At 40.5% G+C, this 102,361-nt stretch overlaps 1 protein-coding gene across 5 annotated transcripts; it reads left to right on the top strand.

The window, feature by feature from the left end:
• Positions 1–17,299: 17,299 nt before the first annotated feature.
• Positions 17,300–73,749, top strand: cul2 (cullin 2). 5 transcript variants are annotated; one of them, XM_043690635.1, is made up of 19 exons: positions 17,300–17,443; positions 22,079–22,173; positions 34,131–34,236; positions 35,106–35,188; positions 41,841–41,937; positions 42,530–42,640; positions 42,737–42,899; positions 46,277–46,401; positions 50,561–50,668; positions 52,796–52,855; positions 54,070–54,198; positions 54,443–54,529; positions 55,520–55,675; positions 59,243–59,320; positions 60,166–60,232; positions 62,243–62,445; positions 65,405–65,506; positions 69,193–69,309; positions 71,315–73,749. In XM_043690635.1, the coding sequence occupies exons 1-19, from the start codon at positions 17,315–17,317 to the stop codon at positions 71,444–71,446; spliced, it is 2,148 nt and encodes a 715-aa protein (XP_043546570.1). In that variant the 5' UTR covers positions 17,300–17,314; the 3' UTR covers positions 71,447–73,749. The 5 variants fall into 5 exon arrangements, with proteins under 5 accessions (XP_043546570.1, XP_043546569.1, XP_043546568.1 ...); XM_043690634.1 differs by having other exon boundaries at positions 46,274–46,401; XM_043690633.1 differs by having other exon boundaries at positions 42,737–42,911.
• The last annotated feature ends 28,612 nt before the right edge of the window (positions 73,750–102,361 follow it).

Below are 102,361 nucleotides of genomic sequence, written 5' to 3'. Positions count from 1 at the left end.
ACCCTTCCGACCCCTTGAGAATTGTGCCACCAACTATGTCCTTTTGGACTCTAACACTGTCCTCCTCACAGTTTATGATTCTTCCGAGGTTTGTGTCACCTGCGAACTTTGAAATTGTCCCCTGCACAGCAAGATCCCGATCATTAATATATATCAAGAAAAGCAAGGGTCCTACTATTGACCCTTGGGGACTCCACCCCAAACCTTTCTCTAGCCCAAGAGATATCCACTGTTCATTACTCTCAATTTTGTATCCACATTTCTACTGACACATTTATTCCATGGCCTGTAACTTTCCTCACAAGTCTGTATTGTGGCGCAGTATCAAACACCTTCTGAACGTCCATGTGCATGTGTCAACAGCTTTACCTTCATCAAGCCTTTCTGTTGCCTCTTCAAAAAATTCTAACAAATTTTTTAAAGATGATTTCTGTTTTAGAAATCCACACTAAATTTTCCTAATCAGCCCAAATGTTTCTATGTAACTCCTAATTCTATTCTGAATAATTGACTCAAGAGGCTTCCCCATCACTGAAGTTAAACTGACTGGCCTGTAATTGCTGGGCTTATCCTCACAGCCTTTTGGCAACAAGGCCATAATATCTTCAACTTTCCAGTCTTCTGGCACTTCCCCTGTGTCTGAGGAAGACTGAAAGACTGTGAGAGTGTCCCCGCAATTTCCACTCTTAGTTCCTTCAGAATCCTTGATGCATCTCATCCAGTACTGCTGCATGAACTTTCAGTACCAGCAGGCTATCCAACATTTCAGCCTGATTAATTTTGAATACTTCTAGTGACTGAGCTCCCTGCTCTGTCACCATAGCCTGGATAGCACGTCTGCCTCTTTGGTAAAGTTAGGTGCAATGTATTCATTTAACAGCTCAGCTGTGCCCCTTGCCTCCAGATATAAATCCCCTTTCTCATCCCTAATCAACCCTGTTTCTCCATTTACCACGCTTTTACGATGTTATGGCTGGGATGACTTTGGCACACCTCTTTATGTTGGCTGCCATTCTTTTCTTATAATTCCTCTACTTTATCACATTCCCACTGAGCCTTTGTAATTTCTCTTGATTCTCAATTTTATTTTTGACCTGAAACTTGTTGGAAGCACACTTTTTCTTCATTATTTTAATTTATAACTCCTTTGTAATCAAGTGAGTTCTGGATTTATCTGTTCAAACTTTCCCTTTTGAGGCAATACACCTTGACTGTTTCTGAACCATCTCCTCTTTGAAGGTAGCCCATTGTTCAGTTACCGTTTTTCCTGCCAGCCTCTCATTCCAGGCAATCCTAACAATTCTGATCTTATCCCATTGAAGCCCACTTGCCGCCATTTGATTTTCTTACCGTGGATTGTTGTATCTCATTCACCACTATCATCATGAACCTTACAATACAATGATTAGTGTCTCCTAAATATTTCCCAACTGACACTTGATCCACTTTGCCCACCTCATTTCCAAGACCAGGTCCAACCTTTTTGTTGAACTGGAAACATGGTGCTTTAGGAAGCTCTCCTGTGCCCGATTCTGGAATGCCCTCGACATCCAGCAGATGCCAAGTATCTCAGTCTTTGTTTGGGTTATTGAAGTCTGCCATTATAACTTGTCCATAATGTTGGCATATCCCTATAACTTCCTGCAGATTTGTTCTTATATGTCCTTTCCATTCGTACGTGGTCTATACCTAGCAATGTGTTCGTACCCTTTTTGTTCTTTAGTTCTCATCAAATTGATTTAATGTCTGGACTTTTGCAAGATCCTTTTGATCAGCATTGCAATACCTATCTTAACCAACATTGCCACCCCTTCACCTTTCCTTACTGTAATATCTTGTTGAATTTCTTGTACCCAGGAGTATTTAACATCCAATCTTGCTCTTCCTTGAGCTAAGTCTGTCTTACCGCCATAACATCAAAATTCCACGAGGCAATCTGCACCTGGAACTGCTGTGTTAGCATATTTACTGTACTTACTACACTATGTATATTCACATACATGCTTAGTAACCCTGTCGGCAATGGCAATGTCAGCAACTATTGTAGCTTCCGTTAGTGGCAGAAATGTTTTGTGTAGCAAGAATTTTTAAAATGGTTTCCTCAGCAATCTTCACTCAAAACAGTTGTGAATCTTTTCTCTATCCTGGTGTGTTGTTGGTGGTCCATTAAATACATTTAAGATGAAGAGAGGTAGACATTTGGAATCTCAGGCTATATGGGGAGCAGGTAGTGAAGTGGAATTGAGGCAGAAGATTCGCCCTGGTCATATTGAATGGCAGAGCACTCTTGAGAGGCTATATTCTGTACCCCTGCTCCTATTTCTTATACTGTTATGAATGTATGTTATAATCATGTGTATTTGTTATCTTAACATTTGGGCGGGGTTTTTTGTTCTTTGGAGTATCTTTTTAATCTCCTTTTTGCTCCAGGATCTACAGATCGGCAAAACAAAATATTGCAAATGCCGGAGACTTAAAATAACAGCAGAAAATACAGGAGAAACTAAAGTTCCTTTGATCCTGTCCACTTGGTCAATTTCCTAACTTGATCAGTAATTTGCCTTCAAATTTGTGAGCATTAACTTTAGCTGACAGCCACTTATGAGAAATATTAACAAGCGCCATCTAGAATTCCAATTAAACAACATTGATAGATATTCCCCTTCCCATTTAATTCACTCCAAAAAATTAAACCAGACTACCTCAGACATCTTTACAAATCGACAGTGACTCTCTGATCAGCTGAAAATGTTTAAGTCATTCCTTCACCCACTTTTACCTGCAGACTCACACCATTTCCCAATGGACTAAATGATCATAACTTCCTGTTTTTTTTCCCTCTCTCTCTCTCTCTCTCTCTCAAGTAGCAGAGTGACTGGGAATTTTGAGTTTTAATTTAGAAACTGAGGAAATAAAATTTTCCCGTGCTCTTTCAGTATTACATTCTCAAAAGTGGTCAACCACAAAACGAAATCACCAGTAGAAATGTACTTCCAAATATATTTCCAACGTCACAGACTGGAAATCCAGCCTGTCGTTTACAAATAGTTATCTGAGGTGCTTAATTGGTTTCTTTTCAGTTTTGGTTATGTATGATTGAGGTCATTTGAAAACAAGAAGGGGAAGGCACCAAACTGTACGAATAAAAACAAAACTGTGGCCTATGTGTAGAAATAAAAATAGAAAGTATTGGAGAACTGTGGCAGGTCTGGCAGCATCTCCAGAAAGAGAAGGAGGGTTAATGTTTCAAATCCAATTTGACTCCTCTTCAGAACTGAACATTTTCTGACATTGGAAGTATATTGAGAATATATTTCTGTTCATCATTTTGCTATATTGTAGACTTTCATAAATGTAGTACTGAAGAGGTGAAGGATTATTTAACCTAAATATAACTTTTCAGTTATTTTACTTATTCCCAGTCATTTTCCATCCTTAATGAGAGAAGGAGAGAGAAAGATATGCCAGAGAATTATAGATCATTATCTTATCAGTAGGAAATGGCTGAGTTTGTAACTTAAAGTAGGTTGACTGGATGTGCAGACCAGAACCAAAGAAAATTATAGCACAGACAGAGGCCTTTCAACCCATTGTATCAGTGAGCTGAGAGGCTAAAAACGAATCAGCTGACCATTGTAATCCTGCCTTCCAACTCCTTATCCATCGTCTTGCAGGTTATAGCAAGATCACTGTAACTCATATACTATGGTCCTTGATTCCCCCGACTTAAGGAAATAATTTTCTTGAAATTACCTGACCTGTGGAAATCACAAGTTCTATTTAAACAAGTTCAGGGCTTCCATCTCAACCAGCGCTGGGCAGCAAACTTTAGTTTTTGCTCATGTCCTCTCTCATTCTTCTTGAAATCACCTTTAGTTTGTATCCCTTGTAATCTCTGATAGGGGTACAGGTCTTTTCTGACTACACTATCTGGGCCTCTTAAGTAACTTTCCTGAGTAACTCACTCTCAGGAAAGACCTCCTTGCCGATTCAATATATTTTCATAGCTGCAACTTTCAAGCTCTGGTGAAATCCTTTGAAATTTCCTCTGCATTGTTTCCATGGCAGTTTGTCTTTCCTGCAATGCAGCATCCAGAACTGTACACAAAATTCCAGGTGTGGCTTAACTAGCTAATTTAGATAGTTCCGGCATTACGCTCCTGCTTTTGTATTCTGTACCTCATCCAATGATGGAAAGCATTGCACATGCTTTCTTTACCATCCAAATGCATGTCCTGCCACCTTCAAAAACTTGTGGTCATGAACTCCAGTGTCTCACATTTCCCCCACCCACATTGGTATCCTGCCATTTGTCATGTTTTCTTTATCTTTGTTTGTCTTCCCTAATTGCATTGTCTCATATTTCTCCAGATTTAATTTGCCACTTCTTCCACTATGTCCAAAATGCTTACCTGTTGTGACCTTACCATTTAACTGGCTTCATTTCCTAAGATTAAATCCAGAATTATGCCCCCTTTGTGTGGGATGTTCCATGCTGGCTAAAGGATTTCTCTTGAATGGTGTCCACGGATTTAATGTCCTCTGTGCTTTTCACACTGTTTATATCCCAGTTGATATTTAGGGTAGTTAAAATCCCCAAACATTATTGCCCTATTTATTGTAATCAAATATTTGCCTATATAAATGCTCTTCTGCCATCTCCCACTATTTTTGAGGGTATATTGTACATTCCAAGTAGTGTGGCTGCCCCTTTTTTAAAGAGTTCAGTCCATGTGGTTTAATTTGATGCTTCATTAGCATATCAGCCCTCTTCACCGTTGCAATTTGATTCCTTAACCAAAAATGCTATCAGAGAGACCCAGCATGGATTGTGAAGGGTGGGTCATGCCTGAGGAATCTGATTGAATTATTCAAACAAACTGATTAAAATAGTGAGAAGGAAATATTGCTTATTTGGAACTTTTGAAGGTACTTTTTAAAGTGCTTCATAAGGGACAGCCAGCTAAAATGGATTCTTCTGGATTTGAAGGTCAGTTAGGAACTTGGCTGTCTGGAAGGAGTCAAAGATTAAGGATGGTTCTTTAGGAACATAGGAATTAGGAGCAGGAGTAGGCATTCAGCCCTTCGAGTCCGCTCCACCATTTAACATGATCCTGGCTGATCTTATCCTGGTCTCAACTCCACTTTCCTGCCTGCTCCCCATAGCTGTTTATCCCAACTTTAATCAGAAACACATTTATTTCTTTCTTGAATCCAAAGAGTCTCTTCCTGTGCTGTATGAGTACGATTGGTTGATTCTGCTTCCACTGCACTCTGGGACAGGGAGTTGCACAGATTCATAACCCTCTGAGAGAAGTAGTTTCTCCTCATCTTAGTTTTGAATCTGTCTCCTCTCACTCTGGTGAACCTTCTCTGAACTGCCTCCAGTGTCAGCCCATCCTTCCTCAAATAAGGAGACCAAAACTGGACACAATACTGACATTGCTAATCAAGGACAGTATTACGGTGGTAGAAAGGACGTGGAGGACTTGTCTACTGAGGTAGTATGGACTGAGGTTAGAAACCGAAGAGGAGAGGTCACCTTGTTGGGAGTTTTCAATAGGCTCCCAAATAGTTCCAGAGATGTAGACAAAAGGATAGCAAAGATGATTCTCGATAGGAGCAAGAGTGACAGGGTAGTTGTTGTGGAGGACTTGAACTTTCCAAGTATTGAATGGAAATACTATAGTTCAAGTACTTCAGATGGGTCAGTTTTTGTTCAATGTGTTCAGGAGAGTTTCCTGACACGGTGTATAAACAGGCCAGTGGGGGCAAGGCCACATTGGATTTGGTACTGGGTAATGAACAAGGCCAGGTGTTAGATTTGGAAGTAGGTGAGCATTTTGGCGATAGTGACCACAGTTCGGTTATGTTTACTTTAACAATGGAAAGGGATAGATATATACCACAGGGCAAGAGTTATAGCTGGGGAAAGGCAATTCTGATGCTATTAGGCAAGATTTAGGATGCATTGGATGGAGAAGGAAACTGTAGGGGATGGGCACAATTGAAATGTGGGGCTCATTCAAGGAACAGCTGCAGTGTGTCCTTGATAAGTATAAAGTTAAAAATCACACAACACCAGGTTATAGTCCAACAGGTTTAATTGGAAGCACACTAGCTTTTGGAGTGACGCTCCTTCATCAGGTGATAATGAAGGAGCGTCGCTCCGAAAGCTAGTGTGCTTCCAATTAAATCTGTTGGACTATAACCTGGTGTTGTGTGATTCTTAACTTTGTACACCCCAGTCCAACACCGGCATCTCCAAATCTTGATAAGTATGTATCTGTCAGGCAGGGAAGAAGTTGGCCGAGCGAGGGAGCCGTGGTTCACTAAAGAAGTTAAATCTCTTGTCAAGAGGAAGAAGAAGGCTTATGTTAGGATGAGGTATGAAGGCTCAGTTAGGGCAATTGAGAGTTACAATTTAGCTAGGAAGGACCTAAAGAGAGAGCTTAGAGGAGCCAGGAAGGGACATGAGAAGTCGTTGGCCGTTAGGATCAAGAAAAACCCTAAAGTTTTGTACAGGTATCTCAGGATTAGAAGAATGACTAGAGTAAGATCAGGGCCAATCAAGGACAGTAGTGGGAAGCTGTGCGTGGAGTCAGAGGAGGCAGGGGAAGTACTAAATGAATATTTTTTGTCAGTATTCACACTGGAAAAAGATGATGTCATGGAGAATACTGAGATACAGGCTATGAGACAAGAGGGGATTGAGGTTCACAAGGAGGAGGTGTTAGCAATTCTAGAAAGTGTGAAAATAGATAAATCCCCTGGGCCAGATGGCATTTGTCTTAGGATTCTCTGGGAAACCGGGGAGGAGACTGCAGAGCTTTGATCTTTATGTCATCATTGTCGACAGGAATAGTGCCAGAAGACTGAAGAATAGCAAATGTTGTTTTCTAGTTCAAGAATGGGAGTAGCGACAACCCTGGTAATTATAGACCAGTGGGCCTTACTTTCGTTGTGGGTAAAGTGTTGGAAAAGGTTATAAAAGATAAGATTTTTAATCATCTAAAAAGGAATAAGTTGATTAGGGATAGTCAACATGGTTTTATGAAGGGTAGGTCATGCCTAACAAACCTTATTGAGTTTTTTGAGAAGGTGACCATACAGATGGATGAGGGTAAAGCGGTTGATGTGGTGTATATGGATTTCAGTAAGGCATTTGATAAGGTTCCCCTTGATAGGCTATTGCACAGAATTGAGGGTGATTTAGCGGTTTGGATCAGAAATTGGCTAGCTGAAAGAAGACAGAGGGTAGTGGTTGATGGGAAATGCTCATCCTGGAGTTCAGTTATTCGTGGGGTACCGCAAGAATCTGTTTTAGGTCCATTGTTGTTTGTCATTTTTATAAATGACCTGGATGAGGGCATAGAAAGATGGGTTAGTACATTGCGGGCAACACTAAGGTCGGTAGAGTTGTGGATAGTGCTGAAGGATGTTGCAGGTTATAGAGGGACATAGGTAAGCTGCAGAGCTGGGCTGAGAGGTTACAAATGTAGTTTAATACAGAAAAGTGTGTGGTGATTCACTTTGAAAGGAGTTACAGGAATGCAGAGTACTGGGCTAATGGTATGATTCTTGGTAGTGTAGATGAGCCGAGAGATCTTGGTGCCCAGGTACATAGATCCCTGAAAGTTACCACCCAGGTTGATAGGGTTGTTAAGAAGGCATATGGTATATTAACTTTTGTTAGTAGAGGGATTGAGTTTCGGAACCATGAGGTCATGCTGCAGCTGTACAAAACTCTGGTGTGGCCGCACTTGCAGTATTGCATACAGTTCTGGGTCACCACATTATAGGAAGGATGTGGAAGCTTTGGAAAGGGTTCAGAGGAGATTTACTCAGATGTTGCCTGGTATGGAGGGAAGGTCTTACGAGGAAAGGCTGAGGGACTTGAGGCTGTTTTCGATAGAGAGAAGAAGGTTAAGAGATGACTTAATTGAGACATATAAGATAATCAGAGGATTAGATAGGGTGGACAATGAGAGCCTTTTTCCTTGGATGGTGATTGTTAGCATGAGGGGACATAGATTTAAATTGAGGGGTGATAGATGCAGGACAGATGTCAGAGGTAGTTTCTTTACTCAGAGTAGTAGGGAATGGCTTGCCTGCAACAGCGGTAGATTCGCCAACTTTCAGGGCATTTAAATGGTCATTGGATAGACATATGGATGAAAATGGTAGGTTAAGTGAGCGTCAGATTGGTTTCACAGGTCGGTGCAACATCAAGGGCCAAAGGGCCTGTACTGCGCTGTTATGTTCTATGTTCTAATATTCCAGGTGTAGTCACAGCAATGCCTTATGTAATTATAACAACACTTTTTTTCTTTTATAATCCAGGCTTTATGCAATAAATGCCACTATTCCGCTTACCTTTCCTATTATCTGGTATAGCTGCATATCTACTTTAAGCGATTCATGTACAAGGTCACCTAGGTCCCTTTGGAATGATGCACTTTGAATCTGTTCCCACTTAAGTAATAATTTGCCTTTCTATTTTTCCAGCCAAAATGGAAAACCTTGCAATTATCCACAGCAAACTTCATCTGCCACGTTCTCACCCATTCTCCCAGCCTATCAATATCCATCTATAAACTCTTAACTCCTCATCACAGCCTGCTTTCCCAACTATTGTAGTGTCATTTGCAAATTTTGTTATGTTACACCTTTATCTGCATGTGTATCATTTATATAGATTGTAAAGAGTTGAGGTCCCAAAACTAAACACTGTGGTACCTCACTAGTTATAGTTTGCCATCCAGAGAAAGGCACATTTATCCCTATTCTCTGCTTTCTATCAGTCAGCCAATCCTCTGTCCAAGCCAATACTCTACTCTTAGCCCCTGGGATCTCACCTTCTGGATCAATCTTTTATGTGGTATCTTGTCAATGCCTTCTGGAAGTCTACATATCCCACATGCACTGGATCCCCATTATCCACCTTGCTAGTTACATCCTCAAAGAACTCCAGCAATGTTGTCAAACATGATTTGCCCTTCATGAAACTGTGCTGACGCTGTTGAATTGAGTTATGCTTTTATAAATATTCAGTTATTTCCTTCTTTATGATTGACTCCAGCAACTCCCCACTACAGAGGTCAACTAGTTGGTCTATAGTTTTCCACTTTTTGCCGATCTCCTTTTTTGAAGAAGGGGGTCACATTATCATGTTTCCAATCTAACGGTCCTTTCCAGACTCCAGGAAATTTTGGAATATCATAACTTATGCATTGACTATCTGTGCTGCCACCTCCTTTAATACCCTCAGGCGCAGGCCATTAGGCCTCAGGGAATTATCTGCCTGTAATCCTACCAGTTTACTTAATACCTTCTCCCTCATTATAGTAATTTCACAAAGTTCCTCTGTGGTAACTACAATTTTTGGGAAGAAATTATTATGTTTCACTTTGAAACCAGAGACAAAATATTGGTTTAGTACCACTGCCATTTCTGAGTTTCCCATTATTACCTCATCATTTTCATCCTCTAAAGGACTAACATTTATTTTCTCTTCCTTTTTATATATTTATGGGAACTTTTGGTATGTTATTCTTGATGTCCTTGTTAAGCCATGGATGATTTTTCACCTGTTTATAATTCCTCTTTCTGTCAGGGTTATATTTTAATTGAGAAGTATTTAGTATCTCCCTAAATATTTGCCACTGTTCATCAACTGTCCTCGCCTTTAATATTTTTGCCCAAACAACTTGGGCCAACTCCTTCCTCAAGCCTGTATAATTACCATGGCCCAACACTCCAACTCTCATATGTGAGTCTGTCCTCAGTCTTTCAGTCCGAATTTGAAACTCTTGCATGTTGTGGTCACTTCTTCCTAGAGAATCCTGAAGTACAAGACCATTCATCAATTCTTCCTTCTTACGTAATACCAAATCTAAAATAACCAGTTCTCTGGTTGTCTCCATGACATGTTGCTCAAAAAAAAAACAAATCCTCATACTCTGTGAATCCTTCTTCGAGGCTACTCTTGCCAAGTTTATTAATCCAATCAACATTCATGTTCAAATCATCTATAATTACTGCTGTGCCTATCAGGAATCCCTCCAGTGTGGAAACAGTCCCTGTGGAGCTGTGGAACTTATTTAAAAGTTTTGTACCTAAATGCACACAGTTTTTGGAATAAAGTTGATGAGCTGACAGCACAAACAGAAACAAATGGGTTTGAGCTGGTGGGGATTACTGAAACGTAGTTACAGAAGGATCAGGACTGGGACGTAAATGTCCAAGGGTACTCTGTATTCCGAAAGAAAAGACAAGGAGGAGGTGGAGGTGCTTTACTGGTTAAGGATGATATCAAGAAATGTGCTTGTAATTATTGAGTGACTGACTATCACTGCTTGCCTGAATTGTGGAGTCTGGTAATATTCTGTACTTGGGCTTCAGTCATTTACTATACTGTATTGATTAACCGTTATGATAATTCAACAGCAAACCACATATCGAAATTTGTGATGACATAAAATAAGATGACTTTGTAAATTACATAGATGGAAGTCTAAACTGCAAAGGGAGATTGATAAATTAAGTAAATAGGGAATTTATTGAAACAGCAGAAGATGCTTGAGCAGCTACACAGCTTACTTCTGTTCCTTTGTTCATATACAAAAAAAAGTCAACAACAAAAGGAAGCGAGTGACTGTTTTCTTAGGTAGTGTGCAGATTTTCTGTTTTGCAGCAAGAATATAATGAATCAGACTGTGACTAGTGCGTACTACAAGCATCAGTACTTGGGTACCCGGCTGTTCAGAAGATATATCGAAGATTTGGCTGAGGAACCGCATATAATATTTCCAGGTTCAGGGATGACAAAGTCAGGTGGAAATGACAATGAGGAAGATACAAAGCGGCTTCGAGAGATTTGGACAGACTTGATGAGAGGGCGAGAGCAAGGCAGATGGTATATCATGTGGAAAATGGGAAGTTATCAATCTTCGGAAGGGTAGATGTGCAGAGTATTTCTTAGAAGAGTAAGAATTTAGGAAGTGGAGATGTACCAAGGGATCTGGGCGACGTTCCCTCTAAGGAATGTGGCCAATCAGGTGCTGGGAAGTTCCATGAATGCCGAATGGTGTGCCGACACATTGGCATCTGCTTGTGGCATGTTGAACCCAGGTGTTCTCGTTAGTAAGATTCTGAAGGCTGTTATGGAGGTTCAGCAGGAACTTTGAGGTGAATGGTGTGCTAGTCTTCATTGCAAGTTGATTTAAATAGGGGTGTAGCAAGGTTTTCCTTTAACTGTTTTGAACTTTTGTTCAATTGAACCTGGAGTACTGTGTGCACTTTTGCTCCCCTTACCTTAGGAAGGATATTATTGTAATTGAGATTGCAACAAGGGTTCGCTTGACTTGTTCCTGGTACACTAAGGCTGTTGTCTGAAGAGAGATTGGGAAAACTGAGCCTACATTCTCTGCAGTTTAGAAGAATGAGAGGTGATCTCATTGAAACTTACAGCATACTTAAGAGGGTTAGAAAACGTTGATGCAGGTAAGATGTTTCCATTCGTTAGAGAGTCTCGAAACAAGAGACAATTTCAAATAAGGGCCAAGCCTCTTCGGAGTGAGCTGATGATTTTGTTTACTCAGAAGGTTGTGACTCTTCGCAATCCTCTGTCCCAAAGCTCAATAATTGAATGTATTTAAAGTAGAGATTTAAGGATTTTTAAATATCAGTGACTAAAAGGAGAATGGCAATAGTATTGGAAAATGCATTGAAGTGGATGATTAACCATGATTGTATTGAGTGGTAGAGTGAGCTCAGTAGGCTGTTCTCTAGATTAGAGTCTAGATTAGGCTGTTCTCTATTCTGGAGAAAGTGAGGTCTGCAGATGCTGGAGATCAGAGCTGAAAATGTGTTGCTGGAAAAGCGCAGCAGGTCAGGCAGCATCCAGGGAAACAGGAGAATCGACGTTTCGGGCATAAGCCGTTCTCTATTCTACCTACTCCCATTCATTTGCTCACAATATCTTTGCTATTATAGTTTCTTTAACCTGCTGGACACTTACCACTGTCTTGTTTCTGGAGGAAATCAATCTTGTTTGAATTATAATGAAAGAAAGATAGTAGATAATTAGAAGCCTAGCCTAACAAATGCCTTTTTAATGCTAACTTGAAAAAACAATGTGCTACATCTTTTGTGAAGCTGAAATAATATTTTAAAGTCCAGCATTTTGTCATCACGAAAATAAAAGTATCAAAGAAATGTGAGAAATATATTGCCTGTGTTGTGGGGAAAATCAGCAGCCTAAGAGTCAGAGTTGGGGTTCAACAACAGAGTTTATTGTACAAGGAAATATCGGAGCTCTGGGGAGAGAGAGACACCAACAGCACAGTGGTCAGCTGTGAGTCTTCTCTCAACCAGGAGCAGATGTCGAGATACTTTTATACATTTTGTGATATAATAGGTCAGTGATGAGGTTATTGTCTCTGTAACATAGTTTGTTTGTTGTAAACTTTGCAGAATCGTAAATAGTTTTGGTGCAGTCATTGTCAGTTCCAGTGCATCCTTTGTTAATTTCAGCGCAGTCATTGTCAGTTTCAATGTCTGCGCGGAAGTCCATTGCTGTAGTAATGGGCACTAATCACTCTTCCTGAGAAGGTCGATTACTGCAGCCTTAATTATCACTCTGTATCAAACTATTAGCACTTCTGTCAAAGCTGTCGGCAGACACTTCAGCGGGCAGTATACACTATTGATGTGTACTCTCTCCCCCACCTGCCTTAAACTAATCAACTAGGTTGTGAGTGCATTGTACTGGCATTCTGCTGGCCCCAGGCAGTATCTATGTTTGCTCTGCTGTCTCTCTGCATATTGTGGTCTGACGGCCATCCTGTGTGTCAAGTGGCCAACTTACGGTTCAGCGGCCATCTTGCGTGTCTCCCCTCTTTGTGATCAAGGAGGTGACTTTGGATATCTCCCGCAGACCACCCAATTTACATGTAGAGGTGGGTCATCTCTAGGAGGTCTTCCTCCTGAGGGGTATTATGGAGTGCCAATTTCGTTGGGGGCTCTTCCATGGTAACACTTGCTGCTGGTACATTTCTGGTCAGTATCGCATTACAGCAGAGCTTTAAACACCAGAGGCCCACACAGAATGACAGCATGAGTGCAAATGAGGAGAACTATCCCGTGTGCCAAGATTGATCTATCAACCAATTTAGCCTACTGTCTGTAATTGTGGCTCCCTGTCAAATTATCTAGTTGGTCTCGGATATTCTTGACGGCTTCTGTAATGTTTTAAGAGTCATCAATAACATGGGTGATACAATTGTGACCAATAATTGTACAAACTCCTCCTTGCTGTGCTAATTGATAATCAACTACATAATGCATCTGCTATGTGTAGAGTCTGAGTTCAGCCAGCTCTGTACTAATTGCTTCCAGAGCTTTGACATATTATTGCCTAAGATAGTCAGGCCACATACAAGGTAATTTCAGCTTTTAGCGTTGACAACCCCTGCTGCGCCTCGCAAAGATAGAGATCCCAAGAATCCATAGCTCAATGATGACCCCAAAGTGGTGGGCACCTGCCAGTCTGCACAGGACTCCTGACTGATGGAGCGGGCCACTATCCTTCTCCGAACATGTCCCTCGCTGGGGCATGGTACAGTAAGGGGTGCAGTTGTCCCTACCGTGAACAGGTTTGGGAGGTCTGGTGTGTCTGTCGTATAAGTCCCCTTAAATAGAAAAACAAATCCCTTAACCGCTCCTGTGTCTACTAGCATTTCACATTATCTCCCTCCTATCACTGTGGCACATAAATTCTCCCTCTCCCTTACCCTCACGAATGGGGGCATCTAGTTGTCAGCTCTGCTGACCTTGGGATTCACAGTGTTCCAGATGGTGTTGAGGGGTGCCCCATGCCTTTCCCAGCACCCTGCTTCTATGTATCCTATTCTCTTGCAGTGGCTGCAGTATTTTGCATTGTTCCCTGCTCTATTCCCTCCCTTTGGGGCCCTACATTCTCGAGTAAAGTGTCCCTGTCAGCCACAGTTGTGGCAGGATAGTTTTATTCCACTCTTGTCTCCATTCCAGTAGTCCGCTTTGTCAGGTCTTGCCTTTATCGCAGGAGCTTCTGCCTCCTGCACCCCGCTAGCCCACTCAACCAGATCATAATAATCCTGGGACATTATTACTTCCATTTTCAGGATGGTTTGGTGGGCACTAGAGAGCCAATATCTAAAAGCTTGGATGAATGCCTCGTTTCCCCCCCCCCACCAATCTGGGTTCGCTTGCCCTGAGCATTTCTGATAGACCCTAAATAATCGTTCCCCATATTCAGAGGCTCCTTTCCCTTGAAGTTGCTTATTGATCATGATCTGCCCCAGTTTGTGGGAGCATTTCCAAACACCCTCTGGATTTCTTCTTTAAAATTGGCGAACGGGACCTGCTGGGCATCTATCTCAGCTGTAAGGGCAAAGGCATGTGTCTACCGTCATCCCCTAAAGTCTTAGGCTGCTGTGGCATCGGGTCTTGCCATCTACCTGAATCCATTTATCTGCTGGGCAAGCTCACCTGGACCAGCTGGTGTATGTCTCTCAGGTGTAGTTGGTGCCCTACCTATACACTATCCAGCTCTTCCCAGAATCTGGTGTTTGCACTTCTAGGCTGTAATTTGCCCAGGGAGGCCATAATCTGCTGCCTCTCCCAGGGGTGAAGTGTTTATAATTCACTTTGGGCTGTGAGTCTGTTCCTCCTCTGGTAACCAGTGCTAAGTTATACTCTTGCACAGTTCAACTAACAGAGGGAGCAGTTGGTCCCTTCTGGATGGTTTCAGAGGAGGGGAGAGAGTCAGTCTCACTTTCCTCCTGTACTTTTTCTCATCTTTGCTCTCGCTCCTTTATCCTATCCCCCAGCTCCTCAATTTGTTCTTGGCTTTTTCTCCACCTGCTAGTGGAGACACCTACTTGTTCAGTTAGGCCTGCTAATTGGTACACTAACATTACCCCTATCTTCTTAGTTTTATTTTGTTTTTGTTTATCTATCCAGTCTCTCTGTTTAGCAGATGTCTGGGATGGATCCCAACCACTGTTCTTCATTTACTCTGTCAACCTTGTATGTCTCAATAAGGGGACCTGCAGTATCCCCCTTAAAACTTTGATCTGCCATTTAGCAGATTGTGTACTCCTGGATACCACCAACAGTAAAGTGTACCGAACCAGTAGGGACTTCTCTACCCCCTGGCCAATAATATTGTCCCAGCACCGTCTGTATAGCTGCAGTAGCCTCTGAGCAAGGTGTGCTCTCTACCAATGGGAGTTCTCTAACCTCCCGGCCGCCGCTACTAGTCGGTACCTACTAGTCAGCTGGGAATGCTGGCTTAGTAGGGTGTGCTGTCTACCGGGACTTGTATTACCCACCTCTACTGACCCAACTTCTCCTGATAGGCCCAGAAGCCTACCTCTAGCCCAGTGTGCTCTCTACTAGTGAGACTCTTTACCCTCCTGGCCACCGCCACTATTCAAGCTCTGTTGTTCTACCATGGACTGACAGTGTATCACAGTTACTCACAATGTCCATGCTCCCCACCTTGGTAATGTGCACTCCACTGAGGTTTGGCTCTTGGTCAGAGTGATCAGCTACTCTTCCCCACCACATTGGAAATTACAAACGCAAACAGCACCCAACTTTTAACTTAAATTCTAACTGGACTCTGCGTTGTTTGCCCCAACAGAGTCCAATGTTACCTGACTTTGCCACTTGTGCTTCACAACTCCTAGTGCCCTTGGTGCCTCAATTCCCACTTCAAATCCCAACCTTCATGTGGGGGGGGGGCGAGCTACCCCTCTTAACATCCAGTTTAGGGCAGAGTCTTTGAGACAGGCACTACCTTGTCCTCTGGCTGTTTCAGCACAAGCAGCAGATTCTTACAACAGTTAATACAGTTAAATACGTATTCTCCATGGATATGCACTGAAATTTTTTTTAACTACGCACTTTAGCAAATCAGACATTGCAATTGGTATGCCTTTTAAATTGTGTCATTGGCCTGGTCTGACTCTTCCCATTTGCAGGTTCTTACCCCGGCTCCCCGATTCTGGCCTTCAACCAGGGCAACAGTAATAAGAACTCAGCTCACAGTACCAATTGTTGTGCGGAAAATCACCAGCCTCGGAGTCAGATTTGGGGTTCAATGGCAGAGTTTATTGTACAAGGAAATAGCGGAGCTCTGGGGAGAGAAAGACACTAACAGCACAGTGGTCAGCTGCGAGTCATCTCTCAGCCCAGAGAGGATTTCAAGACACTTTTATACATTTTGTGATATAATAGGTCAATGATGAGGTTATTATCTCTGTAACATTGTTTGTTCGTTGTAAACTTTGCAGAATCGTTGATAGTTTCGATACAGTCATTATCATTTCCAGCACAGCCATTGTTAATTTCAGTGCTGTCATTGTCAGTTTCAATGTCGGCATGGAAGTCCATTGCTGTAGTAATGGGCACTAATCGCTCGTCCTGAGAAGGACGGTTGCTGTGGCCCTGGCTATGATCACTTTGTATTGAGTCCGTATCAAACTCATCGCATTTCTATCAAAGGTGTTGGCTGAACCCAGACACTTCAACGGACAGTGAACGCTATTCATGTGTATTTTCTCCCCCACCCGCCTTAAACTAATCAACTAGGTTGTGAGTGCATTGTGCTGGCATTCTTGTGGTTCAATGGCCGTCTTGTGTGTCCATGTGCCTAGTGTCAGCCTGCCCCTGCCGTCTCCCACTTTACCTGGCATTGTAATTAAGATAATACATTCACAACTTCATGGTGAACCATGCACAGGCAATTTGTGAAAAATAATAGGGTGTGTATAGGTCAAAGTTGAAAGCAGATCAACAAGTGATCTGTTTGTTTGATTGTAAATAATGAAAAGATTTTGTATTTTATTTATAAGTACAGTAAGAAAGTAAGTAGCAGGAATTTAATTAACAGCTCCTAAATTATTATGTAATATGCAGATTTTGTACATACTGAAAGAAGCAGTTATCAATGCAAATAACTAATTGGTGGGTATCAAATAAACCATATAAAATTCAAACTCTAAAAATAACTCAATTGCTGATTAGCTTGTGAAAAGACTATGTTGGCTGAAATATAAGTAGCAATGAAAATTGTTTTTTTTTGCATCTTTTGTGTACAAGTTCTTTTTGGTTGGGAAAAGACAAATTTCAGTCCTCACCAGGCACAAGTTTAATAAAAGTTTAGTTTGTAAGCTGTATCTCAAGAAATCATTCATAAAATTTAAGATTTACTTTTGATGATTATTAAACATGTTTTGTTAACTATTTTCCCCTGCCTGTTGCAATGAAGACCCTTAATATTCTCTTCAGAGACATTTATGCTTTGTGTGTTGCCTACCCAGAACCTCTGGGAGAACGACTCTACACAGAAACAAAAATCTTTCTGGAAAATCACGTCCAACATTTGTACAAGGTAATTTTTTCAGTTTTATCACCTTTACTGTAAACTTTAAATGGTTGCATTCAATGCATAAAGTGCAGAGCAAGAAAGTAATGTGGAGCCAAATCTTCCTTTCAAGGTCAGGAACCTGACACCTTGAATTTTTCCAAGGCCCTGCACCATTTTAGAATCTGTAATACAATGTAATATTCTAAGTATTAGCCAGTCACGTTGCATTTTGGGAAGCCAAATGCAATTGGAACTTTACAGTAAATGGCAGGACCATTAGGCGCATTGATATAACAGAGGGATATTAGGTGCAACTCCATTACTCCCTGAAAGTGGTAGGACAAGTGGATAAAGTAGTAAAGAAGGCAAGCAACATGCTTACCTTCATCAGTTGGGTTATTTTAGAGAAACGTTGGCAGGTTACAGATGTATAAAACTTTAGTTGTCACATTGGTGTATTGAGTGCAGTACTGGTCACCACAGTGTAGGAAGGATGTGGAGTCTTTGACGAGGGTGCAAAAGAGCTTTACCAGGCTATTCCCTGGTTTGGAGTGCATTAGCTTGGATTGTTTTTGCACAAGCTTTTTTCGCTGATGGATGACCTGACAGAAGGACTTAAAATTATGAAAGGTATAGATAGGGTGGATAGTCAGGGTCTTTTTCCCAGAGTGGCAATGTCAAACACTCGGGGGCATAGGTTTAAGGTGAGAGGGCGAAAGTTTAAAGGAAATGTGCAAGACTTTTCTTTTACACAGAGGGTAGTAGGTGCTTGGAAAGTCTTGCCAGGGGAGATGGTAACAGCAGATATAGAAGCAACATTTAAAAGATATTTAAAACAGACAGGCAGGGAATAGAGATACAGACCATGTGCAGGCAGATGCAATTAGTTTAGAGTGATATCATGGTGACTGCAGACGATGAACTGAAGGACCTCTTTCCCTGCTGCATTCTATATTTACTAATTGGCCTGCAGCCGAGTTCAGTGCCAGTTAGGGTGTGGGTATAGCTCACAATAAGCACAGCAGGATAATTTAAGAGGCAAACAACAGTTTCATCTGACCTTTGAATCAGGGAGACCAGGTGTAGAAACCATTCCTCTGCAGTGTCACAGTTTGCTGATTCCTCCCTTGAGCTCGTAGATTCATAGAGATGTACAGCATGGAAACAGACCCTTTGGTCCTACTCGTCCATGCTGACCAGATATCCCAACCCAATCTCATCCCACCTGCCAGCACCCGGCCCATATCCCTCCAAACCCTTCCTATTCATATACCCATCCAAGTGCCTCTTAAATGTTGCAATTGTACCAGCCTCCACCACGTCCTCTGGCAGCTCATTCCATACACGTACCACTCTCTGTGTGAAAAGGTTGCCCCGTAGGTCTCTTTTATATCTTTCCCCTCTCACCCTAAACTTATGCCCTCTAGTTCTGGACTCCCCAATCCCAGGAAAAGACTTTGCGTATTTACCCTATCCATGCCCCTCATAATTTTGTAAAGCTCTATAAGGTCTATAAACTTCAGCCTCCGACGCTGCAGGGAAAACAGCCCCAGCCTGTTAAGTCTCTCCCTTTCAAGTTTCACAACATTGTTCCGATAGGAGGGAGACCAGAATTGCTCTGATCATAGCTGGACTGTACAAGAGATAAGTCTTCTCTTCCTCTGGAAGAAGAGCTCAAGTGAACCACACAAAGCAGGCATGTCCAAAGGTGACCCTAGATTGCCACAGCCTCAAGTTCCTTTCAAATTCAAGCCCCTCTACCCTAGTTGTAACAATTCTATGCCAATGTATGAGTTTACATTGCCCCTTTTATATACCATTTTCACAGTGCTGTTATGAGTACTAATGTCTCTCCACTGTGTTTCCAACAGCTCAACACAAATGTGTTCCAGACTCTCTCTGCTCCCCTTGCTTCCCATGCGAAAATTGTAAACTGTTCTTCCCATGTTCCAAACATAAATGAGTTCAGCAAGCAATTAATTGGAAGTGTGCAAGTTACCAGCTCCCCATCCCAACTTCCCACCCTTTCTTTGAAAATCTAATTGTGTTACTGAGGTAGTTGCAACCACTGACATCTCCAAAGGCATGATTTTCAGTCTAAGTCTCAACTCATTGGGTGATTGAAAATTCAACCCATCAATTCTTCAATTTATTTGATTTCCCCAAGTATGTCAAAATGTAGATAAAACTCGCATTTTGTTAAAAACCTTCAAAAGTAATATTAAGATGTTTAAAATTGTCATCTATGTTATTCATCTGGTTGTTTGTGTTCCACAGCTGATGCTTTTACAGTCCTTATAGGATTACAATCCGAATATTTAATCTTGTTTGTCAGTACATTTCCACAATTGCTCAGATTCGCTCAAAAATGAGGTCAATTTCCCTTTAAATCAAGGACCTTTGTCTTTTAAAAACTTGTCATCAGATGAACTCATCACCAATTGATACCATTGTTATTTTTCCCAATTCCATACTGAATAAAAAGTCTTTTTTTGTCTCTGCTAAATTAAATGGTGCAAGTTGCCCAACTATTAATGTGTTTCACTTAGTCTTGGCACCCTGGACTATGGAAAATAATAATTTCCCCTGATTTCCCTTTAATGATTTTTACTCTGGGATTTAAATAGGAAATGTTTATTGTTTTTGCTCCATTCTTTTGTCAAGAAGTGTCTTTTGTGATTGGGGAAATCCATTATTCACTCTTCTCTAGTCCAAATTTTTTGAATATTGGACTGCTGTAAAATATAAATCGAAGTGAGTAAACATATTTTTGATTGATGCAGAAAAAGAATGAGTAAAATATTTTGTTTTGTCAAACCAGAGTCTGAGCTGTGCTAATTTATCTGAAAGGAGATTACTAAAATAGATGTATTATTGGGATCACAGCTATTTTTCACCTTGCCCTCAGAACCACTACATTATGAGTAGGATATAGTATATAGTTTCTTTTTACAGCACAGAAACAGACCATTTGGTCCACACTGATGTTTATGTTCAACTTGAGTCTCCTCCTAGTTTTCTTTGTCTAAATTTGTCGTTCTTTGCCTCTATTGGTGGCACGGTGGCTCAGTGGTTAGCACTGCTGCCTCACAGCGCCAGAGACCCTGGTTCGATTCCCACCTCGGGCGACTGGCTATGTGGAGTTTGCACATTCTCCTCATGTCTGCGTGGGTTTCCTCTCAAAATCGTAAAGATATACAAGTCAGATCAATTGGTCATGCTAAATTCCCATGGTGTTAGGTATATTAATCAGGGGTAAATGTAGGGTAGGGGAATTGGACTGGGTGGGTTACTCTTAGGAGGGTCGGTGGGGACTTGTTGGGCCAAAGAGCCTGTTTCCACACTGTAGGGAATCTAATTTCCTTCTCACTTCTGTTGGTTTTTACTTCAATCACATGGTGAGGCAATGAACTTGATGTTCTCACTGTTGTCTAGGTCAGTATGTTTTTTTCTGAATTTCTTTGTGGCTTTTACCCAAAAATAATTCAATGATTTAAAACTGGGACAAATGCTGCAAGCAAACTCTAAATCTGCATCATATTTATTGATGTCAGGAGGTATTCTAGGTTGATTCTGGAGTTTAGAGGGTTGGCTTATGAGGAAAGATTGAGTACACTGGGAATATACTCTTTGGAATTTAGAAGAATGAAGGGGATCTTACAGAAACATAAAAATTATGAGGAATAGGTAAAATAGAAGCAAGGATGTTGTTTTCACTAGGGTGTGAAACTGGAACCAAGGGTCATAGCCTCAAGGTAATGGGGAGTAGTTTCAAAACTGAGTTGATGAGGAACTTCTTATCCCAAAGGGTTGTGAATCTGTGGAATTCCTTATCCAGTGAAGCAGTTGAGGCTATCTTGTAAAATGTTTTTAAAGCAAAGATAGATTTTTGAACTGTAAAGGAATTAAGGGTTATAGTAAGCGGCCGAGTAAGTGGAGCTGAGTCGACAAAAAGATCAGCCATGATCTTATTGAATAGCAGAGCAGGCCTGAGAGGCTGGATGGCCTACTAGTGCTCTTATGTTCTTATGTCCTACCAAAACTCATAGTTGGGCAACTATCAGAATCCAGTGAAGTCATGACTTTAATACCTTGAAACTGCAGTATATGTTTACAATGATCCATGCATCGGTAGATAAGCATTGCTAAACAACCTATGCAGAATATACTGACTGCTCCACTTTCCTATGAAACATGCACACCAGATAGACATAGTAATGCTTCCAAAATTTATAAGTCACCAAACTTTGTAAAAATAGTGCAGAGGTACTAATTTGTCTGGTTCCACATTATAACTGTTTTGAAGCAGAAATGTTCCACAAAAGTGACTCAGAGCTAAATAAAGATATGAACATAGCAAAAGTAGTCGTGCACAGTACTAAAGCATTAAATTTTACAAATTCAAAGTACTTTTTACAGTGTGCTTTGCAATTTCACCAAAATCTCCAAAATTCATTATCAACAGAGATTCTGCAGTAAGTTGCCGATCATGACTTAGAAATAGAACAATAGAAACAATAGAAATAAGTGCAGACGTAGGCCATTCTGCCCTTCGAATACTTGTACTATTTACATTCATCCAAATCATCCAGTTGCCCTGATCTTAGAAATAATTTTGTCATTGAAAAGGATATGTCCTTGATATACTTTTATTTACAGAAAGTTCTGGATTCCGAAGAACAGATTTTGACTATGTACCATAAATATTGGGAAGAGTACAGTAAGGGTGCTGATTATATGGACTGCTTATATAGGTAAATAACTTTATCTTCTATACAAATCAAAGTGAATTTTTTTTCTTTCAAGGCATGTGTTGAAGTTGACAATTGAATTGATTTTAAAACATTTATTTTGTGCTCTTACTTAGTAAGAGGAAGATCTTCATGATCTGAGCAGCAGCTGTGTATATATATCATTTTCTTCCGCCTGTGATTTCTAACTTGATGACATTAATGTTAGACCTCTTTCCCTAATTTGTCAAGAGTGTGAGTGGTTTGTTGTTCCAGAAGCAATCTGCTCATCAAATGTTAGCCTGAAGAAACAGTTTAATTCAACCTATAAATCCACAATGCCATTCCTTGAACCACTGTGATTTACTCTGCATCTATTTTTTAAAATTATATTGAAATCTAAAACATATTCTTTGTGAATGCTTCAGATTGTGATCTGTAACCAGCACGTGCACAAGTTATTGAAAGTGGCAGGATAAGTAGAGAGAACAGTAAGTAAAGTGTATAGCATCCTTAGCTTTATGAGTGGGAGCATAAAATACAAGAGAAGGGAGGTGATGATGAACTTGTACAAGACACTTGTTAGACTTGTGGAGGTTGTAGAATGTTATGTACAGATCTGTGTGCCATATTATAGAAAATATGTAAATCACTGGGGAGAATGCAGAAGCAATTTGCAAATGTGTCTAAATACTGATAGGTTCCATGGACTTGAGGGATGCATCCTACGATATTAACTGAACGAGCTATAGAGATGGTAGATGCATTGCTGGTAACGTTCCAGGAATCTTTAGCTTCTGGAAAAGTCTGAGAAAATTGGAAAATTGCCAATGTAACATCTTTATTTAAAAGGAAAGGAGACAAAAAAAAACAGACGCTGTGAAATGGTTAGATTAATGTTCTGTTATTGGGAAAGTATTAGAGTCTATTATAAAGGATGTAATAGAACATCCTTAATACGATCAAGCAGAGTATGCATTGCCTCATGAAGAGGAAATCATGCCTGACAAATTTACTAAATCTTTGAGGAAGAAACAAGCCAAATAGATGAAGGCCTAACAATGGATGTAACATATTTGGATTTTCCAAAGATGTTTGGTAAGGTGGTACACGTTAGGCTATTAAGATGATCCCATGGTGTTGGAGGTGGTATAGACAATTGACTAGAAAGCAGAGAGTTGGCATAAGGGGGCCATTTTCATGTTGGCACTCTACAACTAATGATGTGCCACAGGAATTAGTGCTGGGGTCACAAGAAAGTAAATGTACTGTGCATACTATATATGAACAAAACTATGTGGAAAGACAAGTGATAATGGTAATACCGAGACTGCTGCGGGATATAGACAGGTTAAGTGAGAATAGTACCAGGGTTGAGAAACTTTGCAACGAATAGAGTCATAGAGATGTACAGCACAGAAACATCCCTTCAGTACAACTTGTCCATGCCAACCAGATATCCGAATCTAATGTAGTCCCATTTGCCAACACTCGCCCGATATCCCTCTAAACCTTTCCTATTCATATACTCATCCAGATGCCTTTTAAATGTAATTATTATCAGCCTCCACCACTTCCTCTGGCAGGAGGAAGATACACACACACCCCTTCTGTGTGAAAAAGTTGCCCCTTAGGTCCCTGTTAAATTCTTCCCCCCTCACCCTAAATCTGTGCCCTCTAGTTCTGGACTCCCCCACCCAGGGAAAATGCCTTGTTTATTTACCCTTTCCATGCCTCACATGATTTTATAAACCTCTATAAGGTCACCCTTCAGCCTCCAACACTCAAGGAAAAACAGCCCAAGCCTATTCAGCATCTCCCAATAGCTCAAACCTTCCAATCCTGCCAACATCCTTGTAAATCTTTTCTGAACCGTTTCAAATTTAACAACATCTTTCCAATAGGAGGGAGACCACACATTCCATTATTCCAAAATTGGCCTAACCAACGTCCTCTCAACTCCGAAACTCAGTGTTCTGACCAAAAAAGGAAAGCATACCAAATGCTTTCTTCACTATCCGAATTACCTGTGACAACACGTTCAAAGAAATGTGAGCCTGCACTCTAAGGTTTCTGTTCAGCAACACTCCCCAGGACCTTACTTGAAGAAGTTGTCTGTTCTTGTAGGTAAGACAGCAAAGAGGACATTTGATAGAGGTTTTCAAAACCATGAGCTGAATACAGAGGGAGAAGCTGTTCCCAGTCATAAAAGAAAAAAGAATGAGAGAGCATAGAGTTAAAGTGATGTGCAAATGAAGCACCAGTGATGTGAGAAAAAAAATGTTTTCAAGCAGCAAGTAGTTAGGGTATGGAATGCACTGACTGGAAATATTGTAAGACTGGGTACCACTGAGGTATTCAAGAAGATGATTATTTGGATGCACATGGTGGTCAGGGATATGGTGAAAAGGCATGAAACTGGTGCTAGATAATAAAACCAGTGCAGGCTGTCACAATTCCTTAATTCCTGATTTAAGACTTGTAGCTGCCAGAAATGTTCTCTAAGCAATTCAACTGTGCTGCAACCTGAAATTTGCCACATAATCGGTCACTTTAAATTTCTATGTTTGTTTGACTGCACAAGTAAATTTAAGGAAACCATAAGTCTCAAGAAATTACTTGCACACACACTAAAAATTGATGAGAGTCTTTGGCTATTGAAGATTCTTTGAAGGATGTTGAGGTTAAGTACTCATTATAGTGTACCAACCTCTGCTCTTGTAGCCGTGCTGGTACGGCCAGTGCAATCACATATTTGGCCTATAGTTATGTCTCGATATTGCTGATAGGATGGTAGTGCCATTAAAATTCTTAGGGGTCACTTGGAACTTGTTCGTGACTGTTGTTGCTTGGTGCACATGTAGTGCAAATGTTGCCTACGCGATTTTAAATGCAGGTTTTATTAAATTGTGAGCAGTTGAAAATTTGATGTGAAAAACACTCTGATGTGATTTGTGTTGTTGGAACAGTCCTTGAGCCATCGTACAGTGGTCCAATGGTTAATCTTGTATACCAGCTTTGAATTTGTGAGAGATATAGGTAAAGTCGATAGGAGGAGCTTGTTTCAATTGGCAGAGATTTCAAAAACCAGGAGTCATAGATTCAAGCTAACGGACAGATGGATTGGAGGGGATGTGAGGAAACATATTTTTATGCAGAGGATGGCGGGTGTCTGGAATTCACTGCCTGAGTTGGTGGTGGAGGCAGAGACCCGAAACTCATTTTTAAAAAGTATCTGGATGTGCACCTTAAGGCTTCAGGTCTGTGAGCCATGTACATGAAGATGGGATTAGAAAGGGCATCTGGGTGTTTTTGGGTCAGCCTGTACAAGCTGGGCCAAATAGCCCCTTTCTGTGTTGTGTCAGTTCTGTGATTCTGTGAAAATGGAAATATGCAATAAAACCAACAACAGAAAATTCTGGAGATGGTCAGAAGGTCTGTGTGGAAAGAGAATGAAATCCTTGAATTGAACACAGAACTCCAGCCCTGGTCCACCCAAGATGCCAAAATGTTTTAGCATCACTTTGCTGCTTTTGTGTTTTGTCTCTATTACTACTGCTTAATTAAGAGCCTTCTTATCTTGCCCTGACCCTTTGAAATATTTTGGCACACGCCTCTGTGTTGCACCTTAAATATTGTGCTGTTAAGTCATCTTATCCTTATTTTTCTTTCCAAACTACATCACTTCGCACTTCACTGCACTAAATTTAATTTGTCAGCTGACTTCTCTTTTGCCAGTCCTATCTGTTAAACAGCAATGTTCTATCTCTGTACTGTTTGATGCAGGCTTTCCTATGTTTTTTGAGATTAGATGAGGATTTTCTCTCTTCTGGCAAAATGGAGGTTTTCTCACTTTATGTAGCTCAGATGGAGGTTTCCCACTGTTTTTTGCAGACAAAATGGACACTTTCCCATCTTTCATTGCCAAGACATAATGCACATCGCTTTCCCAGATGTTAGAATCTTTATAAATCTTTCCGCCACCTCTTGAGTTGAAATTATTTTTCTCCTGGCTTTATCACAAAATCTCATGTTAAAATTTTTCTGTCAGTGTCTGTCTTATAAATATTTTAAATTAACCTTTAATTGCCTGAAATCTGCTCTGCAGTGTTTCCCATATTACAACCAAAATATTAATTATGTTCAGAGCCCTTGACGTAACTGCTGTAGTTGTCCCATATGGTGTCCACTTATGATGGCATCCGTGCTCACTGTGAACAATAAGTTTTCCTTTTTAATTTTTGTCCTTCCCAGTTTGGTCCTGAGTGCTGTTAATTTGAAGTTTTCCCCTTGCCTACAGAATTTTTTTAACTTTATTCACAGAACTGAACCTCAAATTGGGTCAACCCTGAAAAGTCCTCATTCTGTTGGGATGCTGTAACTGCCAAGTTTGACTGAATTTTTTTTTTCTCTCTTATTAGCTCACAGTTTCTCCTGCATCTCTTATCAGATCTGGGGTGAAGATTTTAGCCAGAAATTATACTTCTACCTTGCTGTTCCTTCCATGTGATGTGCTCTCCTGTTTCAAATAGATTTTTTTCAGCGTTGTTACCTTGAGACTTTTGAGCAACTAAACTCATCACAGTGTACCATGTTGTAAGTGCTGCAGAACCAACCACTGCCAACTAATAACTGGGGCCACCGTCACAAAAGGGATATTATTAAGCTGCAGAAGGTTTAGAAGAGATCTACCAGGATGTTGTCAGGAATGGAAGATTTGAGTTAGAAAGAAAGGCTGGATAGGCTGGAACATTTTTCATTGGAATGAAGGAGGTTAAGAGGCGACCTTCTAGAAATCTATAAAATAATGAGGGGTATAGATAGAGTTGTCTTTTCCCAAGGATTGGGGATTTCAAGATGAGGGGGCACATTTTTAACATGAGAGAGAGAGATTTAAAAAATACGAGGGGCAAATGTTTTGCACAGAGGGTGGTTCATGTATGGAATGAACCTCCAGAGGAAATAGTGGATGTGGGTACGATTGCAATGTTTAAAAGCCATTTGGATAAGTGCATGAATAGGAAAGGTTTGGAGTGATACTGGCCAGGAGCAGGCAGATGGGACTCGTTTAGTTTGGGATTGTGTTCAGTATGGACTGGTTGGACTGAAAGGTATGTTTCTTCGTTGTGTGACTCTGTGACTCAAGAATGTGGCCTTTTTGCTCTTTCAAATAAAACTTTAAACAAGTTGGACAGTCATCTTTTCTATACTGCATTTAAGGACCTGATTGGTTAACCGTAATAGAGAATGAATCATCAGTGAATATTAGGAAGAAGAGGCAATCGTCTTATGAACAAGATGTAGTTTATTGCATGTTAATAATAGATACAAGTTAATACGCTAGTTAGACATATTTGGTAAGGCAAACAGGTGCTAGGGTGACGCATTTGACCCTTTTGGGAGATTGAGATCGACTTTTCAATTCTCCACCCAAGACATCATCAGATTAAAGGAACCCACTGCAGTCTCCAGCACTAACTCAGGACTTCCTCAAGTCTATTCCTGTCCTTCCTGAAACATAGAAAGTAGAAGCCAGATTAAGCTTTTTGACCTTCGCTCCCACCCAGCCAATCAGTATGATCAAGGTGAATCATCCAACTCAGTACCTGTTTCTGCTTTATCCCTGTACCATTTGATCCCTTTAGCCCTAAGAAATGTATCTAACTCCTTGAAAACATTCATTGTTTTGGCTACAACCAATGTGTCAGAGAATTCCACAGGTTCACCACTCTCTGGATGAAGAAATTTGTCTTCATATCATACCACTCTGTATCCTTAAAGTATGAGCCCTGTCCTGGATTTTCTGGTCATCAGGAGCATCCTTCCTGCATTTACCCTGTCTGGGTCTGTCAGAATTTGAAACTTTTTTTTATGAGACACCCCCCTCATTCTTCTAAGCAATAGTAAATATCATCCTAACCACACTCTCTTCATATTTCCTGTCCTGGAATCAGTCTGGTAAACTTTTGTTATACTCCGTCCATGGCCAGATTATCCTTCCTCAGATAAGGAAACCGAAACACACACAGTACTCAAGGCATGGCCTCACTATGGTCCTGTACAGTGGCAGCAAGACATCCTGCTGTTGTACTGAAATCCTCTCGCTATAAAGGCCAACAAATCATATGCCTTCTTCATTGCCTGCTGCACCTGCATGCTTACTTTACTAATCCATTGCCATTTAGATAATAATCATACTACCAAAGTTGATAAACTCACACTTATCCTCATTATATTTCATCTGCCACACATGTACTACTCACTCAACTTTACTAAGTCACACTGAATCATCTCTGCACCTACCTTCCTGCTCATTCTCCCACCCAGCTGTGTTGTTTGCTAACTTTGAGGAATTGCATCTAGTCACCTGATTTAAGTTATTAATATATACTGTTATTAGCTGGGATCTAAGCACTGATCCCTGTGATCACCCTTTAGTCACTTCCTACCACTTAAAAAGAAATCTGTTTATTCCTGCTGTTTGTTTCCTGTCTGCCAACCTGTTCTCTATCCATGTTAATAAACCACCTGATCCCATGCGTTTTAATTTTACCCGCTGATCTCTTAAGGAATGCCTTCTGATGCGTAAACCAAATCCACATCAATACATTACTAGTTTGTGTAATGTAAAAACTTTGATATTGTGCCTCATCTAACCATTTCTATATATCAAAGAAAGACCAATGGGCCTCAAACCTTTCCCTACAGAATACCACTGCAAAATTTCCTCAAGTTTGGAAAAATCTTTCACAACTACTCTCTGCTTTCTGTCTCTCGGTCAGTTTTGTAAATGCACCATTTTTTTTCTCCTTTACATCCCTTAACGTGATACGTTTTTTCTTCCCCTCGCAACCTTTTAATTTTGCATGTTTTCTCGGTTATTAGAGAACATCGAATCCATATCAAGTTCACATGGACCCTCCGAAGAATATCCCATCTAGACTCAGCCCCCCACCTATTCCTGTAACCCTGCATTTCCCATGTTAGTTCGCCTAACCTACACATTCCTGGACACTATGGGGATATTGAGCATGACCAAAGCATCTAACCTGCACATCTTTGGACTGTGGGCGGAAACTGGAGCGTCCAAAGGAAACCCACACACATACTGGGGCAATGTGCAAACTCCAGAAAGACAGGCGCCAAAGGCTGGAATCGATCCAGGTCCCTGGTGCTTTGAGGCAGCAGTGCCTAACACTGAACTACTGTGTTGCTGCACATGGTTACGGATTATCTTACCTGTTTAAAGTATGGACAGTTTGATGCACTGCCATGCTGCAGTTGTGACTCTCAACATCCTGGAAGTGATTAAGCAGCTTGTAAGGCTTTGCAGAGCAAAATTAACAGGTAGAGACAACTTCTGCTATAGCATATTTCAGACTGTTTTGTAGGATTGGAAAGGAAATTGAATGTTGGCCTTTATTCCTGAGTATCAGCTCAGTGTAGTTACATAGGGCTTCAATGAAACAACACCTAGAGTTACCATGTGCAATTTTGGTTTTCTTACTTAAGGAAGAATATAATTGTATTGAAAACAGTTCTGAGAAGATTCGCTCAGTTGATATCTGAGCAGGTTTGGGGCGGCACAGTGGCTCAGTGGTTAGCACTGCTGCATCACAGTGCCAGGGACCCGGGTTCGATTCCAGCCTTGCGCGACTGTCTGTGTGAAGTTTGCACATTCTCCTCACGTCGGCATAGGTTTCCTCCAGATTCTCCGGTTTCTTCCCACAATCCAAAGATGTGCAGGTTAGGTGAATTGGCCAAGTTAAATTGCCCAAAGTGTTCAGGGATGTGTTGGTTAGGTGCATTGGTCAGGGGTAAGTATAGGATAATGAGGTAGGGGAATGGGTTTGGGTGGGTTACTCTTTGGAGGGTCGGTGTGGACTTGTTGGGCCGAAGGGCCTGTTTCCACATTGTAGGGATTCTAGAATTCTAGGACTATACTCATTGTAATTTAGAAGAATGAGAGGTGAACTTGTTGAAACCAGAAAAGTTCTGAGAGGACATCACAGGCAGGATGATTCTTTTTGTGGAATTTGAGCTGGAGGATATAGATTAAAAATAAAGTGCATCCCATTTAAGATAGGGATGAGGAGGAGTTGCTTCTCTGAGTGGGCTTTTAGACTTTGCGCTATGAGCAGTGGAGGCAGTCATTGAATGAATTCAAGGCTGTTTTAGACAGGTTTTTGATTGACAAACGAATCATGAGTTACAGGGGCTAGACAGACAAATGGAGTTAAGGCTCCAGTCAGGTCAGCTGTGGTCTTACTGAATTGCAAAACACGCTCAAGGAGCTGCCTGGCCTACCCCTGCTCATACTACTTCTGGTCATTAATGCTGAATTGATTATTTGCCAAATTGTCAGAAAATGTTGATTCTGGGAAACTAATTAAACCAATGCATATGTGTTTTAATTAGATTCGGGCACACTTTCACAACGAGATAGAAAATTACTGTAGTAACTGTTATCTGTTTGAGAAGTATGTAATACTGTTCCAAGCATGTTAGAACTTCATGCATCCAAACAATCAAAGAAAAACTGATGTTTAAAGTGCTAGGATTTGCAAGTACAGTGCTGCAATCCAATATGAAGGGTCTTTGAAAGGTGAAACAAGTAACTGATCTTATGCTTGTATGTTTATAGTAGATTAAATACAATTCATAGAGTTCTTCAGAGTGTAAAGTACAATACATTGACACATGAGATGCAGTGAGGTCCTCTCAAGATCTGCTTCATTTCCAATAAAATATTTGGTATGTTTTTTTTTTGTTTATTTTGAAACCAGCTTTTCTTCAACCATCTAACCTCCTGCTTACAGTCAAAAAGGCAAATGTGTAGCTTACACTTGGATCGTCATTGGCACTCATAGCATTAACTTCCATTTATGTAGCACCTTTAACTTTGAAAAATGTTTGAAAATGCTTCATAGAGATTTCAGATGCTGCACAAAACATGGTATAACAAGAAATGACTAAAATATTAGTCAGAGGTAGTTTTAAGGAGGGTCTCAAAGCGGGTGAATGAGGAAAGAAAAGGGTTTTGTTAAAGATTATGAGTGCTGGGACTTGAAATATTGATGCTGCTTTCTCCCCACAGATGCTGCCAGACCTGCTGCGTTTCTCCAGCAATTTCTGTTTTTCTTTCTGATCTCCAGCTTCTTACAGTCTTGATTTCTTTACTGATAAAAAAAAGTCTGTCTATCTCAGTCCTAGAGTCACAGTCTCTACAGTCCTCTGTGGAAAAGAATTCCGCAGATTCACTACCCTCTGAGAGAATAAATATCTCCTCTATCTTCCACAGGTGACCCCTTAGTCTGAAAAGTACAGTATTTGTGATATGAACGGAATTCAAAGGCATTGGTTTCCCCAATTCTTAGGCAGATGAAATTTTAGCTTGTCTAAGATGGAATATTGAGTAACCAGTCTAGTAATACAGAGGTTGTAGTTTGTTCAAGAGTGGGAGGGTGGGATTGATGTTAATCCATATCTGTGGGAGATGTTAAACAGGGACAGCATATCGGTGGGAAAGGAAGGGAAGAGACTTTCGAAGGACTCCACAGAAACTGATGATCTATCTATGACTGGATAAGAGTACAGCTAAGCAATATGATCAGCAATTCAGTGGAAATTAAGTCAGAGGGAGCAAGCAATGTTCTGGTCGACAAGGTAAGCTTGAAACCTGAAGTAAACATAAAAGAATGCTGAAGAAATCCAGAAGGTCTGGCATCATCCATGAAGAACCAAACAAGTTACCATTTTGAGTCTGGTCTGACTCTTCTTGACAACGTATGGACTATTTCTTCAGAAATAAGTGAATGTGGACAATTCCAAGTGCAGTACTTCAGGAAAGATAAAACCCTTGGAAAGGGTACAGAAGAATTTTGTCAAGATGTTCCCTGGGTGAGATACTTTAGTTGAAAGTAGAAGGTTGAAAGATAACCTTGTGGAGGCTTTCAAGATGAGAGGTTTTGATACTGTAGAGGGAGAAAATCTCTTCCTTTTGATGAGTGGGTCAAGAACCAATCGTCATCAATTTAAAATCTTTCCAGAATATCTAGAGAGGAGACGAGAAACGTTTTTCATGAATCGTTTACATTGTAGGATGTGGGAATTGCCCATAAGACTAGTGCCCATCTGGAATTGACCATAAGAAGGTGGGTTTTCAATTGTTATAAACAATATGATGAAGGGACTCAGTGTAGATGTGTTAGGTAGTGTGTGCGAAGAGTTTGACTCTGCAGCAATGGAAGCACAGCGATAAAACCATTTTCCAGTCTATTGTCCAACAGGAAAAAATATGTGGTTTCTTACAACATAGGCGTTTTGCGTGCTTGCCTTCATTATTGAGTCCTTTGACTATAGGAGTTGGGAAGTCATCTTGAGGTTGTGCAGGACATTGGTGAGGCCTCTTCTGGAGTACTGTGTCCAGTTATGGTCACCTTATTATAGGAAGGATATTATTAAGCCAGAGATGGTCCAGATGAAATTTACCAGGATATTGCCAGGATTGGAAAGTTTGAGTTATGAAGAAAGTCTGGGATATTTTTCACTGGAGCATAGGAGGTTTATAAAATCATGATGGGTATAGATAGAGTAAATGGTAGTTGTCTTTTCCCTAGGATGGGGGATTTCAAAACTGTGGGGCATATTTTTAAGCTGAAAGGTGAGAGGTTTAAAAACGACAAGAGGGCCAAATATTTTGCACAGAATGGTTTGCGTGTGGAATAAATATCCTGAGGAAGTGGTGGGTATGCGCACAGTGACAATGTTTAACAGACACTTAGGTAAGTACATGAAAAGGAAAGGTTGGAGGAATATGGGCCAGGAGCAGGCAGGTGGGACTAGTTTAATTTGGGATTATGTTTGGCATGGACTGAATAGACTGAAGGGTCTGTGTCTGTGCTGTATGTCTCAATGATTCAATATATAAAAACTCAGTCATCTTATACTAGCCAGTCAAGATTGCATTGTTCTAGAGTATTTTTAACGATTGATCTGTCAAATGATTCATTGACCATAACGAGGGTGGAAGACCTACCATTGGAATTCTTCCCATTTCCCTTGAAATAGGTTGAATTGTCAGTATCCCAAATAATCCTAGTTCAACAGCAGGAAGTGTTTTAGTACTCCATGCCAGTGTCAAAGATTTATCAATGAATAAGAACTAGCCCATTAAGCTTCAACTGTATAGTCCAACAATTGAGACTTAGGATGTGTGATGGGACAAGTCCTATCTGGAACAAATCTGAAATGTGCCATGTTCCAAACTATGATGTATAAAGATGGGGATTACCACCTTTACTTTTAAGCACAAACTTACATTTGATGTTTTATGGATGAGTATGAAGAAAATAGATTCTAAGCCAAGAAGGTTGTTAAGAGTGACCAATACATTATTCGAAGCGGTGGTTTTTCAGGAGCATTTTAGAGGAGGAGAGTTCCTAATGTAATTATTAATTAGCAAGGCAGTTGGTGGAATTTTGGATTGCATAGTTGTAGAAGCTGAAAGAAGCAGAGATTTTGTGCAGGCTGTAAAGTTTGTGCTTAGTTCAAATCATCCTTGTTCAATATAAAACTCTGCTGCATCTTTGGCTAACTAGTGAGATGTTTGCCTGTGTATTTATGCTGTAGTCAGGAATTGAATCAAATGATTGGTAGAACAGTACTGGTACATAAGTTGAGCTGTTACATATTGATGGTCCAGCACACACCACAGAAACATTGTATAGTGTCTTTTTAATTCTTATTATTAAATTAACCAACTAATTAGTATGGTTTCTAAAATAATGTCAAGATTAAGAGTCCTGGCTTGCATCTCTGGGATCACTGACATAGCTGGATGCAGGCTGAGAACTACAAATGTAGAGAACAAGATTTGATCCAGTTATTCGTTTGCCATGACCAGGTATATATATGTCATTGCATACTTTATATATTCCTGCAGACAGGCTTGACATTTCTAAAATTTGCCATTTGCACAGATATCTCAACACACAGTTCATCAAGAAAAACAAATTGACAGAAGCTGACCTGCAGTATGGATACGGTGGAGTAGATATTATTGAACCACTGATGGAGATAGGAGAGGTAAGCTCAGCCAGATAAAAAAACGTCCAATTTGAATTGAAGTATTGGTCTGATCAATATGTTTATTTGAAACTTCTGCTGGGACAGTAACTGAAACTTTGACGGGTAAGCGTAAGTCAAAGCTTTTAAACTCCTGGTTGCATAAGTTACATAAATGTGCAATCATCTATATGTAGTGGGGTGGTTTGTATTGATGTTCAAAGTAAAGTCACAGGGCAATGTCTTTTAAAATAACAAGCTCTCAGGCCTGACAAAATGCGTGCAAATCTCTTCAGAGGTATTATATATGTGATAGTCCCTTATGTCATTGTTGTTTTTCAAGCAATTTTCAGAATAAAACCTATAGGCCTGTATGTTCCTCTGTATGAAGTGATTTAATCATTGTATCCTTAAAAAAAAATCTTTGTTTGATGTTCGTCTCTTTCTATTCCTTGCATGGTCAACATTCTGTAAATAGCTGCTTTCGGGCAGCAGTTTTGATATTCTGTTATCATTGTCTTGCTGTTTTCAGGCAAGGGAAAGTTGACTCCTTTAACAGTTACTGCATCTGGGCATTTATATTTCCAATGGAGCCCCTTCATCTGACTTGTATAACTTTGAGACAAGAACGTTATAATGTCTGTGCAAAAGGAAACAGCTGAAGCAAGAAATGTTAGAACTGAACAAATGAAATTGAATTATACAGTATGTTTTTAAATACATATTGATTTTCCATTTTAAATATTATAGTTTGTCTCTTTCTCACATTTTTCTTCTTTCTCTCTCTCTCTCTCTTTCTGCACCTCCACCTCCGAATCTATCTTTGGCTTCATATTTTAGAAAATTGATGTATTCAGCTTAATTCCAATTAAAAACTTTTGCATTTCTAGCTAGCTCTGGACATGTGGAAGAAAATGATGATTGAGCCATTACAAACTGTCCTCATCCGAATGCTCCTCCGTGAAATAAAAAAGTGAGTGGGTATCAACTAACTTTAAATTGCTTTTCTTGTTCAGAAATGCCAGTGACCTAGTAACATGAATAGCTTTTGTGAAACATGACAGGTTCCAGTTTTGTGGTATTTCTATTTCAAGCTTGAGATCTATGGCTTTAAGATATTTCTAACATGATAGCAAGGTAGGAGCTATGACCCCATAATTCTTTAATAATCTAATCTGCAATCAATGGATTTGACAGCTTAAAATTAATGTAGAAGAATGGAAGATGCTCACTTCAGAAAGCTGCAATACAGCCAGACCAGTGATATAACTGTTACTGCTTTCAATCAGCTATTTGGATATTGTAGGGAACAGATAAATGAGTCTTTTTCAAGTTGGCAATGGAGTGCCGCAGGGATCAGTGACGAGTCTACATTCATTTGGAAAAAATATTAATTGATCTACACCTTGACATGCAGTCTGGCAGCGTAATGTAAGTTAGCCATGCAGTGAAGATGGTGGCAGTAATCATGAACTTGTTTAATTCATGTATATATAGGATAAGTGGGATAGAACTTTAATGTGATTTTGTTATTACTGTGCTGAACCAAGAGGAGCAGCCTGTGTAGGAGATGAGAGTGTGGTGTTGGAAAAGCACAGCAAGTCGGGCAGCACCCGAAGAGCAGGAGAATCGATGTTTCAGGCAAAAGCCCTTCATCTGTTTGCCCGCAACGTCGATTCTCCTGCTGCTCGGATGCTGCCTGACCTGCTGTGCTTTTCCAGCACCACACTCACGATTCTAATCTCCAGCATCTGCAGTCCTCACTATCGCTTGTGTAGGAGATGGACTGCCTATATGGTAGCAAGTAGTGATGGTGCTGTAAGAGCAACGTCATCAAGTCAAAGATGACAAGGCAGTGGAGGAAAATGCCCCAGATGATCACTTAAAGGAATATATAGATAATACCAGTGATTATTTTGAAGAAAAGATAATTGTGTAGATGAAGGTTGAGAGCAAATGGAAGTGCTTCAGACAGGCTGTTAAATACTGAATGGAGAAGGTGGGTTGAATTTTAACCGTGACATGCTGATCCCGATGGTGAAACAGGAAGTGAATGCCATTTCTGCTCTCTTTCTTTTTGATGTTCTTTCAACCAATTCAAATTAACACTACGTGCCAGACAACATACACAAGAAAGATGCCAATCAAGTGGCACAGAAGTGAAAGCTGTCGAAGCTGACAATGCTGCAGTTACAGTCAGGTTATGAAAGAGCTTCTTGATAAACAGTGAGGCTTCTCATTACAGTTGCAACTTGCCTGCTCAACTCCATTCATTCACAACATACTTTGGAAGGTTTTGAAATTTAAATTTCACTTGTCAGTATTGTATATACTCGTGTAAAAGTCAAATTTTTAGACTATTTTTTACGGTTAAATTTAGGGGGTCGACTGTTACATGGATACTACTTTTGAGGGCTGAAATTCATGCTACAGTCCAAAATACTGTATCATTAGTAGAAGCCCAATTGATCTCTAAATGAATAAAGAAAAAACACGACTAATTACAGTAATTACCAGATAGAGACAATAGAAACAAAAATGAATTTGTAAGTTTTCATTTATACATAAAGTGAAGTAGAAATTTAATGTAGCTTTAAATCACAATTACGATGTACATTTTAAAAGGCCAAATACAAAAGTTCATTAAAATCATGCATAATCACACTGTTAAACATCTTCAGTACCGAATAAAGCTTGATATTCAACAGGGAGAATGATATCATCGTATGGATCCTCTTCATCTTTGCTGTCTGTAGTTAGAGTTAGCACATCATCTGCTGCTGCTTCTTTATCTATGTTGTTACAACATAGCGGTGAACCCTTCAGTTAATTAAACCAAACACCCAGAAAAGCTCACCTCGCCTCATAATCTGTTAAAATGTAAGTGTCAGCCAACTTCTCAAGTTCCACTGTTTGAAGAAAATAACATCAATTTATTTTTTTAACCCCAAAAAGTGAACATTAAAGAGCAACTATTCACAATTCTAAGTCCCCCTTTCTCTTAACTGCGTATTATCTGCCTCCAACTCTCTAACAATATACTGTTCCATTAAGACACTTATTAAACTTACATCAACTTAATTTCAAAACCACACAACGCCTATTGTCTTCCACTTCTGTCGTCTTCTGACTGAAGATCTCCCTGGGTTGTCTTCTTTCCTTTTACTGCGAATATGTTTCGTATGAAAAGGTACCTTTGATAGAGAGTGTTTCCTAATTTCTTGGAACTGTGTTGATGGCAGTTGTTCTGTCTCCAATTTTCAAAATGTCTGCATTTTTATATCCCCAACATCGGATCATGTTGGTTCGATGTTGGCAAAACAATAATTTCAAACTCAATTGGGTTTTAATGTCCTGGGGCATAATTTAAACCAATTCTTTAAATTTGAATTGTTGTCAAAATAGCAACCAACTCAGTTATCCATTTCACAGCCAAATGTTATATGTTTTCAATTTTCCAGTGCACTCTGAGACTGCTATCCAGTCATCACAGGTGCTTGTCAGCCCTCAGTTCAGAACAGCATTCACTGTATCTTAAAGGTACAGTCCATGCTTTCAATTTCATAACAATGTCATCTCATAAATAATTGATCTCTGTACTGTCCAATGCATTCGAAATTCCACATTTCTTGAATGCTTTGAAAATAGTCTCAGCTTTTATTTCCTTCCATGAATCAACGATCCATTCACAGATCAGTGGCAGTGAAGGAGCCCACATACTGCCTCCTTTCATGTATGTTTTTTCTCCATCATGCATCCAGTTATTCCACTTCATTCTCGCCATGTCCTTAAATGTCTTATTGATACCAACACCTGTTGGTTGCAAAGCTCTTCTAAGTCCACTAAGAATGACAGCTATGTCAGTGTTATGTGATCGGATGTTGTCAACAACATTCTTCACTAGATGTGATCTAAACTGGTCCCTTGCGTAGTCCACCAGGTCAGAAATTCCAAACTTCTTTTATCTATTTTCTACATCCATCTTCGTCTATCCAGCCTTGTGGGTGCATATGGAGGACAGTTCCTTTTGGAAATTTCTCCTTTGGCCAAGTTTTTCTCTGAAAAACAGCTATTGGTTTTAACTTAGTGCCATCAGCCATACAAGAAAGAACTAAAGTAAACCAACTTTTGTCATGGCCAGTGGTTTTCACCAATACTGTTGGTTCTCCTTTTTGGTTCACAGTTCAACTCTCCGGCATGTCGAGAATTATAGGCATTTCATCCATGTTTCCGATACATGATAAGTTGTCGGCCTCCTTCTGCCAATTTCTGATTAAAGACTGGTGGAACTGTAATATCTGATTTTCTAGTTCAGCGGGCAGCTTTTGTGCAGTCTTAGTTCTCTGCTGAAGTACAAAGACATGTCTTCTCATGAACCTTATGCACCATCTCGCACTTGCATTCAAATCTGAAATTCCATCCTTTGATTTGTTTTGTGCATGGATTCAGATGGCTTCATGACTAACACCATTTCCACTTTGACGATTTTCGTGTACCCATTCAGAAACTTTTTTCTCCAATTGTGGCCACCTGCTAGGTTTATCTCTGTTGGCACACTTTCATTTCAGCATTGTCTGAAATTGATTTGATTTCTTTCTCCAGTCTCTGACAAATTTCTCTGTAACACAAAATTCTCTTGCTGCTACACAGGTGTTTGTCTTCTCTGTAACTTCAGTAACTTTCAGTTTAAATGCTGCTGTATATTTTTTGTTTTTTTTCTAGAGGGCATTCTTACACAAAATGAAGAAGAAATTTCAAAACCTCAACTAGGTATATGACTGTATTCCACGAGGTTGGTTGTCACCTGACCCTGACCTGATGTGTCTTAAACCTTTGCACCAAATTGGTATGAATTGTACATCATATCACATAATAGCAGAAAAAAAAATTCATTTCCTCAGCATAACATTTATGTACGGGATAATACCTTGACTTACAAATGTTGATCTGTTACCTATGAAGAACTAGGGTTGCCTTTTACATAAAATCTGGAATTTTCCATGTTTCTTGACCAAAAATAAGATGAGATCGACTTCTTTTCAATCAAATCGTGGGTGGCACAGTGGTTAGTACAGCTGCTTCATAGCGTCAGGGTCCCAGGTTCAATTGTAGCCTTGGGGGACTGTCTGTGTAGAGTTTGCACATCCTCTGCGTGAGTTTCCTCCGGTTTCCTCCCACAGTCCAAAGATGTGCAAGCCAAGTGAATTGGCCATGCTAAATTGCCCGTAGTGTTAGGTGCATTAGTCGGAGCAAAATGGGACTGGGTGGGTTACTCTTCGGAGGGTCGGTGTGACTGGTTGGGCCGAAGGGCCTGTTTCCACACTGTAGGGAATCTAATCTAATTTACAAAATATACGGAATGTCACACATTACATTGGACTAATCTGATTCATTGCTATTAGTTGACACCAGCCTGGCAGTCCCTGATCTTGCATGTCATGTCTCCTGCTCTTGTAGATTCTGTAAAATATCCTCTGCAAGAAAAAAATGATCTGGACCATGGCTGGTGTCAACCAAGGCCTGGAATCATGGGTCCAAGTAAACAATCTTGACTTTGCAGAGATGGAAAAAAAAAGCCATTACTTGTCTCTGTGTAGAGAGAGTATGCAATTGGAGCTGAACGTTCTTCATTCAGGAGTGGAATGTGTTGTCCTTATTCTCCAGGGGGAAAAACTGATTTGGTTGGAGAGAGAGGGAGAGCAGTGTTTCCTCATTAATGCTAAGGGATAGCTGGAAGTAGTTGTCTAAACTCTTAGTGTGTTGACACCCATTCACAACTTAGGATTAAAGAGTAGTGAGTTAGAATGTATTTAGTAATATGAACCTGTTTGATCTAAAGGCCTAGAAACTGAAATCCTGTAAATGGGAATGCAGCAAATTTTGTTATAATCGACGCCTTATGAATCGGCAGTCTTGATAAACTGGCAAGAATTATAAACCTCAAATACTTCAAGTTTACTGTATTGTTCTGTCCAAACATGGTAGTTCTCTTATGTATCTACCTCCAATGCAAATATAATTGTTGTTCAAATGAATTGCCACGCAAAATATCAACAGTTTATTCAATTTCGAGTCAATTTCTCCTCAAATACCGCGATATCCAAGTAATCAGTTGAGGGTGCGAGTAAGAAGGCCTTCTGCCAGTAAGTTTTATTTAAGGCAAAGTTGCATTTTTGTTTAAGTGATATATACTTTAGATAAAGTATAACAGTGATGCAGACATCCCCTGCATTATATTTCCAATGCTTAGCGTGTGTTTAATATTGATCATGTGGACTCCTTGTTCAGCCAGAATATTTGATCAGATGGCACACTCCTGGTCCCATGGATGCCAAATAATAGAAGGTTTACTGTATTTTGAAAAACACTGATTGCAGTAACTTATCAAAGATAAATAGAAGTATTTATTTTGCATTCTAACCAGCATTCCCTCTAATGTTCTTTCTGGCTGCATGGACCTCTGGGCTCTGTGTGTAGCAGGGACTTCCAGGACAGTCGCTATCGCCAAAGCCAGTCGCTGTGTTCCAAGCTTTGGAGCAGCTGCACGTGCGCACAGCCGAGAGAGAACGTTAATGCTGTCATGTAGATTGAAACGCATTGAAGCAATTCACATATTTGACTTTCAAGTCTAGCATTTTCAGAGAACCAAATACAGCAGTATGCTTTGCATCGCAGTGAGCTGAATGACTTTGGACTTGTTGAGCAAGACACGTTAGCAAAACCACGTGCATGCTGAATAAGATAGGGAATCTTGTTTGTCCTACTAAGCATGCATGTTAGCCCTGAGCTTAACGTTTCATCAAGTTGCATTCAATGCAGCATTGACGTAAGTAAAGAATCAGCCTCAGTGCTCGGTCCTCAAATGCTGGAGTGCGATTGAATACAATTTTCTGACACTGAAGTTGGACAATTACCAGATAACTGCTTCATGGTCATTGTATGTTTCTTGAGTTTGCTTTAACCATTCAAGGTTAATTAAATATCCGCTTTCAGCAAATAGGTTCTCAAAATGCTCTTATGTTCCTGTAACAAGAGGACCGTTTAGGACTGAGATAAAGAGAAATGTTTTTACTCGGAATATGGTGAATCACCACTCCAGAAGCCTGGAGAAGCTCTTTGAGTATATTTAAGATAGAGGTTGAGAGATTTATAAGGTCATAAGATGTGGGCGCAGAAGTAAGCCACTCAACCCATCCAGTCTACTGCCCCATTCAATGGATCATGGCTGATCTGATAATCCTCAACTCCGACCTACTATCTTTCCCACATAAACCTTGATTCCCTTACCGATTTTAAATAAATGTCTATCTTGGCTTTGAATGTAGTTAATTACCTAGCCTAAATGGCCCTCTATAGTAAAGAATTCCACAGACTTACTGCCCTCTCAGAGAAGAAAGTCCTTCTCATCTCTGTCTTAGATTTCTAATTAACAATGGCATGATGGAGGTGAGATGGGTAAAGGCATTGAAGTGTTCAGGAGGCCATGATTGTATTAAATGGCAGAGCAGGCTCGACAGGTTAAATGGCTGACTTCTGTTCCTATCAAATATACAAATCAAACTAAGGTAAATTTTAAAAGCAACTTGATGCAATTCTAAGATTTCTTTTGTTCCATTGTAATGTAGTGATCGCTGTGGAGAGAATCCAAATCAAAAAGTAATCCATGGGGTTATCAACTCCTTTGTTCATGTTGAACAGTACAAGAAAAAGTTCCCCCTTAAGGTAAGAAAAGCCTGGAAATTATATGTTAATAGTGAGGAATACATTTTAATCTTCTAACCACTGAGCCACTGTGCTGCCTTCAGAATGGCTATAATTCAGTTTAAGCAAAGTGGAAGAAACTGTCTGATATTTGCTGGCAGCTCAACATAAGCTACTAAACTTGTACGCTGTCTGTATTCCAAAATGCGCATGTCATTTTTGTATCTGCTGAAACTGGAAGTTTACATTGGACATTAAACGGTTCACTGCACTTGGAGACACTGAAAGTACTGGTCATAGATTCATAATGATATACAGCAGACCCTTCGGTCCAACTCGTCCATGCCAACCAAATCCCAACCTAATCTAGTCCCATTTGTCAGCACTTGGCCCAGATCCCTTGCACGTTTGCATACATGTTTTAGTTTACTGCCTGTCTCATTCAGTAATATTATCTATAACTAATTTAGGAAAAAAAGAAAAGAAATGTGCAACAAATTGCTCAATTAATGTTCAAATTTCTGACTTTCACCAAATTCACATTTTGAAATACTAATTCCTTGTTCTTTTAAGATTTTGTAGGCACTCTAAGTAATCGTTCTTTCAACTTCAGTTTTATCAGGATCTCTTTGAAGGTTCATTTCTAACAGAAACAGGAGAGTATTACAAACAAGAAGCTTCAAATTTACTTCAAGAGTCAAACTGCTCACAGTATATGGAAAAGGTATAATTTAAAGTTGTACTTGCATTAAGTGGCTTTCAGTGATGCAAATTGGGTTCCAAATCGCAGAGAATGTTCAATACACTCCTGTTATCGCAGGTTTTAGCAAGATTAAAGGATGAGGAAGTTCGATGTCGGAAATATTTGCATCCTAGCTCCTATGCCAAAGTAATTCATGAATGTCAGCAACGAATGGTAGCAGACCACCTGCAATTTCTTCATGGGGAATGCCAGAATATCATTAAACAAGAAAGGAGAGAAGGTGAGAAATATGGTCAGTTTCCAGTCCACTACCTAAACAGCTTGTTGACCAAATCGTTTGTTGGTCTGTACAAATTTGCCTGTTGTTGTATCTGACATCTGGGTTGATGTCAGATGGTCTGTCTGGTGTTATTCAACTTTTTCATATTTTCATGTCTTGCCAGAGTATTTCAGTATTACGAGTCAATCACCTTATCTGCCTGGAGTTGCACTTGGACTAGGAAATAAAGAAAAAGATGGGTTTTTAAATGTTCCAGCAGCTTCGTGATCATCTTACATGAGACTTTATAAAAGATTTCTAGATTAATGAAAGTAAAATAAGAGTAGGTAGGCTGTTCAGCCCCTCAAGCCTGCTGTGTTAATCAATAGAATCATGGCTGATTCAGTGCTCCTCACACTCACTTTCTTTCCCTTTCCCTGTAACCTTTGATTCCCCTACAGATCAAAAATCCATCTATCTCAGCCTTAAATATACTCAATGGCTCTACTCTCACAGCTGTCTATGGCAAGGAGTTCCAAAGAGTCTCAACTGTCTGAAGAAAGTCCTCCTCATCTCAGTCTTAAATTGGCACCCTATTATTCTGAGGCAACATCCTCTGGTCCTAGACTCACATGAAGGAAACATCCTCTCAGGGTAGCCCCTTAAGAATCTGATATGTTTCAATGAGATCACCTCTCATTCTTCTAAACTCCAATGAAGGGAGTCCCAACCTGTTTTACCTTTGCTCATAAGACAATCCCTCCAGACCAGATCCTGATGAACCTTCTCTGAACTGCCTCCAGTGGCCATATGCGTTTTCTTAGTTCAGGAAGCCAAAACTGTTCCCAGAATTCCACCTGTGGCCTGAGCAATGCTGTGTATAATTTTAGCAAGAGCTCCCCATTTTCTTAATCCATCCCCAGTGTTGCAGCTTTCTGCAGGCTTCCCCCTTTTAAATAATATAGAGAAGATAAAATAATAAAAGGGAACGTTGATTTGGAACATGAGTCCAGGCCTCAAGATTACTAATCTATAAACCTAATTGCTGTGTACTTCCCAGCCCAACCTTGTACTTCATGAGAATTTGACACAATCCCAAGTAAATCCAAATGATTTATTCCATGATGATGGCAGAAAAACGGTTGGAATGTAGGTATTGAAAGAATTTGCACTCTAAATCCCTCCATGTCTGCCTCCTCAGGACCTGTTGTGAAGCCTACATCAATTAGCAAACTTTCGGTTTCCTGCCCTGGTATTTTACTGTGTGACTTGGGGTTAAACTTAGTTTGATAATTCTCCTGTGAAGTCCTTTGTCATGCCTTACTATCTTAAAGGTGCAATATAAATACAGGTCATTAGGAAACATAAATTAATAAAAATTGAACTTCATCTTTCTAAAATATTTTATACTTCTCACACTGTCATATACTTTTCATAGACTTACATTTTAAATCAGCAGTATGAAGAGAAATCACTCTTCTTCAAAGATATAATGATATCAATCAATTAAAATATGCACTTGTCCAACTGACGTTTTCTTGAATTAATAAAGCATTAAATTTGTTATAGGTTCATGGACTCCTAGCAAAACTGGAAATGGGTATCAGGAGGAAAACCCTCCAGTGGTTAGAGTCATAACTGACACATAGGAAGGTGGTCATGGTTGTTGGAGGTCAGTCTTCTCAGCTCTAGGACATCTCTGCAGGTGTTCCTCAGGATAGTGTCCTAGCCCCAAACATCTTCAGCTGCTTCATCACTGACCTTCTGGCCATCATGAGGTCGGAAGTAGGGATGTTAGCCGATGGTTGCACAATGTTCGGCACCATTCACAACTCCTCAGACGCTGAAGCAGTCCATGTTCAAATGCAACAAGACCTGGACAATATCCAGGCTTGGGCTGATAGGTGGCAAGTAGCATTCGTGCCACACAAATGCCAGGCTATGACCATCAACAACAAGAGACTATCTAACTGTTGCCTCTTGACATTCAATGGTTTTACTATCACTGAATCTCCTATTATCCACATACTGGGAGTTATCATTAATCAGAAATTCAACTGGACTCACCACATAAATGCAGTGGCTACATGAGCAGGTCAGAGGCTAGGAATAGTGCAGCAAATAACTCACCTCCTGACTCCCCAAAGCCTGTCCACCATCTACAAGGCACAAGTCAGGAGTGTGATGGACTGGTCTGGATGTGTGCAGCCTCAACAACACTCAAGAACCTTGACACCATCCAGGACAAAGCAACCTGCTTGATTGGCACTGCATTCACAAGCATCCATTCCCACCACCACTGACGCAGCACTGTGTACTGTTTACAAGATGCACTGCAGAAATTCATTAAATATCCTCAGACATTGCCTTTCAAACCCGTGACCACTTCCATCTAGAAGGACAAAGGCAGCAGAAATATGGGAATGCTACCACCTTCAAGTTCCCTTCCAAGCCACTCTGAATCCTGACTAGGAATTATATTACTGTTTCTTCACTGTCATGGGGTCAAAATCCTCCAATTCATTTTCTAATTCCTTTGTGGGTCAACCACAGCAAGTGGACTGCAGTGGTTCAAGAAGGCAGCTCACCACCACCTACTCAAGGGCAACAAGTGACGGGCAATAAGTGCTCACCAGCCAGCGTCACCCACATCCCACAAAAATGAAGAGATTTTTAAAAGGTTCAAATGACTAAGCCAGTTATATCATAATTTACAAGTACTGTCTTGAAGAAGATGTAACTTTATAATGCCGTTATAATCTAATTGAAACCTGGGTCCCTCTTGCAAAATGTTTGGACAACCATATCACTATTGAGAGTGTTTGAACAAACTGAATTCGAAATGTATCAGTGCTGTTCCCCCCTCAGCACTGTCAACATTAATCTCTTTAGAATTCACATCAAGATTGTCAGTGCCCTTGAAATTTTACCTTGCAAGTCGGCTCTGCTTTTAAAATCAATGTTAACCTGCCACTGATGCACTGCTTTCTGTAACTTCCTTCACCACTAGAGGGCAGTCAACCACAGAGCTGTCTGGATAAAATTGGAAGGTTTCCTTCTCTGAAGAATGTGAATGAACCAGTTCTGTTTTTCTGATGATCCCACAGTTTTCATGGTCATTTTTACCATCAGTAACAGTTTTTAAATTCAAAGTCTTAAATTTGAACTCAGATTCTCAAACTGTTATAGTGAGATTTAATCTCTCATACTTTTGGATCATAAAACCTAGCATCTAGGTTATCGTAAAAATAATCACGATAGTACTTTTTTGTTGACATGTTCATTATAGCAGACTGGCAAATTTCACCACCTTTATTGTAGGATTGTTGAATTGCGTATATGCCAATAAAGATGAGCAATTTCCTCTTTCTTCCTACATCCTTTTCACCTTCCAGCAGACATGGCAAATATATATACTTTGCTCCGTGCTGTCTCAAACGGTTTACCTCATATGATTCAGGAGCTGCAGAATCACATTCATGACGAGGGCCTTAGATCCATCAGTAACCTCTCTCAGGAAAACGTGAGTATTCCACTGAACGATTTCTTCACCTTTATTTGTAAGATTAATAGTTTGTTCTGGGCGAACTGTTAACTATAAAGTAGCATCTCAGTTTGTCATAGGTACTGTCTGGCTTTCAGTCTTCGGAGGTATACTTTCCTTAGAAGGTGGGGTGACATTCACACAGCTTTTCTTCAAGTGATTTCTGCAGTCATAAAGCCACCCCAAAACATTTAACATCCAGTGAAGTACTTCCAAAAAATCTTGTCACTTTTGCTGGGAATGTGGCAGCCAATTTGCGCTTAGCAAGTTACCACAGTCAGTGATAAAAACTGAAGGTGCTTTCTCCCTCTAAACCTGCTTCTGTCTTTATTTCAGATCTCCAGCATCTGCAGTATTTTGATTTTATTTTAGTCCACAAACTGTAATGTGATAATGACTAGATAATCTGCATTTTATTTTGGCCATGGAGGGATAAATATTGACCAGATCACATTGAAATTTTGTTTCTTTTCCATTCCTAGCTTTATTTCTTTTGTATTAAATTTTCTCTTCAAAAGAAAATAAGTTGTAGAACAACCTCCTATTGCCACGTTCACCTTTTTAAAATTTGTTCATGGCTGGGCCGAGATTTATTGCCCATCCCCATTTGCCCTCAAGAAGGTGGTGGGTGAGCTGCCTTGTTGAATCACGATAATCTGTTTAGTTTTAGGTAAATCCACAACACCTTCAGAGAGGAAGATTTTGACTCTGTGATTCTGAAGGGACAGTGATAATGTTTCCAAGTCAGGATGGTGAATGGCTTGTGGGGTGAGCATGCATGTGGTTGTGTTTCCATGCATTTCGAGTTGCTCTTGTCCTTCCAGATGGTAATGGTCGTGGGTTTAGAATGTGCTGTCGAAGGAAGCTTGGTGAATTTCTGCCATGCATCTTGTAGATGATGCACACAGCTGCTGCTGAGTGTCAGTGGTGGAGGGAGTGAATGTTTTGTGGATTGGTGTCAATCAAGCGAGTTGCATTGATCTGGATGGTGTGAAGTTTTTTTGATTGTTGTTGGATCAGGAACTAATTTGGGCAAGTGGAGAGTATTCCATACTCCTGACTTGTACCTTGTAGGTAGTGGACAGACTATGAAATTTCAGGAGATAGGTTACTTGCCACAGGACTCCAAGTCTCTGACCTGCTTTTGTAGCACTTATATCGCCAGTCCAATTCAGTTTCTGGTTTAGTGGTAACCCCAGTGAAGGATTCAGCAGCAGTAGTGCTATTGAATGTCAAGCAGTGGTGGTTAAATTGTTTTGTGTTGGAGATGGTCATTGCCTGGCACTTGAGTGATCTGAATGTTCCTTCCCATTTGTCAGCCCTGAATATTGTCCATGTCTTGATATGTTTGAACATACTGTTTCAGTATCTGAGGAGATCTGTAGTTATTGGGTTTTCCCAGTACCTCAAATGTATACAAATATCTTTTTGTATAAGTGAGAAATGCGTTGTCCTCCGTAGGTAAAAAGAGTGTACAGAATCAAACTGCTGTAGTGAATATGTATGTATATAAAGATTTTTCATGTATAAAATATATTTTTGAAGTTAAAAAAGATGGCACTTTAATGTGGGAGTGTATGTGTGCGCGTGCGCATGCATTTGTTAATGTGTAGCCAAAGGGTTAAATTGAGGGAAAATTTAAAAAGTTTAAGACAGAGGAACATGCAATGGCGAAGGCTGGTGATACAGGTAATGATAACCAGAGTGTGACAGGAAGGAACAGTCAACAAACATAAGAGTGCACCAGCAACTAGTATAAGAGTAGGTTAAAAGACCAAATTTGAGACTGTTTATCTAAAAGATAGATGAATTGATGATGCAAATAGGAGTAAAGACTATGATGTGATGGTCATTACAGAGACATGTTTGCAAAGTGACCAAAGCTGGGAACTAAATGCAGTATTGGTGTACTTAAGTTTTCAGAATTATCGGAAGCAAGGAAATAGAGTAACCCTTAATAAAGGACGAGATCAGCACAGTAATGAGAAATGATCTTCGCTTGATAGATCAATTTGTCGTGACACTGATCTCAGTATTGGTCAAGTGAAGCTCATTGCAGTGGAACAGCTCCCTCTATTCTTTTTGCCACACATTCAATTCTCTAACCTTATTGACCTTACCCCGGTCTGCCTAAGGCTGAGGCAGGAATCCAGTGATTGTTATCAGGGTTTATCAGAGATTACCTCTTCTGTTTCTCCAATGGCATCATTAGTAGCGCAACATGTAAAATTCTCTGGTTTCCTGGATAAATAAATGGGAGGAAATTTGATGACCAAGAGTGTGAACATTATTTATGGTTGTGTCAGTTGGAGTTGTTGAAATATTTCTGTTACGACAAATGAAGCACAATTATCCTGAGAACTGACAAAGGAGGAGATAATGACATTTCAGCTGGATTATTTTTCTGAATACATTTTCTTTTGTAAAGGCAAACGTACAAGCATCATTTAAACTCCATTTGTAGCTTGTTGGCAGTGTAGGGAAAGCATTTAAGGATGTGTCCAGGTAAAGTAACAGGTTCACATTTGTTAAAGACTTCTGCCCTAGCTATTTTGGTGCAATTTCAGCAAGATTATATAGCTTTATTTAAAAGGGAGCAGCCACGTGTTTTTGCTAAGGGAAAGTAGGAGAAAAAGAATGAGCAAAACTCAGACAGTTGTACACCAAAGTGAAGAATGAAACGAAATGGGGGAGAACAGGAGACAGTGAAATCTGAATAGAAAAATAAAAAAGAATTAGCCCATAAAGCATGACATTTGAAATGACTTAAGTAAGGAATTCCACTGGAGTTCAAAGGATCTAATCTTAAAACAAAGTACACTGTAAACCTGTTTGGTAAATGTGCAGTTCTAGTTCCTTTCATAGTGCTTTGATAAACTTTTCCCTTCTTGCTCTGAAGTGCTAAATCGTGCCGAATGCAGATAATTGGGTTTCAGAGCTTCATATCAATTGGCAAAATAGTTGATTTTCACCAGTGGACTCCATTGATTAGTGTTTGCAGCCTATTTGACAATATGGATTGACCCCGTGATTAGGAAGTAGATGGGGTGTTGGCTTTCATCGCAAGGTGAGTGGAGTATAAAAGTCAGCAAACTTTACTGCAGTTGGACAGAACTTTGATAAAACCACATTTGGAGTATTGTATACAGTTGTTGTCATCTTATTTCAAAAAACATTTCATTGAATTGGAAGCAGTTCAGAGAAGGTTCACTCAACTCCTGGATTGAAAGGCATATCCTATGAAAAATATTAATCCAATTGCGCCTTTCCCCATCAGAGTTTAGATGAATGAGAGGTGATCTTATATAAAAAAAAATGAAGTTCCTGAGGTGATGCGTTAGGTAGATATTGGGAGGATGGTTTCTTTTGTAGAGAAGACTAGAAGTAGAGGAGATGGTTGAAGGATAAGAGGTCTCCCATTTAAGATAGCGATAAGAATTTTACTTTCCCTGAAAATCTTTTATCTGTGGAATTATCTTTCCCAGAAAGTAAAAGAAGCCATAAAATCATAGAGCCATATAGTACAGAAGAGACCTGGTGGCCCATCAAGTATGTCCTGCCAAAAAGATACTACTATCTACATTGGTCCCCCTTTCCCACACTAGGCCCATAGTCTTTAATGTTATGACACTGCAAACGCTCATCTAAGTACTTTTTAAAGTCAAGTCATTGAATACATTTGAGAATGAGTTGCACTGAACAAAAGAGATGAGGTTTTTGGGGAGCGGTCGGGAAAGTGGTTTTGAGATATGGTTAGATCCTGATTAGCCTACTCCTTCCCCAGAATCCTGGGTTCCCGATAGAGTCCAGCACATTGTGGCCTGATGACCATGTACTCATCCTTTTCAACAGACCAGTGCACAAGAATTGGCAGTGAGGATTCTGACTGACTTACTTGCTCCTTTCACCCCCCGCCAACTGAAAAGAAAAGTGGGATAACATCTAAAACTTAACTTCTTTTGTATTACTGATTGTGGTGTTATAGATTTATTATCTGAATCGGCCATTGATGGAAATAGCCTCAGTTTTATAAACCGAATTGCCCATCGTGTGTAATAATCCAGACCCCAGACCAATAGCTGTGCAGTTTTGATTTTAACTTTATTTCCTAGATTAAACTTATTCTCCTTTTGACCAGATGCCTACACAGTTTGTGGAATCTGTTCTTGAAGTTCACAGTAAGTTTCTTCAACTCATCAGTTCAGTCCTTAATGGTGATCAACACTTTATGAGTGCACTTGATAAGGTAAGTTACTTTAAATCAGAATTTTTTTTTTGAAAGCTGGTATCTCTGCTTTGTTGTGTCTGTTAGCAGACCCAGTGTGAGTGATTTTACACTCCTGGTGGAAGATGAACAAACGTCTCTGATAGTTCAGAAAACTTGGAGAAATGTTTTAAAATATCTTTTTTTTTCAAAGACAATCCTGAGTGGCATAGGGATTGAGTAATGTTAAATTTCTTCAGTTAAATAAGCCAGTTATCAATTGACAGTGTTTTGTGCAATGCAAAGTACCTAAATGAAGATAAGAATTGCTGACATTCTCACCTTGGTCTTTCAACGTGAAAGGCCTATTGAAATTGCATTGAAAACGAAGCAAGAATAAAGATTTTAAAAATACATTGTTCTTTTATGTGTAACATGTTTAACTTGTTCAGGGCTGACAGTTGTGTAATGGTAGGATAGTGCCCTCAGGTGGTAGAATTATAGAATAATTTTTGATTTTAAAATGTATGTGGTACTGGAACAGAAGCAGCTCACTTAACCCTCCAAGCCTGTTCCGTGATCCAGTGAGATCATGACCGATCTGTGGCCAGCTCCATAAACCTGCTTTGGCCCACATTCCTTCATATTTTTGTTGAACAAAAATTTATCTGTCAGACTAAAAACAAACGACTGTTTGTGGAAGAGTGTTCCAAACCTCTACTACCCTTTGTGTAAAAAAGTGTTTCCTAACATCTGAATGTCTGGCCCTAAACATCAGAAAATTTCCCCTAGTTCTAGAATGCCCTCCAGTGGAAATAGTTTATTGTCCTCTGCCCTGTTTCTTTCCTGTTAATATCTGGAAAACTTGAATCAGAACATCTCTTAATCCTCTTGAGAAAACAGGCATGATTTGTAACTTAGCCATACCTTGAGTCCAGGTATCATTCTTGTAAATCCATGCTGTACTTTATCCTTGCTAAGGTGTAGTGCCCAGATCTGCTCACCGTACTCCCAAGTGCAGCAGTTCAAGGGGACCGTTCAGCAAACCTTCTAAAAGGCAACTAGGAATGGACAATGAGTGCTGACTTAACACGAAAAAGCCACATCCCATGACTGACTGAAAAAAAACCACTTGGATATCTGTTAGATCACAAAACAGTTATTAAGCTGTGAGAGTTTCTAAGTTTTCATGAGAATTTACAACCTGTACAATATTTTGAGAAATGAATTGTGTTGTTATCAAAGACTGTAATGATTTTCAGTTCTCCTATCCAGTGGATAGTACACTAAGTTGAAGGAAGTTCTGTTTAACTTAACTTTCTAATGCAGTGTATTTACATTCAGAATCTCTGAAGTGTACTGCACAAATATGAATTATTTTCATTTACATCCTTACGGTCTCAGAGTAAGCCATCCCATCTTATATCATTTAGCTCAAAGTCAAGTGTTAGTTTGTGGGTGGATGCAAGCTCACAGCACAATCTCAAGACTGACCTAACAATTTTAATGCTGTATTCTTACAACTGAAAATGAGATAGGACTTTTTCTCTCTTAGAATGAACTAGATTTGAGGTAATGAAAGAGAAGACCTTTGTCACTTCTGTACCTTATTTCCTGCTGAGGATGGTTGGTTTTCTTTCCTCTGAGTTTGGCAGAGCATGTGCCATAAGACATAGGAACAGCCCTTCCAGTCTTCCCCACTATTCATTGAGATTATGGCTGATATGATCATCCTAAACCATGCCTTTTCCCTAACCCATGATTCCTTTACTGTTTACAATCTATCTCAGCCTTGAATACATTTAATGGTCCAGCCTCTACAACTCCGAGGTAAAGAAATCCACAGATTCACTACCCTTTGAAAGATGAAATTCCTCCTCATCTCTGACTTAAATGGGCAACCACCTATTCTGAGTTTATGTCCTCAGGCTCTTGGTTCTTCCACAAGGGGAAATAATCTTTTCACATCTCCCTTGTCAAGTTCCCTGGTAATTTTGTATGTTTCAATAAAGTTGCCTCTCATTCTTGTAAACTCCAATGAGTTTTTCTGCACTGCTTCTGAAACTCAGTCAATATAATTGTGTACAATTGAGGAGAAGAACAATGATCAATTAGAGAGTTGCCAACTTGTTGAAATGCTGTTTGAGGAATTTGTTTTTTCTCTTGTAGGCCCTAACATCAGTAGTAAACTATAGAGAACCCAAATCTTCCTGCAAGGCTCCAGAGTTGGTGAGTATGGCAAACGTTAATGTCCACAATATTTTTTGTCCAATTCTCAACTGGCATTTTAGAAGTACAGGAACCAAGGTTCTGGATAAGTATTTGGAATGCTGACTTATCTTGCAATCAAACTTCACAAAACAAACCAAAGGCAAAATGCGAAAGATGCTGGAACCTGAACAGAAGTAGAAAGTACTGTAACACTCTGCAGGTCAGATAGATCGATGGAGAAAGTAGACTCGTTAATAATTCAACTTCTGTTTTTGTTTCTCCCAAAATGGGATGCAACATAGTTTATTCCGCAGTCCCCAAGATCAAGAGAGATGTCAATTATACCTGAACGCCCCTTGGGCCTCCTCACTGCTTTCATAATTCGGAAACACAATTTTAATACCACAGACCCCAGAAAGACACCACATTGAATCCTTAATGAATTGATCTCATCGAATTGTGAAATTTCATGGGCCAATAAGAGCCAATTCAGCCTGTTGTGTCACTGTTGGGCGAAAAGAGCTGTCCTCCCTAACAACACTTTGCATTTCTTCGTCTGTAGCCTTGTAGGCTATGGCACTTCAAGTTCATATCCAAGTACTCTTTAACTGTGATGAGGGTTTCTGCCTGGACTATCCTTTCAAATAGTTTCAGATCACTTTCTCCATCGAGTTGAAAAGATTTCTCCTCAATGTCCTTCTAACTCTTCTACATTTGCTTTAAATCTATGGCCCCATAATTACTGATCTCTCTACTAAGGAAAACTAATCCTTCCTATCCACACCATCTATCCCCCTCATAATTTTAAACATATACCTCAGTTGAGGCCACAGAAGGGATAGGATAATTAGACAATCACTTTTTAGTGAGATTTTCCGATTACTGCTTATTTCAGAGATGAAGATAGGATTGTACGTGGCTGTTATGTTGCTCATTTTACACCCTGGTTGTCAGTAACCATTAACATTCATTCAGTCTGTGGGCCCACATATGAATATATACTTTCACTGACTGACATCAGTCACAGAAACGGAAAATAAACCATTACTGTCAGAACAGAAGGGGAAAACATGGGGATGAGAGTGGAGTTTGTTTTTCTTTGCTTGAACCTCATGTGAAATCACTGGTGTGGATAGAACCAAATTAGTGTACAGAATATAATATTAGAAATGAAACTGGCGATGATTAATGTTAGAAAAATAACAGGTTTCTGAATATAACTTTGCTTACAGCTAGCTAAGTACTGTGACAATCTGTTAAAGAAATCTGCAAAAGGAATGACTGAAAATGAAGTTGAGGACAAACTGACCAGCTTCATCACAGTTTTCAAGTACATTGACGATAAGGATGTCTTTCAAAAGGTAAATAGCAGTTCTGTTTGATTACGGCAGGACTAGACAATATTTTGCATTCCTTCAACTTTAACTTATTTGATTACAGAGAAGTTAATATATTGAATAATTAGAAATTCATAGTTCATGATAGAGTCACATGATCAATATGTCTCCTAAGTATTTTCATCTAATTTCTCACTTACAATTTCTCAATTGTGTGTTCAGGTATCTCTGAATCCAAGTTTTCAATTTACCTTTTCTCCAACCTCAGTTCTATGCCAGAATGCTGGCGAAGAGATTGATACATGGTCTTTCTATGTCTATGGATTCTGAAGAAGCTATGATCAATAAGCTCAAGGTTTGTACTATGTCTTTAAAAATAAATTGAAGTATGTCTCAAATCCTGGTAAAGGTACTTTGGGGGCTGTTCATTTCTCCTTTTCAAATCTAGTTCTGCGAATGCAAAGGGCTTAGTATTCAGTAGCTAACTTAAAGCAAATAATGGTACTTTTTTTTAAAATGGAGTTTAACTTGACAGAGAGTTGTATGAAGAAAAATTATTTTGGGGCCTACTATAATGTTAATCATTAGCTTACCTTCTACAAGAGCTTATATCATAAATATTGACAAGGTATTGTCCCATCATTTAATTTAACTTTGGAGAGAAATGGTTCAGTGCAATAAAGTCTTGAATGCTTGTATTATTTCAAACTACAATCAAGGTGACTTTATGGGCCGTCTTTTTATTTCAGATGGCAGTGTTTTCCACTCTGTCGCCTGAAGAGTTGGCAGGGAACACGTCCCTGCCGATCACAGCAGCCCCATAACTGTTTTAGGAGGTGTTAACTGGCTGGAGACAGGAATTCGGCCCCTCACTTGACTGTAAGCTCTGTATTCTGAGCAGCAGTGGGCAGGGCTGGCATTACAAGCAGTCGCCAGATTGTAAGACCTGCAATCCTGCAGTAGATAGGCCCTGGTGGGCAGAGGGGTCTCACGGCAGAAAAGAGAGGTGAGGCCTGTGAGGGTTAAGGGATTTGCTGGAGCATCCTAGGATGGAGAGAGGATCCATGGGTGTCAGAACTTTGAAGAGGTGAGGCTTCTGATGTGGCAAGAGAGCTCTTGAGTTGAGTGAATGCTCCTCAGTCCACCACATGTCAAGTCACAACCTTTCTCTGAACTCCTGTCACTGGCCTCAAAGTTTTAATGCCTCAGTTAAGGGCCTTGCCTGCAAATCCACTGATAGAGGATTGTCTAATATGCCTTTATAACAATCTTTTAAAAGTATCTATATGACTGTAATAGCACACTGCTTTGAGGAAGTAACACCTCTTTTACTCTTTCTACGCAGCAAGCCTGTGGTTACGAATTCACGAGCAAGCTTCACAGGATGTACACTGATATGAATGTCAGTGCTGACCTAAACAACAAATTTACAGCCACTTTTTTAAGGCAACAGGACACTGTAATAGATCTTGGAATCAGTTTTCAGATCTATGTACTTCAGGTTGGTTCGATCACAGGTTAACTCAAATCAAGCACATTCACTCTCAATTTATCCTTTTCTGGTGATGTTTCTTGAATAGGGAAAACATATGAAACACTCTCAAATGTATCAGCCTAAAGAGGAGGGAAATAGAGTTTGGGTGTAAGTTTTCAAGGAACATAAAAACTGACTGTAAAAGCTTTTCAAAATATGTCAGTAGAAAATATTGAGCAAAGATAAATGTAAGTGTTTTGCAGTCAGAAGTGGGGTATTTATTACAGGGAAAAAATAAATGGCAGAATAATCAAATGTATATTTTGGTTCTACCTTCTCAAAAAGGGCACATAATTTCCAGAAGTATTAGCAAGCCAAGGGCCAAGAGAAGGGGGAGAACATTAATAAGAAATCAGGATTAGTTAAAAAAAAAGTAAGGTGCTCTTGAAAATAATGGGGTTGTAAATCCCCAGGATCTAGAGCAGTTCCTACAGATTGGAGGGTGGCAAATGTAGTCCCACTATTTAAAAAGGAGGAAGAGAAAAAATAATTACAGATCAGTTAGCCTAACATATATGATGGGCGAGAAAGCTCGAGTCTGTTCCAAAAAATGTGACAACAGAGTACTTGGAAAGTATTAATGGGATTGGGCAAAGTCGGCATGGCTTTATGAAAGTGAAATCATGCTGCACAAAAATGTCTGGGTGGGTTGGGCTTCGGTGGGTCGGTGTGGACTTGTTGGGCTGAAGGGCCTGTTTCCACGCTGTAAGTAATCTAATCTAATCCAATCTAAAAAATCTAATGGATTTTACTTGAGGATGTAACGAGTGTAATAGATGAGGGAGAACCGGTGGATGTGGCATATATGGATTTCAAGAAGGTTTTTGATAAGGTCAGACATTAGAAGTTAGTGAGTAAAATTAGAGAACGTGTGATCTGGCATGAATTGTGAATTGGTTGAGACCAGAAGCAGAGAGTGAGAATAAATGTGTCTTTTCCCCAGTGACAGGCAATGACCAGTGATGTACTGCAGGGATCAATGCTTGAACCCTAGATATTCACAAATTATAAATGACTTGGATTAAGGAACCAAATCCCTAATTTCCTAGTTTTCTGGCAACATGAAAGCTAGGTGGGCATGTGTCTTCAAACTGGAGTAGACAAGTTGAGTGTGTGGGCAAACATATGGCAGATGCAGTATCATGTGGGTACATGTGTAGTTACACACTTTAGTGTGAAAGAACAGAAAGACATGGTATTGTTTAAATGCTGCTATATTGGGAAATGTAGACATACAAAGGGATCTGGAGTGTGTCCTTGTCTTCCAATGAAAGTAAAGGGGCAGGTGCAGCAAGCAGTTAGGTAGGCAAGTAGAATGCTGGCCTTCATTGCAAAAGGATTTGAGTTCAGAAATAGGGATGTCTGGCTAAGTTATATAGGGCTTTGTTGTGACTACACTTGGAGTATTGCATGCAGTTTTGGTCTCCCTACCTAAGACAAGATGTATGTGTCATCAAGGAAGTGCAGCCAAGTTTCACCAGGGGATGGCAGGATTCTCATATGAGGAGAGATTCATTTTACTGGGATTCATTGACTGGAATTTTTATAAAATTGAAAAATGAGACGATTGAAAAGTACAAAATTCTAACTGGGCTAAATAGACTTAGATGCAGGGAGGGTGGTTTCCCTGGTTAGGGCCTTGAGAACAATGGGTCACTGTCTCAGAGAATTAGAGAAGGCCATTTGAGATGAGATGAGGAAACATTTCTTCACTCAGGATGGTCATCGGGTGAAATTTGATACCACAGACGTGATGGAAGCCAGACCACTGAGGGTATTCTAGAAAGAGACTGATACTTTTTTTCAGATATTAAAGGCAACAAGAGGTATGGAGAGAAAGTAGGAATATAGCATAGGGATATTAAGGTCGAGGATCAGCCATGATCATATTGAATGGCCTACTCCTGCTGCTTGTTTCGATGTGTTTTTGAAGCATGATTTCCCACGGCAAGTTTCAATAAATTTTCACTGTGCAGTATCTAAAATCTTGGAGAGTTCAAATGTATAGTAACCAGGCATTACTGTAATTGTAATGCGAAGGTGAGAAATGTGGTGACATGGCATACTAGTTTTTGAAAGCTTTTTGAAATGTCTCTTCTGTTAAATACATGATTATTTGGAAGAGTTAATTTGCTAAGTTTGTCCAAGTTTCTTTGTTTGTAAAGTGACAGAATCAGGATTGTTGGTTTGAATTGATTATGTCAGTACAAGTAAGATATTGACCTTTTGTTGTCTGTAGAGTTTTGTTGCACTTGAATGTATTCACTTGGAGCTGGCATGGTGTTGATTTAATTCAAATGGATAACTTTCAGTTTTTATAAATTTGTTCCAATACTTGCAATAATACCCTCAACTTCTTTGAACCTCCCATCGTGGACATGTTAATGCACATGAATCACTGTTTGATCGAGCAGGACGTCCATTGGACATGTGGGTGCTCCTCAAAGAGGCATTAAATCCTGATTGTCCAACTCATGGTATCGAAATTTCCACACTCCGAATAAACTTAACCAAAGACCAAAATTGTTTCTTGATTAGGGAGATGTATAGTCATCAATTAGCAGATAATGCATTTTGTCAAAGGTGAACAAAAGCAAAAATATTGCCACTTTTTCTGAAGTGCCAAAAAATAAGGACTAATATACTGAGGGTATTCTTGCATTGTTAATGTGGCTACAACTTTAAGGGAGATGTTCCGAATTATCTTTGAATATTTAAAAGATACATTTTCTTTGAATAGGTACTCTGCATCTGAACATTAGTTATTTAACTTCCTTCATACTTGTCTAAAAGGTTGTTTGGATGTGTTACTATGAGACATGTTTTGAGGTATTCCACCTTAATAAAATACTGTATAAATATATCATTTTTCTTTTTCATTATTAGGACAAGCTGTTTTCCAGCTGTACATGTAATTATAAAGGCAGCAGACCATATGATTCCGAATGTATAAAATGTCGAAAAACCTTCTGCATTTTGTACTAAAGACAATTCAATTCTGTAAGACTATGATATAGTGCTAGGAGAACTGAGAGAAAAGCCGAGAGCACTTAGGTTTATCTTTTTAAAAGGTGGTATTTTACAGGATGTCTCAGGTGTATGTAGAATACAAAATTTTTTTTAAGAGAAAAAGCTGAAAATTAATTGAAATTCATCTTTGACTGTAGAATAAGGGGCAAAGATTTAAAATGTTGAAAAGCACAATTAGTTTGGTGCCATAAGTTGTCTTTTACGCACAAATAAACTTCTGAATTGGATAAAAGAAAGTCGTTTGAAATAACTGTGATGGGAGCTGAGATGTGATAGCAAGTTGGGTGACTTACGATTAAGATGGCTTTCTTCTTACCTATATACAGGATGAATTCAATGTCTCCTCTTTGAAAAAAATGATCTTTAATATGAGATAATATTGTCACCTGTTTTGAGTACATTTTTACTCGAAATTTAAAATATTCTGAAAATTAACTCTAAATTATAACATTTACTTGCTGATTTTGATGGTGCAACCTTATTTTGTGCTTTTAATTATTTTAGGCTGGTGCATGGCCGCTGACTCAAGCACCTTCATCTACATTTGCCATTCCTCAAGAATTGGAAAAGAGTGTGCAGATGGTAGGTTAGTCGGTGGCGCATACTTTGAAATTTAAGGATGGAGTTAAATTGGCACATTGTCTATGCCACACGAATCTCCTGTGCAATTGCTTGTGCAGTTTAAAGTCTATAATCATTTTAAAAGTCTGTAATTATTTTGAAGGCTATAATTGTTTTAAAGTCTATAATCATTTTAAAGTATGAAATAATTTGAAGTTTGCTAAGCTGACATTAAAGCCACTACTAAATAAGTCACAGGTGAGCCGAGTTTTATGAAAATAAACTTGGTGAGTTTCTGCAGGACAGCTTGAACATTGACCATGTTACAGCTCTTGTCTATCAGAGGTGGATGGCGTACATATTGAGGCAATGTCGCTGGCTAAACAATTAGCACTGATTTGCTTAATTTTGCTGTATTCAATACAGGAGGAAGGCAGAAAGTAAGCAACTTCAGCCAGTTAGCCTAACATCTGTCATCGGGAAACTGCTGGAATTATTAAAGACGCTATAGCACTGCAGTTAGAAAATCTTGATGTAATTAGGCACAGTGATTTTGTGAAACGAAAATTGTTTTTAACTAATTTATTACTGTTTTTTGAGGAAGTAAAAAGCAAAAAAGTCAAAATATGTCAGACATTAGTAGGGCAAGTTTTTGACCTGTATGCACCTTAATGTTGCAGAACTTGATTTCAAAACAGAAGGGATAGGCTTTCCTTCCCCACTTGAAAATATATTTCTTCTGGGTTTTTTATTTAAATTAATAGTCATCTTCAAGTTTTCATCAACATCAGTACAGAGTTTTCTAAAAATGTAATCAAAGCAAAATTTTAGAATATTGTCTGATGTAATCATATTTTCTATTGCAGTTTGAAGTGTTTTACAACCAGCACTTCAGTGGTAGGAAACTTACTTGGCTGCACTATCTATGTACAGGTAAGGTCACAAATCAGAATACATCAGTATCTTCATAAACATGTCTCCCTCCACAGATCCTGCCAGATTTGCTGAGTTTCTCTAGCATTTTATGCTGTTGTTTTTTAATAAACCTCTCCCTGTTCTCCTCTCATCAGAAAAGAAGATATTTATGAATGTCTCAGGACTTCTGTTTTACAGTTTATAGACGTGTCCTTTTCATTCTAATATATTTGCATTGACCACAATTGAAGCAGACTTTGCACATTTGTATCCCTTTGCTATTTGTGTACAAGTTACTCATCAGCTATAGGAGGGCATTTGATTTTTTGGCATTAGAAGAGTTAAAGAGAATTTTGGGAAGCTATATTTCATACAAAGTTGCAATTCAATTCTCACTTTTTCCCAATATATCTTCTTTTTTTCCTTATTAATTGCAAACATATTCAGTGGTGAGTCTTGTCCTTATACTCATTGAGGTTTTATGTATAAAACCTAAAAACAAAATGTTGGAGAGGCCTGGAAATCTAAAAGGAAGACAGAAGTTAGTAATTGTTGCTGCTGTATAAAGCAGAAACTTACCGAAATACGCAGCAGTTGATGGCATCATCTGTGGAAAGAGAAACGGAAACAATGTCTCATTGAAAGACCATCAACCTGAAATATTGACTCAGTTTCTCTCCAGAGATGCTTCCTGACCTGCTGGTTATTTCTAAAATTTTCTGTTCTTGTTGAAAAATGTCCAAAGTTGAAAAACTCCTTCCTACGTTATGATTTGGAGGAAAAGGATATTCCTGGTCATTGTCTTAACTGTGCATGAGGATGTGAGGTTTTAACAAATTAATTTCCAGTTTAAGTCACCCAGTTCCCATCATGTTCTTCAACATGTCCCATAACTAAAGGCATGTTGGACATTTGTAATGTCAGAAACAATATCTTTTTCCTGTTAATTCTCGACTTTCCAAATTTCTAATAATTATTAGAAAAGACCACAAGTCTCAGGTTGTGTCTATGAGACTGTATGAAGAACTGGTCCAGTCCAGTTGTGTTCACCATGGGCAGAGTGGGAAATAATAAAATTTAGATTGGCTACTGGACATGTACATTAGAGAAAAGAGAGCCTCAGGGACAATCTTATTGGTTTGTTGGGCTGTAGATAAAATTGGCAAATGATAGGTTTTAATAATCTCTTTTCAACAAGTGGATGAGTCACCAATCTATGAGGAATGGTGAACTGACTTTTTTTTTAAAAAGGTGTTGCACAAACTGGTAAAAATCAAATACAGGCCTTATCGCAGGAATGCCTGGAATGGTCTTTCGTGTGGTACTGTGAGACATGAACTAATCATTTTAGAAACAGTTAAATGTTGAGGTTGGTAAAAACAAGGACTGCGGATGCTGGAAACCAGATTCTAGATTAGAGTGGTGCTGGAAAAGCACAGCAGTTCAGGCAGCATCGAAGAGCAGGAAAATTGACATTTTGGGCAAAAGCCCTTCATCAGGAATAGAGGCAGAGAGCCTGAAGGGTACCTCCACCTGCAGGCACTCTGCCTCTATTCCTAATGAAGGGCTTTTGTCCGAAACGTCGATTTCCTGCTCCTCAGATGCTGCCTGAACTGCTGTGCTTTTCCAGCACCACTCTAATCTAGAAAATGTTGAGGCTGGGCAATCAGTCATTTCTCTGGATGGATCAGATAAATGGGTCGATTGGGCTCCCTCATCTGTTTGTAATTTTTAAAGAAGGTGAACGTATGGAATTGCCTCATGGTCACTCTATTGGGTTGTTACATTTGGCCTATTCGAAAATGAATTGGAGATACTTGGCAGGAAGAACTAAATATCTGGTTTCTTCTTTGCTGTTTAGTTTGATTACAGTGAACACTTCACAGCTTTATGTTTTAATTTGACTATCCAGAAGGCTTTGAAATGTATTTTAGGACAACTGTTTCTCAGAATATGAAAACTTTTGGAACTAATTTTGCATCTATTTGTTTTCTCTTATGTGGTTTTTGTTCTTTTGTCTGGAAAAAGGTGAAGTAAAAATGAACTACTTATCCAAGCCTTATGTAGCTATGGTTACCACATACCAAATGGCTGTGCTGCTGGCATTTAACAACAGTGAAATAGTCACTTACAAGGAGCTACAAGACAGCACACAAATGAATGAAAAAGAACTTACCAAAACCATTAAATCCTTACTTGATGTAAAAATGATCAACCATGATTCAAACAAGGCAAGTATGTTGATGAAATGGTGATAACACCTAAATTCGATACAGTTTATTATTCTTTCTTGTTTAAATACTGATTTGAAGGAATTAATGTATAACTACTTGTTTTGATGGGTTTGAAATGCTGGAAATACTTAGTAGTCTGTGCAACATTTAATTTTTGGCATAGTTGTTCACTTTCTAAATCAATTTAGAGAAAGGCTCAGATTAATGGAAATAAATGCTTTATACAGTTGGAAGGAATATTTCAGCTTCTTGCGATGGATAAAGCACAGATGAGGAAGGTCTTAAGTTTGATATGGCGTGGTACTGAGTCAACTGATTCTTACGAGGTTATGTTGGGAAAACATCCCGTTTCCTCAGTCCCTCAGGACGAGGGCAATGTATCCAAGGTTTCCGTTCAGTGAGCCTCCGGTGATGCACTGTTAGTGACCCACTTTCTATTGATGTATTTAGGTATACTTGAGTTGGTGATGTCATTTCCTGTAGTTATGCTATTTCCTGTTCTTTTTCTCAAAGGGTGGTAAATGGCGCCCAAGTCAATGTGTTTATTGATAGAGTTCCAGTTGGAATGTCATGCTTCTAGGAATTCTCGTGCATGTCTTTGTTTGGCTTGTCCTAGGATGGATATGTTGTCCCAGTTGAAGTGGTGTCCTTCCTCATCCGTATGTGAGGATACTAATGAGAGAGGGCCATGTCTTTTTGTGGCTAGTTGGTGTTCATGTATCCTGGTAACTAGTTTTCTGCTGTTTGTTACTTCAACAAGCCACCACAGCAGCACAGAGGAACTACGAAGAGCAGAGGAAAATTACCTATACCGTGTATTCAAAAAGAACGGGTATCCAATGAATACAATCCACCGATTTCTCAGCAACAAACCCAACCAAGCAGACAAGACGCGCCCAGAAACTCTAGCCACACACTCCAAATCAAAGACATCTTGGAAATGACTGCCAGACTACTCAGACCTCTTGACATCATGGTAGTCCACAAACCCACCAACACACTAAAACAGCAGCTAATGAACTTGAAAGACCCTATACAGAACAACAAGCAAAACTAATGTCATTTATAAAATATCTTCCAAGAACTGTAACAAACACTATCTTGGACAACAGGCAGAAAACTAGCCGCCAGGTTACATGAACATCAACTAGCCACAAAAAGACATGACCCACTCTCTCTAGTATCCTTACATACAGATGAGGAAGGACACCACATCGACTGGGATAACACATCCATCCTAGGACAAGCCAAACAGAGACATGCACATAAATTCCTCAAAGCATGGCATCCCAACTGGAACTCCATCAACAAACACATTGACTTGGACCCCACTTACCATCCTCTGAGAAAAAGAACAGGAAATGACATCACCAAACCAAGGAAACCTAAGCACATCAATAGAAAGCGGGTCACTAACACCAGTGCTTCACTGGACGTTCACTGATGATGTTACCTAGTATGGTGACAAAACATCTGAAAATAAACCTTCTAGCTCCGCGAGCAAACTTACATCCAGAACTTCAACCTGAGGTACAAATCTTATCAAAACTCGCAAACTTAGGTAAGCCACCAGGACAACAGATTATTTTCTAGTAACTCTGAAAAATGGAATGGCCAAGTATTATTTAAATGATGATAGATTGGAAACTGTTGATATATAAAGGAACCTGGGTGCTCTTGTATGTTGGTCACTGAAAGCAAGCATGGAGATGCAGCAGACAGTTAGATGGCAAGCAGTACATTGGCCTTCATTGCACGAGGGTTTGAATACAAGAGCAAAGTAGCTATACGAGGCTTTGCCTAAGGTTCAGCAGCCTGATTCCTGATATGGAAGGTTTCTCATACAAGGAGGGATTGGGTTGACTGAGTTCACTGAGTTTAGAAAAACGAGGAGGGGAATCTTATTTAAATATTCAATTCTGATCGAGTTAGACAGACTCGATCCAGGGAGAATCCAAAGCAAGTAGTCATGGTCTCAGAATTTAGAGTAGGCCATTTTGGACAGAGATGAGAAAGGATGAAGAAACCTGTGGAATTCTCCACCACAGAAGACTCTGAAGGTCAAGTCGCTGAATACTGGGAGAGAGCAGGAGTATGACATTAAGATGGAGGATCAGCCCACGATCATGTTGAATGACTGCGTAGGCACAATGGGCAGGAGTAGGCCATTTGGCCCCACTTCCTATGTTTCAAGAACAAGTAAGAGGAAATGTTTAATTTTTTTTAGATTAGATTAGATTCCCCACAGTGTGGAAACAGGCCCTTCAGCCCAACCAGTCCACACTGACCCTCCAAAGAGTCACCCACCCAGACCCAATTCCCTCTGACTAATGCACCTAACACTATGGACGATTTAGCATGGCCAATCCACCTGACCTGCACATCTTTGGACTGTGGGAGGAAACCGGAGCAGCCGGAGGAAACCCACGCAGACACAGGGAGAACGTACAAACTCCACACAGACGGTCACTCAAGCCTGGAATCGAACCTGGGACCCTGGTGCTGTGATGCAGCAGTGCTAACCACTGAGCCACCATGCCGCCCCGATTAGATTAGATTCCCTACAGTGTGGAAACAGGCCCTTCGGCCCAACCAGTCCATACTGACCCTCCGAAGAGTAGCCCACCCAGACCCATTTCCCTCGGACTAATGCACTTAGTACTATGGGCAGTTCAGCATGGCCAATTCACCTGACCTGCACATCTTTGTGACTGTGGGAGGAAACCAGAGCACCCAGAGGAAACCCACGCAGACGCGGGGGGAATATACAAACTCCACACAGACAGTCGCCCAAGGCTGGAAGCGAACCTGGGACTCTGGTGCTGTGAGGCAGCAGTGCTAACCACTGAGCCACCGTGTTGTCCTAACTATTGCAAATAAGGATAAAAAGACATAGTGCGCAGGTTGTCCATTGCTTTATAAAGTCATAATTGTGCTTGTGTTTTCCTCACTGCAGGAAGATGTTGACTTGGATTCAGTTTTCTCTTTAAATATGGGTTTCAGCAGTAAAAGAACAAAATTTAAAATTACAACTTCCATGCAGAAAGATACACCGCAGGTAAGCAGTTTATTTTATTGGATGATCATCTTTATAAAAGAAGTTATTATCTGCTTTGAACAAATTATGAAAAAATACAATGTTACATCGTCACTTTAATTATATTTAATCTTAAAGGTTATTTCAAAGTGTAGTATAACACAATATGCCATTCAGCCTCTCATGCCTATGCTAAATGGTTAGCTATGTAATAAAATTATTTTCTTCCAAGTATGTATTTCGTTCCTTTCTCAAAAGTTGCTATGAACCTGCTTCCACTAAACTTCCATGCTTTCTAACCACATCAGAACAACCTGCTGCGTAAAATTAGAATGTTTCTTAAATTAGAATGCAAAATCTTAAATATGTGCCCTCTGATTGTTGCCTTCTCTGCCACTGGAAACAGTTTTTCCTAATTTACTCACTCAAAACTGTAGGAATTATGAGGGAAAAATGAGAAGGTGACCTAAATTGAATAATAGCTGTGGCCAGTAACTTATGAGTTTGAGCATAATTTATTTATTTTAATATTCTTTGTGTGAATAAAACTGACAATTTCATATAATTTATTTTCGAAAGCCTCTCAACTTATCCTACCACATTCAAAGTTTTTGTATGTACATCTCTGTTCCTCAACCTTTAAAACCTTACCATTTATTTAATAGTACCTTTCCACAATCTTTCCACCAAAATCATAGATTAATTCAGCACACAAGACTGTGCCAACAGGCCTGCATTAATCCCACTTTCCAGCATTTAGCCCATAGCCTGGAGTGTTCAGACTTTTCAAGTGTTCATCCATGTACTTTTTAAAGGTTAAGGTTTCCTGCCTCTCCTGCCCTCCCATCAATGATTCCAGGTTTCCAACATCCTCTGGGTGAAAAAGAATTTCCTCGCATCCCCTTCAAACCTCCTGCCCTTCAACTTAAAATTATGCCCCCTTGTTATTAAGTTGATTTAGTATGATTTATTTTTGTCGCATGTACTGAGATACAGTGAAAAATGTTGTTTTGCCTATTAACCAGACAAATGATACCTGGCATATGTACATTGTGGTAATAGAACAGAATACAAAATATAGTGTTACAGCTGTAGAGAAAGTTCAACATTAATATATGAGAGGTCCATTCTTAAGCCTGATAACATCTGGGTAGAAGCTGTTCTTGAATCTGTTGCTACATGTTTTCAAACATTTGTATCTTCTGATAGAAGAGGGTGTAATCACAGAATCATAGAATCCCTACCCCGTGTGGACGCAGGCCATTGAGTCCACACCAGCCCTCCAAAAAGCAGCCCACCCAGACCCAGCCCCTGCCCTATCCTTGTAACCTCATTTCTCGTGGCTAATCCACTTAGCCTGCTCATCTTTGAACTGTGTGAGGAAACTGGAGCACGCAAAGGAAACCTGCACAGAATGTGCAAAGTCCACACACCCAGTTGTCTGAGGGTGAAATCAAACCAAGGTCCCTGGCACTATGAGGCAGCGGTGCTAGCCAGTGTGCCACCCTGTGGGAGAGAGTAGAACCAGGGTGGGAGGGCTCTTTGATGATGTTGGCTGCTTTCCTGAGGCAGCAGGAAGTGTGAGCGGTGGTCAGTGGAAGGAAGGCTAGTTTGGGTGATGGACTGGGCTGTGTTTACAACTCTGTAATTTCTTGTGGTCTTGGGCAGAGCAGTTGCTATACCAAGCTGTGGTGCATCTGGACACTCTATGGTGCATCTATAAAAATTGGTAAGAGTTAGTGTTGAATTTCCTTAGCCTTCTGGGGGCTTACAGATGTTGGTGTGCTTTCTTCACTGTGGCATCAATGTGGTTGGACCAGGATAGATTGTTGGTGATATTTACTCTTCAACCACCTCCACCTCAGCATCGTTGATACAGACAGGGGCTTGATTGTGGTACAGCAATCGCAGTTCTTTCAGTTTTCACCTGTAAACTCTTCCTCATCACAGCCTCCTTTCCCATCTGTTTTGCTGTGTTACGTTCTGTCCCTGCTTGAGATAATTTCTAATAGTTGAGGTCCAAGAACTGATCCCTGCAGCACTCCACTCATATACCATCCAGATAAGGACCCATTTATCTCAACCCTCTACTTTCTGTCAGTCAGCAAATTCTTTGTCCAAGCCAATACTCTACCCCTTACCCCCTATCCTTCTGGATCAGTTGGTTACGCAGCACCTTGTCAAATGCCTTCTGTCCAGATACACCCTACCCACTGGATCCCCATTATGCACCTTGCTGGTTACCTCCTCAAAGAACTCCAGCACATTTGCCCAGCCTGTTTTGGCCTTCGTGAAACCATACTAACACTGGTGAATTTAGCTTTGTTTTTCTAAGTATTCAGTTATCTCCTCCTTTATGATTGACTCCCAAAACTTTTCCCACTACAGAAGTCAAACTAACTTGTCTGTAGTTTCCCATTTTGGCCTATCTCCTTTTTTACATGAGATTGTCACATTGCATATTTCCAATCCACAGAGGCCTGTTTGTTGGATCCTCAGTTAGTGAGAATGGGCATCTCCAGAAACATGCATAGGCTGCAAAAGCTCAGGAAATAAACAGAAAACACAGAGAAGGTTGCTGGCTTCATTACATTGCAGTGAAGTGGCATTCAATATAAACTCAGCCTGATATATCTAATTTAACTGATGAGCACATAACATTATTATGAATTCATTTTGTTAACCGCAAAACTTGTGATGAAAAATCTGGACATTATGGACCAGTTTTATGGACTGAGAACAGGCAGTATTTGGCACTGAATAGTGATCAGAGGCAGAAAAGTATTCACTTATTCTCTAATTGTTATGTATAGAGGTTAAAAAAGATCTGGTCAATTGAGCTAAAGTAAAAGACACATGTTAGATCTCAGTTGAAGTATGGTGTACAGTTCTGGGTGTGACATTAGAGGTAAGAAGTGAATACATTGGAGAGACAGTGCAGAAGTGATTTACAAGAATGGTTCCAGGGATGAGGAACTTCAGGTTATGAGGATAGATTGAAGAAGCTGAGATGGTTCTTTTTGGAAAGTTGGCTAAGAGTAGATCTGATAGAGATTTTCAAAATCTTGAACAGGCTGGATAGAGAAGAGTGAGAGCCAGTGTTCCTGCTTCGAAGAGAACAAAAAGCAGAGAGCATAGATTTAAAATACCTCGGTGCTGGCAGTTGGGGCTAGATTGGGTTGGGCTATCTGGTCGGCATGGACTGGTTGGACCGAAGGGCCTGTTTCCATGCTGTACATCTCTATGACTCTGATTCAAAGTGAAATGCAAAAGGAACAAGGGTGAAGTGAAGACTTTTCTTCCACCAGGCAATGGTTAGGATATGGAATGTAGTGTCTTCGTAGTGTAGTGGAACAGATTCAGTTCAGGCATTCAAGACAACATTGGATGATTATTTGGATGAAAATAATATGCAAGGGTATGAGAAAAAAGTGGGAGGTTGGTACTCGCTAATGACACATGTTTAAAGACCCAAGCAGGCTCAATGGCCTCCTTCTGAGCGATAATAAATCTGTGATTCTATTTACAAAATATAAGTTACTTTTAGTTGCTTTTTTGATTTTGATTTGATGACGAGATTAAGAAATGCATTATTTTAAAATTAATCATTTATACCTGTTAAATGCATAGTGAAAGTACTAAACTCATCACAGAGATCTGATGAAGCAGTCATGTTAAGTTTCTCGTTCTTGCTTTATCGCTTTCAGGAGATGGAACAAACTAGAAGTGCAGTCGATGAGGACAGGAAAATGTATCTGCAGGCTGCTATAGTCCGCATCATGAAAGCACGTAAAGTGCTGCGACACAATGCACTTATTCAAGAGGTAATGTTTCTTTTTGCGTAACCAAAATGTTAGCAAAAATTTGTTCAATGCATAAAACAAATTGAAGATATTTGATCTCTAAGTGGAAATGTGTTGTTGCTCAGGGCCATATAAATGGATAAGAACAGTGTCTTTCACTTCTGGCACCCAGATTTAAATGTAGACCGACCTAATGGGGTGGAAGTCTCCTCTTTCTCTGCCAGCTCTTAAAAGTTGATGTCAAATTAATTTAAGCAGATCCATATGTGTTCCAGGTAAGTGCACAGCTTGAAAGTAGTTGATGCATTTGGAATCAAAGCATATTTGTGAGACTGAATAAAGTCACTTAAATCTTTATCTAAACTGCTATAAATCCACCAAGCAGTGCTTAAGAACTGGCTGAAAAAGTAGGACAAGTGTTCCATTCCAGGGCGCTGACATTCTATACCTTGTGTTAATAAATTGACATGCCCACCCAAAAACATTTTCAACAGAAACCCTGTAATACTCCAGTACTCCTGGCAGGTAAGCAGAAAGCAAATCCATGTAGTTTCTGATTAGCTGTGATGGATAGATTCTGACGAATGATGATCATCAATTCTGACCCTTGTGCCATCAATTTGTGTTTTTCAACTCGTAAAATATAGTATTCCTCCCAAGATAATCACTAGTTACTTGATTTTAATTCCTGGTGCATTCTCTGCATAATAGATGCACAGTTACACACTTCATGAAGAGTCCAGCCTAATTTTCATAGAGATAGTAATTTTGTTCAGCATGTGTTTTTCACTAATGTTCATGTTCTTCCTGGAAGGAAACTAATTGTGAATTAGTTACACACTCTGTTCACAATTTCCTTCTGTATATATTCTTTTGATGCCAAATATCTGGGAAGTAAGACCAATTTTAACCCTTATTAGTGACACGCTTAACTTGTGTTGGGGAGGTGTGCAATACAGCTGCAGTTAACTCATTAGTTTTTGTTTTCCTAAGGTTAGCAAACCCCTGGCAACAAATGTTGGGCCGTGGGCCCGATGGTCCAACTGAGACTGATAATTACAGTCACACACATGTTTCCTCTCATTCCAAGTCACATTGTGTTGATCATGTAAATAGCTAAAACCCTGATTTAGCAAAGTTTTTAAAACAAAACTAGTGCCATAATCTCTTTACTGTTTGTGGGATCATGCATTGTACATGTTGGCTGCTATAATTCACAACGTTAAAACAGAAACCACACTACAAAATAAAAACTAAAAGAACTGCAGATACTGTAAAACAAAAATAGAAGTGGCTGGAAAAGCTCAGCAGGTCGAGCAAAATCTGTGAGGAGAAATCAAGAGTTAATGTTTCGGATCCAGTGACCCTTCCTCAGAATCTACAAAATAATATCTTTGGTTATGAAGCACTTTGGGATGTCCTGAGGTTGAGATTAGATTTTAGATTAGATTCCCTACAGTGTGGAAACTGGCCCTTTGGCCCAACAAGTCCACACTGACCCTCCGAAGAGCAATCCATCCAACCATTCCCCTACATTTACCCTTGACTAATCCACCTAACACTATAGGCAATTTAGCGTAGCCAATTCACCTAACCTGCACACCTTTGGGCTGTGGGAGGAAACCGGAGCACCCAGAGGAAACCCATGCAGACACGGGGAGAATGTGCAAACTCCACACAGACAGTTGCCCGAGGTGGGAATTGAACCCAGGTCCCTGGCGTTGTGAGGCAGCAGTGATCATGAAAGGCACAAGATAAAATTCAATATTTTTCCTTCAGAAATTAATCTCTAGAGGGATAAATCTAAAGCAAAGGTAAAAATGAGAAGATAATAGAAACAGTCAGCCAGTCAGTGTAAAAACAGAAATGAAGATCACCATTTTAATGCAAAAAAACTTTTTTACTCAGAAATTAATTGACTTATTGTTCATAGTCAGCATTTTCTTCTCAAATTTTCCTCTCTGCTATCTCTTCAGAGGGATTATTTTTCATAAAGACTTCCTAACATTTGTTCTCTTCTTAACAGGTAATCAGCCAATCAAGAGCAAGGTTCAACCCTAGTATCAGCATGATCAAGAAGTGCATTGAAGTCCTCATTGACAAACAATATATTGAGCGTAGCCAGACCTCAGCAGACGAGTACAGTTATGTAGCATGATACAAGCTGTTGGTGTTTGGCTTTGTCCGAGTATGGGTGCAGACACCTGCTGTGTCACTGATGTATACCTGTGAGATGAAGCAGAGCTGTGCCTCCACCAGGTTCTTCAGTCCATTACCTGGCAGCCCTTTCTCTGCTGTTTACAGTGCCACATTGCAAGTGTCAATGCCTATAGATATCCCAACTTGTCACCGTGACATTGCTGTAAGGGGGAGTGCTTTGGTGCCATGTTTATCTCACAGGTGCAGTTGATATATTTTAAACATAATTTAAAACTAAACACTGTAACATGGCGATAAAATAATTGTGTTTACACTGTAAAGTTTTCATCCAGGACTGCAGATAACAAATATGGCACGTGTTCCTTCACAAAATAAAGCCTGTATACTACCTGAGGTATATATGTAGGTTTCAGTGAACTAGACCATTACATCAGTGTTCTGTGCAGATTGCCCAGATGAACCGATCTATGTGTATCAAAAATGCAGTTTTCCTGAACTGTCTCTGCAGGAACATCATGAGGAATGTCTATACCAGTTTGCACTTCCATTAAAGGGATTTTTTTCAGATTGATTTCTTTCGGTGTTTCTCGTGTGCATTGATGATTGTCATAAGCCCTCCAAAGCCTTAATTATTCAGCCTGAGTGCTGCAGGGTGTTTTTTTGGGCAGGTAATTGCCTTTTTGTCTGGCGAAGATGTCTTTCATAATATTTTCATAGTCTTGGCCCGGATCAACTCCATGCGCAACAAAGAGAATCTATTAAATGCATTTTAAAAAATTATATGAAGCAATTGATGCTGGAGAATCCATGGCTCATAGCAGCCAGGACAAAGAGGAGATTGTCTCTGCTGCTACCAGTCTCGATCAACCTTTCCCTCTCCCACTCCCTTCCAGTGGGGAAAGTGACTGGTCCCACCAGTCATCCCCATTGGATATTACAATTGAGACTAAAGAACTCATTGAGCTGGGTAGCCATCACTATGCAATTTCACACTTACTGAACTGTTATATGTAAAGATCCACAAAAATGATCCCATCACAACAATTCTAATCTATCATATTTAACCACACCAAACATCTAAAATAAAATCTGTCCAGGTAAACATATCTAATTAACTTACAGATACCTATTGTTAACATCCAACAAAAGATGAATCTGCCACTTGCTAAATCAGGAACTTTGCATGAATTTTTTTTAATTGAACTTATTTGATTGAATGAGGTCAGATGACTAGTTTGTAAATTGACTGGTGTCTTTGAGGTTTTCCGGACTTCAACCCTGCATGGTACTGACTGAGTTTTTCTTAAAAGAGAATTGGCTATCTTTTATTACCAATAGTGTCCGCAATCTCTTTAAAACTTTTTTTAAACTGTTTGGTGTGCCCTTTGTATTACCAGGAGCCAAGTGCAGCTGGAATAGTGAGGAATAAAACTGTTTTATTACAGTTTGAGTGTGGCTGTTCTTGCCCTCTGAAAAAACTTCTGTTGCAAATGCAGTTTTAAATTCTGAATGTAATTAGAACATTTTGTCTTTTCTTTGTTAATTTGGGAAAGCTCATCTGCGAAGCAGGCTCTTACTACATCGACTGACATCCACTATCTGCCTACCATCCCCAACTCCATCATAAATGACTGGAGAGTAAGTACAGGAGAGCCATCTACTTTGCAAAATAAAGTACATATTTTGCACGAGAGTGTTGCAGCTTGACGTATCCAACACACTATGCCCTGGAGCGGCCAAAAGAGGCCACAATAACTTTCCAAAAGTAATTTTTGTGCAGAATAGACAGGAGTGTTCCTAGCCCTTGGGCCCCTTACCTCTGGTCCTGCCTGTGCTTGCTAGCATTGATGCAAGTTACTACCCTCATCATTGTTCTAATTTTATGTAGGAGTCAATTCTCTTACTCCATCCTGGCATCATTCCTGCCAATTACTCAAATTAAACTGGAACTTTATGCTTAGCTTCTCAAGGGAGGTTTCCCTACCACACAACGCCCTTCCCCAGTTAAAATTGACCCCATGGTTTTTGTTTTAGTCCACCCCAACTGCTTTGAATTTATTTTATTCCGTGATGCTGTATTGGCATCCTGAATATAGACTGAGAACTGTCTCAGGAATTAAATTGTTGTGTTTGTGTAGCAAAATGGTGTTTGCATATCTACATTCTTTGTAAAGAAAGTGTCATCTTTCTGACTGTCATTTCCGATACAATGTAATTCTCCTGATTGTAGGCTTTCGTTCAAGTCCTTTTCTCACATGGTGCAGATTGAACAAAATATAAAGTGATCTTTGTTGTTTTCTATAAGATTTGTTACTTCCATTTTATGGGATCAGTCAAATGTATAAACGAAGCAAATACCATTTCATTGCTGGTGAGAGGCTTGTAGTTGAGAGAAAAACTCTTCAAATTCTGATTTCTATATGTGTTGGCGCAAGAGGAAACTCATCAGTTATATAAAGGTACTGAGGCATCTCTGTGATATAAAAGGCCTGTCGAAATAACTGGATTCATTTGCTCTGCCCATTGAGGAGGGACTTGTTGGAGCTCTGTAATAGTTTTAGCCCACAATATTTTAACAGCCTCCAACAGCAAAACACAAAAGCCATATTAGTTGAAGTGGTGGACGGGATTTATTACAACAATGATTAGAATGTATTCACTGACAGCTACAATTAATGCCATGTTAAACTAGGAGTTTCAGTGAATTTGCATTTTGTAATCAATTTGATGATTAGTTTTTTTATAATTAGATGATTTAGAGTCTCTGTTCTTCCATACCTTCCCAAAACCATTTTCTTACATTAATATTGTATGAGATACTTGCACCAAAGATAAAGGTTCCCTATTCAAAATTGTCAGCAATTTTAGGAAGCAGGAACAACTCTCCCTTGAGATGGATGTTTTTGAGTTTGGAAATGTGAGGATGTTGCCTCTCTGTGGTGTGTTGACTTTGAAAGTTATTGTTTCAAAATTGAAATTGGAGAGGCCTTGGAACTGACTAAACTATATTTCTTATTGTAGTAAGTAAACACATTGCCCAATGTACCACTAACTTACTCCGGTTAAAATATCTCTGACTGAGTTCTTGGTTTGTTTTCATTTAGTCGCATTCTGAAACAGTAGTTTGGACAATTTATAACTGGTTTCACTTTTCATGGGTCAAGGAAAGGTTGGAGGGGCGGGTATTGGCAGTGATTGTCGTCAGGAGAAAGTTTGTGAACGTGTACAAATAGAGAATGAAAATATGATCAGTTTTCCTCTCCGCAGTTGAATAATCTAGCAGAGTCCACTTGACAATGAAGAATACCTGTGAGCTACCAGTGGACTGGTGGTACCAATGGGACCTTACACCACCAACAAACAGGGAGAGAAAATTGAACAATAATCTAAATTTCAACAATCTGAGTGACGTCCAGAACTAATTCTTACCAACTCAATGCCACAAATAGATGACAGGATGTCCATATTCAGGGTCGTTATTAACTGGACTGCAACATCTAAAGGATTGTATTTCAGAACTGCTAAGTGAAAGTGATTGCAACTAAAAATAAACTGGTCTACTGTGGCCTTTAAAAAAAAGTACCTAAATGATTTAGTATTCTTTCATTTTCTGAAATGTTGATTTTCATATTTCATCCAAGCAAATGTCATTATTTTGAAAAAGAAAACGTTACATTCACAGTTTCAGCTGAAGGGGAGAGTGAGGGCTGATTTCTTTGCCTTCCTTCATTAAAAGTTTGAAGTTATATGCCATAAGACTTTTTGTACTAGATAATTTGGTATTTTTTGCCAGTGCCCAAATTTTAGGAGTTATTTCCTTCACTGTGAAGCATCTTGGGATCTCCTGAGAGATTAAATGATACAAAGCAAAATGATATTTTATCCATTGGGTATTTCAAATGCATGGATTTTGTAAAGCTAACCAACTTGTGTATTTTTTTTAATCAGAGAGATGAAAGAATGTGAAGAGTTCAAACTACTATTTTATTTGAGTATCCATCACACTAACAATTAAATGGATTGGTTATTAAAATACTATTATTTGGAGATGCTTGTATTTAAAATTACTGAACAACATGCCCTCCTCCAGCCCACACACACTCCCACTCCTCCAACATGAGAATGACATTTCAGCTGAGTTGAAAATTGCAACAGATTTCTTGTAGAAAAATGGAGGACTGCAGATGCTGGAGAAGTCAGAGTTGAAAAGGGTGGCGATAGAAACCTCATCTCTGCTGCTCCTCAGCATATTTCTGGTATCTTATCAAGGTGATTGTTTTTCAGTTTGGAGCAGAGATGACAAAATGCAGTTCTCTGACAATAGGGCCAATCTAGTGAGCACCTTAGTTCATAAGAACTGTGCGAGTGTACTGGCAGGTTCAAGATAAGTGACTTTCCCCTACCTCTTTTCCTAAATCCAAAAAAAGAGTCATAGGGAAAATGTCTGAAGCCCTCATTAAAAGAATTATAAAAGACACTTAGAAAAAAAGCTTATCGGGGGCGTACAACATGTTTTTGTGAATAGAAAATTATGTTTAAATAATTTATTGCAGTACTTTAAAGAAGTGCTGTGGATAAAGGTGGATGCACTGTACTTAGATTTCCAGAATCCATTTGATAAGGTGTCATAATAAAGGTTATTGTGACAAATAAAGTCTCATGGCATAGGAAACAACCTATTGGCATTAGTAGCCATCAAGAAACACAGCAGGGATAAATGGGTCCATTTCTGGAACACATGATGATGAATGGTATGCAGAGGTATCAGTTCTGGGGTCTCAAGCTACAATTTATATACATGACTGGATGAAGAGACTAAAGGTTGCTAAACTTGCAAATTACCCAACAAAAATTGGTAGTAAAGTACATTTTGAAGATGGCATTAATAGGCAACAAAGGGATAGGGGTAGATTAAGATGGCAAAGATCTGTAAAGATGGAGTATAATGGAAAAATTGAATTGTCCATTTTGGCAAGAAGCATTAAAGAAAAGCAATTTTTCTAAATTATGGCAAGATTGTCCAGCCTGGAGGTATGGAAGGATCTCTGTGACCGATTGTATAATTTGAAAAACCTTAATGTGTTGTTTTAGCAAGTAAGTAAAAACACAGATAAAACACTTTCATTTATTGCAGAGGAAATTGAATAAAAGGTAGGGAGATTTGTTTCAATTAACAGGGCCACTGAGACTACATCTGGATTAATGTATACAGTATTGGTCTCCTCACTTAATGAAAGATGTAAATGTGTTGGAAGCAGTTCTGAAGTTTGCCAGACTAATATCTGAAATGAGAGAATTGCCTTCTTAACAGGAAAAAGTTGGACATTAGGTTTGTATTTACTGGAATTTACTTAGATTACTTACAGTGTGGAAACAGGCCCTTTGGCCCAGCAAGTCCACACCGATCCTCCGAAGAGCAACCCACCCAGACCCACTCCCCCAAACCTTCACCTAACACTACAGGCAATTTAACATGGCCAGTTCTCCTAACCTGCACAATTGTGGACTGTGGGAGGAAACCGGAGCACCCGGAGGAAACCCACGCAGACACGGAGGGAATGTGCAAACTCCACACAGACAGTTGCCTGAGGCAGGAAATGAACCCGGGTCTCTGGCGCTGTGAGGCAGCAGTGCTAACCACTGTGCCACCATGCTGCCCACTAATTGAGCAAGAGGGCAACTCAATTGAAACATACAAGATCCTGAAGGATCTAGAAACACCTGGAGTATTGCACATAGTTTTGGTGGGCGGCACAGTGGTTAGCACTGTTGCCTCATAGCGCCAAAGACCCGGGTTCAATTCCTGCCTCAGGCGACTGACTGTGTGGAGTTTGCACGTTCTCCCCATGGGTTTCTTCCGGGTGCTCCGGTTTCCTCCCACAGTCCAAAGATATGCAGGTCAGGTGAATTGGCTATACTAAATTGCCTGTAGTGTTAGGTAAGGGGTAAATGTAGGGGTATGGGTGGGTTGTGCTTCGGCGGGTCGGTGTGGACTTGTTGGGCCAAAGGGCCTGTTTCCACACTGTAATCTAATCTAATCTTATCTAAACTTAAGGACATAGAGGGAGTGCAGCTGATAATTCCAAGGTTGTTGCTGGGGATCACAGGAATCACTTCTGAGATTGGTTCAGCTGGGTTTGTATGCACTGGAGTTTAGTAGGATGAGAGGGGATTAGATTGAAATATACAAACTTGTAACCAGGCTGGACAGATTTAATACAGAAGGATTGTTTTCTGGGTTGGGGAGTCTCAAATCAGAGACATAATCTCATGATGTGGGGTAGACACTGAGAACTGAGATGAGGAAAAGATTCTTCACTCGAAAAGGTAATGAACCTGTGGAAATCTACCAAGTCACTGAACATATTCAAGAAAGATATAGTTTTACTTTAGATGTTGAAGGTATCAAGGAATATGGGGAGAAAGCAAGAATATGGCACGGAGATAGAGGATCAGCCATGAACATACTGAATAGTAGAGCAGGTTTGAAGGGCCAAATGGCCTACTCATAAGTTGTATATTAAAGTGGATGTATAAAATATTTGTCTTGGGAAAAATAGGAGAAGTCACTATCATAACAAGGGATGGTCACAGAGTCATCATAAGGAACTACAGCACAGCCAAAGGCTCTTCAGTTAGTTAAAAACAACCATCTAACTAATCCCATTGTCCAGCATTTGGCCCATAATCTTGGTATTGCAAGAGCACATCGAAATACTTTTAGATGTCGATGGTTTCTGCCTTTTCCACCTTTACAGACAATGATCCAGGTTCCCACTACTCTCGGAGAATTTGTTTTCCTCACATCCCCAAACACTCTGATTTTTGCCTTAAATCAAAGCCCTCTGGTTATTAATTCCTTCATCAAGGGAAAGTCCTTTCCTGACTACCCTATCTACTCCCCCCATAATTTTATGTCTACCGATCATGTCTCCTCTCAATCTCCTTTCCTGAAATGAAATCTACCCCAGTGTGCCTAATAGAATCATATATAGTACGGAAACAGACTCTTGCGTCCAACTAGTCTATGCTGACCGTATTCCCAAACTAAACTAATCCCGCCTGCCAGAACTTGGCCCATATCCTTCCAAACTTACCCATAAACATTGTAACTGTACCTGCATCCACCACTTTCTCTGGCAGTTCATTCCACACACGAACCACTCTCTGTGCAAAAACATTGCTCCTCATGTTCTTTTTCAATCTTTCTCCTCTCCCCTTAAAATGATGCCCCCTCACCAAAAAGAAAGGACCCTTGTCATTCAATTTATTTCTGCCCCTCATGACATTATAAACCTCAACAAGGTGATGTCAGGCCTCATTTATTTGCTGACGACATCCCTTTGTACCTCACCCATCATCACCACCACTCTCATCTCCTCTCTGTGTCGTCAGCCTGCTTATCCAATGTCTGGATGAACTGCAATTTCCTCCAATTAAATTTTGGGAAGAATTGGTTTCTGTCCCCATCAGAAATTTGGTTCTTTCACCACCAATTCTATCTCCTTCTTTGGCTTCAAAAAAACTCAAGCTGTTTCTCATTTCAGAACCCTAAATAAATCAATGTAGCTGGAAAGTAGGACATTGTTATGACCCTGGATAAGATGTGATCTTTTACTGAACCACAAGCACGCAGTGCTAGAAATCTGGTTTGAACTACAAAACAGGAATTTACATATAACACAACTTGAAAACATGTTCAAAGAACAGTCCAATCAATCTTAAATCTATTACTTTACAAGATTCCAGTACCAGAGAGAGTTCCCTGCTCTCTCATCTTTAGGTTTAATGTCATTCCTTCAATTCCTTTATCTTGAGAATAAAAAAGCTTCTTCTGCTTGATTATTCATACAAAAGAATTTCAACGTTCTCAGTTTCAAATGACCTCTTCCAACCAAACACTTCTGGCCTGATAACTAAAACCCTGACACAGAGACGTCCAACTTCTTCATCAGTCTGAACTAATTTCTTTCTCCAGAATAAATAGTTCTTTCATTTAACTTTAACCAACTCAGCTGCAAACTGAACCCAAAAGTTATCCAATCTATGGGCTTTTCGCTTTGAAAAAAAATTAATTTGCAATTCTTATACACAAGAATAAGCTGATGCTTTTTAACGTTTATTTTCTCTGATGGTAAAACTCAATTCAAACAAATTTGCATTATCATTCTCGGAGCTGTCATACTGGCTTAAAAAAATCAAATCTCCTGAAAGACTGACAAGTTAATCATTAGTCTCACTAATGCATACAGACCAAAACCCACATGTCATTTGTTCAAAATCTAAACACTTAAAATAAATGTTTTAATATATATAAATCATACACCTTCCATCGTAATATAAAAATGGAGTTGGATCGCTCTGGAGGGGAGCTCATGTCCTTGAATCAGAAAAAACAATTATACTTTCTTTAATTATGCTATTTGCAAGAGAAATTTTGAGTGGAATCATTGTTTGTTTTTGGATGAATCTACTTTTTTTTTCATTCAGCTATGAACTGCAATAAACTTGTTCAAAATACTGAATCCTCTGGTTGACAATAGCCACAAGAGGGAGATGCACGACAGGCATGACTTTGTCTATTCATTGATTTACAAATCTAATTTATTCCATTGTGTTGGCTCTAATACAAATGAAAGAGCACTTGTATTTAAGTTTTTTAAAACATTAATTCTCAGGATGTATGGTGACACTGGCAAGGCCAGCATTTATTGCTCATGCTTAGACAACTCAGTAAATTTCTCAGCTACTCCAGGGGTTATTTTTGAGAGTCTGGAGGCACATACAAGTCAGACTGGGTCAGGAGAGTAGGTTTCCTTCCTGAAAGTTATTAATTTTTGACATTATTGTGCTAAATGGATTTTGAAATGACAATTTGATAAGTTCATGGTAATGATGACTGATATGAACTTCTTATTCCAGATTTATTTAATCAACTGAATTTAAATTCTGCAGCCAATGTGATAGTATTTGAGCTGATTTGAGTTTATTCATTCAAGATTATTAATTCAGTGCTCTGAAATACTAGTCTTGTAACATAATCAGTTGGTCAACACATACTGCAAAAACTACATAATAGTACGTGCGCAAATGTCTATATTTTTTTAAAAACTAAATACCTTGACTGAACAGCACTGAGTGTTCATTATATATTGGCATAACTCAGACACAAGGGGAAGATTTGGTGGGTTTGTAAGGGGTACCCATAAAATGCCTTTCGTAAGACCTACCACCAAACCTTCTCAGGATGTTTACATCCAACAGTATGTTTGAAATTGAGGTTCCCTTTAAAACAGTGTTCCATTGGTATTTCATATTTATTGTTTCCTGTGTAGCATGAGACCTCGTTTAATTGTGTTACAGTAGCAACTAGTTTTCTGCAAACATATAAAAAAATTACAAGGTGCCTGTTATGAGTGCAATAAGATGTTTTTGTTCTTGGAAGCAATGAAAATGACCTTCACATGGAAATGGACAAGGGACCATCAAAGAAGCTATCCCAGTGTTTTTGGTCAAAACGTTTCAGACAATTGATTGACAGCATATGCTACCAGAACTGGGTACATCAACAAGTGCTCAGAGATAGAGAGCAGGCCTCATCTGGCAGACCATTAAACCATAAGAAACAGGAACAGGGTTAGGCCTTTCAGCCCCTTGAGCCCGCTCCGTGAAACATTAGGGTCATGGTGGATGCGACATGCCTCACTTTCACTTTCCTGCCCTTTCCCTGTAAACCCTTGATTCCACTATTGATCAAGAATCTATCTACCTCAGCCTTAAATATAGACAAGGACTCTACCCCCACAACTTTCTGTGGCGAGAAGCTCCAAATACTCAAAACTCTCTGGAAGAAGAAATTCCTCCTCATCTCAGTCTTCAATTGGCACCCCTTTACATATGAGCCTATGCCCTCTGATCCGAGACTCTCACGTGAGAGGAAATACCTTGACCCTGTCAAGCCCCCCCTTAAAAATCCGATATGTTTCAATGAGATCACCTCTCATTCTTCTAAACTCCAGTGAGTAAAGTCCCAACCTGCTTAGCCTTTGCTCGGGAGACAATCCTTGCATATCTATGGGGATCATCCTAGTGGACTTTGTCTGAACTGTCTCCAATGAAATGATATCTTTCCTTGAATAAAGGGACCAAAACTGCTCACAGTATTCTAGTTGTAATTTCAATAGCACTTTGTACAGTTACAGGAAGACTTCCTTACTCCCATACACCAACCTGCTGAAATAAAGGCCAATGTTCCATTAGTTTTCCTGATTACCTGCTGCACTTGTGTGCTAGCTTTCTGTGTGCTGGTATTCCCAAGTCCCCTTGTGTTGCAATTTTCTGCAGTTTTTCTCCTTTTAAATAATATTCTATTGTTTGTTTTCCTTCCAAAATGAGTAACTTCGCATTTTTCCATATAATACTCTATTTGCCAACTTTTTACACATTTACTTAACCTATCAATTTCATAGTTAACTGTTGTACCTTCCTGTTACCTGTTGCAACCTTCCTTTCCACATACTTTGTGTGTCTGAAAGTTTGGCCACAGTATATTCATTTCTTCCTCCAAGTCATTTTATATATTGTGAACAACTTGTTGTTAATGCTGTAACTTTAGCAGGACAAAGCAAAACAACAAGGTAATCTGCTATCTACAATTTAAACCAAAACATCTTTGATCATTACCCTCTACACAGACAGACAAACAGACACAGTTCAGGAATAAATTTTTAAAAAGAGAAAATTGTAATTTGCCAGTTCAAAAAAACAGCTTCCATGCAATCCTTGGATAATGAGTTGTTCACAGGGAATGACTATATATATATATATATATATATAAACTATTCACTTATTTCTTATTGACTGGGATTATTTTCTCAGAACATTGAACACTGGACAGAAAGCAAGAAGAGACTATAAAGACAACAGCAGTCCTAAAGCTTCCAAAAATGACTCTGCATCTGCCAAACCGAGAACCAGTTTACCCTCTTCTTTTCCTTTTGAATCAATATTTTTCTGTGGTTGGTTGGTGCCGTCAACAAAATCCCACTGAGAAAAGTAAGAAGAAGACTTTGTCAGTGTTAGAGTAAGAAGATTTACCTTGGAGAGAGGCAATCAGAGAAGCTGCAGTGATGTCAGTACCACTCAAGTAGTCATTGTCCAAGCAATATCAGAACTGAACGCCAAAGACTCAAAGCACATCCCAGTGTGCAGTAGGGTCCAGCATCTTTGTATATCAGGGTAAAAGGGAGTTCTGCCAAGAGTACCCAGCGATTAATAATACCTACGTCTCTGAGGGAAAACATTCTTCATAGAATCCACAGTGTTCACTGGGGAATAGTGAAGCCTAGCACTCATGCACAATTATCTGTCCAGTGGTCAAGAATTTCCAAAATAATTGAAGGCTTCATATTGTCCTGCGATGCTTGTGCAATTAAAATGCCAACAGAATCTCTATTTCCAACTAGTTTCCCAGACTGGCCTTGGCAAATGTTGTGACTTGATCCCTTGACTTAACAGGAAAAGTCTACTTGATCACAGTGGATTATCCTAGATGGTTAGAAGCTGCCCGATTCCACGATGTGACAGCTGGAATAGTCATATGAGCATTAAAGACTACATTTTCAATTCATGATTTTCCAGAATAATTGTCTTTAATAATAGTCCACATTTCCTGAATGAGTAATTCAAAACATTTGCACAAGACAATGAAATCAGTCACATTACTAGTTCTCTCTCTTCAGAGAGGTAAAGCATTAAAATGTTAATGACTACGAGTAACAGTGATTGGGATTTAGCTTTGCTGAGTTATGGAGTAACATCCTTAAATAACAGATTTTTCCAGCAGAGTTACTTATGGGCTGAAGGTCAAGAACATCAATTCCATTGTTGAAGCAGAATGAAAACTAAATATTACATCAAATGACTATGACAGAGTAGGAAATATAGAGAACAACCCATAAGAAAAACACAAGAACTTGTAAACTCCAGGTGTAGAGTGAAGAGTTTCGTAACATTATCATGACAACAGGTATAAAATCTGAAGGCATGGTCTTTTTAAAACAAAACTGAATATCTTCAGTCTCATCTCATTCAAACTCCATTGTCTATATAGGAAACTAAAAAGGCTGCAAGAACAACAGAATGTGAGTGATGTTCAAAGTGGAATAAAACGACAAACTAGTAGAATTCATGGTTTTGGAAAGTGCTATCACAGGAGCCTCAGTGAGTTGTTGTGGTGTATCTTGGAGCTGGTGCACACTGCTGCTACTGTACGTCACTTATGAAGGGAGGGAATTTTGAAGGTGGTGTGTGTGATGCCAATCAACTGGGCTTTGCTCCAGACAGTGCCAAGTTCATTGAGTGTTTGGAGCTGCGCTCATTCAGAAAAGTGAAGAGGACTTCGTCATACTTGTCAAACAAAAACTTGTACTATAATACGCAAAGCTTTTGTGCTCTTAAAATCATGCCCTTCTCAGCACCACTACAAAAACCCAAGTTTCATAGCAACAAAATAATTTGTATCTCACAACTGTTTTGCTTTTCCTTTCCACTCATTGTGTCCTATTGTCTTAGCTGTGACTTGCTGAGTTTTCATCAAAGTCTATTCTATTTCCCTCCCACCATTGTAGGCAGCCCTATCTCTTCGTCCTTCCAAGACACATCCACGCTGTTTGATTCTTAGAAAATTCCCAGTTTCAGCGACTTAAAATGATCCAATCCACACCCCCATTCCTCCTTCCTTCCCTGCCCTTCTAAAAATGTGTAATGCTGGAAAAGCACAGTCGGGCAGGCAGCATTAACAAGCAGGAGAGTCAATGTTTTGAGCATAAGCTCTTCATCAGGAATGGTGGGGGTGGTGGACAAGAGGGCTGAGAGTTAAATGGGAGGGGGAGTGGGGCTATGGATCTGGTATCTGGGAATGCGATAGGTAGATGGAGGTGGGGGTGTTGGTGATAGGTTGGAGGGGAGGGTGGAGCGGATAGTTGGGAAGGAAGATGGACAAGTAGGACAGTTCAAGAGGGTGGTGTGGAGTTGGAGGGTTGAATCTGGGATAAGGTGAGGGAGGGGAATGAGGAAACTGGTGAAATCAACATTGATCCCATGTGTTGGAGGGTCCCAAAGCAGAAGATGAAGAGTTCTTCCTCCAGTAATTGGGTGGCTAGAGTTTGGAGGTGGAAGAGGCCCAGGACTTGTGTGTCCTGGCAGAATGGGAGGGGGATTTGAAGTGTTCAGCCACTGGGTTTGTTTAGTGCGTGTATCCCAGAGATGTTCTCTGAAACGTTCTGCAAGTTGGCGTCCTGCCCTCCCAATTTAGAGGAGACCACACCGAGAACACAGACACAGTAGGTGACATGTGTGGCAGTACAGGTAAATTTCTGTCGGATGTGGAAGGATCCTTTGGGGTCTTGGATGGAGGTGAGGGGGGGAGGTGTGAGTGCAAGTTTTACACCACTTGTGGTGGCAGTGGAAGGTGCCGGGAGTGGAGGATGGATTGGTGGGAGGCGTGAACCTAACAAGGGAGTCACAGAGGGAATGGTCTCTGCAGAACGCAGATAGGGGTGGGGAAGGAAATATATCTTTAGTGGTGGGGTCTGTTTGTAGGTGCGGAAATGGCAGAGGATGATGTGATGTATAGGAGGTTGGTAGGGTGGAAGGTGAAGACCAGGGTGGGTTCTGTCCTTGTTGCATTTGGAGTGGTGAGATACAAAGGTGGAGGTACAGGAAGTGGAGGAGATGTGCTGGTAGGGCATTATTGACCACATGTGAGGGGAAATTGCAATCCTTGCAGTAGGAGGCTATCTGAAATATTTTGGAGTGGAATTGGTCTTCCTGGGAGCAGATGTGGCAGAGGCCGAGGAGTTGGGATTAAGGGATAGTGTTTTTACAGGAGTCACGGTGGGAGGAGGTGTAGTGCAGGTAGCTGTGGGTTCAAAGTAGATGTCTGTGTTGAGTCGGGCACCAGAAATGGAGAGGACGAGGTCCAGGAAGGGGAGGAAAGTGTCCAAGATGCTCTAAGTCAACTTGAGGTCAGGATGGAAGGTGTTCGTGAAATTGATGAACTATTCAAGCTCCTCATGGGAGCACGAGGTTGCTCCGATACAGTCATCAATGTAACGGAGGAAAAGGTAGAGAATGGTGCCCAGTGTAGCTGTGGAAGATAGACTATCCACTTACCTGATAAAGAGGCAGGCATAGCTGGGGCTCATGCGGGTGATCATGGCTACCTCTTTGGTCTGAGGACCCTCTGACAAGGACATGCAAGTCCTGGACTTGCTCCACCGCCAAATTGTAGCCACCCGACCACTGGAGGAAGAACGCCTCAACTTCTGCCTTGGGACCCTCCAATCACATGGGATCAATGTCAATTTCACCAGTTTCCTCATTTCCCCTCCCTCACCTTATCCTAGATCCAACTCTCCAACTCGGCACTACCCTCTTGAACTGTCTTACTTGTCCATCTTCCTTCCCACTTATCCGCTTCATCCTCCCCTCCAACCTATCACCATCAACCCCCCCCCCCCACCTTAACCTACCTATCGCATTGCCAGCTACCTTTCCTCCAGCCCCACCCCCTCCCATTTATCTCTTAGCACCCTGGGCCCCCCCTCCGCATTCCTGATAAAGGACTTACACTCGAAACGTCGACTCTCCTGCTCCTCAGATGCTGCCTGACCTGCTGTGCTTTTCCAGTGCCACATTTCTTGTCTCTGACCTCCAGCATCTGCAGTCCTCACTTTCTCTCTGTTTCCTTCTAAGTCCAGAAGACTGATTGGTAGTCAAAGGCTATTGCTATATGGAGCTAAACTACAGATGTTGAAAGTCTAAAGCACTCAGCAAGTCAGGCACAGCATCTGTGAAGGGAAGTGTCAAGTTGACATTTCAGTCATAACATTGCATCAGTGCTTCCTGATTAAAGGTTATACTGAAACTTTAACTTGTCACTTTTCTCTGAAAAGTACAAACACCTCAGGCTCCAAACCAGTACTGCCTACACAGGGATGAATGCAATATCTGAATGGAGTCAGTGAGCCACATTTGGCCCATACGTTAAATCTTGAAGATTTCTATCAATGCATTGTTGGTCTTCAGTACTTTTAACAGAAAGCTATACATAACTAATGGTTATAATAAAACTAGTAAAGTATCTTAGTTTTTCTAATGTTTACAAATATGCTGAGTTACTTAGAAAATACAAGATTCTAATCGATATGTAACTGTGAAGGCCTTGTGTCCATAGCACATCCTTTCTAATCCAAATAGAGTCATAGAGATGTACAGCATGGAAACAGACCCCTCGGTCCAACCCGTCCATGCCGACCAGATATCCCAACCCAAACTAGTCCCACCTGACAACACCCGGCCCATATCCCTCCAAACCCTTCCTATTCATATATCCATCCAAATGCCTCTTAAATGTTGCAATTGTACCAGCCTCCACCACATCCTCTGGCAGCTCATTCCATACCTGTACCACCCTCTGTGTGAAAAAGTTGCTCCTTAGGTCTCTTTTATATCTTTCCCCTCTCACCCTAAACCTATGCCCTCTAGTTCTGGACTCCCCGACCCCAGGGAAAAAAATTTGCCTATTTAAATGATCAAAATTAGCAAGGAAGTCAGTTGTATTTTTCTGATTATGCAATCTGGGATGTTTAATAATGTTGTAAATGGCAGTTGTCGTTGATAACTTGCCTCACCCCAAAGGCTGGAGCAGAGGATTTGCCTCAACAACTGAAACATACTTAGTTTTAGACAATGTTCGTTCAGATTACTTTCTGAAATTAACTACCTTAGAAGGATAGGTCAAGGAAGAGTCAGCTCCACCTTAGCAGATAAAGTTAAAAATCACACAACACCAGGTTACAGTCCAACAGATTTAATTGGAAGCACACTAGCTTTCGGAGTGACGCTCCTTCATCAGGTGGTAGCGGAGGGCTCAATCCTAATCCACTAACACCTGATGAAGGAGCGTCGCTCCGAAAGCTAGTGTGCTTCCAATTAAACCTGTTGGACTATAACCTGGTGTTGTGTGATTTTTAACTTTGCACACCCCATTCCAACACCGGCATCTCCAAATCTTAGCAGATAAACACTGTAACCATGCTCCAAACTAGTCCAGAGTCATGATGCAATTAGTTTATGCTTTTAAAAAATAAGATGCTGGTTGAGATGGTTACTTCACCAGGACAGGAGATGAACCAATTAACATGAAATGTGTCAAGGCTGATTCCTCAATTAACCTCAATATATCTTCCCTCAGGGGGAAATGGTCATTGGCATCTCACTGGTAAGCCCGTAAGCTGTAGGAACAGAAGTAGGCCTCATGGGGAGGTGATGGCCTAGTGCTATTGTCCCTGCACTGTTAATCCATAGACCCAGTTAATGCTCTGGGGACCTGGGTTTGAATTGCACCATGGCAAAATATGGAATTTGAATTCAATAAATATCTGGAATTAAGAATCTAATGACTATTATAAATTCAATGCCGATTATCAGGAAAAACCATCTGGTTCACTGACATCCTTTAGGGAAGGAAACTACAATCCTTACCTGGTCTGGCCTACATGTGACTCCAGACTCACAACAAAGTGGTTGACTCTCAACTGCCCACTGGGCTATTAGGGATGGGCAATAAAATCTGTCCTAGCCAGTGATGCCCTCGTCCTGTTAAAGAACTTTAAAAAATTTAGTCCATCAGGTTGCACTGCCATTTAATAAATTCATTTTTCTCATACCTCATGATCCTCTTACTGATTAAAACTTCATCTGTTTCAGCTTTGAATATATTCAACGACTCAACCTCAACAGCCCTCAAGGGTAGTTAATTCCTTTTTGATTAAAATCTAAGTTCCTTGAAAATACACGATGTGGAGGAGCCAGTGTTGGACTGGAGTGGACAAAATTAAAAATCAGGCAACACTAGGTTATAGTCCAACAGGTTTATTTGGAAGCACTAGCTTTCGGAGCACTGCTCCTTCATCAGGTAGCTGTGGAGCAGGACCATAACACACAATTTATAGTAAAAGATTACAGTGTAGTGCAACTGAAACACTATATTGAACAAACCGAGATTGCTGTTAAGTATTTCATTTTTTAGAATGAGTTGAAGGTTTCGGTTCATTAATATGTAAATCCAAGAACTTGTTCAAGTCACATTCTCAAGATAACTTAAGGTTTTATTAAAAAAAAGTGACATCTCAGCTCAGACAATGCACTAAAGGTGTGAGGTTAGAGTCTGTCTGTATCCCAATCTCCCAGCCTGTTGGAGTAACCACCTCAACCAGCATCTTATTTTTTAAAACCATAAACTAATAGACTGGTTCTATTGCCAAAGTGGAAGTTACAAAATGTTGCATGGATTGTCTGCCTGCATTGACTTACTGCAGATTGTGCATTTTTTGAGTAATATAGAATGTATCTGCCAATATAAGTGTAGTGGGGATGTGTATGGTGGCTCAGTGGTTAGCACTGCTGCCTCACAGCACCAGGGACCTGGGTTCGATTCCTGCCTCGGGCAACTATCTGTGAGGAGGTTGCATATTCTCCCCGTGTCTGCGTGGGTTTCCTCCGGGTGCTCTGGTTTCGTCCCACAATCCAAAGATGTGCAGGTCAGGTGAATTTGCTATGCTAAATTGCCCTAGTGTTCAGGGATGTGTAGGTTAGGGATATTAGACAAGAAGAAAAGTGGAGTAGGGGAATTGGTGTGGATGGGTAACTCTTTGGTGGGTTGGTGTGGACTTGTTGGGCTGAAGGGCCTGTTTCCACACTGTAGGAATTCTATGATTATAATTCTATAAATACAAATTCACCCTATAGACTTATATGTGTGTGCTCATGCATGACAGAGAGAGTGAGTGTGAGTGCATGTGAGAGAGGTGTGTGTGCAAATTGGTAAAGTGTGTGTTGTGTGAGTGTGATGGAGTACAAGCCTGTGAGGGGGTGTGTGCGTGAGTATGAGGTGTGTATGTATGTGTATGAGAGGTAGCATGTGTTTGAGAGAGGGTCTGCATGAGTGTGTGTGTGTGAGACAGAGAGAGTGTATTGTAGTGTATCACCTGTAGTGCCACATGACCCCAAGGTCCCGGCTGAGGCCATTCCCGTGGGTACCGAACTTGGCGATCAGCCTAAGCTCGACCTCTCTGCATTGTTGCCTATCCCAAAGTCCACCTTTGAGGATGGTCACCCGAAGATCCGAGACCGAATGTCCCTGACCGCTGAAGTGTTCCCTGACTGGAAGGGAACGCCCCGTCTGGTGATTGTTGTGCTGAGAGAGAGTGTGGCAGGGACAGATATACTGCAGCTTCTGAACCCAGCAACAACTGCCACTGAAAAACCAGAATTAAAAATCCTGGTTCTGGGAGATCTTGACACCACCCATTCAGACTGCATCTAATTTTCCAACCTTGGGGGAAAAAACCCCAAGGCCTCACAAACTGTTTACTAAGGACTTTGAAACAGACTGATCAGCACTTCTGATCTTAACCTTTCTTAAAAAAAAATGAACAAAATATACCTCTTTTAAAGCCATAGTATTGCCACGCTAGGTTTAAGATTATGGCTAGCTTCAATTTCAGATAAATATTTATGCATTGAATTTAGGGTTGAAACTAAACTCCTCCCTTTGTCTGGTGAGATTTGGACCAACATCCTCAGAATATTAGCCTGGAGGACAACAAACCTGTTGATGTTACTTCTGTATTATCATCTCCCCTGTACAACCGCTGAATCCCACACGAGCTGACACCAATCTCTATCTCTGAAGTGGGTCTTCAGTGTATAAAATTAATTTGCAGAGCTCTCCACAAAGGGCATACACCACTGATGAGACCTCCAGAAGTGTTTACAATGCCACCATAAATTTGTGGCTTCCTCACACTGCATGCTAAGGCACTTGAAACAGCAAACGTTGCATTTGTTTAAATTCTCAAGTATTTTCAAATGGGCCAGCAGATATATGTTTTTACACCTGGAAGTCATTCTCCACCTGTATCCACACCAGGAAAAACTGCAACGGGAGGAAATGGAGGTGGAATTTCCACATCTGGATCTTGCCAGCTAGATTAGATTCCTTACAGTGTGGAAACAGGCCCTTCGGCCCATCAAGTCCACACCGACCCTCCGAAGAGCAATGCACCCAGACCCACGCCCCCCCCCTACATTTACCCCTGACTAATGCACTCAACACTACAGGGAATTTAGCAAGGCCAATTTACCTAACCTGCACATCTTTGAAGGAAACCCGCACAGACACAGGGAGAATGTGCAAACTCCACACAGACAGTTGTCCGAGGTGGGAATTAAACACAGGTCCCTGGTGCTGTGAGGCAGTAGTGCTAACCACTGAGCCACTGTGCTGCCCAGTTATTTTTATAGATCCACAGTGTTTGCACAACTCAGTGAATATCCTGCCTTTAGGGTCCACCATTATATCTTTCATAGTTGAACTGTCGGTCCACACTCACTTTTGAAAAACTCGACACTTGGGCCAGGCAACAGATCTCAGTCCGCCTTTGAGATTGCACAGCAATGTTGGATCAACACCTTTCACAGGGGAAAAAAGGAGGGATGTCAATTTTACTTTTGCAATATTAGCTTTTAAAGGAGCAGCCAAATTTTTATTCAGGAACTTCTAACACAAAAATGTCAGTATATAATACACTATCAAAGACAGAAAAATAACATGAAGAAAATTCTCTGAATATTTGAGCATTATTAATGAAAATGTTGTGGTGAGCCAACTCCTAGACTTGGGGTCCACCTGGACATGTTTATTAGGTTAGGAGCTTCAGGGCATTGACAAAATAATGTTGACGAAACAATCAATGTAAACTGCCCTCCTGGACCAGATCTCAGACACCCGAGAATGTTTAACTTAATGAGAAGGGATATAGTTCAAATTCCTGTTAATTATTCTGGAGCTCCATAAGAACAGAAATACAGATCCTTTATCCAAGGATAGACAAGGGCCTGCATAATTCCAATATTCAGTGATAAAAGTTATAATCTTGGGATTTGCAAACTGGTCTACATACTCAAGCATAAAACATAAGCTGCTGTGAGCAAGGATTCAGAACCAGTGACAAATGGACTGGAATTCTCCTAAACTGAAACATTGTGGAATGGAGTTGAAGTTCCATGTTTGAATGGTGCTAGAGGAGGGCACTCCAACCGGAGTTCCTCCACTCCTTCTGTTTATTTCTTGTTTCTTTCTCTTTTTCTCATCCTTTTTCTTTATTTTCCCCCTTTTGGTGTTTTTCCCTGCTTGGCGTCCACCTCCCCCATAGCAAGTCCCAGCCTTGTCTCACGGTGGGTCTTGGACTGGTCTCTTGGCAGTTCATGGTTGGTCTCGGCCTGGTCTCTCAGTGGCTCTCAACCTCGCTGCTTGGCAGTATGTTGGCCGGTCTCTTAGCGGCTCATGGCAGTGTCTCCACTCGGTGTGTGAGTGGGTCCTGCCGAGGCAACGGGGAAGATCAGAGAGGCAGAACTTTCAGCAGCACTAACGGTATCTGGGGCATCGTCATCAAGAACAGAAAGCTGATGTATCCTGGAGCGCAAGGTAAACAGAGGACTCATCAAAGACTGTCGAACATTTAACTTTATTCCTTTATTTACCTGGTTTAAATTACAAAAAACTTTAATGTTAACTATTACCTTTGTTTCTACTTATTCTATGAAGTAATGGTTAACTTTTTAACTCTTGTTCCTCTTACTACTTTGCACCTATGTTTTTCATACCTTGGTTCCACGCGTGGCAACATTATATACTTTTCACTGTATTCCTGTACTCCTCTCCTTGAGTATGTGTGACAATAAAATCTAATCTAAGTTTTCTGCCCATGGAAAACTGTGTTAAAAGAGGCTGTGGTTAAATGAGATTCATTATGCTTGATTCTTTGAATATGCTTATGTGCTGATGACCTTCCATCAATTTTGTAGAAAGTGTTCCCATGTACATTTAATCTTCTCTCCCTTATGATGTTTAGATTAACTCATGTACTAAACTAGTTACATACATATATCAGAATTTTTATCTTTTGTGAATCTTTCACTTTTCCCATTTAGTGTCAAACATAATTGTGCTTCCTCTCCCAATATACTTAGAGTTCTACCTCATATCTGTTGTCTGTTGTGTGCACACATTGCCTTCATCTTCTTAGATATTGCTGTCATGTTTTTATATGCCTATCGAGTAGAATTTTTGAAATAACATTCAGTTTGTTTGGTGAATCACGGATATTTGCCATTTCCTTGAACGTTAAGATCTGATGACATTTTTATCTTTGAATAAAGCATGGACCAGCTGAGAATGCTAATCCTGACACACTGAGCTTGTATGCTCCAATAGTATTGGTCAATGACAATCCATCAGTAATATTTCATTTTCTGTCTTGAATTAATAGATTTCATTTGGGGTAGTCATTGAATCACTCCATAAGGAGTCAAGTAAGAAAGCTACTGACTTCCTACAAGTAGATTAGGACATAATAATTTTGCAATAACCCTACTGCCTGTGTATTTACTCCCCCACCCTTCATCCCAAGCTTAGAAAGTGAATATCCATCCTTGAGGATTGGTCTCATCTTGAGTGTAATATTTGAACAGACATTACTAGTAATTGAGTATGCTAATGTGTCAATTGCCATTGAGCTCTTATTGAATTACTGCAAAGTGAGGATGCCAAATTAGGTTAGCATCAGCTCAGGTCCATGCTACACTGATATATCACCAATGACCACTACCAAATAAAATTGGACATAGTACACAATACAGAGACAATGGTAAACAGTACTTGCACAAATCCATTAGCTAGGATATAACATCAACGAGTAGATATCCAGAGATTTCAAAAATGACATTGGCGCAGAATTTATTGTCAGTGCTGAAGCAAGGCTGCTATTCTCTCAACTTTGAAAAAAACATGCAGTCATAGAGTCATACAGCATGGAAACAGACCCTTTGGTCCAACCAGTCGCTGCTGAACATAATCCCAAACTAAACTAGTCCCACCTGCCTGCTCCTGGTCTATATCCCTTCAAACCTTTCCTATGCATAAACCGATCCAAATGTCTCTTCAACATTGTAATTGTACCCACATCTACCACTCTGTCAGGAAGTTCATTCCACATGTGAACCACATGCTCCTCGTGTCTTTTTAAAATCACTCTCCTCTCACTTTAAAAATGTGTCTCCTCATCTTGAAATGCCCCATCCTGGGAAAAGACAAACACATCCTATACCCCTCATTATTTTATCACTCAGAGATCCAGAAATCTCTGTGTTATGCGGCTCATCTTCCATGATGTGCAATTGATTATATTGTAGTTTAATGGAATTTCCCAAAATTCAATTATCATGATGTCATAAGAAGCCAGTTATATCAAGGGATTCTAACAGTCAACCAGAGAATTAAAAGTTTGAATAATCAAATCACTTTCTGAAAATTTTACAGAGAGTGAAATGAGGACCCAGACATACAAAGGGAATTATGGTAAAAATTGAAATGATATGAATAACTAATTGAAAATTAATTATTTTTAGAAATCAGTTTGAAATGTTAAGTGAATAATAATAATGGAGGCATTTAAAAACATTGAAAAATATAATGCTGCAGTTTGGGGGCTACATTGGTTGATGTGTTATGGGAGGCAAATTCAGGATTCTATTCCACGTAGCTGGGTTGTAATGGTAATGTCCTGGTCAAGTTTGAACTTAATCTTCAGTTTAATGTTGGACTGCTCCTAGACACAGATCTTGCTTTTGTATCCATGGTGACATAGAGAATGTACTATGAATGTATACGAATTTCTAACAGCCTCATGATTGGTGCCATCATTGGTTATATCTGACACTTCATAATGTATGCCTGGTGCTGGGTGAAACATCAACTCATTCTTGCATGGAGGCATGATTTGTAGACTTAGGATTTTAGAAGCACTCAAGAAATAGGGTGGTTATGGTCAGGAATTTTAACTTTCCAAACATAGACAAGGACTGCCATAGTATTAAGAGTTAAGATGGACAGGACTTTGGTAAGTGTGTACAAGAAAATCTTTTGATTCAGTATGTGGATGTACCTATTAGAAAAGGTGCAAAACTTGACCTACTCTTGGGAAATAATGCAGCGCAGGTGACTGAGGTGTCAGTGGGGGAGCACTTTGGGGCCATCAACCATAATTCTATTTGTTTTAAAATAGTGATGGAAAAGGATAGAGTGGATCTAAAAGTTCTAAATTGGTGAAAGTCCAATTTTGACGGCATTAGGCAAAATCTTTCAAAGGCTGACTGGGGGCAGATGTTCGCAGGTAAAGGGATGGCTGGGAAATGGGAAGCCTTCAAGAATGAGATTATGAGAGTATATTCCTGTCAGGGTGAAAGGAAAGGCTGGTAGGTGTAGGGAATGCTGGATGACTAGAGAAATTGTGGTTTTGGTTAAGAAAATGAAGGGAGCCCACGATAAGTATAGACAGGAGAGATCGAGTGAATCCTAAAGGCAGTAGAAGTATACTTAACAAGGAAATCAGGAGGGCATAAAGGAGACATGAGATAGCTTTGGAAAATAGGGTTAAGGAGAATCCAAAGGGATTTTACAAATCTATTAAGGACAAAAGGGTAACTAGGGAAAGAATAGGGCCCCTCAAGGATCAGCAAGGTTGCCTTTGTATGGAGCCGCAGGAAATAGAGGAGATACTAAATGAGTATTTTGCATCAGTGTTTACTATGGAGAAGGACTTGGGAGGTATTGACGGTAGGGAAATAGATGGTGACAACTTGAAAAATGTACATATTACAGAGGAGGAGGTGCTGGATGTCTCAAAATCCATAAAGATGAATAAATCCCCAGGACCTGATCAGGCATACCCTAGACCTCTGTGGGAAGCTAGGGAAGTGATTGCTGGGCCTCTTGCTGAGACATTTATGTCATTGATAGTCACAGGTGAGGTGCTGGAAGACTGGAAGTTGACTAATATGGTGCCACTATTTAAGAAAGATGGTCAGGACAAGCCAGGGAACTATATACTAGTGAGCCTGACATCGGTCATGACCAAGTTATGAGAGGGAATCCTGAGGGACAGAATTTACATGTATTTGGAAGGGCAAGGACTGATTATGGATAGTCAGCATGGCTTTGTGGGAAATCATGTCACATGAATGATTGAGTTCTTCGAAAAAATAACAAAGAGGATTGATGAGGGAAGAGCGGTAGATGTGATCTATATGAACTTCAGTAAGGCGTTCGACAAGGTTCCCCATGGGAGACTGATTAGCAAGGTTAGATCTCATGGAATACAGGGAGAACTAGCCATTTGGATACAGAACTAGGTAGAAGACAGATGGTAGTGGTGGAGGGTTGTTTTTCAGACTGGAGGCCCATGACCAGTGGAGTGCTACAAGGGTTGGTGCTGGGTCCACTTTTTTTTTATCATTTATATAAATGATCTGGATGTGAACATAGGGGGTATAGTTAGTAAGTTTGTAGATGACACCAAACTTGGAGGTGCAGGAGACAGCAAAGAAGGTTACCTCAGATTACAACAGGATCAGATTGGCCAATGGTAAGAGGAGTGGCAAATGGAGTTTAATTTAGATAAATGTGAGGTGCTGCATTTTGGAAAAGAAAATCAGAGCAGGACTTATACACTTAATAGTAAGCTCCTAGGGCGGAGGCGGAGTGGGGGGGAGGGGGGGGGGGTGGAATCCAGAAGTAGAGGGCATAGGTTTAAGGTGAGGGGAGAAAGATATATATGGGACCTAAGGGGCAACGCAGAGGGTGGTGCATGTATGGAATGAGCTTCCAGAGGAAGCTGTGGAGGCTGAACCAATTACAACATTTAAAAAGCATCTGGATGAGTCCATGAATAGGAAGGGTTCAGAGGGACATGGGCTGGGTGCTGGCAAATGGGACTGGATTGGGTTGGGATAGCTGGTCAGCATGGACGAGTTGGACCAAAGGGTCTGTTTCCATGCTGTACATCTCTATGACTCTATGACTCTAATTTGTTTGCCTCAGTCTGGATATTGTCAACCTTGTTGGCAGCCATAGCCCAGTCATCTGTACACAGAAGCTCACTGATTACTATCACAGGACTTTGGTGAAGATACTCACTCTGGAGAAACTGAACCGTTTAACTGATTGGAATCTCATGTTGTTGCTTGCAGACATATCTCTGTTGGCTTCCTTGAGCATTGCACCAATGAAGGGATTGCGTCAGGGAACTGGTTTATCAACATGGATGATAGCCAAGTCGTATTATCACTAGATTGTTTTTCCAGAGACCCCTGTAATGTTGCAGGGACCTGGGCTTGAATCCTGCCATGGCAGATGATGGAATTTGAATTCAATTAAAATCTGGAATGAGGATTCTATTGAGCACACAGCTGGTTCATTACTGTCCTTTCAGGAAGGAAATCTGCCATCCCTACCTGGTCTGGCCTACATCTGACTACAGACCCACAGCAATGTGGTTATTGGTCAGAGTATTGAGTACAGGAGTTGGGAGGTCATGTTGCGGCTGTACAGGACATTGGTCAGGCCACTGTTGGAATATTGCGTGCAATTCTGGTCGCCTTCCTATTGGAAAGATGTTGAAAGACCTAAGGAGCAACTTTTTCATGCAGAGGGTGGTACGTGTATGGAATGAGCTGCCAGAGGGAGTGGTGGAGGCTGGTACAATTGCAACAATTAAGAGGCATTTGGATGGATATATGAATAGGAAGGGTTTGGAAGGATACGGGCTGGGTGCTGGCAGGTGGGACTAGATTGGGTTGGGATATCTGGTCGGCATGGACGGGTTGGACCGAGGGGTCTGTTTCCATGCTGTACATCTTTGACTCGATGACTCCAAACTGCCCTCTAGGCAATTAAGAATGGGCAATAAATGTTGGCCTCCAGTGTGGTGCTGGAAAAGCACAGCAGGTCATGCAGCATCCAGGGAGCAGGAAAATCGACATTTTGGGCAAAAATATTAGCCTAGCCATTGACACCCTCATTCCTGTTAATGAATTAGAAAAGTCATCATGCGGTAGAGACTGAACTTTGAAAAATATGCTCAGAGCCAAAATGTCATAGATGAGGTTGGCTCACAATGCCAGAATGTTTAGTTATGTCAGTGAATAACATGCACAGAAACTGATGTTGCCCTCTGCATGTCTCTTATAGATCACAAGAATTTCTTGCTCGGTCAACTCACTCAACTGATTGTCTGCTGTGCCGGGATTGGGTGTTGGGGGATGGGGAGTCTGCAGTTCACCCTGTGGCAGTGCATTTAATAACAGACCACAACTGAAGAATTTTAATGTTAATCTGTGTTTGTGTTAATTCCTGAAGTTGTCAGATTCAGAGGTGGGATGAATGCTGACAGTTCACATTCAAGAACGCACATTGGACCAAAGAAAAAGTATCCAGTATGACAGACGACATGTAAACACAATTATGACATAATACACTGAAAATAGAAAGAGTAAATCCTGGAGAAACTCAACAGGTCTGGCATTGTCTGTGGAGAGAGAGAGAAACAAAGTTAATATTTCAATTTCAATTGACTTAAAGAAGAGTCATATCAAATCCAAAACCTTAACTCTGCTTCTCCCCCTAAAGATGCTGCCAGATCTGTTGAATTTCCCTTGCATTTTCTCTTCCTTTTTCAGATTGCCAGAATTCGCAGCATTTTGCTTTTATTTAATATGCTTAAAAGTTGCATTTATATAGTGCTTTATTACATTTTTTCAGAAATGCCAAAAATGCTCACACAGAAAGAGTTACTTTGAACAGCCTATGTGCACTCTCTGTGAACATAACACAAGACAAATGCCTCCATAGTTGAGGTGTTGTGGCATGTAATAGACCTTCAAACCTCCATGTGAGTTAATATCTTCAATGAAGGAAGAGACAAGCCCTGGAGAAAACAAGCAAACTAAAATTCTATGATTTTATAGGGGCCTATGGAGGTAGGGTGGGAGAGTGGGACTGGCTGGCTAGCTCTTTTGGGAGCTGGTGCAGACACAATGGGTCGAATAGCCTTCTTCTGTGCTGTAAAATTCAATGATTCTTTAAGTAAGAGGAGAAAATCACTTGGAAAGAGTATTGGAGAGATGCAGTAACTCGCGTAGCTGCACCTGGTAAAAAAAACAGAGTAAATTACCTGCTTCACTAGGACCCTCTGCAAAAATACACTAAACTGCAACCTACTTGCTCCAAAGGGTCCTAGGAAGGATCACTTACCTGGAAGCAGTCACAATCTACTCCACCAGACCATCGGACCACTCAAATGTAAGAAACCTGTGAGAAAGCGGGGTAAGCATGCCAGCATGCTAGTAAGTTTGAGACTATGTAGTTTCAAGACCCCCCTTCCTAGCTTACTCCTGGCAAATATACAATCTCTGGAGAACAAGATGGATGAACTCAGATCACGGCTCAGCTTCCAGCGTGAACTGCAGGACTGCTGCGTATGCTGCTTCACAGAAACCTGGCTCAACCTATCGATTCCCAACTGCGCACTTCAGGCTGCTGGTTTTTCTATCCATTTTATGGACTGTAGAGCATCCTTGGGTAAGATAAAGGCTGGAGGGGTTTGCTTCTTAATCAAGAACTTGTGGTTCATGGACTTTGCAACCCTGGGCAGCCATTGCTCCCCAAACTGTGAATTCCTCATCATCAAATACTGCCCCTTCTATCTACCTTAGGAATTTACTGCTGCTATATTAACTGCAGTGTACATCCCACCACAAGCAAAGGTTGAGGAAGCTCTGGATGTGCTGTACTCCACCACTAATACCCTGGAGATGGAACACCCCAAGGCCCTGTTTATTGTAACTGGCAACTTCAATCAAGTCAATCTCAGGAAGGTGTTGCCCAAGTACCACCAGAACATTACCTGCCCCATCAGGGGCCTGATCATTTTAGACCACTGTGAAAGATGCCAACCACTCCATTCCCCCACCCCATTCCAGGAACTCCAACCACAATGCCGTGTTTCTTCTCCAGGCTTACAGGCAAAAGCTCTTATAGGAGACCCCCTCGCAGATACAGGTCCAGTGCTGGTCGGAGGAGGCAGAGGATCAACTCTAGCACTGTCTGGAATTGGTTGATTTGGACGTGTTCAAACAGTCCACAGGTACCTTAGATGAGAACGCCACCACTGTCACAGACTTATCAGCAAGTATGTGGAGGACTGCATACCGAGGAAGTCAATCCAGGTGTTCCCCAACAGGAAACCCTGGATGAACCAGGACATACAGAACCTGCTAAAAACCAGGCGTGAGGCCTTCAGATAAGGAGACCCACTCAAATATAAGGAATCAAAGAATGACCTTCACAGAGCCATTAAGCCAAGGACCAATACCAATCCAAACTAGAGGTCCAGATACACAGAATTACATCACAGTTTTCCTTTGTGTGAATCCAAGGAAAGTGATGGGACCAGATGGAATACCAGGCCGTGCACTCAGAACATGCACACATCAACTAGCAGAGGTCTTCTCGGACATCTTCAACCTCTCCCTGCATCAGGCCACTGTCCCTGCCTGTCTCAATTAGTGTACACATTATTTTAATTCATTTAAAACTTGTGCATTGGTATTGAGCATCAGCACAATGTGTTCAAGGACCAGCGTATTTGTTATATTTTCAATTGTTAGTTGTTTTGTTCGAAGTATATAAACATGATATAGAATGTCTGAATTAACATTTCTGTGGATTTTTGCTCTGTCTGAGTGAGCGTTTTTTTTCTGAGTTGTAGAGGGTGTCAGGCTGTGTAACTATCATTATACTGTCAGCTTCACCTATCAAATAAGTGCTAACTTTTTGTTACATGGTCCGTATTTGAGGAATTGAATTCTGAAACTGCTCATTTTTATGTGAAAACAGAAAATCAGTGGCCTTTGTTATTTTCACATAACTACAAAAGGTCTCTGTTCAATTCATATTCCAATCCCTCAGTGATAAATTGTTACAGCATGGATTATGGATAAATCATTGACATGGGGGAGGCACAGTGGCTCAGTGATTAGCACTGCTGCCTCACAGCGCCAGGAACCTGGTTTGATTCCAGCCTCAGGCAACTGTCTGTGTGGAGTTTGCACGTTCTCCCTGTGTCTGCATGGGTTTCCTCCGGGTGCTCCGGTTTCCTCCCATAATCCACAGATGTGCAGGTCAGGTGAATTGGCCATGCTAAATTGCCCATAGTGTTAGGTGCATTAGTCAGGGGTAAATGTAGGGGAATGGGTCTGGGTGGGTTACTCTTCGGAGGGTCGGAGTGGAGTTGTTGGGCTGAAGGGCCTGTATCCACATTCTAGGGAATCTAATCTAAACTATGTTATGACTGTGCAGGTTCTCTGCCAGGGCAAATTAGCGAGTCCCACTCCCCTGTCCTTTGCTTGTTGCGCTGCAAATTATTTTCTCCTCAGGTAGAGTCATAGAGATGTACAGTATGGAAACAGACCCTTCGGTCCAACTTGTCCATACCGACCAGATATCCCAGCCCAATCTAGTCTCACCTGACAGCCTCCGCGCCTACTTCTCCAACCAGTACTCCCGCCCACCCTCTGACGACCCCTCCTGCTTGGCATACCCTCCTCATTCCTGAAGAAGGGCTTATGCCCGAAACGTCGATTCTCCTTCTCATTTTATGCTGCCTGACCTCCTGCGCTTTTCCAGCAACACATTTTTAAGCTCTGATCCCCAGCATCTGCAGTCCTCACTTTCTCCTAGTTGATTTTAACCTACTGCGAATTCTCTTGCAAGGATGCCGTCCTTGAAGAAGCTCTCTTCCTCCCTCTACAAGGATTTCAGTGAGTCCCTCTCTCACTGCACCCCCCTCTCACTGCACCCCCCAGGTCATCTCCTCTGCCCTGAAGCTCTTCAGCCGCGTCTCAAAAAGGCTCGCTACCACAGTCACATCTCCTTCCTCAGCACCTGTCTACGGAACCGACTGACCCCACATGGACTCCGGACTACTTTCAGACCAACAAAATTTGGACTCAACCAGGACAACCAGTCCCTACAACAAATCGAAGTCTCCAGCAACCGACCTCCCTCCGGATCCTCTGCTCCACGCTTGCAGCCATGCGCTGCTACCTACATTCCCTACAGTCAAGCCCTGCCCCAGCTCAGGACAACACAGACCTGCAAAGGTCCTTTACTCTTCTTCATCCACAGAAGAATCCATACACTAAACAAACAGTTCTTCCTAGCCATATCGGAAATTAAAGACAGTAAGTACCAAAAGCTTTCATGTACTTACCCCCACACTCCGGATTCCTCAACCGTTCCAGATTCTTCCATCGGCCTCCGGAAGCGCTCGAACGCCATCAACCACACGGCTGCTGCACAACCGCCGCCACGAACCATGACATCACTTCCGCCCCCACCAAACATGCAACCTCCGCGATCGCCGCCCAGACAACCACCTCCATGATTGCCAGGAAGACCATTACCGACAGATTCGCAGCCTCTGCAGGGTCCACAGCCACCAGGAACAACACCGTTTCTGCATTCGCCGCAGCCACTTCCGCCCCTGGAGTTGAAGTCGCGGCATCTACTTCCGCCCCCAGTGACGTCACTCGCCTACACACTGACCACGCAGAATGTGTCTCCGCCCCTGCGCCGATCTCCGCCCCGAGGCGATCTCCGCCCCGAGGCGATCTCCGCCCCCATTCCTGCCCCCACTCCCAGCTCCAGCCCCACACCAGGTCCTAGCTCCCAGCCCTGCCATATTTTCACCATCCCTCCAGACCTCCCCCTCTCTGAGGATGAAAGATCAATCCTCAGCAGAGGCTTCACCTTCATCCCCCTACGCTCCTGGATTAACGAATTCAACACACGGCGAGACGCCGAACAATTCTTCCGCCACCTTCGCCTCTGCGCCTACTTCTCCAACCAGGACTCCCGCCCACCCTCTGACGACCCCTTCTCCCACCT

This window comes from Chiloscyllium plagiosum, chromosome 5 (assembly GCF_004010195.1).
Source record: "Chiloscyllium plagiosum isolate BGI_BamShark_2017 chromosome 5, ASM401019v2, whole genome shotgun sequence".
NCBI classification, from domain to species: domain Eukaryota; kingdom Metazoa; phylum Chordata; class Chondrichthyes; order Orectolobiformes; family Hemiscylliidae; genus Chiloscyllium; species Chiloscyllium plagiosum.
The sequence above is the reverse complement of the archived record's forward strand: the minus strand, read 5'-3'. Positions and strand labels throughout refer to the sequence as shown.

Excerpts from the sequence above, each read along its gene's own strand:
- cul2 (XM_043690633.1), top strand. The coding sequence starts at position 17,315 with ATGAAGACCCTTAATATTCTCTTCAGAGACATTTATGCTTTGTGTGTT. Across the intron at positions 59,321-60,165 it reads TGGAAAAGAGTGTGCAGATG|TTTGAAGTGTTTTACAACCA; the intron begins GTAGGTTAGTCG and ends TTTCTATTGCAG. Across the intron at positions 62,446-65,404 it reads TCAACCATGATTCAAACAAG|GAAGATGTTGACTTGGATTC; the intron begins GCAAGTATGTTG and ends TCCTCACTGCAG.